The sequence below is a fragment of the Pagrus major genome, chromosome 9 (genome assembly GCF_040436345.1).
Source record: "Pagrus major chromosome 9, Pma_NU_1.0".
In the NCBI taxonomy this organism is placed as follows: domain Eukaryota; kingdom Metazoa; phylum Chordata; class Actinopteri; order Spariformes; family Sparidae; genus Pagrus; species Pagrus major.
In genome coordinates, this window is record NC_133223.1 from 31,621,712 (window position 1) to 31,765,890 (window position 144,179).

Here is a 144,179-nt window from a genome sequence, read left to right on the forward strand (position 1 = left end):
AAATACTGAATGGCAATTGGTTGTAGATGGATTTATATACCCTGGGCTATCATATATTTGCAGGTAGAATGTATGGCTTTTTAACAAATAATGATAGAAAACAAAATGTCCTTGATCCTAGTTATACTTACTATTAAAATTTTTAATGTAGCATATTATAATCTGAAGCAAATATTACAAGATAAGCATATTCCTATGGACAATGAAGACATTTTTTTTGAAAAAGCCAGTTTTGCATTGTTCAATCAGTGCTTTCTTGTTTAGTACATATATTCCTGATGTAGACATGGTTAAGACTGGATGGATGAGAAGTATTCAATTGCTCTCAGCTGATCATGTTGAGGAACTTGCTCTCCTCAGCCAACGCTGTGAGCATAGAGTTCATGTCACCGATGGCCATGTTGCCAATCCCTGCCGGTACAGACGCAAGGGTGACGGAGTTGCGGGGGGTTGTGAGACGTGAGGAGCTCTGGGAGAGGCTCTGCAGAAGGCCGGGACTCAGGGTGCCCGACATGAGGCTGGAGTGGTCCCCATCATCGAGCATGGTGTCAAAGTCGATCTGGGCATGCTCCGTGCCACCAGATCCACCAGTGGAAGAATCCACCGTACTGCTGGAGACCAGGTTGACTCCTGGTGAGGCCATGTTGGCTGCAGCAGTGGTGTTGCTGGCAGGAGCCTGGCTGGCACAGGGGGACATGGGGGCATCAAAGTTGGCAGAAGTTGGCTCAAACATGTGAACCTGAGCTGTGTAGAACACAGCAGAGTTCGGATTTTCAGAGTTGCCGTTGTGGGCTGCTGACCCACTGGGCCTCTTTGGGCTCGCCTCTGAGGTGTCAGTCGCACGACTGGGGCTCAAATCGGACGACTTGGGTATTCGGCTCGGTTGCATCATGCTAGACCCTGTGTGTTGTCTTGCATTGGACTTGGGTTCTGTGGGAGGCCTGGGCTGTAACATTCCCCTACCTCCATTATGGATGTTGTGCTGCTGTTGCTGAGAGGCAACGCTGTAATTCTGCTGCAGATCCACCTGGTTCACATGAGCATACCCATCAGCCTGTGTCCTTGCTCTGTAACGTTGCAGTTCTGGATCTGCCACACTGTTCCGGGTAGGTCTAACGCTAGTGCTCCCAGATAGAGAATTTGGGATTGCCTCTTGGCCAAACCCTTGCTGAGGACTCATTTGCTCACTAAAGTTCACATTGTTGCATTGCCTCTGTTGCTGATGCTGCTGGTGAGAGATGTTCATCAGCCTCTGGCTGTTGTGGTTCACATACCCCTGCATAGACATATTCTGACTCATAGGCACTACCTGCTGATTGCTGCCAAGGCCCTGACCATGTCCCTGGAAGGAACCAAAATTGTGTCTCTGCTGAACAATAGCTAGGTTCCCCCTGAGAGGATGCTGCTGTTGTTTGGAGAGCTTGGTTGTGGTGTCCACGGTCCCAGAGCTCACCTCATTCCACTGCACCGGCATGTTGTTCTTGTTCATGTTTTCCGACGGTGCTGAGAAGGGCTGCTGGGAGCCACCAGGACCCATCTGGCACGATTGCATGTCCTGACCTGACTGAGTCATTGTGGCATCCACCATCGCCATCCTTCTCTGAGCATAAAATGATGCTGGTGGGGCCATGCCTGTCTGGTAGCCCTGAGTCTGATTGCTGGAATGGTAGGCCACCTGCCCCGAGTTGTGACCTGCAGGGCCAGAATTCTGGGACCTGAGGTATTGTACCATATCATCTGGAAGCACCATATCATCCTCGCCACTCTGCTCCACCCCAATCATCATCCCATCTACTGCCATGTTCTCCATGGCTACATTCTCAGAAATGCTCGGCGGTCTGGGGGCAAATGGGTAGCGTTGCAAGCTGCCATCAGAGCGAGTGTATCCCTGCATAGCCAGTGCCTGGTGGCGTTCAGCTGATGGACCATTCATGGGGTTCATGCTGTTCATGCTGTTATAGCGCTGAACCCTTGGAAAGGAGAGCGGGTCCAGTGTCGGACGACGCACTGGGTCACTGGCACGGCGAGGGAGGCTGTTGGGTACCTCATGGGGCATCATGCTCTGCGTGCCATATCCAGTATCACTGCATCGCCGAGGCACAGCTCCAGAAGGTGGCTGGTGGAATGGATGCGATGAGCCTTCCTGGGAGTCACTGTAGAGTGCCATTCGGGTCCTCAGGCTCATTCGATCCATATTGGGAAGAGGAGTCGGTGGAGCCCCACCAATGGCAGCAGCGTACTTTGCCTTGAGCCTATAATGCTGCGCTGGTGTCAGACTAAGGAGGCTTGGGAGACCTCCTCCACTGACGCCACCACCGCCGCACTGGCTGGCCTCACTGGAGCGGCGAGACAGATCAGTGGAGATCGGGTCATAGGAGTCAGCAGAACTGATGTTGTTGTGCCGGTTAGTGCCAAACTGGGACGCCTCACTGGAGCGTCGGCTGGAATAGCAGGGTGAAATACCGGAGGATCGCCGACTCATTGTGTAAGCTGAGCTGAGGGTGCTGGTGGTGCTGTCACGGCGTTCGTTCAGCTGGTTCAGCAGTGTTACTTCACATGAGGACAGGTCACCCATGCGTTGGCCAGGGTACGAAACAGGGTTACTCATCACGTTGGAGCTCTCCAGAAGGGAACCTGGCAGATGCAAGGGACATTATTACTTAATGGCTCCAGCTAATTAACAGTTAAAAACAATTAATCAACCATCTTGCACCCTCAACACACAGTAAGCATTTCTTTAACCCCCCACACTTACCGACTGCAGGTATGGGAGGCAGCTTCATGCTGATGCGTTGGCCCTGCAGTGGCTGTGGTGCAGAGTTGACCCAGGGGCAGGAGTCCCTCACTGTCTTCAACCTCTCCTTCTTGATGTTCTCCAGCTTGATGGTGACCGCGCCAACATGGCCCACGGCTTTCCTCATCTGAAGCCCCATCCCAGCCTGCTGTCCCCCAGCGGGAACAGTGGAGTCAACCATGGGGCACTCATCCTGTGCACTGAGGTCCCCGAAGCTGCCCCCGCTGTGCATGGCCATCTCTACCCCACTGTCGTTGTTGTTGGCGCTGCTGAGAGGCGACGGCTCGCTGCTACATGACGAGTGGCCGCCAGGACTCGACTGATACGTCTGGAGGAGGACAGCAGGGAGGAACTTGATGTTAATGTAATGAATCAAACTATATAAGCTTTATTATAAATGATAGTGGTACATTGTTTAGTTTTCTAGAAGTGAGTGAATGTTCTGCAAAACTGGCAAACACGGTGTAAAGAATAAGTGAAATTTTTAATAATAGAAATGGATAAAATAAAATAATGAATGTCTCATGCCAAACTCGGAGAACTCCATTATGTATTCTTCAATATGAAATAATTACCACAGTTAAAAATTCTGATTGTGATGGTGTTTTGTAATAACTAATGTAGGCCTATAGTTCCATAATCTCATTAACTATGGATGAGTTTGATTTATTTACAACAAGAAAACAAGTAGATAATAGATGAGTTCTGTGAGCAACAATCCAGCACAGCGGCGACAGTAATTTAAACTGGCCGAAAATGTACTAAAGTCTTGATCACAGCTTGATGCTGGCACTATTTGTTCAGCACACATGCTAAAACAGCCCCAGCCTTTGAATATTAATGCGACAATGACTTTTATCATCGGCCGACAGCCGAGGGCGACTGCCAGTGATCTTGCGGGCAGAAAAATCCAGTTAAATGGTAGAGTGTGTATGTGTTCATCCCATATACAAAGAAGCATGTCCTGATCATGCAAAATGTACTTTTTAGATCATGCAAGAATTCAACTATGTAGCATGAAACATGAGGACACAATCGCACCACATCTCCCATGCTGAGTCGCAAGAAGACACAGACAGTTTGAGTGCTCACCTCAGTGAAGTCTGTCCATTAGGAAGGTTAACTTGAGAGAAGCAAGTTTAGGCAACAACCAGAGAGGTGGGTTAGGAAGGATGCAGGCAGAACCAGCAGTTAACATTTAACCTCAGAGCAATGTTAGTAAAGTGGAAAACAGCAAGAAAATTAGTGTCCTTCTCTTCCACAGCCATGCAGTTATATTCTCATCATATCTCAACAGGTGGCACTGGAAATGTTAAGTTCTGAAAGTGCGAACAAATCTTTTATGAACTATAAAAAAGGGTTGTTCGTAATTTAAGCGATCGGGACTCACCATGGAGTTCTCAGTCTTGATAGATTTGACTTGCAGGCAGTCCTCCACTCCTCTAGAGGTGCTGTTGGCCTCAATCTTGCCGTCCACGCCTCTCGCACTGAGCTTTGAATTCGCCTCGTTCTCCCCGTTGCCTTTGGGCGGCTGCAGCCTCGGTGGCGCGTCGCTTCGCTGTTTCTTGGTGACGTGGGCTTCGGGTCCGTGGACTGTCTTGACATGCTTCCTGAGAGAGCTGGGGTCCGTGTAGCGCTTGGTACAGCCCGGGATCTTACATACGTAGGGTTTCTGCAAAGAGGGATTTAAAGCCCAGATGAACACAAAGTGAAGTTACCATGAAGTACAATTTTTTGAGGTAGTATTTCCATTTTTTTTTTTGCTACTTTATACTTCTACACCACTATGTATTGCCTTCAAAATGTGGTGAAGTGGAAGTAAAAAAAGTACTTAAAGTTAAGTACAGTACTTAAGAAAATTTACTTAGTTACAATCCATCACTGCTCAAATGTCTGAAACCCCACTGAGTGTCAGCTGATCAACTTGTGTGTTGTGAACGTACCTCATTAGAGTGTGTGCGGTTCTGGTGCTTGGCCCGGTCTGAGGCGTTGGAGAAGGCCTTGTTGCAGCCTTCATGCTCACACACGTACGGCTTCTCCCCGGTGTGGGACCTGAGGTGGGTCTTGAGGTTCTCCAGGCGAGAGTAAGCTTTGGCGCAGCCCTCAAACTGCAGAGACACAAGAAAAGACGGACAGACGGACAGACAGTAAGACCGACTGCTTCAGTGCTCTGTTGTTTTGTCGGCAGCTGGGTAGAGAAAAAAAAAACCTGTGTGTGTTTCAGTTTTCAAATGTAATCTACTCTTGGACTCGTGCCCACCTACTGTGGCGTGCCACACAAAGGCAGAGCAGTGCTACACTTTGGTAAAAAGGGCCATTATGCGAAATATCTAAACTAAGTGTGAGGTGTGGTGGAGCTCTTTGTCTGGCCTGCTTTGTTGAGACAAAGAGAAGTCTGTGTTTAGCTTTTGTATTCACTTGTACTGTACAAGCTATAATTTGGTATTCCTTCTGAGCAGTCATTGTGAACGTAATTGGCTTTGAAATTAAAAGAGAATCAAATTAGACGAGCTCAGGAATTGGATACAGAAGTCAGAAGATTCTGCCTTAAAAGAGGAGACTAAAGGGGAGCGTTATGAGAAGATGCACGTGGGATTTGTGCGGAGAATATACAGCGTGGTCTTAATAAGGACCCACGGCCCCCTGCTTGTCTGCAGATTTTAATTACACACCCACGCCGTCAATCAGCTTTTCTTTACTCTCCCTCTCTCACAAGTCATCTGTTTTAATGCATTCACAAGAGTCTGTGAGCAGGCTTTGAAGCGCAGCAAACAGGCCTTCGATTTGATCTTCACACAGCAAACGAAGGCTTCAGTGAAACCCCCAAGATTTATCAACATGGAAAATATCACTGGCGCTCGGCACAAAGAAAAATCACATGGAGGTTTTCTCTTCAGTATTTGTGGGAGCGCTGCTAACGTGGCCGAGTAAAATCCAAGTTCTTCTTCCAGTGGTCGTTAATAGCAGTCAGCTAAAGCTTAATCGCATGATTTAGCGGCATCTAGTAGGAGTTTCACAGACTACTTGACTCGTCATCTATCAAAAATCATTTATCTGAGATTATAGTTGTTAATGCCTGTTGAATAAACAAAATTTAAGGTATTTATAGAAGGAAAGACTCGCTGTCCCGTCAAGAAAAGGTTGATACTGTAGTCAAACATTATCTTCAGCTTGCTGAGAGTTTAGTCCAATCAGAGCAAAGCTCTTTTTTAAACGAGCCAATCGAGGGCTCTGCTATTTCACCTTACTGCATTGTGGGAAATGTAGGATTGACCTCTCACTAAAAAGCCAGTTGGCGTCTGATTTTGCCCGTTCTCTTTTAAATCTGTCCCCCCAACAACAGTTCACTTCAGTGTTTCACAGGTGTACAATCTTCTTACTGTGCATTTGTGCGGCTTCTCCCCCGTGTGGCGCCTCATGTGGACCACCAGCATGTACTGAGCCTTGAAGGGCTTCTGCTCCCGCGAACACTCCTCCCAGCGACACACGAACTCCTTCTTCTCACCGTGGATGTGGTCGTTGTTGATGTGCTGCAGAGACAATTCAATCCGGGTCAATCATCACAACGTATCACAACGTACGTCTGGGGATACAGAAGTGGTGACTAGACACCAAGTGAGTCTGTGTGAGCTCGTGTGTGTGTGTGTGTGTGTGTGTTACTAAAAACGAGTCAGCAAATTCTTGTCTTTTTCCCACCAGAAGATTCTCCCTCTTTCATGTGTCCACACACACACACACACATTGTGAGTGACGGTGCCCATCCATTATGGCTGACAGTTATTATGCATCTGTCAACAGGAGACAAAAACTATAAAAGCACTGTGGCTGTTTTTTCAGGCTGTGTGCGTTTGCGAGTGTGTGTGACTGTGTGTGTCGGTTTCTCAAGGAACAGGAACTTCCTCAGATCGCAGTAAAAGTGTTCAGGAAGAGTATTTATCTTTGTTTCCTCTTTACTTTTGATGGATCAGGATGTCAGCGGAGGGAGAGGACAAAGTTTCCTGTGTGATGCTTAAACTTTGACATTTTCTATCAGCTAGTCGGCTCGTTTCAGACAAATTAAACTATTGTGACGTCCTCAAATGTCTGTTACTGTGATGGAGGAGGAAAGAAACCAGAAAATATTCACCTCTAAAGAAATTATCTAAGAAAACTAGAGAGTTGAAACCTTTACGAACACAAAGCTAAGCTTTCACCGGTTCCATATCTAGCGTCCATGTCATCGTCCAACAACATCCAAGACTTCCTGCCTGAAAACTCCCTGAAAACCATTTTTCCTAATACAAGTCAAAATCAAAAGGATTTTGAAGATATTATTTTAAGGCAGAACAGAACATAATGGGGCTTTAAGAGAATTCTGACTTTATTTTCTTACACAGAATACACAATCTGATTAATCGATTATCAAAATACGCGATTCAATTTAATAGTTGACAACTAATCGATTAATTTTTGCAGCTCTAAACCTAAATGTGACATCTGAGAGATTTCTCGATGAAATGATGCGTGCAGACTGCAAAATTATACGTCTTAGTATAATTCCAGTATTTCATCCATCACGTCCTGCTAAAAAAGAAAAATGTCCGTCAACGACAAACACACTTGCTGTACGCGCACACACAATGTTTCCGAACAGACACACTTGAAAAACTCTCATCCCGTGCACCACATGCAAATAGCCACACACCCAGAGGAACCACTTCATTTCCTGAGGACATCCCGGCCCACAATGCTGCACTTATGTGGCCACTTCTCCACCAGCGAAAAAGCTCCGTGGTCGACGATTCTGCTGAGATCTATTTTGGGTGAAGGTGGAGGAACGGACACAAGTGGAGGCCTCTATTTTCAGCTTACACACTGCTGCGAGTCCATAATTTTTTTTGGGGGGGCTCTTGAAACTGGATTATTTTGGTTAAGCAGAAGCCAGAAAAAAGCCACAGGTGTGTGTTTTTTCTGCTGATATTAAGAGAACCTTGTGTGAAACCCTGGATGTGCTCAGGGAGACGCTGTCAGGAGTTTTTGTGGAAAAAAAACGGCGACTACTGGTTGTTTTTTTTATGAAGTTGATAGAAAGCAGAGACTTTTAAAAAGAACCCTCAGTCCTGCGAGGATTTGAGAATGTGTTGGCCGCACTTTGTCCATCCACACCCGAGATCAAAACCGCCGAGCCCCTGCTAGCCTGCTCGCTAATCCTGCCAAGCTCTCACAGAGTCTTGTGGCTTGGGAGCTGGAGTTGGGGCAAAAGTTCATAAAGGTAACTCTGGTCCCGACACGTAGCAGCCTATAGCAACCACCGCCATCAGTCTCTGAGGATGTGGACGTGACACACGCCCCTCCCACCGTCGCTCTGAGACAACTGACAGCGAGACAGAAAGCAAGAAAGCAAGTTGGACTGGAGGAGGGGCGAGCACGAGGTTCTGTAACTCCAGAGCTTCAGGCATGACGATGGATTTATGGTCGGCCCTCTGGGTTTCGGGGGTTGGGGGTGTTGCCAGGAGTGAGAGGTGATGGGTCAGGGGTCATGGGACTGAGGGGACGGGGGGCACAGCTGCAGGGGCTTGGGCTTGAGTTTTGGCGAGAGCCGGCAGGCTCATTAACGTAGCGCGTGTCAGCCCCGACAGGAAAGGATCAGTTACTGGACAGCTTTCTGACGAGACTCAATCAGTGAGGATTTAATGAGTAGCAGAAGAGTTGTGTGAACTTTTCACTTTTTTACACAACAGAATGCAGCTCTCTGTGGCTCTGACGGCGCAGTTAGGAATTTACTTTCACAACAGCGAAAGGAAACCAATAATGATGGAGACGGTGTCCAGAACAGAAAGACGAAACTTGACATGGGACAGTTTGTGTTTTCACAGCGAAACTTCCAGTGTTAAGGGAACGATCACTATGATAACTAAACGATGTGAACTTTTGTTTTTACAAGAACTTCGATACAATACCTTGAAAAATATTGATATTCGATACCCACAGGGGAAAATTGACATAATAACGAGGGCATAAAGTTTAGATTTTTTATTAAAAGATAAATATAACACGGCTTGTCTACTGTGTGTGAAGCACAGCGTGAGACAGGCTGATGTGTGTCAACTTTCTGTCATAGAGAAGAGAAACAGAGAAACCACAGCTGGGTTGAAAGTATTGCTACTGCAGGAAATGAGTATTGAAACGCTTTCAAATATAAGGAATCAATATTTCAGCATCAGCGCTGGTATGTGCTGTCTGCCTGGCTCCGACCTGTTACTGGTGTACGTTGCACACATTAATTTTCAGTACTGGGTCCATCACTCACATGAACGAGCTGGTCCTGGGTGTCGTACTCCTTGGTGCAGCCCTCCCAGTGGCAGTTGGTCTCGTATATGGCCTCGGGCTCCTGTTTGCACTCGTCTTTATCCAGATCCTCACTCAGGTCCAAGATCCCTCCACCGTGGTCCTGGAGGAAAAAGGGGAACAGCGCTTTATCAGAAGATGTGTGTGTGAACCACTAAAGTGTACAAACGACTGGAATAAAAACATCTTTTAACTGAATCTGTGGTCAATATGTTAAAGAAGCATTCGGTGCTGTTTTGCATCTCTCTTATCTTATCTGTTTCTTCATCCTAATGAGTTGTTGCTTGATCGCACTGCGTGACAACACGTCTCGTCATTGATTAAAGCTGCTATTTATTCACTACCAATAATCAATTGGAGCTAAATTAGCAAACTGCAGATGAATGGGGACTATTTCCCAACTGAGATAGCTTCATTGCACAAAATAGTTGATTTTTTCCTCTCGTGTATAAATAAAGGTTGGATGAATGAATGATGAGGATTTTTCTGAAGGTCATTGCAGATCCTAAAGTAACTTCTTCAAGGAACCCAACAAAGATTTGAAATGGGGAGGGAAACTTAGGCTTTGTTCAGACCTGGTGTTTACATTCATCCTGAGCGATCATTAATATGCATCTCAAAATCCACCTCGAGTGACTACTTTTGATCGGGATAGTTTTTTACCCAAAGAAAGGAACAACCTCTAAGTGTCAAATAATTCAGAATTTGTCAGAGATAGTGTTTCATAAAGTTTCTCTGAACTCAACAACTCACAAAATTGTAAAATTTTTAAAGGGAGTCTGGGGACTTTCTCCACGGGCCACAAAGAAGATGCCTATATTCATTACTGTTAATTTATGAAAGAAGACAACATTTTTATTGACAATAAACATGCATACAGTTGAGTGTAAATGGTAAAAATTATTTGAAAAAATGTGTTTAAACAGCTGCTACATGTTGGCAGGTAAGACACACTTGAGACATGAAAGCAGACAAACTGGTACAACCGTACAAACTTTTTACAAGGAACGAAGCATCTTGCACTGAATGCCGAATTTACAAGAAGGCATGAATGATTAAGAATTTGTCGTAGCTGTTTCACAGAGTTTTTAAAGTTTCCCCTCGCTCAACAACTCTCAAAATTATGCAATTTCTTTAATGGAGTCTGGCAATATTGAGGTTATAAGTTCAGAAACAGACAGTGTGTTCACAGACATCTTGCAGGTTAAGAGAGCCCAAACATGTCATTAAAATGATAGTGAACAACAAGAAAATCAGACTCCATTCTGCCTGATGGGATGGATGCTAATACCAGGTCTGAACAGGGCCTTAGAAAACTAATATCTAATGTTTCATTCTTTACCTGAGAGGACGGTGAGATGGGCAGCGGACCCTCCGCCTCCGTCTTCACCTTTGACCTCTTGGTGTTCAGCGGGTTGACTGTGCTGCTCACTGCTGGGTCTCCACTGGCGTTCTGAGGGACAGATACGAACAGACACGAGATTAAAGAAAGACAAGGGTTTTGCTGTGGCAGAAATCATTTTCTGCATGAGCTCATGCGTTACCCCTCAGTGAATCATTCCATGAATCCTCACAGTGACCAAACGACCACGAGATTCCACGGCCGCCACACGGACCGGCGGACGGGGAATCAGATAACTGAGTCAAAGAGATAGCACGCAACTGTTTTTGGCTGGATAGCAGTTGTGTGGAGTCCTGGTTGTGCCAGGCACCACGGCCCATACGTCAGACCAGGACCCGCCGCCGAGACTAAACAGTTTAGACTGCCTTATGATCGCCGAAGCCGCAAAAGAAATATGAAAGAAGAGGAGTTATTACCCTCGGTACGGAGGGGGAGGGCGGCGGGGTCGGGGGTTTTGTGGGGGCTGAGGGGCTTTGATCTGCCAACAGACTCTGAAGACGACAGAGAGACGCAGACACATAAGGCCCCGCTCGAGCGCTAATGGAGGCGAAAAAGAAAGGAAAGATATAAAATCTAAAGCAGCTGATAAATTATTGTGTATGTGTGTGTAAATTGAGGCTCATTGGAGGGGGTCCAGGATTGGAGGGGGGTCTCTTAATCCCACCCAGACGCTACGGTGCAGTTCAGCATTTCTGGCGGCCTCGATGATTCATTCAAGTTGGCTGAAGACCAAGAAGGAAATATGGTTCTGATCACTGTTGAAAATAAAGCTGAATGTGTATGTGTGTGTGTGTGAGCGAGTGTGTAGTGTGAATTGGGGTGTGTTAAAAAGATGCAAATACACACTCCTGGATACTCGGATACTCTCAGTGTGTGTGTGTGTGTGTGTGTGTGTGTGTGTGTGTGTGTGTCAGTAGAAAACGTGCTGAAACAGAGCCGGAGGCGGCTGATAGCAGAGCGAGGAGTGATTCACTGAGTGGGAAGTTTACACTACGAGTGGCTGTGGTGTATACAGTGGGCTGATAAAGAGGCCGAGGAGACAGTAGGAAGGAAGACAGATGGACACTGAGAGGGAGCCTCCTGCATATTTCCCACCTGAGGAAATGTACAAAAAACACTTCATTCCAGACGACGACTTGTAAATCGAGGCTACATTTAGACATTCATCCTCTGAAGAAACCCCACCATAATAACCACCCCTGAGCATAAACATATCCAATAGACATCAGTTCTTTGACGAATAGACGTCTTTTCAGCGTTCGCGACTGATGTCCAAGTGACGTCCTTACAGGGTCGTTACAGACAAGATTAAAGTTTATGACGACCAAATTTTACTCCATGCAGCAAAAGCTACCTCTGTAACTGAAGTTAAAAAGATTTACATTGTAAGGACTTTAATTTTGAACCCTGTGAGGACGTCACTTCAACAGTGAGTGAAAGACGTCACTCTGGATTTCTTTTTAACGTCATCAAAGACGTCTTTTAGATCTGTGCAGCGCCAACGTAAGCTGACTGAATGTAACTAACTAACTAAATAAATGACCTTTTCTAGATCTGAAGGATGTAGTTACTCCCTGACTGTCTTCTTTTGCAAGTTTTTTAAGGTAATCCGCCGAAGAATATCAGAAGATATCAGATTGGATGGAAAAGCTAATTGAAAAGAAAGTTCAGTCTCGTAGTTTACAGTACACAAAAGATTTTCTCCTCATGTTGTCATGTCAACACTGGCAAAATTTCCCTTTAACATATAACTTAGCTGTTATCTGCCTCACTGTCAAGTTTTGCATATTTGTATAATGCTATGATTGAGGTTTACGCACCCTGCAGCTGTTCAGAAATCTGATCTGAAAATTAATCTGCTTAAAGAAAGCCTCAGTATTCAAATACATACAGATGTTTTGTCAGTATTGAAGCGTAACATTCACATCCTACCTGGTTGGCCTCAGAGTTGGAGCTGTTGTGGGAGGTGGACATGGCTGAAGCAGTGAGGGGGTGTTGGCGAGCAGCGAAGGAGGACGGCGACGGTTGAATGAGAGGAGGCGTGTGGCCGAAGGCGTTGAGACCTCTCTGCTGGGACAACAGCTGCTGGTACGCCACGGGGTTGATGTGAGGAGGGAAGCTGAACGAGGGGCTGAGAGGGAAAGAAGTTACTTCAGGGAAAATATGAACGGAGATTGTTTTGTATTTGAACCAACATTTTCTTGTGCTTTGTTTAAGTACCTGATCCCTCCGACCGAGAGGTGCCCGTACGAGCTGCTGGCGGCCGAGCTGGAGCGGGAGTTGTTGATGTAGGCCACCAGAGAGTTGGGCGAGGTGCGGATCATCGTCTGCAGGTCGATGCTGGCGTCTGACAGCGGGGAGATGGACAGCGCCCTCTTCCTGTTCAGTCGAGGTGTCAGCCGAGGGCTGGAGAAACGTGAGACTGGACACAAAGAGACACAATAGAGACGATGTCAGACATCTCGGCATTAGGGTCGGGTACCAACGGTTACTTGGAATTTCCCAGTTATCTCCAAAAACAACTTCTCCAGCTAGCTAATTACTGACATTAAAGTCAAGTTTTCAACTGTCAGTGCTAGCTGCAGGCATGCTAACGTTAGCCCAGCTGTGGCTGCTACAGGGTACCTGGCTTTTAAGCTGTCAAACACGCTACACTCTTTAGATTTTGATTATATCTTATGTTTGAGCAGGTGTTTCCTCAGGTCAGACGTGTTGCCTTGGTCGGCTTTTATATATTTCACTACAAATATTGCAGAGAGTGTTGACCTGACTCACTGTGACTCTTTCTCTTTGTCTCTTTGTTGCGTGCACAGACTCTACAGGGCAGGGGCAAAAATTGAATAAATAAATGAAAAGCTGTTGCATTTGACTTATTATTTTGTTATTTTCACTATTTAAATGTCACCACAATGTAGGAGACACAGTCCTTGGGTACTCCACTTTATTTAAAAAAATGCTCCGTATATTTGAGGGATCAAGGTTGGTAAGTTTGTCTGTGACGTTACTCTAAAGACGCTCTCAGGTACCAGAAACCGGACTTGATAGATTTAATGTAAATCAGTACCTGATAGTACCACCGTAATTTGGTCGGTGGCCTTAAAAGTAACAAGTTTGGTACGTTACCCAACCCTACTCGGCACTCTGCTACTTCAATGGCAGTAACTGCTTGCGAACAAATTCCTCGCACTTCCATTAAATCTCTTCCTGGCCTCAATGGAAACCAGCAGTTAGCCTGGACCATGTTAGAGGCAGCATTCAGCCCTGAGCGCTCTCGTGGAGGTCACAGCCATGCTAAGCTACGCTCTATCTCCTGCATCTCTCTCTCTCACACACTCACACACTCACACACACACACACACAGACACACACACACACACAGCTCCCCTATTTAACATTCGCATCCTCTTATGCATAATGAATCGCCCCCCAATCATTCTCAGTAATTACCGTGATAGCGATCTCTTTCAGACCGCTGTACTTGGGCAAGTTAAATGGAGGCAATTTAAACAAATTGATCTCAGAATACCATTAAAAAAAAAACGTACAAGTCACAGAGGTAGAGTTCACGGCCTCCCGCTAGACCTGGTTGTGGCACTATTTTCTTAATCTCATAGAAAAGAACACAGGAAAATGATGGAGGAGACTACTTTCCCATGAACTTGAAGAGAAGGTTATTTATTTTTCCACGTGTACTGATAGTCCATCGTTCATGTGTATTTATTTCTTTTAAATTTCGAAAGGTATGACGCTGCAGCTCCAACACAGACGGAGATGGATGCTCGGTGTCCAACAGGTGCTGCCTCGCGGTGTGACGGGACAGAGAGCAGCGCCGGCATGTGCGTCTTTGTGCACACGTGTAATTACAGCGGACATTACCGGAGGCGTGAGAGGCAGGAAACTCATAATAGGCCCATCACGACTCACCTAAGCACACATTTGCCACACGTCACCTCCACCGCTGTCAATATGAAACCAATCCCCGACTCTCGCGACGCCTCGAGCCAAATGAATCCAGGCACCGCCGTAATCACCGCGCCAGACCTACAGCCATAAACCAGGACCTTACTTCCAAAACTATTATGTTTGGAGGTGGCGAGTCGTAAAGCAGAGGCATATGCACTTAGTTAAAAGGCCCCCGGGAACTTCAGACGACAGTAGTTGGGGGCCTGGTGGAGATGATAGAGACGTGAATAAAAGAGTTGGCAAAAACAACAAACGTTCCTCGGGAATGTGCTTCTTTAGGGCTAATAAATAAATGTGTCATCTTTAGTTAACTACACGGAAGAGTGAGGACGAAGTAAAGGAGGGAGGTGGGAGGGGAGGAGGAGGAAGAAGGGAGGAGAGGCCGGCCGTCCTCCACACATGGAGCGTCATGAACGAGGATGTCACTCGGATAAGTTAGGCGTCACTACACACACTCAAAAAGGTCATTTTAAGTATTTAAATTACATGTAAATCTCCATTAAATTCAAGTTTAATGTCTACAGTGCAAAATATATAATTACAGTATAATTTCTAGTCAAAAAAAGCTCAAAGTACTATAAATATATAAATAAATTATAAATAAGACACAATCATCTGGAAAGTAGCATTTCACTGGGATTAATTGGACTTGCAATTTTCACTTATTAAAAGCAAGAAACAACTTATATTTATTGATTTTTCAAACTTATTGTTGAAGTGGCTTCTTCTCCAGTGTGGATTTATTGCACAAGACTGATTGACAAATTTGAAATGCGTCAAATCCTTAATTATAAAAACTTGAAAAACACATCATGTTTATGTAGAAGTTCCCCTTAAAGGTCACATAGATCATGTGATCAGAAGAAAGATGCAGAATAAAAGTATCTCTTGTCCTTGAAAACATTATTATGATTGTGAATCAATCATTTTAAAATGTCTGTCTCTGTGTGAGACTTCTGACCGTTGGTTTCAGCCTTTAACGAGGTTTGTGAGCAGATAGTGTAACGCCGTTGGAATAATGTGATATCTGTGTTTCGCCAACGATCAACAGTCTTGGTAGTTGCAAGTTTGTGGAAAAAAACCTAATAATTCTGCGGTATGCACCCGGCATACTGTGCTGCGCCAATGTTGGCTGGGGGCAGATGATTGGAACAACAGACAGGAGAGTGAATACCACATTAAGTATCTGAATATAATCAATAACACCTTTAATTTACTGTAATGTAACACTTTACACTGAACTTATCCTTTAAAAGCAGACGGAAAATTCACATGTAATTAAAATACTTCGAGTTACAGTTCAAGTCAAATTGTTTTCTTTGAGTGCTGCGGCCCGGGTTTGTTATTTCTGCAGTGAGCCGAGCTCGCAGCCCTGCCAACAGATTTAATGGGAGATAAGTGTATTAATATTCCCCCTTTTATAAAGCAGGAAACAGGCCTCGCAACCTGGTGGCCTGGTAGCCTGGCGCCTGCCTCACCCCCTCCTCGGCACCGTGCCCGAAAAACACCGCCCTCCGCCCTCCGCCCTCCGCCCTCCGCCCTCCGCCCTCCGTCCTCCGTCGTCACACCGCCTCCTCCATCTATACATCAACCTCAGCTCAGAGGAATTCTGCACGCCTGCAGCATCAAAGATGAAACGTCTGCGATGAAGCTAAGCTAAGTTCTGTTCAGCCTGGTGGATGTCATCGATCGAACCTAATTTTACATACAACAGATTTCACACACACACACACACACACACACACACACACACACACACACACACACACACACACACACACACACACACACACACACACACACACACACGCACAAGCACAAGCACAAACTCTCACCACTTGGTAAAGGAGTGTTTTATAGGTGGCGGTTATAATTGAAAGGGTGAGCAGGTTCCGGCAGGGAGTGAGAAAACAGATGTTGCACAGGCCGAGGCGGCGCGGCAGTATGTGGTAATGCGGCATGTGTGTGTGACCGTGTGTGTGTGTGTGTGTGTATGTGTGTGTATGTGTGCGTGGGACTGCATCGTGGGCTGGTTGTAATTGTGGGATCTGGATTTATATAGAGAGTCATAATTACAGGCGCTCCAGTGCACATCGATACAGTAGAGAAGAAAAAAAGAAAAGTATTAAAAAGGATGGGAGGGAAGAATGTGTGTGTGTGCGTGTGATTATTTTAGGCATTTGCCAGTTGCTGTTTTAACTGAAATGGCTTTGTGGAAAATGAAAACACTTTAATTGGAGGGTTGTGCTAATCCCCACATGCAGCGAGCTTCTCAGTGTCGTCCTGACCCGAAACACATGGGGCCAAAAGAATTGGTATGTGGCCTTTTCTCCTGTAATACCAACGGTATTATCTTTATCGAAAAAAAGAAACTGGCCTCATGTGAACATCTTTACTGTTTTTGGTGTGAATCTGGCTTTTTTTTATGTTTTTCAAATTGGTTTCCAAGAAATTTAAAATCATCATCTGAAGGGAAAAAAACACAGTCAGCAAAGAGCGGTTGGCCTCAGTGGATAATCTTTGGCTTGTCAACCCCGACCTTGTCTCTAGGCCACAGCAAAGTGAGCGGGAGCTGCTCTAACGCTGTACAGGGCCAGCAGGGCCCCGGGGCCTCCACATCTTCAGCCAGCCGGAGTGGGCGAATGTTTATTTTCCCTGCTAAATCTCACTAATACTAACACTGTGAATTTTATTAGCGAGGGGGGCTCGTGCTGAATCCTCTATGAGCCCCCAGTGTCCAGCCCAAAGCCGCCGTTGTGTTTGCCAGTGTGTGTTTATGCACACACTTCCACCCATGTGCTCACGAACCAACATATAGTTAAGTGTTTGTGTATGCAGTCTGAGGGGAACGTTCTCCCCACCTCCCAAATAAAAACCCCCCCTCGGTCCTCACCACCACATCAGTACACAAATCTATCTCGCTCCCTCCCTCCGCTGCATCAACACTAAAATCTTTTTCTCCTCGACGGCAGACATTTACTTTGGCCGCTGCTTTTGTCGTGGGAGCTTCGGTGTTTTCCCGCATGCAGCTCTGATATTTCACTGCCCACCCAGCCCTTACATACCTGCTCGCTCATATACAAACAGCCCTCTGAATGCCTCCCAATGTGAAGTACCATAATGTGACTCACAGTGATGCTGGCGTACCCGTGCTAACGCCAAGTCCGCCTTAATGTCTTTCATTAATGTTCAAATTAATGTTTCTTTGTCGATGACGTTTAAAAGAGACGCCCTCTTAGCGATGTCTGCTCCTGTGCGATAATTGTTGGTTGCCAGTTGCTTATCATCATGGATTTTCTTGCAGTTATTACCATTTTTCTTGGCATCTACCCGCTTATTTCTTGAAGAACAGAGGCTGAATGACGAATAGCCCGTTTCCATTTTCCTCAGAGCAGAAACTACCAAAAACGTTAGTCACGAGTCAGCTGTCACTTTGCTGGGAGATTTCTTGCCTGTTCGCAGATAAAATAGCCACGATGGTGTCATTATTCTCTTGCAAATACATTGTGCAATCAATCACTTCATAATGATACATTAAGGGAAAAAGAAACCTTTCTATTGCCAGTTTAAGTTCATTGTAATTGGTGGTACGATGGTTGAGGTTGGCTTCACTTCTAAACCATCTAAAAAAAACAACGATTTGTCTTGTCTGATTCTGGCATTAGTCCTCCAATACTTAAAAACTAGGCTCGTGCAGGAGTTGAACCAACTGGAAGACAATTGATTTAATGACTTGCTGAAACTGATATTTGTTTAACAGTGTGTCTTTGGAGCGAAATGTATTTTTGTTGTTTCAGCCCAGTCGGTTCCTCCCAGTCTCCCTGTCACTCCTGTCAGATAAGGACAGTGATTAATGTGTGAAACACACCAGAGACACGAACACTGACTTACAGAAGCAGCTGAGCGTTTCAGCGAGGCCTTTACAGCCTGTTTATCTAACGGTCCTGTCCATCATACTGTCATGTGGTGATTCTGTGGCAGGAGGACCCGGCAGAAGACCCAGCGGATCTTTTACAGAAAAACGAGAGCAGTCAAACATCATTTTAAAATGTGGTCTTCCTCATATTTAGGACAGAATTTCTTGCATTTAAGTGACTGACTTGCCTTTCAGTAATTCCTAAAATTCATAAGTGGAAGGATAAGACCTGCAAAACCTGTCAAAAAACCTTCACTGACGCTCGTGTCCACAACTTTTCCACCAGCACACGTCCTCACAGCGGCCCTGGAATTCACTTATCCAGAGGGAAAACTCGGGAAGGAGGGGGAGGCGGGTGAGAAGCCATACTATGGGTTCACTGAGGGCTCCCAGTTTTTGTGGTGGGTCCACTGAATATTAGTGCATAAATTGATTTTTAATATGGATTTTATCTGCGCTGCCTTCCAAAACTAACGGCAAGGGATGAAGCGCATATTTGCCACCTCCACCGCTGCTCCTCCTCCCACGCTCTGGCAGTAAATGGGGCCTTTGATTCGGGCCGATGGCTGCCCGCGATGACCATTAGCTGGCCGCCTCGGTCAATATGGGCCCTGTGTCTGGAGGCCGCAATGGAAGAGCCTCCAGACTGGCAGAGTGGCCCAGACCTGACCACATCACTCCCAGCATGGCAGAACACTAAATAAAAGCCGCCGGGATGGTGGCAGCAAGTGTGGATGCTGCGTTGAAGCAGGGCGGTGGGGGGGCGGGGGGGGGTTGTGGCTATTTGAGCAAACAGCCTCGCCAAACAAGTGTGGGCAAGGCTGCACAGCGGCGGTCACTGAGGTGGTTGGAGGTAGGGAAGAAAAAGGGGGAGGAGGGGGAGGTTTCTGCGAGGCCCCCTAACCTTCCTCACCCTTCCCTTTCAGCACCGCCGTGTTTAGCTAAGTGATTGAGGTAATTTAAAAGATTAATTGCCAAGCGATCCCGTATCTGATTCAGGTTTTTTTTTCCTCTCCCTGTTGTGTTTTCCCCTACCTGCGCGTGAGGACGCCTGCATTAGTGTCATGCAGTGACTTCGGGGAGCGTGACACTGCGGCGGTGAAAGCAGCGGGGCAGCGTTTTTTTCAGGGTGGGTGGTTGGACGGGATGAAAGAAAAGAGCGAGGGGAGCAGAGCGCGCCAAGGGGAGTGTTTGATTATCAGGCATCGAAAAGGCCGACTTTCACGGACAGTTTTCCACTCTGTGCGCTTTCTATTCCCCATTCATAAGGGCTGAAGGTTTCTTGGATGCGTTTCGCTGCTGAACTCAAACGTCTGTTCTGGTGCCTGACCGTCATCTTGATAGAGGGCCGAGGCTCGAACTGGCATGAGAGAACAGGCTGGTCTCTGTGAGTTTGTGTGCAAACACGTGTACCAGTTTGTGAGCATTTGCCTGCCTATTTGCCTGGCTGTTAAAATTTTTTTGTGCACTGCTGTGTGTATTTGTGCATGTGTGTGTGTCAGTGTAAAGCTGCCTCATCCCTGCCATTAAGTGGACACCACATGCAGCCCACAAGGTTAATCCCTGCCTTAACTGCCTGAACCAGAGAGAGAAGCCCGTTCTCGCTCCCACTGGTCAGTGGCCCGAAACTCTGTAAGTCCGACACTGTAGCTTCTCCTCTGGCGTCACTTCTTGAAGCGACCCTCTAGTGCAGTTGTATAAAGATCGAGTAAAGAGGAGATCAGTGCAAAAAAAGTGTGTATATTGGCTGATATGTCGATAATTTTTTTACTCCCCAACATCGGCATCAGAATTGGCCCCAAAAATCAAGTATCGTAAGTAAGTCAACATACATAAATTACATGAGTTACTTCACTTACTTTACGTAAGTTGCGAGGCTGAACGTAGTTATTTTAACCCTGAGTGTGATCTTTTCCTAAATCTAACCAGAAGCCCTAAACGGTCATGGGTCGAATATGTTATTTGATAAGTTAAATTTTATTTGTTTTCTTGAGATAACAAGTTATTTATGTCATTATCACGAGATAACCAGCTCGTTTTCTTGAGGGCTAAAGAAAACGAGCTTCGTCACCCCGAGAAATCGAGATAAATTAATCCGTTACCACAAAAAAACAAAAGGTTGTTCCCTCTTATTCCTTATAGCTTAATGTCTATTAGATCAGCAGTTGATGAACTGATTTAAACGTTCGATTTAGGAGTATTGATGGTAAAAATTCATAAGAAGTTCATGTGGTGATGTCACAGAAGAGTGTATGTCATGGTCCACTCTTATGAATCTTATGAAGTCATGTTCTCATGATTAATTAGTTATCTCGTTATCTCTGGAAAACAACATTTGTTATCTTGTGTAGTGACATAACCACAGTTTGTTTTCTCGAACATTATCTCGGGACGACATTTGTTTTTCTGTGATAATAAAATAAATAACTTGTTATCACAGAAAGAAAAGAAAGGAGGAAACGATACGTTTGACCCATGACTGTTTAGGGCTTCCGTACTAAACCCAACCAAACCATTACGTAACAGTCCAGAAGTCATTATATCTCCTAATATGTCAACTGTTTGTCAGCAGGCTTTATTTTGAAAGTCTTAAGTCTTGCCGGCAGAGCTCTCTAGAGGGGAAGCCTCATAGTTTGAAGCTTAAGGCCACGGACCAAGCTGCTGTATTTGACCCTTTGGGAGTGAGAACATGTAGAAGAGAGCATACACAAAAATCTCAGGGTAACGTGGCCAATTCTCTCCATGCTGCCCTTTTATGGTTACCCTGGATCTATTCTGTAGGATGTTACTCTTAATAACAGCACGAACACACCTGAAACGCCATCACAATGAGAGACTCCGAGGTTACGCATGTTTTTACGAGCTCCTGGCCTTGGGGCTTTTAGCGTTAATGCACCCTCAACACTCAGCTAGCCGTGGCCCCCATGCTACGTCTGGGCTGCAGGAGCTTTGATGTGGGGAACTCTTCCATGAAAGAGAAAGAATAAGAGGACGGTATCAACACGCCCGGTGCCGAGAACAAAGGGCAAGATGGCTGTAAAGTTTGGCTGTTACTCTTGGTGCCAGGGATGAAAGACATGCATGTGTGTTAGTGATGATAAATCATCACACGGATGATATCGTGTTAAAATAATGTCAAAACAAAGCAAAGCATCTTAAATTGTATTTCTGTAAGTCTCATCCTCACCGTCCACAGGGCTGATGTAATCTGGTAGATGGGCCGCAGCCGCCGCCGCTGCTGCAGCCGCCGCCGCCGCCGCCGCGCTGCTCTGCATCAGCAGGTCACCGTAGGGGCTCCGCTGGCTGGCGCTGGCCATCAGGTGGTAGTACTCTGTGGGGTTGGCCCCTGGAGGTGGAGGGGGGAGGCTGAACAGGGCGCGGTCCTTCAGGTGCTCGTGGGTCACTACAGAAGAATGGGAGGAGGAGGAGCAGTTAATTTTTTTTCTAGAGTAAAAATAAAACCAGAAAAATAGATTATGTTCGCTGATATTTGCTCAAAAACAATCTGGATCACCACTGAAAACTACAAAAAATCCACAGATTCTGTTTGGGTCTGGTGATTGAGACCATAGACTCATCAGGAGGTAATAAATCCAGCGAGAAGTAGGGTCTTTTTCTCATAAGCTTACATAGATCAGACTCTTTCTGCAACCAGTGGAATCACCTCCCCAATTAGAAAGATTGCAGGTTAAAGGCACTTCTGCATTAGCTGTACTCTATTTTACACCATCAGCGATCACGACCCATGAAGTGACGCTCAACACATTTTGACAGGTCAGAGAAGCAAAATACATTTTGATTTCATTCTCCTGTCATGAAATGCGATATATCCAGAGACAGAACGACAAAAACAAAGACAAGAACAGAAAAGGTTGCGAGAAGGACTCAACAAAGGAGACGAGTGCCCTGCTTTACAGATTTTGAAGATTTGTGCTTGCGTGCATGCCCCGGGGCGAGAGGCTTTTGATAAAAGATGTCTGATGTCTTTGAGGCTCGCTGGGTTATGGGAAAATATCTCTAGGGAGTAAAGGAAGCAGAGGGAGAGATGGGAGGAGGAGGGAGGGTAGTACAGAGGGAAGGAATACCACATTCCTGCACTCCTCTGCTGTTGTGTGTGCTTTAAGTCTGACAGGCTGAAGTCTAACACAGTCTGCAGGTGCACACACATACACACACATGCGCTCATAATGCTGAGGAAGCCTTAAATGCTGCGTGTGCAAAGGGTAATATTGATGTAAAATGTGTTAACACCTGCACCCAGTAAAGCCACATTTAAAAGTGTCAGAAACTATAAGAGTGAGAGATGGATTGCACTGTGCCTGTGTCCCCCTTTTTCCTCCATTTCCTGCCCTCTCCTCCCTTTTCCTCACCCAGTGGGTAAGGGTGAGCGGAGGGGACAGGGGTGGATTAATATGCATGCTGGTGGAAACAGTGGGGGAAAGTGGGGGTTGGGATCACTGGGCGAGGGCCAAGTGGGATATCAGGGGGGAAGCAAAACCACGGCCTCCCCCCACCTTCTGCACACACACACACACTAAACAAAAAATCTGGATCCATCAGAACCTATTAGGCCATGGCTGCAGTAACAGTCCACAGGCAGTGTGTTTGTGCTCCAGCAGCAGCGACCCGGCCATATTCCTTTGGTTTCTCCATGGCTGCCAGATCACGTTACCACCTCCGCAGAGTTGCATTTTGTGTCAGTGTGTTAGTGCATGTGTGACCTCACTTATGAACACAGAAGGGATGGGAGACTACACTTCCACTGGTCCCAATAAAACCACACAAAAAAGTTACGCTGGGGAGAAGCAGCGATGTTTTTCCGAATACACCACCTAGTTTTATGGACTGCAGTGAAACGGTCCATGTGACGGACACTTTCTGCTCATTTTTGGGTTCACTATTCATTAAATAGAGGTGATTTCAGACACAGTTTTCTCATGCTAGTGGCTCTGCGGGGGCTGAACTTGAGTGCAGCCTAATGCTAACATCAGTGACAATGCTAAACACAAAGTGCAGCCGAAGCTGATGGTGGGAATGTGATTCGTTTTGCAGGTAATAAACAAAATTGGACAAATTAGCAGCTACAATGAACCTTCATCTGTTGTTGATTCTTGTGGCCCCTGTGAACAAAAGCTGTATGATCACCTCCACCTCCTGGGGTAACGGTCCTGATCGAAAGTGTGTGCACTTGTTTTGAAAGTGAGTGAAAGAAAGATGCAACTTTAAAACAGTCTTTCTTTTCTGAACACAGCTGCTTGCAGGATGCACGGTGATGAGTTGATCTATCCATTTATCCAAACTTGTTTTTTAGTGCCGATCACACACCAAGGTTCATACAGAGGTTAATGTACATGTAGCCTACAGATAACAGATTTAGCTGCTCAGTAATAGGTTATGGTGACAGCTTAAATGTCTTGAAAAATGACCTATTAGTGTTATAATTTTGCGGGGGAATCCGACCTGGTGACAGGCATCAAGATATATAGAAGTAGCCAGTCTGTACCAGATGTCATGATAATCGATACGATATATGTTGAGAAACTGAACTGTAGGAAGTCACCAAATGATCTTTAAGTATCTGATATTAAATGTTATTAAATAAAGTAATTTTCTAGCATTACATTTTCTTACGTATCCAAAGTAAAAGTAAATCACTAAATGGTTGACTGATTTTCAGATCTGATTTTCAGCATTTTATCTGATTGCTGATAAAATAATTGAATTCAAAAATGTGCTTCTTTGGCTCTGATGCAAAGCAAGTTATCAAAAACATGTAAGAACAGTACAAGTTCCTATAAATTGTATTTAAGTACAGTACTTGAGTAAATGTACTTAATTACATTCCTTTACTGTTTAAAACAATATGTATTTGATTCTAGTTTTGGCTCCAGACGTGCTGTAGAGATACTAGATGTGAAAAGCTGTGAACAACTACTGTACCTGCCAGACGGTGAAATCTGGCTGAAATAAATTAAATTAACCCGGCATCACTCTGGGGATCGTGGTAATTTATTTAGTAATCCTCGAGCAGTTGAGGTTTTCACAAACAACCTTCAACACATGCCTGGCACTCAGGTATCCCTATCAGAGGTTTACATACGCTTCACTGAGCTCTCTGCTTCCACAGACTTTATTTATGTTCTGCAGAGCTGCACCGTGCCCTCCATTTGGTGCCATACTTCCCCTGCCACTTTATCAGTGACAGCATCTCTTCTGCATTGCTTCTCTTGAAAGGTGGAGGTGGTCGAGTGGTGGTGGTGGTGGGGAGCATTGCTTGCCAGCAGCGTGTGCTTGGTGATTTATTGGTGCCGGGTGCAGCGCTGTGGCTCCAACTTTGTTGTTTGAACAGGGGCAGGGAGGACAGGTCTGTCATCGTGTGAACTCAATAGCTCAGGGGCACCGTTTTGTTTGTGTCTGTGCTAATTTCCACGGTTACTTCTGCCCCGAACATACAATACACATGAGCTGGAAAGTTAAGCATTACGTCTGATACGCCCGCAAAAATCACCAGCATGCACACACACACACATGCAAAAACACCTCGACATGCTTGATGAAAGGTGTGCTTCAGTGCCGTATGTAGGGGAATGTATAAGGTGCAAGACTAATTATCACCGTCCGTTAAATTACCGACTGTGTAAACTGTGTCTGCAGCCAAGCAGACAGAGTTGGTTTATAGTGAACAGGATACATAAATTGTAAACCCGCTCAACTCTAATCTCACCTCCTTAATGTTAACTGGTCGAAGCAGCTGCAGCGACAGACTTTCCACATCACTTTCAGTTTATTCCTCACATTGTGTACGCTGCATACATCATCGGACGACTGAATGTTTCCATCCTGCAAATGCACGATGGTGACGGTAACCTGAGTGTTTATGGATGAACACATGTGACACACTGAGCGTATATACAAGCACCAGTGAGCGACGGCATGTGAGAAGTTTCTCATGTTTTATTACAGTGTGTGTCACAAGTAAGTAACGTTAATGCCGATGTCATCATCACCAAAGGATGAATATACTCTTCTGTATGTGGATTATGAAGGATTGGAGATTAAGAAAGACTTGTTCTGACTTAATACTGATGTCAGGATGAGGACATAACATGTGCTACAGCTGTTAGATTGATAGAAGAAGAGACTTAAGTAGCCACAATCAAGGAAATTGTAGAGTCTGTTAAGTTTGCGAGATGAGAGATAGAGGTCACTTTATTTTTAAGTCTTTGAGGCAACAGAGTCAAATTTTTAAAAAGAAAATGATTCTCCAAACTGACTTTACAATGCAGTCCACTAGGATGGGATGATACTTTAATATGGCTGCAAACCAGCATTATAAAAAAAGAGGAAAAGGGAGGAATTTGACTTTTCACATTGAGCAAAGCGCCAACATAAAAACATGGAAGCAGTGAAGTCAAACATCTCAAGATCTGTTTAAAAACCGCCACATAACTCTGTGTTACTCAAGTGGGAACCGATGTATGATTTTCTGAACTTTAAATGAACTTTAAAATATCAAATAGTCTCTAGAATAACATTTAACAAGACAGCAGAGTAATCAGCTTACAAGTGAGTAGCTGCTCGCTGTAAAAGCTTCTCAGGGTTAGCTTCAGCAGATCTAAGACGTGTCCTGTGTTCAGTAAATGTGTTTCCTGAATGTCTCTCTTTAATAAATGTATAAGATAATGGATACTGTACTTTTTTAAGTGCATCTGTTTCTGGAGGTACCTCCAGGAACCTCGTACCCATGGTACCCACTCTCTAATACAGGTTCACTGTGACCACCACGGGTTAAGGTCTACTACAGTCTACTGATGAGCCTCTCTACCTCTTGTTTAGGCTGCTGTCCAGGCTGCTGTGAAGTGTTCTTGTGAGATACAGAGGCATCATGTTTTTTCTTTGCTCCGGGATCAGCAACATCAAATTTGTTGATATTATATTGATATTATAGCGTGTGTGTTAAATCTTACCCTCAGCAGGGCTCAGTCCTCGGGCCGCTGAGATCATGGAGAGCGTGGGGCTGCTGTGTACCGAGCGCAGATAGTGCTCCATGTGGGGGCTGACGTAGGGATGTGGAGGGCTGAACGGTGATTCACCCGACCCGGGCGGCGCGTGGGGCGATAGACGGATGAGGGAAATATCTGAGATGACTGGACTGCCCGTCAGTCCTGGAGGTCTGTGAAGAGGAAGGAAAAAATAGATTAGAAAATGAAGTGAAGGGAGGAGGATGAGCATCGTAGACAAAAAACAGATAGATGGCGATGTGGGGAGTGGAGACAGCCTGTTAATGTGATTACATGCATTGTGCTCACTTATCATCATGAGTGATCTACACTGGTATGTTCATAGACAAGCCTTAACTTCTGTTATTCCACAAAAGTGTCTGCCGTCTCAATCCACTTACACCCTTTCCCCTCCCCTGTCCCACAGCTAATACATAATAATCCCCTTTTGTTCGCCTTCTTCTATTAAGCCCCGGAGCTACAGACATGTCGAGACCGAGGGCTTTCCTCTGCGAGGCTACCAGGAGGAGGATTTTTTTTTTTCTGTTTGGGTGGGCAAACCTACAGGGTCTCTCCCATCATCGTATTAAAAGGTGTGTGATAAGAGAGCGCAACCGGATGCTCAGAAACTTTAAGTAGCTGCCTTTAGCCACCTTTGGCAAGTCATCTCGTCTGAGGCTCTCCGACAGCCTGCCGGTCACATCAGGCTTTACAGTAAATTTGTCATCTCTGGCAGGTAACTGGCGGCTCTTCTTGCAGAAACACAGACGAGTGGGTGTTGTAATTCTCAATAGTCCCCGAGGGGCTGAACTCGAGATAAAAACGTCTGCTGGCCGCTGGCGGTGGCACAACCCTTTGAAGGGGCACTAGTACTTATGTCGACCTCGTGCGCTTCGGCTCTGATAAGCAGCCTGTCGCTCCCCTCGGTGTGTGGTAAGAACACCTGGAGGAAACTCAGCCCTCAGAAGAAGCTGAAGCACGAGGAACGATGACTAAGAGAGAAAAAGGCTGAATGACAGAGTTGAAACTGTGCTCTGACTGAACAAGTCAAGTTCATCCAAGAGACAGAAAACCATGCCCAGAAGATGACACTTTTATAAGAACGGAGAGGCTCAGACACGTTTTTAAAGGAAGTGTCTGATATTGATGGAAATATTAAAGGGGAATTCTGTTATTTTTAAACCTGGGCCCTATTGTTTACATGTTTACGAGTGTAAATTAATCATACTTTAAAATAGTTTTGGAATCGGTCCAGAAGATCAGCTGCACCGGCACTGAAAGTCTGACAACAAAAAACAATTCTTCGATCCTTTTTGCACAAGAAAAACAAGTTTTGTTTATCAAAAACCAGTCACATATTAAGCTGTGACTTTGAAGCTTATCATAGAAACTGCAAGCAAGAATTTATTTTCAAACTCTGACTCACATTTCCTTGAATTTCAGAGCGAGTCCTCTCCTCTAATGACACCGGGATCTTATTATTTAATGAAAATTCATAGGAATCATTTATGTAATGTTGTCAGACACTTCAGCCTGTCAGTGGCAAAAACAAGCACTGTTAGTCCTTTTATAGGGCATATACAGGTTTAAAAACTACTTATTTCCCCTTTAACCAACTGGATACAATTGATATTTCATAATTACGTACAACAAACTTATTAACAAGTGAGGAGGAACGAGGAAATGGGACATCATAGGTCACTATCTTGATGAAATTGGATAATGTGGTCACACAACAAGTATTTCATTCTGATGCAAGTAGCTACAACTAACCAGTCCATCTCTCTAAAGACAGGAAGAGGAGAGGGTTGAGCTTAATACAGATTAGGGGAACCTATGAAGGCAAAATGTTTCCTCCTTTTATCAGAAATGACCAGACGACTGACTCACTGCGATGCTGTCAGTGGGGGCTGAGGAGGATCTTACACAATGAGACTGATTAACAAGTGAGTAAAATGTTAGAGCCTCCTTTCAGAAAGGAATTCAGGTTTGAGGTCAGCTCAACATTTTTATTATAAATGGTCTAAAATGTGGAGATTTTATGTTTGCTCTACCAGAATCTGTCAAACATTACAAACTTCTTGTGTCACTTCAATCCCGACTCCTTTGAAATAAAAATAAAAATAAAAATGACCACAGCGACACTTGCACACACCACTACAATGTAATAAAAATAACAGAATAGTTTGTCTTTATGAGAGTCTGAGAGCAAATGCTTTAGATCTGACACTTTAGCAGCTCCATGGCGGCTGTGAACACACGAGTGTTTATATGTGTGGTTTTGACTCTTGGCAGCATTTACTGCATGCTGGGTACACAGTCTGTATGTGTATGTGTGAGAAAAGGGCGTAAAGGAATAGATAATCTAAAAGTAAAGGCCGCAGCTAACGATTATTTTCATTGTGGATTATTTTTAACAGCAGTTTGGTCAGTAAAATGTTGAAAAATGTCCCAAAATGACGCCTCAAATGTCTTGTTTTGTCCACAACCGAAAGATATTCAGTTTATCGTCATATAGGAGGAAAGAAAACAGAAAGTCTTCACATTTAAGTATTATCAAAACACTTGGAGATGAATTTATATAGATAGAACTAATCAATTCATCGATTAATGCCAGGATCACTCGAGCTATTACGATTCATCAATGTTATTTATGACCTTCTGAGGGACTACTTTACATCCAAAGCTGAGTTTCTCTTTGTGAGCTGATCGCAAACCAAAATACAAAAAATAATACTCAAGTTAATATCTAACTGCTGTCAGGCTCGTGAGGAGCAGTAAAAAAGACGCTTCAATACTGAAAAGATGCTGCAACTAATGATTATTTTCATTGTCGATTATTTTCTAAATTAAATCGATAACATGTCCAAAAATTGCCCCCAGTCTTCAAATTGCTTCTTATGTCCAACCAACAGTCCAAAACCCAAAGACTCTTCATTTACTGTCATAAACGATAAAGAAAAGCAGCAAATGTTTGACACTTCTGGCTCAAAAAAATGACTGAAATGATTTATTGTGTAACCAAATTGTGGGAGATTAATCCTCTTAATCGTTGCAGCTCCACATCTGAAAGGAATCAGTCAGCGTTGTCAAATCATTTGACTCTGATGATAAAATGAGTGCGACCAGGTCCAGGTTGTAGTTTCTGGCTCAGGCTATGAAAGGTGGGCCTGAGACCGAGCAAGAATACTTGGCAGAACCACCCCCCCTTCAGAGTTTCCCTGCTCAGTCTCTCATTCACTGTCTCTGTGTGGACGCCAACCTGCTCCGGGCCCTGGCCCTGCCCAACTCGGGCCGAGCCAACCAACCCAGAGCGTCGGCCCTCGCTCCATTTCCAGTAAGCGCCTGCAGACTGCTGGCCTTGTCCGAGGGCCAACTTTCTGCCGTCAGGCCCACTCTTCCCCTGCAAACAGCCATAAAGAGCCCTCTGTTCTGGGCGGGAGGGGAGAAGTGAGAAGAAACAGACGCTCCATACACAAAAACACGCTTCTCTCGGTCCGCCTCGAAAGCAGCATACAGAGAGCTTTGGCAGTGCCTGGTCAGATTAGTGCTTCACTGAGGGATACCTGGGTAAGCTGGCACTCGTGTTGGCTCTCTTTCTTATCAGACTCAAAGCTCCTCGAAGTAATCACACCCCAGGATTCCCACTGTGTCGCTGAAGCCTCGAGCTATCACACAATCTAGACTTTTATGTTTCCCCGTTCCTTTTCTCCCTCCCTCCATCCTGAACTGATGGTGATTTAATGATGGATCACAACTGGTGCCAGATTTTATTTAAGTGTCGTGAAAATAGTGTACGGTTCTAATGTTTTGTATCGTCATGCATTTTTTTGCATTTGGCTCAATTTTGCTTCCAATTTCGACCCCTGCCCCTCGTTTCAAGACCCTCATACATCACCCCTTGTGCAAACGATGGCCTTGTGTTACTCTGGCAATTCTGATATTATCACAATTAATTTGCCATTTATCTGATGGAGATAGAAAAGCCTGGACGCTGGCGATTCATTCACAACTTCATGCTATCAATCAAGTCAGAACACTGCTTCTTTTCCTGGCTTCTAGCGATGCTTTATAGGCTAACACCAGCAGCCCGTGCTCTGACCCTGCCAGTCTGCAGCTGAGCAGTACCAACTACAACTTCACTGCTGGACTTTTGTTACATTTTGGGCATCATATGCCATTTAAAGGGGGAAATACAACATTTAAATACTGCAAAATGTGGAAAAGTCATGCACCAATCAGCAGTGACACTAAGTAAAAACAGTAACCCTTCACCCTACTCTGGACTATTTTCACCTGTGGATTAATACACATTTGGTGCTCTGGGGAGTATTTGTGGCGGCAGGACGGCATATGTAAGATCGAGTCAAAATAAACTTCACTGTTTGGTGTTTGTGTTCAAAGAAATGTCGGTGCAACAGTGTAATAAAGCTCTATGGCACAGAGCGACGAGCCTGCTATAGTATAGTCTCATTGTATTTGTTTACCAGCCACAGACTTTGAAACAAATTAAAAAATACCTTCCCAATTAGTCTGATGAGGTTGTTGATAAGACCGCTGTGTTATGAACGAAAATATATGATCAGAACTTCATGTGTGAACTCGCTTTGAAGTAAATTAACTTCCATTGAAATCGACACGACCACTCTCCACGCCGCGTCTACCGAAACCGTTTTGCAACATCTCACTTTAAAAAACCTACATCCATCAACAAACATCAGCGTGTCGACACAGATCACTGCAGCCGCTGTAAATCACTCAAACCACCAGGAGTGTGGTGTATGAGGCCGTGATAATAAGGCGAAATTTACTGCTGCTGCCTGTCAGGAGGCTGCAAATAACAGTCCTGTTTGGCAGGTACCATTATTGAAGCCTTGTCGATCCACCCTCTTTCTGACAAGATGTTACTTGAAGTGTGTTTTCCAGAGGCTTGAATGGGGAAGCTCTTGGGAGAGCCATTTAAAGAAACCTCCATCATGCCTGAACACTATGGGTGGCTACTACAGTATGTTTGAAACTAAGAAACGGTCAAAATACAGATCAGAATTTCTTTACTCCTTCCAAATAAAAGTGCCAGAAGTTTGTCCGTGTAGACGCTGACACTTGAGGAGAAATCTGGGTAGATGCAGGGACGGGAAGCCGTCACGAGTCAGTAGATGACATGCTTTCAGCGAGGTAATTGCTGTTTGTCTCTGTGTTCTGTGCTGTGTGATTACATGCTCCTCTGTTGTTCCATTGTTAAAACTATGCTGTGAGAAAAAGTGATTTGGACATGGTACAGCTTGTTGAGCACATGAGTAACCCTGTGAGTAAGTGCATACCAGAGAGCATGTACATTAGATCGCTGGCGGGGGAAGATTGCAGCATGATTAGTAGTGAGATGAAGAAGAAATGGATTCCAGCCAAAGTTTTGGTTTATGGAGGATAATCAGCTCATGAAAACGGCGTCGGACATTTGCCGTCCTAACATCTTTTTCAGGGGGGCTACGTCCGTCAACGTTCTGAAAACCCAAAACGTCAATCAGGAAAGCTTTTCGTTGCCTGATTTTTGTTTGTGTTTCTCTCTCAAGCTTTCCCACAAGGATTTCTGTAATAGTGTACAACAACAAGTGCAACAGCATGACTACCTTTGTGGAGAAACTATCCAAAAGTGTGCCAGTTTCTACAATTCATACATCTCATACGTCTTGCTCTGTATCTCACTTATATGCCTGTATCAAGCCTGACAATGGCAAAGAAGTCGTTTCCTAGTTCTTATTAGTTCTTAATTTTTGAGCTTGTAACTTCCTGGAACACAATAAAAATGCTGATGACTCATCTGGCAGTCATTTTGCGTCCAATAAACACTCTTCTTCTTCGTTTTTATGGCACTGCCATCGTTGACAACTGTTTCTTGGGGCCGTTCAACTTTATAACTCTGTTCTCTGATTTGGATGAAACTGGATCATGATTTGTGTAGAAAACATTTTCTGTTTTTTTTCCTCTGATGTCTTTCAGCTGTTCTGCCCCTCAGCTCTGGAAAGATGGCTTCACTTCGTCATCTAACCAGCAGCCTCCCGGTGAACTCCTCTGGATCTTGGGCTCCGGGAACGACAGAGGCCAGTTAAAGTGCCAAGGTGATTTATGGAGTTTCCCTGACTGACGGATACCCTTAGCTTTGCTGCTAAAGTAGCCACTAACTGCTGCTAAATATAGCTCCCGTAGCTAGTTAGCTGTCCTTTTTTGCTGTATCAGAAAAACCTGACAAGAAAACCACCACATCGGTACTGCATTCCCTCGTCGTCAAACTGGCGTCTGTCTTCTCAGAGGCTGTGTCGTTCCCCAACTATGAGCTGCCTCAGAGATCCAACAATCTAGTTTTACTATAGTGTGAATTCTCAAAAGTTTGAATGGGTCTTTCTGCAAGCAACGACTTTGAAAATGATCCATCTTCACCGCCACGAGACGCTGCCCATGTAACCCGTTTTTCAAGGCGAGGCGTTAGAGCCACGCTCCAACTTCAAGCTCCCTTTCTGTCCGTCTGCCTGCCTCCGCTGCCCTCCTGGCTGACCAACAAGTCAGAATTTGCCTCTCTGGCATTTTCCCTACTGGCTCAGGGTGGGATGAATTATGATGTGACACACTCCCTTCTGTACTTCTGGGCAGCCAAGGCGATCAAGATAAATCACCACGCTGCCCCACAGGGGACGTGCTAAGATCCTGCCTTGGTTGTTTTTGGGGCCCTGATCAGGATGCTGAGGATTTGGACACAACTTGATACTGTACTCCCTGAGAAGCGAGGCCTGTGTACAAAGGAGGAGGCCCAGTAGAACTAAGTCATGACGATGGGATAATTTACTTAAATGAGACGGGATTTTACACAGGGTAATTATCCATTATTCGGCTCCCTCGCTGTCACATACCATTTAGTCTTTTTTCAGTGCAGGGAAAATTACGTTGAGACCGTGCGATAAAGCGTGAAACTTTCAGGCTATTGATTTGCAACTTTGCAGTCTTTTGATTGATGGCTCCCTTGTCTTCTCAGCGGCACATTCCTGGCCGTAACTCAGGGGAGCATCCAAATTCAAACATTAGCCGTGACGATGCGCCGGGGCTGGAGCCAACCGACAACAACACAAGATAACAACATGTCTGTCAAAACCACTGACAACCAATGGGTCGGACCAGAGTCAAAATATGCCCCCCCTCTTTTACCTCCCACCTCCTCTCCTCTCTCTCCCCACCCTTCTCCTTTCCATGTTAACCAAACCAAAACAATGAAGGGAAAAAAACAACATCAGCCCAAATGGCCGATCTGTAAACTGTATTTAATCAACACATTCCGTGCTGTGTGGGGCTTCGGGCCTTGAACAGGCTGATTGCCTGCTGAGAGGGACCACATCTGTTTGTGTACAGGGGCGGTGTAAGCCACAGCTCTGCCACACAAAAACCTTGGACATATTTCAACTTTTCAGCGCTGCAATTTGCCCCCCGACTGCTTCCCAAAAAGCATAAATACGGGTTGTGGAATGAGCGGGGGATCTGTTTTTCTCATCCGTTGCGTTGTCGTTGAGGTTCTGGGAACGGAAGGCTGGATTTCGGATGCTAATTACCCGGTCAAACATGCTGGCACGCCGGCTGGCTTTCCTGGCTTGTGGGTGCGTACAGGCGATGCCCGACTCTACAATATGCAGCACATAAGTGCTGTCTTTAAGTCCAAGTTCTACTGTCACCCACAAGAGGCTCTTCCTAATGTGCTCCAGTTCAAATATGGCATGTTTCTGCTCTCTGGAATGAGAAATTCGCGAAAGGCAGTCAGACCTCAGCCGGAAGGTTGCTACTTTTAACTTAGAAATGTGCTGAAAGATGGCATATGCACTGATGCATGATGTACTCACACTGTGACCCTGGTAATGCATATTCCTTTGATTCATTTCATGACTAAACTGTCCAACCAAACCTGTGTTGCCCAACAGTGAGCAACCGGATGTGGAAATCCAAGATAACCGCACCACAAGCTATGAGACTGTGACAAGATGCTACATGCTCGTGTAGAAGCCACAAATCAGTATGACATCAGCTTTATTCTAAGAAAAACATGTGTAATTTGCTATGTAATGGAGAAGTACTACACTACCCACAATCCTCAAGTCTAACAGCGATGCTTCGGATTCGTGAAGCTAGCTGTTAGCATAGAAATGTTAACCCCGCTCGCTAAAACAGTCTCAGCTGACGAATTTCTTTTACCACGATTGGATAGTGATTTCTCTGTCTGACATGTTGGGTTTTGTTAGAATAAGGAAAAGAGTCCAAAGGGGTGAAAATCACCACAAGTCAGAGTTCAAAGTCAGAAAGGAATCAGCCGCAATGATTTGTGGGATGAGTAGTCCTTCGCTCTTTAAATTATTAAGGTTTACTGGTCACAATTAATCTCATAGTTGCTTGGCGGAGAGGAAAATGGGAAATTCACTTCTGGAACCGGAGCTGATCAAAAAGTCTATGGTCACTGTTGAGCTCTATAAAAGGAGGATGGTAGGTGCAGCTTCCCTTTATGCAGCCATCGGACACATTTTTTAAATTTATTACCAAGTCCAACCAACACTAAGTGAGAAATCATTGAGAAAATGGGATGCAGCCAGTAGGAGGCTATGACAGCAAGCTGTTTTCTCTGCCTCTGAGTCGGACCATTTGGATCAGCTATTAACATTTTTGCCTTTAGGCGCCGTTGGGCAGTATGTCGTAGACATGACATCGTGTAAGGTTACTGAAGCCTGCAGAGGAGAGACACACTCTGTCTTACTTAAAAGGAAACTTCGACTTCACACATCATCGCCTGTTTACAGATCTTGAGAGTTGTACAAAGCCGTCTGTGGCTTTTTGTTTGAGCTGCACATAAGTTTGAAAAAGGAAAAAAAATATGCTGTGGTGTAAGGCGAGCTTACCAGAGCTCTGCAGACTCATTTTTGGGGGTGGTTTGAGGCTACGTTAGCCACTACTAGCATACCAGAACCAAACTCTGGACCTGTTGGCGGTCACGTTTAGATTTTAGGCAGCCAACTTCGTCGGGCCGTCGAATAGAAGTTACGTGGGCGAGACATCGACATTTGGTCGACTTGCCAATTAGCAACTGCTCCTCATGCTGTTTTTTTCCCACTGTAATTCACATGGACGTCTGCAAGACATATCTCTGCAGTTGGGTAGAATATTGCATTAAATCACACTGACAGTAACTTTGGTTCTGCTGCGTCGATTTTGATCCTTTTCATTAAAGTGTCCGTGGTCAGTCTGTGGAGTAGTTTCTAATCTGCCAAGGAAACAACCACGACTTAAACTTTTTGTACTTCAGCTTAATTAAACAGCCTATATTGACAAGAAACATAAATTATAAATATTAAAAGGGTTGTTCAAAACTCCTGCGCACATGTGCCCAGTCTGTTCTCTTACTGTCAGACAGGGAGCGAGGCAGATAATAAAGCAGCGAGGAACTGCAGGATCTACATTATGACAGCTGTGACAGACTGACCTGCAGCCCTCATTATGTTACATGCAAACAGTGATGACAGGCGCTCCACATAGCACGATCCTGCAGACAGGAAGTACAACCCTGACAAACAGCGACCGGCCTCTGACGAAGTGCTGCCACCAAGCGCCCTGCGCCGACACCCTGCTCCATTTCCCCGGGACGACACTCACGTAATTAGGTGAATTTGGCGCATGCTGCGGAGAAGACAGCTATATCAAGGTGTTGATGAATTAGTGGGAGCACTCTGTCAGAGTCACATCACATTAATCAAAACAAGCCGGGTGCACGGCCACACTCCCCCCCCTCTCTCCTCTCCCTCGCTTTGCAGGTGATGAATAGCTCTGCCTCCGCTGTGTATCACCTGATCTTGCTGAATTTAAATGTAACAGCACAGTTCTCACAAAACCTCTATTGATCTTACTCCTGGGTTCCCTTTTCTGGATTCGAATATTTTAGATAAGCGTAAGAAGGCCCGGCAGTGTGAGGAAGGCCAGACTTTTATGGTAATGCCACATTAATAAAGTCAGAAAATAGATTAGTGTTTCTTTGTAGGTCAGCTTAGGACACAAGTTTGAAAAAGAAAAGCACAGAACTGGACCGCCAACCTATTTATCCTAGCAAATATACTGAGTTCATCTTTTTAAAATGTAGTGAAGCATCTATGTGCTTCTTACAACACCGCCTTTTCTCTCAGCGAGGTTGTTTCACTGGAGACGAGGTTTCTTGGCAGAGCTCCTCATTTCAGCGTTAGGAGACGAGATAGGAGAGGAAATGTTAACAGTCTGTTGTATTGTGCTAATGTGGCTTGTCTCTCTTCATCTCCGTCTCCCTCTCGCTCTGTGGATCTCGTCTGGCTTTGATGTATTTGAACTTGGCTCCGTCGCTGAGAGCTCAGAGAGAGGGCTCGTCTTTCTCCAGCTCCAATAAAAAGGAAGGAGTCGTAAGCAAATTCTCAGAGAGAGAAAGCGATAAGAAGTGACAGCTGACCTTCACAGATCACGTTGAGCCACCTCTGCTTTTTATACATTATTTACAGACTATCTCCAAACTTGAAGTGGAATTGTAGCCTTACAGCCTTTTATAGTCATTTCAAGTCAAAATATTTCATAAATAGAGTCATTTTTTTATTGGAACAAGGATTCAAAACAGCTTAATAAACGCAACAAAACCAAATATTATCATTTGATTAGATTGTGAAGGTCTTTTCTCTGTGGTGTTCGGGTCTAATCTGACCTGGCAGAGAATATTAAAGAATCTAAGTGGATAACATTTAACTCAAACTGTATCTGAGTTGAGGTTTGATCCCAGGATGTTTTTAACTTCTACATGCCAGATTATTATAAACGAACACTCCCTGTGGGTCAGACAGGACCTTATTTTTCATGTTGTAAGGATTGGGTTTGCTTTTCGACATGTTTTGTTTGGATATTAATGGATAACAATTGTTTTTTGAGTGTTTCAGGGGGAATTTTTAAAAAATTGACCCCCTGTTCTGGCACAATATGATGGTTTATCACCAAGTGATGCAACAAGTGGTCCGTCCAGAAAAATGACTATATAGGTCGACTATGAAAAGAGCTTGTTACGACCCACATTTACAGTTTTTGTTGGTGGCGACCTCTAGTGGCTGTAGTTATTGTTACGGCTGCAAAGGAGGAAGTCAGGCGAAGTAGGATAAAGAGTAAAAAGTCCTCCAAAGATCATCGGGAATGGATGATCGGGTTAAATGACCACAGGACTTTCAACCAGGAGACCAGTCAAATCTTTTAATATACTATCGTAGTTATGTCGTGAGTTACTTACGTGATGGACATACGTTTGTAAACTATAGTTACAGAAGTAACCAGTTATTTGAACCCAAACCAGGATGTTCTCCTGAACCTAACCAAACTGAAACGGGATGACGAAGGTCTGGCATGCATGTCGCTGGTACGCTGCAACAGCCATGTTGTTTTGGGAGTCACTGGCCATCGTAGCTTTGGAAACTTTGGGTTCTCCACTAGAATTTAATATGAATTTCTGTGGATTTTGAAAAAATGTTTGGTTGCACAGCAGGGTTTGTTAATGACTGGCCCAACTGTGGTTCCCTGTGTTGTTGGGGAAGATATTTTTTAATTTCAGAATAACTAGTGATGTCTGATGAAACTTACCCATGCATGGCGTGGAGTGGGTGCGGCTCATAATGGTATCGCCCCTCGTGGTGTCTCATGTCGATGGGGATGGGCGTGTGAAACGTGGGGAAGAGGTGGTGGGCGCCTGCGAGTGCAAAAGAAGAGAGACAAGGTCAGAAAATAAGCAAGAAACAAAGCGAAAGATGAGACATTCCTTAAAGCTGTACTAAAATAATGTCCGAGGCTGAATTATAGTTCCTGACTAGTGCCTTGAACGCAGCATGAGACGCAACTGTACCATTTTACAGTTCCCGTAATCCAGCAGTAATTGAAACCTTCCAACACTGTCTGTGGCTTTTGCCCCGAGAGCTGTACGTTCATTAATGGCTCTCTCTATCCGACGAGACCAAAGCAGGGTTTACACAACAATGAATGTGTTTTTATGTGTCAGACAAAGAATGCACGAATCCGCCATTTCCTGCCATAAATGGTCTGATGGCTGGAGGGAAGTCTCATTAAGACAACACAGCCGATCTTCATTAATTGCTGTCATTACAACCGCTGAGTAGACATTATTGTAGGAGGAGGAGAGCTTTAATCATACACAGGAAGCCGGCTAATTCTCTGTGCAGTTTTGCATGTTCGACGGAGGGAAATAAACCAAAAACAGAAAAACCCCAAAATGACTGAGAGCACTCTCAGTTGTCAGAGACGGAGAGCAAAGCGCGATGCAAATCCCCTGGGTTGATCCCTGGTTGCTATTAGGATTCTCAGGCTGTACGGTCGAGTAAACCCGGGATGACCCGAGAGCGCAGACCACCGGGGTTAAAGGTCAAAGCTCAGAGAGAGCAGATCGTTATCGCTATCCGAGAGGGGACCGCTGGGACGGGGTGATAACGCCGTTTTTTAAGCACCAGTATGATGCCAATATGCAATGAGTACGTTTTAAAGGGCAACTCCACCAATTTTACACATTAAAGTGTGTTTGAAAAGTAAAATAAAGCCTTTTGTGGCTCCAGAGGCAGCTGAATATGATATGATACATTGCCTCCAGTGATGTCACTCAGAAGCTGAGTTGTATTGTGGGTAATGTAGGCTGTGAAAAGGAGGAAGAATGCCTGGAATAAAAATGAAGATATTTCTGGTTCTGCTGTATCAATTTTGATAATTTGTCTTTAAACTCTTCATAATGAGTTCAACAGGAGTGCAATGCTAAAGCAATGGACTACTTTTTTTTTTTTACCCACGATGCAACTTGGAACTCACCTGAAAACACAGTAATGTGTGAATTTATTAGATTTCCCCTTTAAGAGAAATACTAGTTTCAGTCATCAATCCCACTTTACAGTTTTCTTTTGATCGCTGTAAAGCTGCTGTCAATGAAACCCAACACTTCCTGCTAATTTTTCACATTGAAATCCTGCCAGGAAAGGGATTCATTATGCTCTTTCAGCCACTGGACAGCTTTTAATGTGAAACATCTGTACAGGAAGTGTTATGTTTCGTTGATAGTAGTTTTACAGACAAAACAAAACAAAACAAAAGGAACTTGAAAAATTAAGTGAATACAAACACATTTTTTTTTAATTCAAAGAGTATTTTGTGAAGGGAGTGTAGATTTTTCTGAATTTGTCAAATGTATTAATTTATTATATATCTGGAGAAGAGGAGAAATTAGATCTAAAACCCTAAAAAATAAAAAAAATAATTGCCTGTTTTTCTGCCACTGAGCGAGTATTTTTTATCTGCTGGCTGCTTTACTACATTAAAATCTATCTTTGGTCTATCTCCTACATTTTATCTTTGAATCCAGTACATTTGCATTTAAAGTGCAGTGTGTCTGGCTTTTCTTGTCAAAGTTTACATTTTTGAACACCTTCCTGTTGGAGCCTCGGGGGTTCTGACGCGCTGCAGCCAGCGCAGTGAAAACAAGGTGTAACAGGACTCTGTGCCTGCGGGCTACAGCAGAATGCTGCATGTTGTTTTTAGGTGATGCCAGTTACAAAGACAGACATTACTGCTACTTAACCCCTGATTGAGCCTTTTGTTGCTGTGACTGAGGTAATCATCGTGACGTTGTACCATCTTGTTCTTTGTTAATTCTGCTGGGATTACACACGACTGGGAGAGGAGGGTTTCACCTGAGGGCAGCTCTGAACTGTGAAACATTTGACTGCTGAGGAATTTAAGAACAATGATTGTTTTCCTTTTTGAAAACGGCAGGGCCTCCATTACTGATGCATCGCCATGATGACACATGAAATCAGTTGTTACGTTACGTTATTAGACGAAAAAACAGCACATTGTCAGTTTACTTTGCTTTTTTTAACGTCTCTCTAAGTGTTTTCAGCTGTTTTGCTGCTCTGTTACAACCACAATCAATCCAATCCATTTTCTTGATGTTCTTCTGCCATTAAAATATCAAAACTGGCGTCCCGCTGACAGTAAACAATCGTAATCTTGAAAGTGATCGTGCTTGTTGCTTTTCTCTTCTTCCTCTGTGAGGTTTCACGGCAGCTGTGGCAGTTAACGACTGCACTAAAAGTAGGAATACTGAATACAACATGTTTTTTCATTGAACTTATTATAGTACAGTTATTTAAGTTCAATTTTACATTTGCAAAGTATCCCTCAAGGTTACTGTGAAACACTGGATTAAGATATGAATTTTGTGCAGTTGGTGAATTCCTGTTTTGTGAAGCAAAACATAAAAGGTTGTGCCAAAAACAGTCGTTTTTTTCCTTAAAAGATTCTGCTAATGTCTGCCTGTATTCAGATTAAAGAAAAAAAGAAAGTGTCTAGTAAAGTAAAAAAAAACACCTGACTTTTAAAAGTTAATCTTGATTAGGACGGCGGATTCGCATTACAGCAAAATTAATTTATAACCAGATTTTTATCCAAGTAAAATGAAGTGAACACGTTCCACCACACACACACACACACACACACACACACACACACACACACACACACACACACACACACACACACACACACACACACTAGTTAAAATTGTCTGTGGATCCAAAGTGAGCTGTAAAAACCCGTCTGGTGTCTCCTCTCGTCGTTGTGTTTCTATCAAGATCTCCGGCCGCTGGATCTCAGCCAGCGAAACCTCCCTTTGCTTTTGTGCGCGAGACAGGCGGCCAATTCCGAGTCAACTTGTGTGTTACAAAGCCAAAAGAGGCACCCAGTAAATGAGCGAGAGGGAGTGAGAGCTGGGAAAAGGAGTTTGAGCTTTGTTTCACAAGTGGAGCCAGAAGTTCGGTCTTTGTCTGAGAGGTGCCCCCTGCTTGTGCTGCCTGGCACATCTCCGGTGGGGGTTGGGGAGGGCACGGGACGAGGAGACGGGACTTTGATGGACAGCCAGCTTGTGCTGGAGTCAGGGCAGCACAGGAGCCGCTTTTGGACCAGTCGGAGAGTTTATCAATTAAACCGTCAAACCAGGACGGGACGGTTTTGTTTCATCTTTACATTGCTTTGCATAGCTTATATGAATGTATGCCTCAGCAGGAACGAGTGGCAGATGCAAAAGCATTCATGACTGGTCTTAAATTTCCATCGGTCCATTAGTGAGAACACAAACACTGAAATAAACACATCCAAACAGAAGCCCCAGAGGCTGATCCCCTCTCCTCCGTCCCGCCTCCTCCCTCTCCCTGCTCGGAGCTGCTGGATGTGGGGGCGATAAGGGCTGAACAGGCCCTTCCATCACCCAGACAGCTGCATTGTTCCCCGGGCTGCAGGGACAACTACGGACAGGTACGTGGTCGGGACGATTCACACGCCTCAGTTTCTTGATTTACCGCCATCCTGAGTCCTTTGGGTGTGTCGGCATGCAGGGTTACTCCACCCTGGGCCTCGTACTGTATATCCCAAACAGAGACCGACGTTAGAACAACTTGCCTCAACTTTTACAACTATGTGACTTTGAGACAGAGTCTAAAATGGTCACCTTGCTTTTCATGCTTGTAAAGTCACTTTTTGTGTCTGATACGTCTCCAAAATCATGGATATGTGGCTCAAACTGGACTTCCTGAAGCTTTTTATCCACATGTTCACAAATCTCCATATTTTAGAGGCTAAAAACAGCTTTTTTTGTTCATTTTTGCCTGAAAAATGACTTAAACTATTACACATCAAACAATATCATAACCATGATGTCTCACTTTGGGGTTTTTCATTCTTTCCTGTTACGGTCACCTAAAATACAGACGGTATACTAAAGTTAGGATGACAACAAACAGAATTAGTTACCTAAAAAAGGACACTAACTCAGAGGTCATCGTGTAATCTATTAGTATCATTAGTCCGTTTAGTAAATCTTGGAAAAAGCTCAAAACGCAGTGAAGTGCAGCGTGCACTGAGGGGCTTTTGTGTCGGTGTAATCTAATATCATAAATCAATCCAGCCCACAGGAACCTTTAACTGGTTGTTTTCAGGCACCGTATCAGCTCTGATCTCTCATAACGTGTTTGTTTTAAGACTCAACATATCTTTGCCCCGCTAGCCCCCATAATGAGGCTCCAGACGTGCCAAACATCCTGCCAAGCAGCAGGGTTAGAGCCCCACGTCTTCTCCTGCTCTCCCCTTTTTAGTTTGCATCTTAAAGCCCCGGGTTTGATCTCTCACTAAAGACAATGCCAGGTGTTCGATGTTAACAAAGGCCCCTCCGAGTCTCATGACTCAGAGAGAGAAAGAGAGACGAAGGAAAAAAAAGCGCTCTCTCATTATGTCCAAATGAAGCCCCGGACCAGGACCACGCTGAAGTGGAGAGTGGAGTGGGCTCATGTCTTCGAGGAAGTACTCAACGATAATAATAATGCCCTGAGAGGCCGGGGCCAGGCCAGGAATAATTTCGGGAAAAAAAAAAAAGCCTTTGTCGTGCTTTGAGAGAAAAGGCCGAGAGAGGAAGGCACAGAGAGAGAGAGTAAGAGAGAGAGAAGTGAAGAGCAGAGGAGGAGGACGAGGAGAGGTGGGGGTGCTCAATTCAGACAGGAAATTCCAGCAGAAAAAGTTGGCCCGCGTCCTAACTACACAGCGCTGTGCCAACGGCTATACACAAATGCTCATGAGCATGCATACACACTCACACACACACACACACACACACTCACAATTACACACACAGACACTGATTTGTTCTGCAGTTTCACTCTCGGTAAGCAATCATCAAGAGCGCCTGAGACAAACACAAACGTGCTACTTTGAGGTTGAACAGAAATGCCTTTCTTAAACACACACACGCACACAAAACACACTACGGCAAGTGTTATGCTCCAAGGTTAATAAAAAGTGTATGTTTAGCCTAATCCGGGAATCCTGCGCTACACACACAACATGAGACCTGCAGGTTTAGTTTTGCAAGACGTCGCTTCCTCCAGGGCAGTACATGGGCGAGTGATGGCGACAGAGGGATTACGGGCTTACAGGAGAGCACGGAACCGCTGCCATGTATGAAAGGAAGTCTTAACAGAGTGGCTCTTTACTTTTAACAGCCCTCAGGGAGCGTAAAATGATACCTTTTTTATTGATAGTGGGATTTTGGGCCGAAGGTAAGTGGATTAGGCCATCGGTCTCCGTGGTGACACGAGATGGTTCCAGCGGAAATTCATTAGTCCCTGTGAACTGGAGAAAAGTCTGCGTATGTTAGGATGTACACACATCAAACACTCGCTCCCCGGAGACTCACACAGTTGTTTTCCAGAGGTTTTGGGTCAGCGCTGTAAAGAGACCGTGGTGCGGGAGCTGTGGGGCTGAGTTTTGACCTTGTACACTTTTATAGCGCAGATATGTGCTGAAGTACGTACACGCAACTGTAAAACACCAAAAAATGACACTGGATGCTCAGATTAGCAGTTGTATGGCTTCGTTTCAGCCAGAGGTGCCCAAACTTTTTTCCCTTGGAGGCCCAAAATGAGCCAAAAGCAAAATACTGATGCTTTGGGATGGTACTGTAGGTCGGGTCGGCTGCTGAACCTTCATATTTAAAGAACATTTTTACCACCATGAAGTTTGATTCGGCCCGCCAGATGTTTCTAGTGAAAGAATTGTAATAATATAATTCACTCTGTGTGTTTGTGAGGTAAAAATGCTCTTTAAATATGTCGAACCCCCAATTATTATGTGTTTTTCATAATCTGAGCCCAGTGGGATGAGTGACACTTCACAGGAAGTCAGTTAATTAAGGGAACTTGGGATCCTTTTACCATTTTGCATCATAACAATACAAGACAGAAGGTGTTTGCATTTGGCCCATGGCCCGGTGTTGTTCACTTTTAAGCTCTGGTCTCCAATATGTTCACCAGACAGACAGTCACCGCCTTTGTCTGCCTGCTGTTTGAGTGTAAACTGAGTAAACAGTGATTCAAAATCAAGGTTGAACCAAAGTTGTGGCCTTTTTAAACCGAAACAAGAAGCTGAGAGATGTTAAACGAGAAAATTTCAAACGATAACCGCTTTTTTTGTGGTGGTTTTATGATGAACTGTGTGGATGTGAGTGTGAGATCACAATCTGAACAGGTGGGTTACTGTTTATGAGGGCCTCGTGCCTGTGTTGACATCTCGTTACCACGACGCCCTCATCCGTCCCCTCAGATGTGTTGTGTCATCTCACGGGGGCTGTTGTGTAGCTGCCTCCATTTTTCTGTCCCCACTCAGACCCAGCTGGACTCTCCCCCTCTGCGATCAGTCTCTGTCAGATCTGTACGAGCGCCTCAGCCAATCACTCCTCAGTCTCAGAGTCAACCCCACGAACCCACCGCGAGTATGATCCATCACCGGGGCCACGAGGTGCTGCACCGCCTCTCCTAATTGTTCTAAAGTCTGAGTGCTACCACGACCTTATCTCACCTGGGTTGCCATTAGCTGGTGGTGCTAACGTCCATTCAGTGTGAAATGGGTACCAGGGGAAGCAGTGAGGCATGAGGAGAGTCTTGCTTTTGTGATTTTCCTTTAAAATTCATCATTTCTGAGGTTATAGTTTTTTTTCTAAAAGCTAAACAACAAAATCTTATGATCTCAGCTGATTGATTTTTATGATTTTAGTCAGGTCTCAGAGTTACAAGAAGTGTTGGTGTAATCACTGGTGTCCAGTAGCAGCACCGGGGGATCATATCCTAACGACCGCCATGCATCACCCAGCCTGAGCGCTAGCATTTAGCTGGCTGTGTGATGTTAGCATACAGGTAGCTGGGCTTTAGCGAGCCTCTCCCTGTGGCAGGCGGTGGGCCTCTCTGTGAAGACTGATGAGGTGTCAGGATAATCAGCTTCCCGTGCAGACTTCTGATTTATCGCCCGGCCTCTTTAGAGCACAGGTGTAGGCCTGATCGAGTAATTAATGCACTGTGTTTGTTTTCGTTGCCGGGATGGTAAGAATAAACTTGAGGCCAATTCAGTTCTCACAAAAATGAAAATTCAGTCATTATCACTCACCCCACTGCAGAGGGAAAGTTAGGAGAAGTTTTGTAGCACGGAGATGATGACTGCCTTTCCATTTTAGTGTGAACACTTCCTTTGAGTGGAACGATACTATTGAGTTTTCTCTGTGATTTTGTAGAGTTCATCTGTGACTTCATCAATCTGTTCCACATTCTCTCAGAGCAGCATTAGCTTGCCAGTTTCCGGCAAGTGTAAACGCACCAATCAAGCCAAATCACTTCAAACGGCGGGAACTCAGAGCCTTCCTCTGTCTCTCGCGCGCCCTTTAACCTCTCAGACACAGCTGACGGAGAAGCTGCCAGTTCACACAAAGAGCGTCCTCAGCGCCCTATGACGACATCCTCAACGCAAGCTCAGCACTCCCCCCCACCTCCCAGACTTGTAAGCAGGGCTTTCTTCTTTAACCGAAAGAAGGGAAAGGCAGAGGAAATACCCCTCAAAAAAGCACACAATGTGTGGGAGAAGGAGGCAGTGAACATCAATCTAAAGGCTGGGGGTCAGCCTGAGGTGAGGCGCCCCCCGGGGAGACTGCTCTCCAGGCCCAGGCGGGAGGCTGGGGAGGATCTCCTAGACGGACCTGGCCTGGTCTCCATCAAACCGCCGCACCGAACCCGTTAGATGTGTCTCAGTGAAGACACCGTCAACAAAAGTGGACTAAATGCTTCTTGAGGGACCTTTAGGATAATTAATGTCCCTAAAAATGTTTATCAGCGTGGAGGTTTGATTAAATAAACAACCGATATCCATTAGTTCCACCGTGACATTAATAGCAAGCAAAGTTTACAGCAGCGCTAGAAAACATGTGGCCCGTTTCAGACTTAACTGCAGGACACCGAGAACATCCCTCTACTTCCCCTTCATCTGTGTTTGCATTACAAAGCACACCAACTCTTAGTATTTTAAAGGTCTGCTGACAGGTGAGAATAAACTGTCAAACACATTTGCTCCACCATATTGTGGGATCTCTTCTTCATACTCTGTGTAATGTACCGTCTGAGATAAGACTTCCATTTGTTTATATTCAGGAACAGTTGAATCAAAGGTCGACTCTCACTAAATTACTGTAAACTTCCTCTGAGTGTTATTGAAGCTCAGTTAAGGGTTGAGAGAGATTTCTGAAGACTCGGCCGACTGTTGGTGGCGTTCATAACACAGGGCAGAGCATCTTAAGTGCAGGCCCCCGCGCTCTCAGGTCATCTATCCAGATAAGATAAAACGCTAAGACGGGGCTGTTTATACACACACACACACACACACACATACACACACAGCAGCGGGGTCTTACAAACCCCCTTCTGGTCTGGCCTCTTTCTTCAGGGCAGGATTCAGCGTGGAAACCATCTCACTCTGGGAATTTGTTTTAAAGCACTAACAAGAAACAGCTGTGAAGCAGGTCAGAGGGCCTCCGACCAACTGGTCCGCCCCCGGTCTGATAGTGCCGCCCTGCTCTTTTTCTGTAAGTGTGGTGACCCTAATTTTAGGGTCTGTGTTCTGCAAGAGAAAGATGGAGCGGATGTTTGTGTGATATTCAATAAGTTTGTATGAATATCGCTATAACAGCAGTGTGTCTCTGCTGGCTCGCTGTTACACTGCATGCTGCTCTGGATAGCATTATCAGCCAAACACGAAGACAACATCTTGTGAAAAGGTGTCTTGAATTTACTGTTTCTTGACACTCGAGAGCGATCTGTCTTTAAATAGAGAGTCAGTTTTAGACCAGAGATTATATAAAACCACAGACTGAAACACCTGAGAGTGTTTTTAAAAGGTAACACAGGTGTTAAGACTGAATTATCTTTGAATACAAGTGTGAAGATCCATGCACAATGCCGAGAAACAAGACTACATCGATACACCATAATCCTAACTATGACATGAGACTCTTCAATGCAGCATCCTGGTTATCTTATACAGAATCAGTGACGTATAATGCAAACTAACATATCGTTCTTTACATACAATAACTTACAAACGTGACATAATTCAAGGGAAAAACAAATCACTCTTGACTCTTGGTCACAAATGGGACATGAACCCTGGTCTTCGGAGGGAAAAGTCCTGTTCCTGACCCATCCAACCACTCAGACCAACCGCTGACTCTGACCTCTCTCGCTCTTCATATTACTGCACTGGAGGGGCAGTTTGACAAGTGATGCTACAGTGTCAAACTTAAGAAGTGAAGGGCCGCTGACCAGGCTGCTGTGTTTGGAGCAATGGGAGTGAGAACGGGCTGGAAAAACAATCAATAAGATATGCCTGGCTTCAGAGTAGAGCAAAGGATGAAGTGAAGTGAGTGGGTTGAGGAAAGACGAAAGGAAACAGGAAGAAGAAGAGGACATGGAGCCAACAATGGCATGAATTATGAGGACCACAACCTCTGAGATCTGTCAGGTCCCTAAACATGTGATTTTAATGTTTCTCTGCCTCGTCCCTCAGGTAGAGTGCATCCTTTCTGCACAAAACAAAAAATCATTGTATTTTCCACGTCTTCAGCTTTCTCCAGATGCAAAAGCTTATTATTCTTAAAATAAAACTGCATTAAATCCCTTTCTATATCAGTGTTAAATGGCATTAATCAGTGGTTCATTCATTACCAGGTCAGATCCGTCTCTCTCCCTGCAGCGCTGTGAAAGCAGCCTGGAGGGCAGCTGATCTGTTTACTTTGCCTTAATGCAAGTATGGAAGTCAAATAAACACGGGGCCCTCTGAGTAACACATGTCGCTTTCATCAGTCCCTCGCTGGTAATAAGGTCGAACCGTTTACAAAGGAGAGGGATTTGTGACATCGAAAGAGAAAAGGAGTTTTCTCTCTGTTAGTCTACACGTCTGTCTTCATTATGATGCAGCGAACAGAAACACCGTTGCGCCGAGTGGTGGAAAAGCTCGAGCTGGAGAGGAAATGGCAAACACAGAAAAACAGTTATCTGTGCACAAATCAAAGATAGTTTGTTTTTCTGCAAAAATCCTGTGCATCTTTAGCTAGTGTGTGCTCAGGTGTGCACACGACTGCTATGTGAACGAGGCTCCTGACGGTTGACAGCGGGGCGGCTGAAGCCTCTGAGAGGCTCCAGAGACGAGAGCGAGTGGCCGGGACATTACTCAGCAACAACAAACAACAGCCCTCAAGATAAGGAATCATTTGTCACCAGAGCCGCACTGACAAACAGCACGCATTGTGTGATAAAATTAGCCGACACGCCGCTTCCCTTGTGTGACACGGAGAGCGTCGAGTCACCTCGGAGGGTAAGCCAGCGGGGGAATCTCCTTCATCTGACAAACACTATAATGGATACAGTCAGGAAGGGCTCTCAATCATGAGGAAGTTGCTCTGCGGTTTTGTAATGTAACTTTTACTCATAAGGGTTTTTTGCTATCTGGATAAAATTTATCCTGTTTCAGTATAAATTACATCATGAATAAGACAGAAAATAAAGGATGTTTTGCAGTAATATACACTGCGACTGCCACTGGGTTGGTTCACAGCCCCAACCTTTGTTTTACGTAAAGTACATGTTTGTTAAGAGGGTGTAAGTCCTCCAAGCAGAAATACTTTTTGTTGAATCGTTGAGAGCCCCTTCAAAGACTGGACCTTAACCATTTACTTTAAATTGTAAAACTATAATTGTTTGAGTTACATTCTCTCTCGACAGCACAGATTTGTAATGGCGCAATTTTACTGATAATAATTCAACAGATTTCCTGTCTTTTCTGTAATAAACGTCCTAATTTATGATAATTGGAGTACGGACACAATGTGGACAGACCATGTCAATGTCAAACCTCTGAAGAATACGGACTGTATGTAAGTCATTCAGTGTTCAATGGCGTCCATCAAAGCTAAGAAAAGGCCACTGATGATCACAAAATATCTACCTGTCAGACAAGAGACTTTAATTCGATGATGAAACAATTACAGGTGATGGGTGAAATTACTCCTTTGATTATGTCGACGGGGACGTAAAGCACACGGAGCGTCCGGTGCTCGTATGGAAGAAGTCAAAAGGAACTGACTCATATTAATCCACTGGATTCCCATTGACTCATAGCGTACGTTCCCCTCTGCATCTGGACTGCATTGTGTGTTAATTTGCTCCAAACTACACAGATATACCCCTTACAGTGTTTCAGCTAATGCGTCAAAACACGCAAATGTCAAAATAAAAGAATCCAGTTCCACATCGGGGCCGTGTGATCAAAAAGCTAAAAGGCTGCTTCGGGGGAGGTGGTCAGATCAAAATGAGAAGTAGAATGGAAACGGCGATGACAGCGATACAACCAAGTAGTTGAAAACGTAGCTAAAGCACGCAGGTTTTGATTAAAGCCTGAACTCCCTTTATCCCCGGTCCCCGAGCAACCTGAAGCCAGAAGAGAAGAAGGCGACTGAGCTGTGATTACAGAGATGAGGGCCTCAACTGAAGAAAAGTTGAAAGTGACTCAGTGAGTGACTTATTTTCAGTATAAAGCTTTAAAATCCAAACCTAAAATAGATTTTTTCTCTTCTGGGTACTACTCGTCCTCGATATGTGCCTTGATATACGTGTTAAAATATTACTTTGGTAAGTCTTAAAGTGTCTTAAAGTAGTATTTAGCTTTTTGTGGCTCCAGAGGAAGCTCAATGTAATGTGGTAAAGTTGCATTATGGGTAATGTAGGCACCAGGTTTTGAAATGGAGTAAACTGGGCTGGCATTGCACTCCTATTACACAGTTGGAGTCACTGTTGACAGTTTATAAACGAATGATCAAAATCGATACTGCAGAACCAGAGATATCGGCTTCTGGCTTTCCAAAACCTGGTGCCTACATTACCCACAATGCAACTTAGCCACTGACGGCAGCATATCAGATTATAACAAGGCGCATTAGTCATCTTGAGGCTGGCGTCTGAGTGGCTCAGGAGGGAGGACAAGTAGTGAGAGTGGGTCACTGGCATGCTCATCACTCATTGGCTGTTGTAGGCTCTAGGGCGGGCATAGAAACTCATATCTGCTCAAAGGAGCTGTCAATCAAATGGCTGCCATCGGAGGGTCTAGCTGGTACGGAGGGATTGTGACATCTGACGTCTTTCTTCAGATACAAGAACGAAAAGCATTGCAGATGCATGAAATTAAGTTAAAAAGTGCTACTTTGGCTCTGATGCAGCATGTAAAGTAACTAAAGGAGTCAAATAAATATAGTGGAGTATAAAGTATTTGCCGAGTATTAGCAGAAAATGTAAATCCTCAAGTACCTCAGAATGTGTACAGTATTTGAGTAAAAGTACTTGCATTACTGGGCCTACTGGGACCACTGGTATTTGTGACAGAGATGATGAAAAATGTGAATCTGTGCCATAAACAATAAAAACTAAAACATTTTTGCTTCCTAAATATAACATCTGAAGTGTATTATTACAACATACCCATGCTCGGGGACCCATACTTGGACTTGGACCACTTTGGACCGTAGTCCTTTGTACTGAATGAGTGTACTCTGTCATTGAGCCCATTCCTAGACTGAATTACTGCCAGAGAGCTTCCATCAACACACAAAATGAAACATTTGGCGAATAAATTGAAGACACTGTCAGTTAAGCTCCACTTACTCAGACTACAACAGTGATGATAACAGTGGGATTTCGTACAAAACCTTGACATTTTGGAGGGCTAAAATAAGACGCCCCAAAACGGGACAAGAGCTCCGTACGCTATCTCGGTCAATTGAGCGGCGACATGGTGAAACAATTACAGCGTGGACTCGCGCCAAACTCCAGGCTCCAGAGCAAATCCTGGGTAAAGTCGTGCACACTTATCTTGATTTAATTCAAAAACCTTCTTCACAGTCTGTTTGCAGTGCTGAATTTCCATTCATTAAACCTAGAAAATGTTGATTTATATGTCTTAAAAAAATCCCCAAAGGGAGTTTTTGCTCACTAAACAAACAAATGACTGCAGACTGACTTATCATGTGATTCTTTCACTATTTGGTTTACTTTCAATCGAAACAAACAAACACAAACCATCTGGCTCCTTAAGGTTGGAGATGGTCTTCTTAAGAGTTTAGGCATTGTGGCTTTTGTTTTTGCAAGGCCTTGATTAGACAGCGTTTTCCCTCCACCTTGCTTCAAAGCTTCAATCTAGGAGCACGGAGAACATTTAACAGTCCCTGCCTGGCTCTCGATAATGATCCACATGTGGCGCAGTTGTGATCTCCATCAACCAACTCTTGTTCTTTCTGTGGGGAAAAGGGTGCCACATGCTGCCACTGTATTATTCTTAATCTTCTCTTTAAATGGACCACATTAAGCGCTCACAACAAACACCATGTGAAGTGGCACTCTGTGCTGTGGTTTAGGAGAGGGGGGGATGATTCATGACTCCAGAGAAGCCAGTTGTGACTTTGGCGACCTCACTTATACACAGCATAGATGGAGAGAATGTATTAAAGGGACAGTTAACCACAAAGTCGTAAATACATATTTTTCCTCTGACCTGTAGTGTTGTGTATTCATCCAGATTGTTTTGGTGTGAGTTGCTGAGTTGAGAGTAGCGATGTCTGCCTTCTCTTGAACGGAACAAGTGTGCAGTTTCATGTCGAAACTATTTTCTTTCTGCCGAACTTTCCATCTGCCATCGGTAGCACTGCACAGAAGGAAGTGTGCCTCTACTCGTGGACCAGAGGCTCGTACTCGTGTTAGCACAGGATGTAAACAATGATGGCGTCCTCCTTGGCTAATGCTAGCTAGCTTACTTAGCTAGCCTCTTGTTCGTAAGTAAATGCACGCTGGCAATCCAATTGCCAGAATAAATGTTAGCTAAGTACATTTCTGCAAAACCACAGATAAGTTAAAACCGAACGTTTCTTTATGTTGAAGTTTGTTTAGGTTGGATTTTCTGTGTTTATGCTCTGGTTAGGTTTATGCACAAAAACCACTTGGTTAGGGTTCGGAAAAAGGATGGAGATGACCCGACTTCCCATGATAAATAGCCAGTTTTGATGCCAGAAAAATGGCGGGAAATATCCCCAGGTGTCCTTAAAAATATCCACTGTTGTGGCTAGTAAGCATATAATGTAGACATGATATGCCACGCTTGATATAAATGTCAACCTTGGACGTATCTTTGGTTTGCAGAAACGTTAACTGCTAACATTAAATCCTGGCAACATCTCTTTGGCTGATATTTCCGAGATAAGAGTAAAAAAGTGCTTTTGATTTTGGGGTGAATTGTCCCTTTAACAGCATGCAACAACTAGTTTTCCAACCATCTCTGTAAGACGGTAGCCCACAAGATCTTCTCTGTAAACCACCCTGAGACTGTAGCTGCAAACAGAGCAATCTGTGGTCCTTAAAGGGAAGCAGACCGACTGCATCCAACATACTCATCATACATGTGAGGCCACACACCAACACTGAGGAGCCTTTTCATGAGCCGCACCATGTCAGAAAAACAACACCGTCCTATTTCCAGGCATCGATACCAGTTGACACTCCATAAAAGCTGTGACGCTTCCAGATTCCCTCGTGGATTGGTGATCGCATGTCTTCTTGTGTGGTGTTGCACAAGAGTCACAGTGGGCGAGGAGGAACGTTTGCGTGCCAACTTTTCACAACAGACACTTCCAGTATGAGAAGAGATCTTCAGGTGAAGGAGCAACTGACGAGTAAAGCGACAGCATTAGACGTCTGACCAGGACCTCCCATGGTCATGTGAATTATGACTGTTTACTGGAATAAAGGATGATCTAGCGTGACCGTGGTATCTTAGGGGAGGAGGTTGGGCTGGATGGATGGGTCAGCAAAGTGACTATGACACTGGAGACCGCCGTTCATTTCTCCATTTTACCACCAACAGTTAAATCTGCTTTCTTTCAACCATGACTGCAATCTTTGCCTGACCAAGAAGAATTTGTGCCTATAAACCAAACAGCGACCACATCAGAAACAAATTATATGAATCACTTGGTAACTATGATCCATAACAGTTTTGGTGACAAATATGAAATCATCCTGCCTAAAAAGGATTAGAAAGGCAATGACAAACAATGTCTTCCTCAAAACAAATCTTACGCCTCCATTCAGTCTGAGATTCTGGTGTGTTATGCTAATGTTGCAGATGATCCAGGTAATGTTATACCCGGAAAGTCAAGCTTTTTTTGGGCTTTGTGCTCCCTTGGGACCCAAATTATAAACTACTGTGAAAAAACAACCATCAGAGCAAAATGTTAGCTTATTTCTGATGTCGTTTAGTTTTTGGTTATTTAAATTAAACATTACTTGTGTCATTCTTACATGGTTAAAACCACCTGGGGTCATTTTGACTTGAATATACAATAATTTAAATAAATCTACAGTCATTCAGACTTCAACACTTTTAAATCTATGTCTGTTTGCTTCAAAAGACAAAGAAAGGAGTTGGATCCTTTACACTTGGGTTCCCTCGTCTCCAATACGTTGGTGTTTTTAAAAAGCACTGCTAAACATAGGCTGAGGTCACCAGGAACACATTGATTGCACATCTTGGTGTGTTACAGCCACCTGTAGTTCAGTACAATGGTGTGAGATAAACAAAAACAGGGACCCATTCTTCGAAAAAAAACAGCTCTACAGCACTACCAGAGGTCTAAAACTCGACAGGAGCCTTTCATTAAAAAGATTAGTTAAAGACCAGGGACCATATGAATCCCAGTGTAGGTCTAGATTGATGGAGAGACCAAACAGGAGGCGAGCCATGATCGAGTGTTTCCTCTGTACAAAGACTCTATTTAAAGCAAACCACTCTGCCATAGGGCCTATAGAAAGTGAGCTCTCTGTGTCTGTAGCGATAGGCCGACCAACGCCATCTGATCTCCCCCTGTCAGACCGCCACTTGTCAGCTCCTATTAGAGCCAGCGGTTGCCTCTGCTTACATGTGGTACCCATCACCCCAGACCATGAGGTAGCAATCCTGTTTGGCTGCCGCAGCGCCTTGGCCCCAGGGACGCTCGGTTCACTCAGTCCTGGAATCACCTCAGGTTATATGTGCCGTGTTATGACAGCCTAATGGTGCTAGTAACTGTGTGGCAGCAGAGTGAAGAGGAGAGGGAGGAGGGAGGGAGAAAGTTAGAGAATGAAGGAGAGAGACAGAGGTTAATAAACGTACAGATGCTTGTCTTCAAGATCAGAGTTGTAGAAATGTCTGCATTAAACACAGGCGGAGGACAGAAAAGTCAAAGAATATGCTGCAGTGGATGCTTTTGACAGAATCATTTGCATTAAATGATTTGGAAATGTTCAGTTAGCCGTCTGAGGTGTTGCCTCCAGCAATAATTTTATGTAGGAAAATATTTCTCAGGCAATCTTTGCTGAACATGAGCCTACAGAAACCCCCCTGTTCCTTCTGCCGGCTCAGACTCCTGAGAGCAGCAAGGGCAGCACAAATTGCCAGCGTGTAAAAAGTATTGAGTTACCAGAGAGTAACAAAGGCAACACGTAAAGCTGCAACACAAATATAATCCTTCAGCATGAAAAACACCGCAAGAATCTGGTGTTAAATATTCATAACTAGTTTTGCGAGCTGCTCTCGTCGCCCGTCCTGGTTGTGACGACTCAAGGTGAGTGACTCACCCAAAAAAATTAAAAGCCTTGTATTATTGTTGTTACTCCATCTGCCACACAGCCAAGTTCTGGGGCAATTACACCGTCTCTACAGCTATGACAAGCCGCCGGAGCTAAACACTAACCAGTCGGGATAACACACACAGCACAAGGCTCATTTCACAAAATCACAAGCTGCCTAGTATTGACTTAGCTTAATGCACACCTGCAAAAACAGCTTCCCTTGCATGAGCACTCTGACAATGCAATAAGATGCCTTACATGATACTAGATGATTTTTTGGTGCGCAAACAAGCACAATCAATGTCCTCGATCCTGGATGCCAGATCTCGTGGGATCGTCCCATTTGTATAGATGCTCTAATGGATTAAGGGACAGCTGGAAGAAGCATGAAGCAATGATCTGAACTGCTTTGCTTTAAACTCGAACAATATTTGTTTTAGGACTGTAACAACCTGCAGATCGCTTTCTCAATTAATTGGTCCAGTCAGAAACTTTAAAAAAAATATTGATATCTTCAAATCGCTTGTTTTGTCGGATCGACAGTCTAAAACTCAAACAGATTTAGTTTGTGATCACATGAGACAAAGAAAAGCTGCAAATCCTCAGAATTAAGAAGGTAAAACTTTTATTTTTTCTTGAAAAATGACTTTTAAAAGATTAAAGGATTATCAAAAATGTGGTTAACTGACATCCTAATGGGCGAATTGATTAATCTGCTGATTTTTTCCATTTTTGAAATTTAATATCACTGGTTACCTTGATGGCTTCATGTTCTGAAGGACCTGATTCAATACACTAACAGAAGAGGACAGCTGGGAAAGTGTGAAGCATGAAGCCATGAGCTGATCTGCTTTGCTCTAAACTAGAACAATATTTGTTTAAGGGTTGTAATTAAAGATTATTTTCATAGAAATGCCCATCACAGATTCAAAGAAAAGCAGCAAAGCGTCACAATAAGAAGCTGAAACTAGGAAACATTTGGCATTTTTGTTTGAAAATGACTTTTAAATTGATTAACAGATTTCCTGTGGATCAACTAATCATTTCACTTAATTTGTTTCGAGGTGATCTCACTTGCCATAAAACCCAACAAGCCCAAGAGTGAAAACGTCTTGAGAAAAATGAACTTCCATTAAGGTTTCTGGCACTTGTCACCTCAAGTTAAAGTGCCTTTAAAAAGGAGTGAAAAACCCCCCAAACCCTCTGCACATTTATCCAGACTGAACACACAACTTAATAACGTGTTGATGGAGGGTTTTGCAGTATCCATATATTTCGACCCTACATACTTCTTGGAACATTTATGACTTGGGTCAATATTTGCTCACGTCTGTCATTATGCCTTACTCTGCAAGTCTGCATGTTAATTACCGAAGTTGTTATGAGATGGTTTTTGCATTAAATTTTCCGAACGTTGGGATGATTTTATGAAGTGATTTTCAGTCTGTAAAGGGTAAGGGTCCGCAGGGCTTTGGCAGCTTGTGCCAACCCCTCAATTCCCCCCTCGTCCTTCGGGCCCAGACGCCTATAAGTCTCCACCAGTCGCGCTGGTCTGGCCTCACGGAAGGAAATATCGTTTGGAGCGGAGCGCTAATTGGCGAGCACCCAGACACCCCACGAGTGCTAATGAACAGGCAAAATGGCCACGGCGAAGAGGGAGGGAGAAATCCAGATCGAGGCTGGTGGAGAGGGGCTCTCTGTGAGCCCTCACCCTCTGTCCGGGGCTTAGGGCTACTTCCTCCTCTATAATTAAAGGGTTATCCCGCTGCACAATGGAGAAATTAAACTGTAAAACCTTGCAAGGTAAATTACTGCTTTTCCTGGGAGTTAGAGGAAGTGTCTTGATATGTAAACAATACCCCCTCTTCAGCTGAGTACCCTCTCTCTCCTCTCCGTCACCCTCCGCCCTCCCCCGTCTCCCTCTTTGTTCCGTGGGAATTTCAGATGGGCCAGATTCTCTCTTAAGACTACAACTCCGCTGAATAAAGAGGATTTACAGTACCTTTATTGCTTAAGCATCTCAAACCTGTTTTGCCAAGGCGAACACTCGGAGAATGTGCTCTGCACTCATGCAAAAAGCAAACGCAGATACGCACGCAGAGTCTTGCCAGTGCACATGTTCAGAAAATGTGTCTTTTCCAGCTGAGCTGCACATGCTATTGCACTTTTTCTTGCAGTTATGATAAAGTCAAGATGGTGACAGGTATTGCAAAATGCACAAACAGAAACAAGGCTACGTGTGGGTTATGTGCATTGGCTGCTATGTTGTGCATCTATTAGTGGCTGAGTGTGCTTACTGAGGAGGCACCGTGCCACAACACGCCAGACAGTACGATCTTTTACCATGACAGTTGATGCCAACCTCATAATCTCTGATAAGACAACGATCTGGAGACAGACTGTGTTAAGCCGCCAGAGTCATGAAGAGACTGTGAGAGAACAAATTCACACTGAGCTGGCTATATTTAACAATGCAGTCCACACAGGTTGTTCTCATAAAGCTCTGTGTACACAGTGAAAGGCCTGACCAATAGGACGATGGCTTAATCTCCTTTTTCTTCTCCTTCTTTTGGTCAGCAAAGAACAAAACTTTGCATCACAGCCAACATCTGGTAATGCTGAGTCTCAGATGGTGAGATCTAGGGGTGCACGTTATGGGGTTTTTATCAGCCGATACAGATTACTGATAATCACCTGCTTCTCCTGGCAAATACCGACAAGATAACTGATCATTTCACATTTTTGTATTTTTAAAAAGAAGTTCACAACCTGTAGTTTATGCACATCTGAGGGGTGAGAAAGGCTGAGATGTAGTGAGCCAATAAGATAAGATTTAGATCTAATAAGATTTGTTGTGTTAAAACTCTTAGACTTTGTCCCTCCTCTCTGAACTCTTGTGGGACATATATTAAAACTTGTATTTTAACTTGTAATCATGAAAAAACTATAATCTAAAAACAGCGCATCTAACCTCTGACCTTTTGGATATAAAAAACGCTATACGTTCAACATTTCATCCACGTCAGAGACATCTATGTTAGCATGCTAACCAGCTAGCCCCTGGCCATTGTGTACCTCAAGAGGTGATGACAAACAACACCAACATTTCCCTGGTGCTCAGAGTCAACAGTCCGGGTAGAGTCAGCTAATACGGCCGCTAGCTGCATGATTAACTGAGCTTACTAGCTAACAGCAGCTACAGTTAGCAGCAGTTAGCGGTTGCAGCAGGGGCTGTGGTGTAGCTACAGCATAAAGTATGACAGAACCTAAATATGGCGGCTGCACAGGTGAGTTTAAAATCTGTCAGAAACAGATGATCGTCACAAAGTAAATGAAAGAATGTAAACAGTTAATGTATCGAATATAATTAAAGCAGAATACAACTTTTAAATGCAGCTTTAGCGTGGATGCACTGACGGTATGACTGTGTGCATTGTGAGTGTGTGTGAATGTAAGTACAGGGCTGAATCTAATGATAGTTTTCATTTTCATTATTGAGTAATCTGTTCTGAAACATGCCCATCTGAAAATCTAATCTGAAAATTACCAACACAGTTTCCCAGAGTCAAGCGTCTCCTTGTGTTGCCTACAAGTTTTCAATATACAGTGATTTAAATAAAACAGGTAAAGAAGCATCTTCTGAGACGACTTCAACAAATCAAAACGCAGGATGATGCTGGTCAAGCTGTCTGCGTGCAGCTCTGTGCACGTCAGGATCCATGTCTGCAGAGAACATGTCTGTATTCGCTGCTGAGGGGGACGACCCTGCTGCTCTTTGAAGCCGGAGCCAAAAATTCTCAGGCTTAGCTAACACCGTCGGGGAAATCACCTGGCAAACAAAACACAACAGGCTTACACGCTATGCTAACACACACACAGGCTTTCATTCAACAGCCTCTTTTCATTCGTAGACTGTTTATTAGACAGTCGCCTCCGTCCACTGATGTAATGAAGCTAAAGCAAAAAGCGATGAATCTTCGGACAAAAGTTTAATTCAGCAGTTATGGATTTTTATTTGACAGGAAATGGTTTGAGGGCATTTTTATTGTATGAATGAACAGTTTAATGCTTGGTTTAGTGGTTTTGGACCAAAATATAACACGTTAACTTGAGAAAAGAGGCTTCTCATTTCTCATTTTTATATCACCCCGTTCACATTTCCTCTGTGTTATTTACATCTTCACATATCCTTCACAGTTTAAAGTGTAATTACAAAAACAAAGACTTCGCAGTACGTCCACCGGCACATTCTGTTCAGCCATCCGAGCTAAAAACGGCACCGTAAAGCACTTTGGGACGAGAGTATCAGCCAAAGGGCAGATGTAATGTTTAGGTTAGTGAAATGAGGAGAAGTTAAGATTCAAATCTCAGACATCCTGTTTCTAGAAACCTTCGCGGCTTCTTTCAAAACCAAAAAAAAAATAAAATAAGTACCCTGCCAACCCCTGCCAGGGACAGCACTCAATCATCTGTTGCTACCCAGCTGTTACAGAGCCACTTGTCTTTATTCCTGGTTCTCCCGGCATGTTTCCTGCAGCTGTATGATGAATGACATTACAAATCAGTTTTCCATATGGCAGCATTTTGTTTGCTTTTTTCTCCGAGGGACCGTGACAACCCTACAACGGCCTCATGACAGGATTTGCTGTGATTACAGAGCAGTGTAACTAATAGTAGCGCAGTCCCGGAGCACTTTCTCACAAAGAATATGACACTGTGGCAAATGGATGCTTATGGCTGGCAGAAAATCCTTTTTTTTTATATACCCGAGTACAGAATGGTACGAGAGGAACTGTGGAGGAAACATCAGCGTCCAGTTCCTTTATTCACTTGTACTGTATGTCTGACAAAATATATTCAACTCCAAGTCCCATCTTACAGTCTTAAATCTGATTCATGGGCATGAAATTCAATTATTTTGCCTTAAATTTATAGCACAGTTAACATAAAAACTGTCCACAATGACACCAGGTTTGATTTGTTTGTGAAGCCTTTCTGTTTTTCCTCTCTAATCCAGTTTTTTAGGATGTTTTCCAGCAGCAGACGAGTTGTGGGCAGCTTCTGTTTGTTATACCTGCGTCCACTGTATTTACTCTGGCCAACCTCATCTGCTTATTTTTGCTGGTCGCATGGTTTACTGCGACTCGCCTGCGTCCTGTCCCTGGAACGAGGCCACTGGGGGGACGGGCCGGGCCGGGCCGGGCCGGTGTCACGGCCGCACACTTCCAGTCTGGAGAAGAGATTCACCCTCCTGGAGATGTGGCCATGAAAATATATTGTAAAGGTTTATTTTTCCATAAATGTTTATAGAATTCCTCCGCCTCCGCTGCAAACCCCAGCTGCTGACTGGGCAGGAGGCGTTCTGGTATTGTTTCTGGCCGTGGTCATTTTATTTAGTTCACCCACTGGCTGACAGGTGCTGTGTAAGAACAAGTCTGGCTCTGTGTGACTCTCAGTGATTAGGCTAATTGCTAAATGCTAGCAGAGGCAGTGAAACCTTAGATGTGTGATTACAAGAAGCTGCGTCTCCCTCAGGAAGAGTTTCACTGATGGCGAAAAAATCAATTTCCTCCTCTTGTATTCTGGAGCGGCTACAACATAATTAGACCAGGCATTAATTGTAATTGTCCGCTGGCAAAGCTCGGACTGAAACACAACTCAACTTTGGCTTTCTGGGATCTTAAAGGAGCAGTTCACCCAAAACTGAAGATTCAGTCATTATCGACTCACCTCCAAGTTTGGTAGTAGCTCTAAATCCCAAATACTGTAGATTTGAAAAGACAATATTTACACTCTTGACATGAGGTTGAGCTTGTGCTAACACTTTTAGCTTAGCAGTTACAGTGAAGAATTCAGCTTTAAAATGGATGTAAATAACGTCTTTTCAAAAAGAAGTTGGGATCTCAGGGCTTCTGGATGAGCTGTCTGGAGCCATTTCAAGTTTTTTTTCCGGTTGTTTAAACTTCATCCAATTCTCTTGAAGCCCCAAGAACCCAAACTGATTTGAAAATACATCACTTACACCCGTTTTAAAGCAGAAACCTTCAGTGTAGCTGCTAAGCTAAAAGTGTTAGCACGAAGTGGGGCTCACTGACGCCTTAAGGGTGTAAAAAATGTCTTGTGTTTTAATTTTATGTTTTTTTTGGTTACAAAGATGTTTTTTACGACCTTTTTAAGCCGTAATCTTCACTGTAGCTGCTAAACTAAGAGCATAAGTGTGCACCCCCCTCTGAAGTGGGGTGCACGCCAACGCCTTTAAGGGTGTACATGACATCTTTTCAAATCAATTTGGGATCTCAGGGCTTCTGGAGACTTGGATCATGACGGACAAGCTGTATGGAGACATGTTAGGTCTCCAGCTACTTCGGTTGTTCAGGAGAATGCTGTTCTGAACGCCGTTTTGCTGTGAAGCTTCAGAAATGTTTTGTGGACTATGAAACTTCACCTGACGTCCATCAGCATGAGGGTGAGGAGATAATGACTGAATTTTCATTTTTGGTTGAACTTTTCCTTTAACAGTAGTAGTAACATTTTCCCAGGAGAGATATATGCAGATGCAAACTTTCGAGGTGTATACTGTCTAACAGACTCTCGACTGATGCCTGAGTGACTGCAGACATGCACGTCTCATCGTGGGTGAGTGGGCTTTTTTTTTTTTTTTTTTTGCTCCGTGCAGCGCTGTGATTAATTCTTTTCCTCCAGCAGCGTTTCCACGAGGGCAGACCACAGCTGTGTCTGCAGCCGAGGAGGGGTGGCGGTGTGGGAGGGGGTGAGGGGACACGAACCGGAAGAGCCTGACCACAAACTGTCCGCCTCTAGACCAACTCAGCCATAGGAACCGGGCCTGTTTACATAAGCGCCTCCCGCCCGTGTTTACAACTAGCACACATTTTTGTTTTACCACGTCTAAACTCCTCGGACGTTTATTTTGCTTCACTTGAACTGTGAGTGTTGGGGCTACATTAGCAGATGAAAGTAGCCGAGGCTGGCAGGCTGGTGGCTGAGAGTCTGACGGACACCGAGGGTTACACTGGGTCAGGGAGATTGAGAGTTTGCAGCACAGAAACTCGCAGGCATTGACTTTCAACGAGTTCTTTAATAACGTGGGCCGTCTTCCCGTCAAAAGAAAAAAAGCGGTTGCCTGAGGCGACACCTTAAAGAAGAGGAGAGAGCCAGGCACCTTATTGGACCGATTCCCATCAGTCCGACAAACAAAACAGGCAGGAAGTGTCTTAGAGGCCGGGGCATGGATTACACTCTGCATGCTGGGAAAGAGCTTTCTGTTTAAGAGAGGATGAAGCACAAAAAGAAAAAGGGAAGTACAAGCCGGGGAGAAGGGAGAGACTCGAGGGATGGGGAGAGAAAGCTGGCGGACGGGGTGTTGGTTAATCCCCTAAAGCATCCATATATTGCCTCCACCTCCTCTCCCACTGCTTGTAAACGGCGAGGAATGTAACATGTTGTCTTTGGGCCCTGTGTGTGTAGACGCCTCTGGTACGGAGAGAGATTTATATTCGCCGACATTGCCCAAAGCATACCACGTTGCTTTTTTTTTTTTTTTTTTTTTCTTGCTGGCTTTGAAGAGAAGGCAGAGCTTTCCAAAGAAGCAACCAATATCAGAAATGTCCTCTCATTTGAGCCTGATTTATGTTTCAGAACCACATTAGAGACGTGCCAGAAGCTGTCAGTCCTCCGTTCAGTCAAAAGAGCCATCGGAAGAAAGAAAATACAATCCGAAGACGGCTTAATACTCGCCCTTTTTTCCGACTGTCTTCTAAGCATTCACTTAAATAAACATTTGTCTTGAGAAATTCCTTTTCAAAATCAGGAAGACGAGTCTCCGCGGTGCTTTCAACTTGTTAAGAATTCCTCTGAACCCTCTGGTTGGATTCAGCTCGCGTTTTTTTCTTTTGCTTACTTGTTTCAAGTAAACATAAAAAAGAATCCGGCGAACTTATGGATAATTCAGTTTTAAATCAAATGTAAGAAAATGGAGTGATAATACATACAGGATACGCTTCAAAACCCCCGTGTGAACAATTGCTTAACATCACTGGAGGAGAGCGCTGCCTCCTCAGTATGTAGGCCAGCGGCTCGTCTGTGATGAAGACGCCCTGTAATGAGTGATGATAAAGGCAGCAAACTTCAGCGAGTGCTAGGCGGCTCAAAAACCTATGTTTTTGGCTTTTACGCAGGACCAAAAAAACCAAAAAAACAATGTAAAAACAAGATGTCCCCCTTCTGCTTTCACTTAGCATATCTAATCTTTAAATCCAGTCTTGGCCAGCCAGTGCACAGAATGAAACTCGAGATAAGACGGAGAGAGAGAGACGTACAGAGGATGGAGGGGAGTGGAGGGGCGACTTGGAAAGCAACCAAGTTAACTGTTTATAAAAGCCACATGAATTAATGCAAGCACTGTAGAGAGACAGACAGTCAGCCATTCAAGGGTTTTTTTCAAGCAGACAGGCTGGGAATATATGAATATGTGAATGAAAAAGAAAATGGATGTGTTACATTAGATCGGTCCTGTGATGCAGTGATGAACCATTTTCACTGTTAAAACATCGTGTTTATATTCAGCTGCATCGACTGTTTCTATTTTAACTCTCAAAAAGAGACATTATTATTCTGTAAACGGTTGTACAGCGAGGAAAATTAAACAAATGTTGAGGCTGGAGGTTGAACGAAAACAATCTTAAACTGCCGAGCAGCAGCAAGTTCAGGTAAGAAAAAGTTAGAGGCTGTCACGAGAGTAACTTCCCTCATTTGTGTTTGAGGAACGACACATTCAACACTAAACTATATATGTCGTGCTACAGTTAGCATTTTTGCAAAGTCAGATGGGTTTTTTTGAATGGGTTTTTCTGTTAAATGTCTTTGGTTAGCACACAACATCCAATCCTCCAATTTACTGATAAAAAAGGAGCTGCTAAAGGTCCAACACCTCAAATTTACTTTATTTTTATGTATTATTTTGTACTTAAAGCCTCAAATAATAAATGCTCATGTGATTGTATACAGCCGTCGGGTTGTGGAATAAATGGACGCATTACAGTCATAAAACTGAGACTTTTCCAGGACTATAATCATCCATACTAAAATCTATAATCATTGCATCCCTTCCCTCAAGTTTCGGGCACATACTGGACACACAGGGCACAAAATCTTTGTGTAAACTGACTCTGCGGACGATGAAGCTCGAAGTTTTGCGAAACAAAAGGCCATGAATTGAAAGTGATTCCGGGACAGAAACAATATCTCTTGAAGTCATTCTTAGAGGAAAAGGAGCGAGTTCCTGATAGTGTGCTGCTATAGACCCTGACAGGAAAATAAACAACAGCGGGACTTGGTCAATAGGCCTTCCTGTAAGCTTGTTGCTCGCAGGTCTTCTCGAGTATCAGGAAAGGCATTTATTGATACGCTGTTAAGATGACACCTGATAGAGAGCACTGGGGAGATGTACTTTGAGCTGTTAAAAATGAAATCCATGACATGTTTTGCAGGGTTTTGGAGCCAGGGGAGGCGTTTCTTGTACGTACGGGCTTGTAACTCGATCTACAGCATTTCTTTAAATAGGAAAGACACATGAAAGTTGCGCCGCACACTTCAGGCATCAGGAGATAAATTCTCCGATTCAACTGGAGGTGGAGGGCCAAGGAGTTAAACCAAAAGAGGGGGCACAGGGGTCTGGCATGAATGCGGTCATCCCTGCATAACCCAGGCCACTGAGCCTCCTACCTCCCCCACAAACACCTCCTCCACCTCTCACCCGCTCTGTGGAACCACAGCAGCGTAAGAGCCTCATTTAGGAACATAGAAAGAAAGGCAGAAATCTCTTTCTCAGGAAGATTAGTGGCCGTCCCTTTGGAGTAGGCCTGCGGACGGGGAGGGAGCCGATGAGAGGAGGGGGTCTATTTTTCTCTGGGACATTTTTCTCTGCCAGAGGGGGGCCGTGACCCGCTCCGGAGCACCCTCCAGAGAAAGGCCAGTGCGGAGACCCCAGTGGAGACCCCTTCAGACTCCAGCTCCATCTCAGACTTACCCACGATGGCTGTGATTAACACACGGCTTCTTATCGCAGAGCCACGCTCTCCTCCCTGCAAGAGTAATTACACCAGACTTCTCTTCTTCATCCATCTACGCTATGCTGACCAGTCGGACTTGCAGTTGATCCATTTGCACGGGGGAAAGGCTCGAGGCCACGTGATTTAAAGTACAAGTGAGACGGCAAGCGTTGACAAAAGTGAGGAGATGTTTCTGTGGCATCCTCCTAAGATACATCAAACCGTGAATAATTATCTGCGGACAATGTGTTTTTTTATGCTGAGGAACATCAATCTACGTTTGCAATTCAGAAGCTGCGGCCAAACCCAGAGAAAGATGAATATAAGACACCGGTTAGGCAGAAATAATCAGTGTTAGCGAGCTTGTCTGCTCCACTGGCCTCGTACAGTCAACACCAACGTGAGGGATGATGGAAAAAATTCTCCCTGGCAAAACTTTCTCTGAATATAATAAGGGCCGTAAAACAACAAGTTGGCAGCTCCGTGTTTGAAACTGTCGCTCGTCCTCAGACGAAGGGGAAACGCAGCACATCTGAGCGTCCACATGCTCGTTTCTGGCGTGAAGTAAGAAGGAGGGGGGTGCATCAATCACAGGTATTCCTTTGAAACCCTGAGATGTTTTACAGTCCTGGTAGCGGGCACCTAATCTGAACACATGTTACTCTGACATGGTAAAGCACAAGCCGACACAGACTCGTAAATCCCGGGGGCCCGGGAGTCGGGTTGCAAGGGCCGAGCCTGTGGTAGCACGCCCTGTAGCTGCGAGACAGATGCAGGCTGTCACACCAAATGTGGGCGCTCATTTAAAACCATTAACAAGGTCCTGAGAAAGAAGCCTGATTCCTATCGTACAGGCCGAACCCAACCTGCGCTTTTCCAGGCAGCATCCCTGGCTTCCCCCTACTTCCCCTCGGACCCTGAATCACACCCTGCAGACGCTCTCACATTATGTCTTTGCACTCGGAGCGCAGCATGTCTCCATGAAACACAAGCAAAGTGAGCTCTCATGAAACGAGTTATGAGATTCCTGTCCAGCTGACACAAAGGATTAGGGCGAACAAGACGTTCTCAGGATGTTTCTGCTTAAGTTACACGGTTGTATGGTGCGGCTTCATTTACAAGCTTAAAGGAACAGTTCACCCAATAATGGAAATTTAGTCTATGCGTCCCCAAGCTGATGGAAAGTCCAGTCGGATAGTCCGAAAAAGATTTCTGGAGCATTCTCCTCAATAACTGAAGTCAATCTATTTTGCAAAGATGTTACTTAGACCGTCGATGAGCGGTGGAGATTTCTGCTTAGTCTTCGGCTGCCGTAGACTTGGATTACGGCGGACGAGCTGTATGGAGACATTTTATTTAATTCTTCGGTTGTTTCTTAACGTTTAAAACGAGTCCACATCCACTTCATTTGTTTAGGAGAACGCTGAAACACTGTTTTACTGTGAAGCTCCACTAACGTTTTGGAGACTGTAAACCTCACCTTACTTTCTATGAGCATGGGCGTCAGTAGATAAAGACTAAAGTTTAATTTTTGGGTGAATATAAAGCAGTCTGCAGGGTTTTGAGAACTTTGTGATTCAGTTTTGAATAAATAAATAAAAACAAATAAAAGAGGACCTTTCAGTGAGACGTCTTACAAAGAATGTTTCCGAGCTACTTGATTTATTCACATTTGCCCTATATCTATGTCTCCACACGCATACTAATGTGACGACCAGCTCGAATACAAAACAAGGAATAATCAAATTGAAAACAAAAGCAGAGCATTAAAACTATCTAATGACTTGCTAACGTCCTACTTTTTACTGTCCCCGTGCGACAAAGTGAGCTTTGTGATGGCAGGCCACCAGGCCCTTCATTAAACTGTAAAACCACTTGAATGATATGTTCCTGCGGTGGCCCCTCCAATGGTGCCAGTGCGTCGTTCCTGAGGGGTTTCAGTGTCCACCAGCCGGTTCCACCAGCAGGCGTTAGTAATTTATAACGCTGTGTACCTCAGAGGCCCCAGCAAGGTCCTCAAACCTCGTTATGAGGAGTTTTCATCACACATTCACTAATGAAAACATGAGCTCTCATCTTTTAATTATGACCCCTTTATAGTGGGGATCTTGCACAGCCTGCCCCCTCTGTGTTACCTCACAAGCACAAATAACCTCCTGATTAGTGGCACACTACTTTTTTTCAGCGGGGCAAGGTTAGAAAAATTCAACCCCCACAGCCGACATGACACACAATGGTCATATCTGTGTACACGACTGAATAATTCATGTCGTGGCAAGAGCAATATTTTCTTCTTTGCTGGTTTGAAAAAACTTGTGGGTTCTTTGTGGAGGTGCCAGCGAGGGTGCACTGAAACGTCCTACTTTCTCACCCCGCATCCCTAAACAATTAATGCTCACGGCTCCTCTTGTGGCAGGCCACCAAGCCCATCATTAAGCTGAAATACCGCTAACGCCACAATGTCATACGACATCTTCTTAGCATTTCAAAGGTGCTTCCCATCTTCCAGCCTTTATCCAGGGCCTCTGATACACCATGTTGTCCACTGCTATGCCAGCCCTTTTTAGTAATTCATGAAATTTACACTCGGGAGGTGAGAACAAGGTCTTTCGGCCTCATTATAACATTTTTTCATCACCCATTCCCTGACATCTCTGAAACATGCGGCCCCCATCTCTTGGTCTAACTCTTTTCATGTGCCACCCAGCTACTTATGTGAGGAGCCATAATGCTTCAGTTCACTGCAGAGTTCATGATCCTCCAGAAAAAACAAAGATTCAAGAGTGCTTTACTCTTCGAGCGTTTAAAAGGAACAGACCTGAAGTGTTTCCTCTTTCACCGAACTACAAAAAGACCTGACTAACTGTTATTCTGCAGCAGCACTGGAAAAGAGCCGTACCTCTGGTCAAAGTGGTGGGCGAGGGCTTCTTCGGGATTTCTGAGAAGCTGCTTCCATCCAGACCTGAACTCTTACACTCCTTCTTCTCTGTGGCTGTTGGAGCTGAAGTCTCCATGCTGCTGTCCTGTTCCTGTCACAACCTGGAGAGACAAGAGAGAGACAAACGTCAGAAACATAATCTGATGCTGCACAGACGTTTTTAAATAACAATCGCATATTGTCGTTTCTTTAAAATGTGACGTCAAACACAACTGCAGTAACAGCAGGAAAGATTCGCTGAGCAGTGGAAAGAGCTGGAAGATCAGCTAAAACGGTGGAAAAAGTCACCATGCACCAAGCAAACATGCACGCACATGCTCGCAAAAGTTCATGGGAGTTGTAGTTTGTTGTATGCTAACAAATTAGCCGTTTGTTGTTGCTAACTGCAGGAAGTTTTTACCTTCCAGCAAAACAAACAGACTTTCTTAGAACTAGAGATGTGATTTTAAAGTCAGGAAAGTTGCAAATAAACACTAAAATCTGAAATAATATTAAGTAAAATACAGAAACGTGACACGGCCCACACATCTTGACAAACAATGACCAAGAAGTCTGCCTTCTCTCTGCTTGTGATGCCGAAAGCGGCAAAAAAAGAAATCATGACCCGGCTACTCAAGATAACCCACAGACCTAGTTACTTGTTACTCTACTGAACTACACCCACCAGCCGCATCACTGTGCAGAAGGAAGTGTGCATCTTCTCGTGGACGAGAGGCTCGTACTCAACGTAACGCTGGCAAGCTTAGTTAGCGTTCCTCTCATCACCTACTTCCCTGTGTGCAGCGATACAGCGAGAAGATGAAACTTCTCACAACAAGATCTGTGGATTATCTTTAACCAGGTCATGATTTCTGGAAAGAGACATCGATGTTGAGTCTTTCAAATGTACGAGTGCCATCTAGTTCATTATATTCAATAAAAGGCTGATATCTCCAACACTCTGCAACTCACACCAAAACAATCTAGACGGATAAAAAGCACTTTTAGAAGAAACTGAAATATGTACTTTTGATTTTTAGGTGAACTGTCCCTTTAAACTAAATATAGTAAACTTAAATCTATTTTAAATGCTGCAGTTTTTTGTTAAATTCCAGACTATTGAAGTGTATTACAGTGTTTGCCCTGTGATTGCTCCATAGGTGTGTATGTATTTATTCTGTCAGACTAAATGAAGTCGGGTCAGGACCTGAACACACACGCAGGTTCCTCAGTTTGATGTAATGAGTTCACACAGCTCCTCTGTTCCAATTGTAGATGTGAGAGGCTCTCAGCGCCGAGGTTAGAGCCGCACACACACTGTGTCAATAACCTCCTCACGTCTGTGTGAATGGCTCGATGACTTGGCAACGCGCCACTTGTTTGACTTGGTGGGACCTACAAGATCATCCTCTGGCGAGAACAAACAAGACCCAGTGGCAGCCTGGGAGGGAAGCGCCGGCCTTCCACGCTCTCCAGCGAGGTCGTCGCTTTTCCACCTGCTTTCAGACGCCGGTGAGAAAATGTCTGTGTGCTTTGACAGAGCGCTGAGATGACATTATGGCAAGAGCGAGCAACTGGATGCAACCGGAGGGGGTGACTTCATATTTCACAGGTGCGGAGGGGGAAAATCTTTCCATGTTTGGGAAAAGCGAGAAAACATTTTTACATCTGAATGCTTTGGGGCATCCGAGCGAAGCGCTTCAGTTCGCCGCTCACACCTGTTGGCCGCTATGGGAAGTGAGCTGATTAAAACTTTACACGAACATACCAAAGAAGTCATTTTAAAATCTCGAGTCTTATAAAACAAAATGTGTTTATGGCTTGACTTGTGCCCAAAGGACACAAACAACACCCTGAAACAGCAATCCGGAAATTAACTCTCGCTCAAGTCAGGGAAACAAATGTGATTTTTGGCTGTAAGAAAGACCACAAAATAAAGGATGAAAGGAACAAATTAAAAACACATTCTCTCCCTCCAGTAACACTTAGAGAGCATGGGAACATGTTAATAATAATAATAATGAGCGCAGAGAATGATACTGTCAAAGGTAACTGCTCAGTGATCTGGTTACAGCCGATGTGTGAAGTGTTGTCTTTGGTTTCATGTGGATATCCAACATGTCATCCTTTATTGTGAGGTGTGTGTATTAGCAGCCGTGTCTGCGACCCTTCGGAGGTGCCAGTCGCCTGTCACCGAGCCAATGTAAGCCGATTAGAGGTGGGTGACTAACAGGTTTAGGCTGCATCTGTTTCTTTTTTTTTCCGGTGCCAAGAGCGTCCTCGGGTCTCGTCTCGGAGAACTCCGTCACTCTGACATCACCTTTGTGATAGAATTTAATGTGCTCTTTCATGGGCTTTTATCTTATTCAGAGTTGGCCAGCGAACAGGCTCCTTTTGGTACTGAACCCCTCTTGGCCCAGATAAGATGTGCCCATGAACACACCAGTGCTCGCAGCAACGGAGCTTGGCTTCCAAGCAGCCTGCCCCCTTAAAAATAACTGAGAATCCTCCCCTTAACATCAGCGTCTGATGAACATCTGGCACCACATTAATAGCTGTTTCCACGCTTTTACAGCATGCCAACTATTTGCTTTCCAATTGCCTCTGAACCTCGAGCCAATATTTTGATGAAGAGAGGTTTGGGGTACAAGCACCTGTAAAGGTCATTCACTGAAAAATAGAAAAAATGCCAGCAGGTGCAGTTTAGTGGACTGTTGGATCTGATGTGTAGCAGAGCTGGGTGATACGGCCTTAAAGGTGCAATATGTAAGAATCGGCCACCTGTCGAAATTCAAACTCAAAACAGAAATTCAAACTCAAAACAGAAAGTGGGCAGCAAATCAGCAGAGTAACCACTACCTGCTAGAAGTTAGCTGTCCAGTTAGCAGTCCGGTGTGGGAGCTCGGAGCACCAGGGAAGTGTTTACACCGTTAGCACAGGAGCTTTGGAGTGGGACAGGCCAGGGCTAGCTTGTTAGCATGCTAACTTTAGTAGATTTCTCTGCAACACTACATAGAGGTCTTAAAGTCAAAACTGTTATTTAATCACATTGTTGATCATTTTAGTTAATTTTTGAATGATTTGGAGAAAAAATTCCTACATACTGCACATTTAACATAGTATTGTGATATTTTTAGACTATATCGAGTCAACAGAAGCTATAATCTTCTATAATAAGCTAGAAGATATAATAACAACATATAGTCCAGCCCTACTGTCTCTGTAGCTCTGAGTTCATTTCTCAGAAAGTGGCCCCAACTTCACCCTGACCCCCCCACAACCCACCCACCCACCTCTTTCCCTAATTCTGTGGGGCTGTTACATTACCCCCCTCTGCCCGGTGTCTCCCTACAGGCCGGACCCGTGTTGCCCCCGATGACAGGGAAGCCCAGCTCTGACAGGCTGGTACAGGTGTCAGGAACCGAGAGGACAGATGGCAGGGGCCAAAGGCGAACAAACAACAAGGGTGCACTTCTTTTCTCATCTTCTGGTTGGCTGGGCAGCCCGGTGCAACACGAACAGGATAAGCCCCCTCCTCCTCCTCACCACCACCACCAGCACCTCCCCTCTTCTCTCCTTACCCCTGCGTCTTGTGCCATGTGACCACCACAGGCTGGAGGACTTGAGATAGCAGGGCAGGATTACCCTCATTTTACAACACACACAGTCACCAAGAAATCAAATGATCACCTCTCATTTTGCTTGAATATGCAAATAAGGCATTATCTCATTAATAATGCACACATTTGCATCTGAACATCGGATGAGGCCGTTTTTTACAAAGGGATTCTTGGATGTTTCACCTCCATAAATCAGATAATTCTGTCAAAAGCCTTAAAAAAACATCAATTTCCAGCATGTTTTCAGCTATAAAATGTTCTATAAATCAGGCTGTGAATGATATTTGAACAAACCCCTCTATGAAAAGCTTCAGAATATAGATATGGATGCAACTGGAAGGTTTGGTGTATGTAAGTGTGACTGAAGTGGAGATTTTTTGGCTCAGAGTTCAAGGAAACAGCCTTTAAAGATGTACGGAAAATTCAAAGAATGGTGAGTAGGATAAAAAAATTCATTTACAGATATCACCGTGAAATTTCACCAGTTGATTATTCACATTAAAACAATTATTTTTTGTATTACAAGTTTTCTGCTATTTATGGTTTTAATATGCAAATGAGGCTATCTAATTAAATATGCACTCATTGACATGCATGTCAAGAACAGAGATAAACACCTAAATGTGTATTTTTGGACATTTTCTCTTCACCAGTCTAAAACAAGAAGATAAACAGCCCAAAATCTGTGTGTTTTCACCTGTGTTGTCTCACAGGAAGAGAGCAGCGGTATCAAAACATACAAGTTTTTTACACTTGTAGAAGAAGATGCCCCAGGATCCGCTTTACTGTCTGATGACCGCATGATTTCTGGGAAGTGCAGAGCAAAAAAACACCAGAGCAACGTCTGTCTGCAAAATCCCCCAAAACAAGGATCTTACAGATTACTGCTTTAAATGATTTATAGTACATTTCAATGCAAAGCCGCTTTTCTTTTTCTTTTTTTTCCTCCATGGGTAAGGCGAGACTAACCATATCCGAAACCAGTTTTACAGCGAGGCTGCTTTGTTCTTGTTCCTTCCTGCCACACGGCCACAAAACTGGATGTTTTTCCATTGAAAAATGTCTTTGAATGTTTGCGATAAATCACGAAAAGGCAAAGTGAGGTTTTGCTGAAGAGTCTGTATCCGTGCGTTTTGCTTTTTTCCCCACAAATGCAAGACTTCCGGTTTGACTCTTCTGTAAGTGAAAACAGATGCCAAGAAATATGTATTTTAATACATTCGACAGGAAAAAGGCTGCGTGTATTTTCTGGATAAATATCAGATTGTTTTATTTGAATGATTCATAGCTGAAAAAAAGCAGCTTTCTGTGCTGGTTTAACACACGGGATGGCAGATATTAAGAGAGAAGAGAAACGGTTTATAGCAAAGATTGTACATCTTGATTTTCCTCCACCAGCCCTCCCGCTCTGATGGACCATCCAGACATGCCACTTAACCACACGAGACACAGGAAAAAGACTGAGGTAATGGGGAAAGTCACTGTTATATTTTCTCCTGCCAAGGTCAGTCTTCAAAATCATAAGAGGTTCTGATGATTCCACTTGTTTCCAGTGCAGAGTCACTTGTTTCTGGAGAAAATGCACATATCTTAAAACAAGAAGAGTCAGAATAATCATGAATTATCCTGCTCCGTTTGTAGATTATCTCAGATTTTAAAGATGACAGCGTCTCCTCTTTGAACTCCTCTTCCTCTCTCTTGTTAATTCACCTTCAGCCTCCCCCCCCCCCCCCCCCCACCACAGACTTTTTGTTATGAGACCTGGTGTGTGTTTTTCTTAGCGCCTCGATCAGTTTCAAGTGTTCCTCTCCACCACTACCGTTCAACAGCTCGCCTTTCACCAACACTGAAAGGAATGCAAACACACATCAAAAGAGGCCCCTCTCATTTTGAAGATTTCCAGGCTTTGCTCTTCTTACTTTCTTCCTTCCTATCTTTCAGTCAATGTGATCCGTATGCTGGTAGGATCTCTTTCCTGGCAGCGCACACACACACACACACACACACACACACGCACACGGGTGCACGCGGTGAATTCGCACACAGGCTCACCAACTGCTGTCCCACACTCTGCTCACTTGGCAAACGCGGCAGCAGAGATAAATAGGTGAGGTCTCCTGCCCCTATGCCACCTGCAGACCTCTCTGCTCAGGTTTCTGATGCTGACACTCATGCAGGTCAACATAACAAGCACCAAAAAGCCAAAATAAGGTTTGTTTTACATACTTTTGTGTCTTCATCATAGACTTAAATGTTGACGAGTTATTTTTGAAAACAGGTTTGGATTTCTTTTTTTTTATTATCATGCTGCTCGTAGTATTGTGATCTGTTTTTACGCCTGTGTGCTTTATTTCTGCTTTGTTGTGAGAAAGAAACTGTTTCAACTGTGAGATACTTTCACCTTACTTGAGTATAATACTTGTTCAAAAGGGGAAATACTTTTTACAACGCTTTCATTTATGTGTTATCTTTAATTGTTGATTGCTCTTATCAATATTTTGCTATTGACTAATGACTAATTCTATATTCACATGGATCAAAGCACACAAAGAATGGGATAAAATTGATTAAATTGAATTCTTGGTCTGTTACAGACTTAAAATTCATGTTAAATTGTTAAATTAGTGAAAGAAAGAACTGAAAAATCTAAATTATTAACTTCTCGTTGTCCAGGTAACTCCTCCTTGTGTGTTAAAATATTTTAAAGGAGACATATTTTGCTGACTAGAACAGGTTTACGTTCTTTAATGCTCAAAAAAACATAATTTTCCTCATTCTGCAGCTCTGTATTCACCCTCTGTCTGAAACACTCTGTTTTAGCTCCTGTCTCTTTAAGGGCCACCCCAAGTGGCCTCTGATTGGTCAGCTCACACACGCCTGAACCAGCACTGCTAACAACAACAACAACAACAGAGCAGCTGTGCTAAGTTAATTTTTATGTACCAAACTAGCTGCTAGGCAGAAATTATGCAAATGTGTGACATGGTGACGTAGTGTGATGTCCCAAGTCACAGAATTAAAGGCGGGACTACTGACAAGGCGTTTCACGAGCAGTGTTTTCTGTGGGAGAAAGGAGTTTTGTCGGTGTGGACATTGACCTTTTTAACGTTCAAGATGTTTTACCTGCACAAGAACCTATAACACATTGAAGAAAAGGAAAAAAGTGAAAACGCACAATAGGTCTCCTTCAACTTTGTGCAACGACATCGTCTACTGTTTCCGTCGTTGCTACTGTCTGCCTCTCTGAACTAACTTTTTCATCGTGCTGTTGTCCTTCAAGCAGTAGAAAGTCATCCAGTCCGCTCAACTCTTCCCTCCAGTTGCACCCGAAGTGAACAAAAGGCTAAACAGGACGATACACTGAGGAGGAATGCTGCAACCGTCCGATCTAATTTACAGGTGGACAGGTGGAGGAGAGAGGGGGGAGGAGGAGGAGGTGGTGACGGAGTCCACACAGGCTTCCTCTTTCAGCTGCACCTTCACTATATCCAGAACCAGAGAGCTGCTCACATAATGCAGACAGAACCCAGCTGGCTTTCCCCTCACACAGGGCAGCAGCAGTAACCACCTTGGCCAGCCTCTCTGCGACAGTTTGATGAGAAACCTTTAATTTAAACTCACCAAATGTTCCCTCCATGAGAGCTCTTTTCACTAACCAAATACTTCCTTCCTTAGACAACACAGCCCATTTTTAGTCGCTGGCTGCAGCAGGAGGTTTTTTTCTGTTTCATCTGAGACCTGCAGCGTTTACAGACCGCTCCATCGACATTTTATGTGATTCTTCTGCTGCGTGCTGCATCTCACAGCAGCCTCAAGGTGTCATCTACAAACATTTTAACATTTTTTTTAAACTGTAACCACGATTTTTAACCGCTTTCATTGCTGCAACAAATTGTTTCGTCATGTTTTCCTTACAGTAACGAGCTGGAGTTTAAGTCTTGCCCCCTCGTGTTAATCTCTATTATGTGACCAGTCTGAGCCAGGAGTCACTCGGCAGTCAACTGCAGTTGCTGGATTCTTTACTGACGTGACACACACACACACACACACACACACACACACACACACACACACACACACACACACACACACACACACACACACACACACAGACAAAGCCCACCATGAACCTTTTGGGATTTAGCTGGATTTTCAAAATAAAAGCCACAAAAGGTAAAAGGAGCTTATGGCAGGCTTGAAGTCCGCTTGAAACTGTAAACTATAGAAACAAAAATCTCAGTTCGGTCTTCAAACACACACAACACGGCCCATAATTCCAACAAAGACACTTGAATGACGCCTCGCTTTCTCTGTACATGTGAGCTCATACAGTAAACAGTAAGTCTTTGCACTATAACTCTCATTTTCTTCATATTAAGTTAAGCTGGCAATGCAGTTTAGCCTTCATCGACCACTGCTGTTCAGCTGCCAGCTACACGCAAAAACAACACAGCACAGCTACATCCAGCATTTCATGCGACGCAGTTTTAGCTCCCGGCTGCACATCCGGCAATACAAAGCGTTTCAGCAGGCAGCAATCACGCCGCCATTACTTCAGAAAATTGCATTTTCTAGTTTTTAAAACCACATCCTAAAACTTTCACCTCCTGGTTTACCACATTTGAAACTGTAATCCTGCCAGCTTCCATCCTCTGAATGTTTAAAGTTTTTGATTTCTGCCTTTTTTGGGCCGAGATGAAGAGAAGAAACGTTAATAGCCCCCTCGGGTCGTGGTGAGGTTCCAGAAAACCTTTGCAAGAACGGCTCTAATCACTTACAAAGCTTGCTATAAACTCTCTGTTCTCTTCTCTGTTCATTTTGGTAAGTTTATAGAGACAATTGGTCTGCAGTTTCTATTTATCCTCGTACACTGAATTTAATGTTATGGCACCCACAGTTACCCACAGTTTTAGACAAGGTAATTAACCTTTAAAGGAGATCCCTCAGATTGGAGGACCATTTTAGCATCTTTCAGCTATTTCTTTTGGTTTTAAGACCATAATTTAACTCTCATAGCGTTGTTTCGAGCCAAGCAGGCAGCTTGTTTTCATCAAACTGCTCTTAAAACCCAATGTTCAAGACCCAGAACCAAATGGCAGACAAAGTTAGTGACTACTGACACTTTCAGGTTTAGAGAAATATCTCCAAGATGTGTGTTGAGTAAATTTACGCCTTTCCCAATCGTATCGCATCAAAACAGTATCATATCAAACAGTAACGTGAGCTAGAATGTGGTTGAATGCTAATGTTAGCTGTTGTCTAATTGAAGCTAATTGATCTTATATGGCACCCATCTGAATATGGAGCTAAAAGAAGAATGAATATTAGTCTTATAATCATCAGATGAACGAGAACACGAAACACGACTCAAAATCAATGCTAACTTCTTGCTAAACCGTTTGCCATGGCAGTTTAAAAGAAATGTAAAATGTCGATGTTGTGTTTACAGCTCGATCCACTGCACCCAAGGGGCCAAAAAAAAATCAGTTGTACTCACAATTAAGCTAAGACCTGTGTGGTATCATCAGAAAGGAATTCAGAACTGACTGAATGTCGTTGTTTTGTTGACGAATGATACACAGCAATGGACGGCAAGTCTCAGACACCTCTGGCAGAAGACAAGTTTGGACTCGGACAGGGCACATTCTCCGCGGGTGAATCACTTGGCTTTTTGCAGAAACGATTCCCTGTGAGGATTTCGACGCTCGGGGTCTGAAAAGGTCACGAGGTAGATTGTGAGAAGTCTGACAGCAACGCATTAGCCATTAGTCTGATTCAAGGGTTGAAACAACATGACTACAGGCTGTCACACGTGTATAGATTCGGGTCAGTCAAGCAGAGTATTGCCACAATATGCATTGTCAGAACCAGGGCTCAGGTTTTCTACTCGGGCCTTTTTAAGTGCTTCCCTTGGCTCCGTAACTCACGGAAATAAATTTGTTCATACGTGTCATGTAAATGAGGGCTTTAACAAAGATTTTCTCTCCACATTCCAGGTTTTTATTAATCTCTTATCCGTTCCAAACCTTTACAATCTGCACATGGGGACTCAAATCCCTTACAACAAAAACCCAACCATCCAGTGGTTTTGCAGAAGATACAGAGTAATGAGCAGCTAACAACTGATGTAATATAAAAGGCATCTAAAACAGCAGAGAAAAGCCCTGTGGATGAGTTCTTACCCCACCCCTGAACCTGACCTTTCCTGCTAGTAAAGGCAATATCCTGTGGTTGATCTCTTCGTCTCCCTCAACCAACAGAAAACAGATGTGGAGCTCATGGCCTACACACAGTCCTGAGGCAGGGAGGAATCTACATGGATACAATTTGGGTTTTTTTTGTCCTCAGAGAATCAAATAACTACAGCGGGATGAGCAGATACTGAAGCAAGGGTAGGATAAACTTACAAATTCACAGATTTACAGACAAGTAGGTGTGGTGACATTTGTCAAGCGACAGAAAATTGTTTCAAAGGAGATGGAAATCCCTGCCGAGCTGGGATGAGGTGCAGAGTCAAACCGAGTCGAGCCGAGCCGGCACGTGTATGGATGAGACAGATTTTACATCAAGTCGTCCAACTGTTGCGTGGACAATTCACTAAAAAACTGAACATGTCATCCTCATGGTGGCGCTACAAAACAATTCAGGGGATCTCAGAGGAACCATGAAGATCTGGATACAATCTCACGGCAATCGATCCAAAAGCTTCTGAGATATTTTGGTCTTGAGCGAGAGCCACGCTGCTAATGTGGCTAAAAATGCTAACTGTGAGCATTTGCTGCTCGTCTATGTCATTATAAACTGTCATGTGTTTATTGTTGACATATAACAGCTGACTTAACACTAAACTCACGCTGTAACCATGTAACTGAGATGTGTGTGTGTTTGTGTGTCTGTGTGTAAAAGTCACAGCTGTCACCGGTGCCACATTGAAGCCAGCTTCCTCTCTGAAGCATTTGGACTGGGTCATTCATCCTAAATGTGTTGTTAGCACTCACTCTCGACTGCTTCAGCTGTCAATAACCTCAGCAACTACTTAAGCAAGACCGGCTCCGTGTGTGTGTGTGTGTGTTCCTGTGCAGAACCACAGCGGATATGCCTACGAGCCAGTCTGTAAAGGTTTGGCCCAAATCGATGTTGGCATTTGCTTCACTCAGGTTTCACTGTGGTGAAACTTCCACATTGTTTTGCGGTGAACTCTCCGCTGCAGCCGGACGGCTCGGGATAGTCGACAGTCTGCGTCTGCGGTCTGAACCAGCCGGCCCGTGCGAGGCAGCTGCTGCTACGTCCCCGGCAGATCTCAGGCCTTTGGTGACCGGAGGGGACTTCCCTTGAAGTTGTGTGTGTGTGGGGGGGATGTTGGTTTATTGTGTGTGTTAGCGTTGGCTTGTGAAGTGTCAGTAGCAGCTGTTAGCGCATGTAACCAGGTGAGATCTCCTGGTAATTTGTTACCACGTCCACACTAAGCTGACTAAATCTGAAAATGCAACTTTCTCTCACCATTTTGAGCCTTCTGTTCGCACTAAAACGACATCTTCTCGCCCCACAGCAGAGCTTTTTTGGCCTCCATGGTGGTTTAAAAACGCAGGCCTTGTGTTTTAGTGTGGATGGTGGAGATTAACCCCTTTTGGAAAAGTATGACCTGTGCCTGCTCAGACAGGTTGAGAGCTGTGAAGCAGTCAAGTGAGAAAAACAACTTTCTGACACCTCTAACCCTCCAGAATTAGCATCATTATTACGTACGTGCAACAAAAACTAACTCTTGCAATCACATTACTACTTAATTCTCCTTCACTTGCAGATAAAAACAAGTAAATCCTGAGTATTAAAACACTTTAAAGGTGATCACGGAGACAGAAAAGAGGTTTAACCAGCTGAGATTCTACAGAGTAGTGCTCCCTGTGACAAAACAAGACATCTGAAGACGTCATCTTGGACTTTCAGAAACACTAATCGACATTTTCCACCATTTTCTGACATTTAAAGACGAATATCATCAACAGATTGATTGACAATGAGAATAAAAGTTGGTAGCAGCCCTGCTTCTTTAACTTGCTTTCAAACTGCAGTCTGACTGTCATACGGCTCTCCACAACGACAATAGGAATAACATGCATGTAGATCTTCTGCTGTCTTCACCACCTTTTTCTTCCTGGAATGCTTCGCTAGGCTCCGACCACCTGTTGACACCGTGAGTTCACTCCGAGAGCAGCATTCAGACGTCATCGAGTCTCGCATGTGAAACAGCCGAGTCAAAGATGGCCCCGGCACGTACAACCGGCGTGGTTTTCACCCCACTTTCTCTCTGATGAGCTGATTACAAAACATGAGCGAAACCTCATTTTGGCCTCGAGCCACAGCGAGGGAGAAAACGAGGGAGAAAAGAGAGCGGAGATGATGGCAGCAACAGACATGTTATGCGGGGAGGAGGGGTGGGAGGTTTTGCGGAGCTTGTTGCTAAAGACAACCACATGTCTCTATATCCAAGCTCAACTCTAACTCTGCGCCTCTTGTCTCCAGCTTCTATCAGAGAGGAGACTGTGGCCTGGCACCAAGTCAGCACCATTTGGAATCTAATATCTCCCGTCGTATGGAAACGTAAGAAAAAGGAGCCCGACCGCCCTGCCCTGACTTTATAGCTATGGGAGGGCCTACAGTGTAAATCATAACTTACAAACCCACCACCCTTCTCCTCCTCCCAACACAAACCCCAAAGTTAGAAACACAAACATCCCACTGACTCCCTCTTTCTCTCTCTCTCTCTCTCTGGACGCTGGCTGCAGTTTGTTGTCAGCGGCCTCCTCGTAGCCCTCGATCTCTGCCTCTGCATCAGATTAGGGCCTGTGGCAAACATCGCAGACAATACACCATTGTCTGCGAGCCTCCGTCAGCCCATCTCTAAAGCTCACAGTCGCATAGAAAAAGGCCTGTTGGCTGTTTGATGAGGAAGTGATAATGATGTGGTGAAGGGAAATCATTACCTTTCTGTAACACTCGATGATAACCATCATAAATAAAACTTATCTCACTGTCAACAAACAACAAAATGTTTTATAAACATTGTTATTAAGCAAATTATTTATTATAAGGTTGTAACTGATGTTTATAAACCTCCAGTCAGTAGCTAGATTATCAGAGGATGGGGTGAGGAGAGCGCTCTCGTTCAACCATACTATCCCACCTAGTCGCAGAATATTTAAAATAATGACCAAAATAATGTCTTAAAATTGCCTATTTTGTTGATTTTGTTTGATCCAGGGCCGTCACGCTACATTTCACGTTCCTGGAGGCCATACATCCTGAACATTACGGTCACTGAGAGATTCATTACATGTGTTACGAGAAGAATGCAAGAAATTTTAACTCGCAGGATACGAGGTCATCTGAGCAACATTTAAAGTTAGAAAACAAAGATGGCTGCCAGTACGAGCATCGACTATTGCTGCTGAGTGAAAAAAGGGATCTTTGATTTTATGAGGGTTGTTTTGGGTTTACCGAGGCACACCTTTCTTTGTCTTCATTATTCTTACACTTGACTGACATTAATTCTCTAAATGACAGAAACGTCCAGGTTCTGGCCAGTAATGATCCACTTGAACAGTAACAAAAGCAAACTGTATTCAAACCAGGGCAGCAACTGGCCATTAACGATTGACCGGCCCATTATTTTTTGCAAAATGTTTGGTTCCCAAAGTGACGTCTTCACAACAATCAATCAAAACCCAAAGTATCTTCATTTACTGTTATAAATGATAAAGAAAAGCAGCAAATCCTCACATTTAACAACTGGAACTAGCAAATGTTTGAAATTTTTTTGCTTGAAAAATGATTGAAACAAGTAACTGATGCCATCAAAAGTTGGCAATAATCAACTAATGGATGCAGCTCTAATTCAAAGTAGTGATGCTAAACTTTAAAAAGAAAGATAATCAATCGTATCGTCACATTTCAGACGAACGTTTGCTCTTTTTACTTGATAAAAACTAAAACTCTTCTTTTCCCCAACTCCTCTCTTTCCTTTTGTTTCATTGTACAAGCGATCAATTATTTTCTCAATAAATCGACAAGTTGTAAAAAATATGAGAAAATTGTGAAAAATTCTGATTATAATTATCCAAAGCCCAGAGTGACGTCTTTGAATGTCTTGTTTTGTCCAAAACCCAAATAAATCTCATTTACTTTCATAGACCTCCATGAAAATCAGCAATCATACAGATCTGAGAAGCTGAAAACTCAAAAGTTTAACCAGAAAATGTTTTTTGTTTTCTTAACAAAATAGTCAAAATGATTGATTGGCTGGGCGGCTGTAGCTCAGGAGGTACAGCGGGCCGTCTAGTCATCGGAAGGTCACTGGTTCGAATCCCCTTTGTATGTTGTAAAGCGCTTTGAGCGGTCTGTAGACTGGAAAAGCGCTATAGAAATGCAGCTCCATTTATCAGAAATGTTGCAGATTTAATTCCTGTTTATTGACTAATCGATTAATCGACTAAAGCCCGAGGCGACACTGACAAATGTCTTGTTTTGTCTGACTAAGAGTCCACTACCTCGAGATATCTCATTTATCATCATAGACGACTAAACAAACCAGCAATCATACTAAACAATATTCAAAACAATTAATTATCACGTCCTGTCGACTGACTCATGATTCACTGTCTGATCACTGCAGCTCTGAATTTGTGATTTTATTGTTTAAGAGGAAAATGGCAAAATAAAAATGTTGCTTCCTGTTTCTGAATCATTTTAATGATCTTTTAACTTAAAAGAACAAAAACAACAACAACATATCGGGCTTCACCTTCACACTGACTGTTGTGTGAAAGTAAAGGCAAAAAAACAACAACCTGTCACTCTCCATTGTCTGGAGAGTTTATCTTGTGTGGAGATAATGAAATTAGCTTCCCCATCCCCCCCCTCCTACAAATTAAGTGACCTCCTGTGACCTGGGCCGGGTTTCCCCAGAAGACCCCTGAGCTACGAGCACTATTGTTCCTTTGTAAGCCGATAGACAATGATGATGTTACTGCCGGAACGCTTTTGGGAAATTGGGTTTCCGATGAGTCAGTGTGTGCTGAGCTGAGGAGTCGGGCCGGGTCGTGATAGGAAGATCTGTGCGCTGCGCTGCCGATGACACATCGTGCATCACACAGAGAGCGCTGTATACAAACTGATCTGTTCGAGTTTTCCTCCCTTTTGGAGAAACTGGAGCTGGAGGAGGTCTTCTTCTTCTGCAGTTAGGAAGACTGTTGTTGGACCTCGCTGCGTGATGTTTCTGCTGCGATTTAGGGGAGCTCCTCCTGTGATTGATGAGGTCAGTCCGTCCGTAATGAGCTTGTCAGTTATTGTACCGTGCAGCCCCTAACATGGCTTGTTAAATGCACATCAGGCTGCATTGACGTGTGTTTTTCAGAGGCCCTACAGTGTGAACGGGCTCTTTTGAAGCCAGTCGTAGAGCAGCGTGACCTCACGTTCTGTTCTGGGATTCGAGTGCCCACTCATAGCTGCTCTAGTGTAAAGAGGGGGAGGTGGAAGCAGGGAGGACCCAGATATGATGTGAGCCTATTTAACCTCACACACTTGAGGGAGAAAGGACAGGACGCTTTCGAGGGGGAGTGAAACAACGGGCGTTAAAACAAGCGGGGATTGTCCTGTGCAGAGGAGACGGGATCCAGTGAAGGGCTCTACACATTGAATGTAAGCAGCCATCTCCCACTTTTCCCTCCATCTGAAGTGCAGGCCCGACTGTGAAGGACGGCGGCGGTATCGCTCAACACGTCTCTGCCTTTTTACAGCCCTCTAAACGGCCATTAAAGTCTCATCAATTCATCCTGCACATGAGGAAGTCTCAGGCCTCCTCTGAGGAGCTCCAGGACACCATGACAGCAGCTCCCACTCCTGATCACCGATGACAGACTCGTATTTATTACCATCAATTTTAATTTTATCAAGTAAATTATTGAGTAAAAGTAGCAAACATTTGCTGCTTACAGACGCTCAGTTGTGACTATTATGCAGCTTTAATAGTTTAATGTTGATCTGACAAAATAACACCACATTATGTTAATCGATCAGTAAATTGGCTGAAAATTAAACAATCAATCAAAAATGATAAAGATAAATAAATAAAAAAGCATGCAGCACCTGTCCTGCATGTCAGACCCGTCTCTCCCCTGTTTCCTGTCTGCCTCTGTCACGATCCAATAAAGACAGAAATGCCCCAAAAACAATATTATTAAATCTATAATTATTTAAAAGTAATCATTAGTCATCATCTCAGAGATTTTCTTGTTTTCTCACTTTGTTGCTGCTCGGGACGCTTTACCAACCCAACATGTGGCTGTTTGACGTCCTGGGAATGAGACTCAACAATCAACTATCTTTGTGGTGCATTCAGGAACAGCTGGGACAAATCCTACTGATTCTACCTTTAACTTTAATAGTCTTTGAATTATATTAATACTTGGAGTACATTTCAGAGCCTGTACTTTATCACTTTTACTTGAGTCTTTCTGACTCTTGACTCCAGAGCGTTCAGCAGCCGGTCAGAGGTTTACTCAGTGCTTGAGGGAAAAAGCAGCAGCTACTCTTCATCCCCAGCCACTAAATTCCAGTGCAAACATTTCTCAGCCGAAACCGCCGAGGCCTCAGAATCACCCCCACCCACCCACACCCCGTTTTCTTACGGCTGCCATCACGAGGTGACAGGCGGCTGAATGGCTTCATCGGTACAGTACAGAGTCTCCGCTCAGTGAGACGAGGGTCGCGGTGGGACGGGTCGGGGTTTGAAGCATTCTCTCCTCTTTTTCAACTTTTGAGTTTACTCAGCAGGAGTGGGTGGTTGTGGTGGAGGAGGAGGAGGGTGGTGGTGGTGGTGGTGTTGGTGGGGTGCTCCTCCTCCCCCCTCCTCCTCCTCCTCAGAGTCACTCAGACTTCACCCTCTTCACCCTCCAACCCTCCTCTCTGTCCCCTGTACGCTAGACTTCATCGGTATTTGCTTTCAAAAAAAGCTGCACCCCCTCCTCCACCTCCTCCTCCTCCTCCTCCTCCTCCTTGGTCTTTACCCCTCCAACACACACACACAGACACACAGTCACTCCTTTTCCAGTATTTGGTTCATTAAATTTTCTGCAGACTTCCAGAAAAGAAGCAGAAAAAAAGAAAACAACAAAAAAGAGGAACCAGATCAATAAAGTGGGGCCTGTGCACAGAGGCGATGTGTGAAAAACAGGGGGGGCTACAGCGGCGGACATACAACAGGGGCAGGGCTGTGGAGATGAAAGTGACATGGCCACTATGGGTCCCTGAACGCTGCAGAGCGGAGCCCCCGAAACTGAGGCTGAATGAGCTGAATAGGCTCATCCATTCTTTACTCCTTTCACTCTCCGTAGGCCCTAACTGTTGGAACTCTTCATTCCTCACAATGGGCAAATGCACTAAAACTTTTTCTTTTTTTTTCTCATGCAAATCACCTCAGCCCTGACCGGGGTTGTCATCATGTGAAGCGGAAAAAACACACACATGCACACACTCAAGATCACCAGCGCTGCTATACATTTCAAACTTCTTATTGCTCTTCTTCTTTTCCCAAACTTTTCTCGGTCTGTTTCTCATCAGCATGCAAAGAAAAAAAAAAGACGAAGAAAAAAAAAACCCAAGAAGGGGGGTCCGTTTGATTTTCAAATGTGGCATCATATGGAAAAAAAGCCTTAAAGAAAACAGCTTGTTCTCAGTGATATGTAGGCCAAAACAACTAACAACAAAAAAGTGGGACTCATAAGTCCACACATGAGTTTGGAGATCATTAGCAGCGCCTGTTAGATAGGAAGGAAAAGCCAACAGCAAATATAGCTGCTTAAGGGCCCCACAAAGGCGTCAAGTGTTTGTTGACTGCTCAGGCCGGAGAGCAAACAGCAAACTTTGAATCTTTCAACAATAAGTACACATCTCCCACAGTCCTGTCACAGGCAGGGATGTATGTGTCCACGCTGCTGCTGCTGCTGCTGAGCTGCTCACACTCTCTGTGTTTGTTTCTTTGCTTTGTTGCATTAAGAGATTAAAACAGTGAAGTGAGGAGTGAAGAGCGAGAGGGGCGATGTCAGAGTGTGACAGTGGAGTTATTTTAATAAAAAGACAAAAACAAAAAAGCAATGAAAAGTGGTTTTCTTAAAGGTGGAAAGTTAAGTTTCAAAGTCACATTTGCAGGATGTTTAATTAGATTTTTTCATTTTATCAGAGATGTAACCATTAAAACAGCCTAAAGAAAAAACAGCTGGACACAAACAGCTTGTGTTGAAGCATTAAAAGCTAAAAAAAAATGAGGGATTGGCGCCGAGCTTTCTGATCGCATCTCTTCCCATATGGATCAAGTTGCAAGCCCAAGATTTTTTGGATTCCTGTGTCAGATAAGTTCAAAGTGCAAATGAGATGTGAAGCTGCCCTGAGCCTCATCTGCCGCTGACACGCACGGCAGCAGAGAGAGAGGGAGAGAAACCCAGCAGCAGCGAAACACTTTTAACCCGAACAGAAGAGCAGAAAAGACGAGTTAACAGAACCACACAGGCGAACTTACAGCGACTTCTCTCTGTCAGCATCATTACAAAAGTTTCTTACCTTCTCTGCGTCTCTTTTCACTTCGAAGCCGAGGCTCTTCCACTCTCTCTCCTTTTTTTTTGTTGTCCGAGGAAAAACTTTGCCTGGAGTCTGATTCCCGTAAAACTAGGAGTGAACTGGCACCGCGCGTAAACAAGCCTCTCCGGACTTGACGCGAAACTCCATGAAAAAAGTTTTGCAGACACTCAAACGCTCAAAAGTTTGCACGGCATTACCTCCTCCAAACCCCTCTTGTCCCGGAGAGCGACTCTCAGTGCGGAGCAGAAGTCGAGTCGAACTTTTTCTTACAATCCATCTTCTCCCCTGAGGTGCGCTCTGGTTGTGCGTGCTCTGCGCGCGTTCAGCAAACTAACATGGTGCGTAAAAAGAAAAGCTTTGTTTTCTCTTTTTCCTGCGTAAAAGTTTGGAAGTGAGCGGCGGTTTGGCTTCACTCTGCAGCAGAGACATGCGGTGGTGTTGAGATCTTCAGGCTGCTGATCTGTTTTCAATCCGACCCCCCCCTCCTCCTTCTTTCTCCTTCCTCCCCCCCCCCTCCTCTCCACCATCTCCTCCTCTCTCTCACTCCCCTCGCTCCCTGGTGAGTTGGGCCATTTGCTGCACCAGATGGGCCGGGCTAACTCTATCCAGCAGTTGTAGACGAGGGGGGGGGGGAAAAAAGTTAGATAAAGTTTCATTTATTGTTCGATTTTTCACGGGCTTAACAGTTAAGAATGTGTAATCGCAGCCAGGTTTTATAAGTCACACTTGAAGCACTCACATTTGCATCAGTTGTTGCAGTTGCAGAGCTCCATAAGCTTTTTGTTTCATCAAGTTTCCTGCAGCTGGAGAAAAAAAAAAAGAGCTCTTGAAGCTCTAATTGTGTTTTTTTTCTCTCTCTCCAGGAGCAGTGATTCTTTGAGTGGGTGGACAGATAATCAAGGCTCTCTAAGATCTTGAACAAACCAAACTCACATTCACCAACAAATACACCCAGACCCTGTAGTTATGTAGTTTAAAGGTTGCTGGTTTGAAAAAAAAAAAAAAAAGTAGTCAGCAAACAATCTTCATAATTCATGCTTTGTTTATTCCCATCCAGCCTTTTTTTTTTCATCTTAGCTGGAACCTTTTATTCAGCCGTGCAGCGTTTGCAGCAGGCAGTGATATGTTGCGGACAAACAGCATTTATTATGTGATTCATGTGTAATTCACCTAGAGTAACCCTGTCCGTGCCGGTGCATCTGAAGGCTCTCTTAGTGTGTTTTAATTTATTGTGATTTTCAAGGAAAGTGAAGATGTGGGAGTAAAGAAGAGTAAGAGGAAAATGATTCCCCCCCACTGCTCTGAACACTGTGTGCAGAACTTGTGTGATTTTATTATTGAGGAATGTGCAACATAAGAGCACAAAAGTGAAGCGATGAAGGTTTTAAAACTAGATCTGGACGCAGTGCAGCGCTGTCAAGATTAGATAATAAACCAGAACCCCCTTTAACATCTTTATCACAACCATTTATTGTGTTTTTCTACTAAATTAGCATAAAACAGATGAGTCACAGTGAGAGTCTCCAGGTAACCAAACCTTCGAATATTACAATGCAAACATGCTTCAACAGAGGAGAAATGTCTGTATGTTACTGAAGAGACGTATATGTATGAATTAATATCTGTTTAATTAATATTGTAATAACACATTCACTGTAAAAAGTCTTTACAGACTTTAGTGGAATCAACTTATCTTTTCTAATTAACTCAACACAGATATACAAGTTTTATTTGTTTTAAGTTGATTAAACTTAAAGTTTATAGTTTTTCTTTATAAAGAGACGAGATCAGCATATTGGCAGACTTCCCAGCATGCATTGTTCGAGAGGTAAGACTCTTGTGAGACCCTTTTATTTATACTTTGAAGAAAACATGTTTTGGAAACTTGCTGCTTGTCTTTAATACATTTTGAGAGAAGTCGTGGTTCGATTTTTTTCACAATAACAAAAAAAAAGAAAAACCATGATGAAGGTTAGTGTTGAATTCAGTCTTTACTTTATCAAACTTTTACACCTTTTATCAAATCATCTTGAGTTGATTGTCATAATTTCTTTGTGCAAACGCTGGAAGAAAGTGAAGAAATCAAATTTAGTCGTAACGATTGTCAGTGCTGTTGATTCAACTTAATATCTTAAGTTAACTGAAGATGTATTTTCAAGTTCAGTTAACTTTGAATTCTGTTTCACAAAAAGAGAAAACTTAAAAGAAAGACGTTGAAACAGCCCAACATTATTTACAGGACACCAGATATCAGGCTACAAAATATAAATGAAGACAAATCATTGTTGCGTGCAAACACAGAATATTTAACATGTATCTTCACCAAAGTAAAGATGTTTCACACAGAAAGACAATATTAAAACGACCTGCAGTAAACAGTTTCTTACAGACCGTTCAAGATATTCTGATGATGTAAAAATGTCCATTTTCATTAATTCAATACATTTAAATGTAAAGTCATCTGGTTTGGTTCTGCCCTTTCATATTTTGTCATATGAAGAAATGATATTAAACCTCTTTTAAAAGTTGATCTTAAACTATCAAAAATTCTATTGTCATTTGCAGGTCAGCATCATTATAATGTAAAAAGTGCATCATTTCCTGATGAAGTCGCGTTTAAAGTAGAATAAAGTGTAAAAACATATTGTAGAGAGCTTGAGTAATAAATAATACTTACCCAGTTACTTTCTACCACCGGTTCACAGGGCTGAAATGTAGTGATGGGATTTCCAGGTCTTCTTAGCGAGCCAGTTGCCAGAATAAGTGTTTCCAATGTACGTTTCTGCAAACCACATGTTGAAACTTTGAAACTCAATTTTATGTTGTGACAGTATTCTGCGTATGGTCTGGTTAAGTTCAGGCACAAACACCACTTGGTTGGGGTTCGGAAAAGATCATGTTTTGCCCTAAAGTACCACAAACATACGAATTAAAATGTATGTGGGGATTGCAGGAGGGTTAACTGTCAACATTTTATTACTGCCAACTAGTCTGTTACAGATAATTTAGCACTAAGGTCACATAGAGTCATTGGAATTAAATTCATAACCAGTTAAGAGTTTATTTTAGTACTTGTCAACCATCAAAGCTGTATTTAACGTTCCTATTTGTAAGGAAAGTAGATTTTTTAATCTCATGGCAAATAATGAAGCTTTGAGATTGTAGGTCGGGTCGGCCGCCATCCCAAAGTGTCAGTTTTTGACGAGTTGGAATGAGACTAAAGATCAATTTTTCTTACAAATTGGACCTTTAACGTTTTATTTGGGTCTTAATTTTGTAACCGTGCGAGACAAGGAACTTATTTTGTCTTGTATTCATCTGAAGAAATTCTCTCCCATCGTTAACTTAAAGGATTCAACACGTTCAGAACCAACTGATGACTAAAATTCAATGATACCACACAAGTCCTCAGAATGAGGCTGTTTCCCTTCATGGCCTCCAGACTCAATCATTCATTCTTTCATTGTACTCGTTCATCCCTGTATTCAGACTCCCGTGTTGTGTTTTTGTACACACATGCACAAACTGAGTCCTAGAATCAGTTTGTAATCTGAATGTGATCTGCCTGGACTTTTACATATGAGAGAAAGTTCCTTGAATCACATGTAAACTGCGCACAGATTGCTTCACGCTCCTTGTGAGACAGCAGTTCAGACAAAAAAGAGGAGGATGGACGTCGAGGATGAAAAGATCCTGACTCACACAGGGATAGTCTGTGTGAGGGCTCGAGGTGCTGCCACCTATTGTCTCCCCTCTGCGCCTGCATCATGCCTGAGTGCCCACTCTCAAAACAAGCCTGTGCACATGAGCGACCTCTGCGGCTCCCTGCGCCTCTGTGCCTGTGCATGTCCTCAAAAGAGGGTGAATGCCAGTGTCAGGCTCGCTGGCCTTTCTCTGCGGAGCTCGTACGGTCTTACGGGCAGGAATTTTAATGAGCGTGTTCTGATTGGAAAAAGAAGAATGTAACTGCAGAGCTCTGACAGTAAAGCTGTTGGATCACAGAAAACACATGAAGCTGAGGAAGCGAGGGGGAGAGCTGCCAGAGATGTGAAGTTTGATAGGGAGACCGTAAGATTATGGTTTGATCATGTTACCTCATACATTCTTACGTGATAACATCTGCAGCCTGTGATGGTGCAGCTCGTTATTTACTCAAAATGTTTATGAGGTACATGTTGTTAAAATGAAGTCATCACTCATGTTCCTGGATAATCAGAAACAAATTTAAATATGATGTTGTGGTCGACATCTCGCTTACAGAGTCAACTGCTGATGATCTGTTGGAAGGTTATTGCACATGTTGAGTGTACCCACACATTGGTAATCAGAGTAAACCGCCTCATGAAGGTCAACGACTGAAATGTTGCTTCTTTTACCCAATTTTTGATGCACAAGGAGATTTAAAAACATCGATGTTTAAAAAAATGACAAATCTGCAGATACTGGGTGAGTGAAAGAGGATAGAAGCTCAAATTATTCAGCTTTTAAAGTACCCAAAAGTCATACTTGAGCAAAAGCAAAGATGTTGGGTTAAAATATGCTTTGGTAAATATTAAAAAGTCATCCTATGAAAGAGAAACAGGGCCACTGTGAAAATGTATGTAACTTATTAAACTTATTTCTCAGTATTTTGACATTTTTTCTGAGAAAAAAGTCAGAACTCAATTTTCTTTCTCCTCCGTGTCATCCATATGAGTAAAAGTCTGAGAGTATCTGATATTAAATGTACTTAAGTATCAAAAAACAAGTCAATTAAACATATATTTTTATGTATATGTCCTGGGTCGACTGATTATCAGTCTGAACAATTATCAGATCCAATATTCAACAATTATGATTACCAGAATTAATGTTTTTTATTTTATTTTAAATCCAATTACAGATAAAATAAATGAATTAAAAATGTGTCATGCAGCATGCAATATGTACAGTAACTAAAAAGTTACTAAATAAACTTAGTGGAGTAAAACGTTCAATATTTGCATCCAAGATGTAGTGGAAGTAAATAAAGTAGCAGAAGTACAAGTACAAGTATCCCAAAATTGTACTCAAGCACAGTACTTGTATAAATATACAGACAAAAAGTAAACAAAAAAACTAAGTACTGATTCAAATAATTGATAATTCCCCTCAAATGCATTCAAATTAACGTAACGAGCCTGTTTTGGAAATGTAGGGAGGAAAAGTACAGTAACAAAGTATTTGTACTCCGTTACTTCCCACCTCTGTTAGTTACTTTCCACAATGTTACAATAAGATGTCAAAAACTACAATGTGCCGTATTCTTCTTGACATGTACATAAAATCTGTGACATGTGGTGAATATTGTTGTTTCGATGTGAGTTAAACTCACTTGTAGTGAGACAGTGTTGGTCTGAATGAGCCATTAGTTTAACTCTCCAAATCACAAATTTTCCCCTCAGAGGTAAAAACACACAGAACTCTCTCTATGTTCAGACTCAATAAAGCGAAGCTGACTTCACTCGCATCCCTGTGGAGCGGGTGAGGGAGGTGAGGGAGGTGAGGAAGGTGAGGTAGCCCTCTGCTGGAGCACAGTAGTGACTTTGTCCTCTTATCTGATCATCACCGGGCTCCTGACAGTCTATTCAAACAGACTGTCGGAGGCCTCCACAGCACCGCACTGTTTTCTCAACCTGCCCCTGTGTCTTTAAGGCAGGTAGGAAGGTTCAGGTTGTTGATGTGAGCGTTCAGACAGCAGCTGTGAGAGCAGAAATAAAAGGCAGAAGTCAAGTTTATTCAACATTTTACCAGGAATGTTCCCATCACAACGGAGTCGAGCCAACACAGCAGCATAACAAGTCCCAAATAAAAGAGAAGAAGAGAAGAATAAACTTAAATAATATTAAAAGATGCAGCAGATTAAATCAAGACATCAGTTTATCAGATGTGCAATCAAATTATCAGGTTTAAAGGTGCAGTATGTAATTTTAGGGGAGACATTTTTTATCAGAAAGGAAAAATCTTCATTGATTAATTTTCACGACTGAATAAACAAATAAAGGACTGGGACAACAAATTTAATGCTGTTTAACTCAGTTTATATTTGGCGGACTCTTCTCAGTGGCCACATGTTTATCTTCAAATGCTGTTCATGGGACATTTTTCCCTCTTGAGGACAGCTTGTTTATTCAGCTCTTGAAATACACTAAGCAAGACATATTTCTGAGCTTTTATTATTACATAATTAATGTTGTAAACATTATCTGAGATGAGATGAGATGAGATGAGGGTGTAAAACGTGTAAAACCTTCTATTTTTCTATGCACCGAAGAAAAACATATAAAATACTAAAGAAGTGGTTTCCAACCTTTTTTGGGTTGTGTGTTCAAAATAAAGTCCTGTCTTGTTGTGGGTGATTCAGTTGTGAGTTCAACCAAAAAATGATTCTTCCTTTTCAGATTGTCTCATTTGAAGGATTATTAGCATCTTCAGAAGGTGAAAGTATTCAGTATTTCACCCCCAGAAAAAGCGAAAATTAGCAGCAAATCTAAAAAATATTATTCATGCATCTGCTGAGTCCTTTATTACATTTTAAAAAGTACTTTGATAAACAGCTTCTTCAGTTGAAACTGAATGCACTCTGTCGATCTCTGTCAGTCTGAAGCAGTGACATGTATTTCTTTGAAAATGCTGCCCTCTCGTGGTTTGCTGAAACATTGCAGCTTGTTCGGCAGTAACAGCTCAATCATCACATTGTTGACCACATCAATTAAAATAAAGTGCATCATATTTAAAGTGTTTTACTTAAAGATAAAAACAAAAATGTTTCTCAGTCTATCTTCTTTTAAAAACAATGCCTGTTTACTACGGTGTTTACAGACCCCTCACAGCGTATTTCAGCCATATTTGAAACACTGATTTTTATGAACATATAATCAAAACCTCAACACTTTTGTTGCCTCAAACTAAACACTGACTGGATGTGAATCCTGCATTCTGGTGCTTCAGTCCTACACTATGAATGCCCACCGTCCACCCTGATCACTTCTCTCCAGCGACTCCCTCCTATTAGTTCTGTTGGTTCTGTTCTGGTGGGAGAAGCTGAACCTTCATCATCCTGACTTCACCGTTCTCTTCACTGTCACAGTGTATCATCTCATATAGAGACAGTGGCAGAGAAGATATTCTGCAACTACTACAGTTAAAAATACTCAATTACAAATAATAGTCCTGCAGTGACAATCTTTTTTAAAGGAGCACTACGTAGTTTTGGGGAAGACAAACAAACTAAAAGCTGCACAAACTGAATAAACAAACTGACCTTAAAGGACAACACATGTTTATACTGTTTAACTTTGTTTATATGTGGCGGACCCTGCCACCTTTCTAGCTTCAAACAGTGTTCTGGGACCTTATTTTCCTCTGAAAACAGCTTGTTTATTCACTTGTTATGTTACATTAATGTCATGTTACCTTACAGTACCATTCTTCATTATTTACCTTCTTTACCTAAACTTTTAGTTTTGGTTGTCCGTGTCTCAGCTGTATGTCTTTTTCTGTGTACGCACACTGTGAGCGATGTTAAACCAGAGTCAAACTACTTGTTTGTGTACACCAGTAAAGCTGATTCTGATTTCATTTCATTCTGATATTACACATATAATGCGATTAAAGATATAGTATGTAACATTTCTGTTTTAAAATGTCAAAAAACATATATCCTTTGTTCGTTTGCTTGGTGACAAAGTGTTCAAAATATGTCCGATAACAAACAGGCTACAGGATTTCATAGATAAAGGATTTCAGTGTTGAATTGGGATCCCTTGTGACGTGTGACTCCTGAAAGTGAAAGAGGATCGTCTAACCTGTGATCTCTGTGACATTTGGCCCTCCGATCTCTCGACCACAGCGGCCAGAGTGTGAGTTTTTGCTGTGACACACTCGTCCTGAGGCTTGTAAGCCTAAGCTAGGTGCCTGGTCGGGGGCATTTGTTCTGGCTCCGCTTTGGGAATCCTCATTTCCAGCATTCTCAAAGTGGCCATCACAAAAGAGTGTGTTCGTCCGGAGGTACGAAAGCTACAAAACAGCCCTATAAACTGAATGGAACTGTCTTAGTGGCCATTTCCTTGCCTTGGGTGGTAAATCACAGCGTTTGTCGCAGGGAGGTTTATGTTGTTTGTGCACAATCTGCCACCACTTCAAAGCCGTGGGAGGGGACGGAGGGAGGGAGGGGGGAGGCAGGGTGTTGTCCCCTTTCAGTGACTCATGGTCAACCTCAAAGGAGCCGGTCTATAACATCCGGTCCGGGGCAGTTTGTTGGCTTAACTAGGAGATGTGGTCAAGAGGTTGTCATTGTCTGAGGTTTGAAGAATCCAGCAGGTGGGAACAAGTCATTTCTGACGTTTTAAGACTCCAGCACTAATTTTACTTTCCCTCCACAGGAAGAATTACAAGGCTGTGACTCGGTCTGGGACTTTCCTTCATCTCCCCTCTGAGGACCATGAGAACGTCGCTCTGGACACTTGAGGTCCAGACTCCTGGCCGCAGATTGCTGCAGATACAGTAGCTGTCAGGCTATCTGCAGCCAAGGCCCTCACCACAGCAGTCACAGCTGGCTGAGTGAGCCGGCAGTACAGCAGGCCGCAAGTGCCCTGTCTTCTGACTCACGGCCTCAGTCTGGCTCTCAGAGTCACGGTAGCGTGCGGCGCAGTGCCTATGGAAGCGCATCAGACGTCAACACACACCCCGACCACTAATCACACATTAACAGGCTCTCTCAGGGGAGGACTCGGTCAGGGTTCTGTGATGTCTCCAAATGATCCAGTAAAAAGTTTCCCCTGCTGTTACGGTAAAGAGGAGCACGAAAATCACACATTAGAGGAAAGTTTACAGCTGGAGCCAGAGTTTCTTTTATAAGAAGTAATAAATGTGCTTTTACTGTTTGTGCTGAGTTTAGATTCTCACTCACAGTTGTGCCAAGTGTCAGGTGCACTACCTGGAGCGAACACTAGGAGGAACCAGTGATCTGCTTTTGCTGGTGGTTCGGTGGAACAACAACTTTTGTGGTGCATGGCTTGGAAATTATTACCTGCTTATTGTATTGATGTTGTCATGATTTTTTAGGCCAGCGTTTGTTTGTTTTTAACAGGTAAAGACATCCCGGTCTCTTTCTCTTTTAGTCCAGTGGCAGCGTGGACATGGACAGTGGACACCAGAAAAACCAGAGGATCTGAGAATATGAAACAAAGCAAGACATTTGTTCATTCTATAAGAGAAGAGCAGAAACTTAATTATAACTTTAAAATGCAGTTACAACGACAATGTCACTTAACAGTGCCCTTTAATTCAATCAACCTAATCCAATTTATAATATCAAACTGAATATCATCCACAACTACTTAACTTTATCAGATTAATCAGATCTAGGATCCACATCAAATTGCAGTCACTCAATCAACCACATAGATACGCCTGATTTTCCTGGATCCGTCTCTTTATCTGGACCAGCACCATTCTGATCCAAGACCCATCCTCCATCCAAGTTTTGTGGAAATCCATTCAGGAGATTTTGTGTAATCCTGCTGACAAACCAACCAACCAACCAACCAACCAACCAACGGACACAGCTGAAACAAAACCTTCTTGGTGGATGATCACTGGATTGCTCTTTGCTTGGAATGAACACCTCGCTTTAAAAACTATAGATGATTAGTTTCATCTGGTAAAGTCCTTGACTTCGTTCAAGTTCTGTTCCAAGAGCAGAAAGCGGTTTTATTGTAACTTTAAAACAAAGATTCGAATACCTGAATAACCCAATCTTCTGACCCACAGATACGTTCAAGCTTAACGATTCTTTATGTTGCAACTTGAAGTCTGTTTAGGTTGGATTTTTCCATTTCTCTCCTGTCACAACACTGTGCTGATGCTCTGGTAAGGTTTAGGCACAAATACCACTTGGGTTAGAGGAAGGAAAATAGCATGGTTTGGCTTAAAATACCTATTTTGATCGCCACGATCACCTCATGAAAAATAGTCGGTTTTGGTTGCCACTTCAACGGCTGGTCGTGTCCCCACGGACTCAAACTGCGGGTCATTGGTTTGGCAGCCTTGTAGCTCGATCACAAGACTTGGAGTTTAATCTAATATGCATCAATACCGCTAGCTCAAACCAATAACGTCACCTCACACTACCTCATGTCCACAATCATAACTTATTCAAGATATAAAGAAACTGAATCCCTGAATTAGGGTTTGATTGAGGGAGAAACTGAAAAAGGATAAAGTTAAGTCAGGAAAGCTCAGTTAAAAGTTAGCCTAAACAGTCCAAAAAGCATAGTAACTGTGATTTACATTACTGCTAACTAACAAAAAATCTGTTATGGAAGTGCCCTCAGATGTCACTGTGACGAGATAGCTTGTCCCTGTTCTGGGTTCAAACCAGGAGCGTTGCTGGTATACAGTAACACACATTAGAGCCCCGGCCGCCGTGACATTCTCCAGCAGACAGATTTTAATTGTACAAATTGCATAGTGTGACACAACCGCCCTGCACTCTTTCCTCAGTCTAATGATGGAGAGTGAACTGGATAACCCTGCTAAGAGGTCACGGACACGAACCCCCGACCGGCCCGCTTCACACAGCGACCGGCCAGTTGTGTGAAGGTGACTAAGGGGAGCAGGGTTTTATCATCGCATCTCACCCCGCTCTGTGATGACGGGCATTTCCTTCCATCTTCATCCGAGCGTGGCCACAGGAACATGTATAAACACATCTTTATCATTTTAGGAGCTAAAAGAAGATGTAAAACATCCTCAGGGGAATGTGAAAGGGCCGAAAACAGATGCAAAATGAAAAGTCTTGCTCTAGTATAGGAAGAGTGGGGGGCCTTTAACATGTGTGTGCCCAGGGGCCCAGTATCTCATAATTGTCCATGGCTTTAGTGGTGTATATTAGCAAACAAATTAGATATCACTCAGTTGCCAAAAACTTACTGGCACTCAGGAAAACCTGGGCCTCCTCAGAGTTCAGGGCCTCTGGGGCAATTTTCCACTTTTCTCCACATCCTCAGGTTTACAGTACATATACTGGACTGCTTTCATCTGGGAACAGAGCCGATACATCCACCACACTGTTACCAAGGTTGTCAAACGGCTTTGACAACGGTTTGGTTAGGTTTAGGCTCCAAAAGTACTACGGTCAGTCTCGTAAGTTACATCACGTTACTTAAGTTATGTCATTCACGTTTAATAACCTCCTCACGTAACATAACTAAAATGAATCACTCTTGACTCTTGGTCGGACACAATCCCCGTCTCCAGAGGGAAAGTCCAGTGTGTGACCCATCCACCCTCCCCCTGACTCAAGGGATGTTTCCACATGATCTGTCGCTTACCGTTCACTGTCTATGTAGAAAGCTGTGCAATGCATTCTGGTAGTGGAGCGTCACGTTACGAGAGATGGGGCGTCGCGTTGCCGACTGTTCGTCCAGTCAGATGGAGCCAGTATGTTTTTGCGTGGTAGTTAGCCTGTTTTGGACAAGCATGCAAAGCTGGGAAGCGTTGCGTGGCCTTGCATAAATGATGCCTCCGTGGACACGTACCTTCAGACTTCTCTCTTTCATTATACTACTGCGTTAGAGGGGTAACTGCAGCGTCATCAACCCCATGACCAGGATAACTGTTGGTTAGGTGCAAGAAACACTCGGTTAGGGTTAGAATAAGATCATGATTTGGCTCACCTGCTTCTGTCGCCACAAACAGGGCAGGAAATTGTCCCGACGTCTGGTTGGAAACATCCAGTGGTTTTGTGCTAACAGTGGTGGTCTCTCGCTTGTCCACCTCTTGACATGAAAGTCAGCTCATAAACATATAATGTGAACATGATAGGACATGTATTGTAGACGTACTGATATAATACAAGTACAGTGAACATTAAAAAAAAAGTGCAGGAACATAAAATACCAACATTTTGTTCTGCCAGCCGGGCTTGAAATCATCCGCCGTGGGGTGAAACCTCACTGAACCTTTGCATCTGTACAATGACGTCTTTGGTCACATTTTTGGAAAAAAATCTCAAAATGGAACAAATTCGATTAAAGTTCCTATTTCTGACTCTCTGTAACAAGATTACTGAAACATCTAGAGAGATAAATTGTCTCATTATTTTACTTAAACCGCGGAGGAGGAAATCACACAAACACAATCTTTGTTGATCGAATCTGCGGCTCGTGGAGCGATGACGTGTTTTGTGTGTGAAAGGCCTTTCAGCAACCCTCAGAGATCGTGGCGCTGAGAAGAACAAGGACGCATCTTCACCCACCGAAGGTCGTTTCAGTGACATCCGCTCCGTTTTAGATTTTGATTTGTGCGGCGGTTTGTTTGCCAGTTTTCCTGACAAGTAACGTAGGAAAAAAAAAAAAAGCTTTGTGTTTGGTCTGAATTACAACATCCTGTTGTTCTCTGACTAGAACAATCTGTTTGAAATTAGACCAACCGCTGGCACATTAACATAATTAACTTATCAGCTGACTGGGCCTCGAGGCTTTCTGCAAGACTTGTTGATTTATAGTTAGTCTTTTTATCTCTCCGTGGCTCAGGGGAGGCGGTTTAACAAAGATACAGCTGATGAAATTTCAAGACCTTCAATGTGTCTCTTCAGGCGACACCAGAGCGCACCGTGCAGCGCATTGTTCTAACGTGGTACTTCACTGTCTCATAAATCACCGAGCCATTGACCTATGAAGCAGCTTGCATGGCCCGTTTTGCATCTGGGGCCGCTGCTGCAGAAACGTGAGACGGCGGGCATGCGTTGAAGCCGCGCTCCCAGCTGCCGATTGTGGAGATAAAACTCAGCGACTGTGTGCGTCACTCTTGTCATGGTACTTTGAATACTATCAGCTCTCTTTCAAGCTTGCCCAAACACAGAGGGGCAGTTTGAGGAACCCCGGGGAAAGATCAGTCCAAAATATGCAGGCCAGATCGAGATAGACATCGCTGGTCTGAACCTCGGAGAATAAAAGGACAGCAGATGAGGGGAGAGGAATAAACTCTCCCTCATCTCTACATCTCTCTCCCACGTTGTGTGTGTTCAGTCTCCCTTTTTGTAACTCTTTCGCTTCTCTGTTAACTCAAACTCTCTGTGACTTCTCGCCCTCTTCAGCTGCCGCCCTGTTCTTTCATCCTTCATGAGCCTCAACGTGTGCAGCACATTTATTTTAGGTGATGACTACTGTGATTAATAATCATTTACATCGCTGGACAAGTGGACAATAAATTGGTTTTCAATGTATTGATTGATTATTTGATTTGTTTGATTTGATCGATTATAAAATGTCAGAAAATGATGAAAAATGTTTCCCAAAGTCTAAGATGACGTCCTCAAATGTCTCGTTTTGTCCACAACCAGAAGATATTCAGTTTACTGTCATAGAGGAGGAGAAAAAACAGAAAATGTTCATGTTTAAGAAGCTAGAATAAAAAAATGTTGACCTTTTTCTTAAAAGGTGACTCAACTAATTGACTAATCACCATAGTCCAAGTTTCCGGAGGCCAAGACTTCCTAAAATTGATTGTTCGGGTCAACCAACAATCTAAAAACTGAGTTAAACTCAATTTATAATGACAGAGAAATGTAGCAGGGAACCACATCTGAGAGACTGCATCCAACAAATCCTTCAATTGTTAATTTTCTGTCAACCAAGTAATGGACTAATTGTTCTGGCCAGTACTAAGGGAAGTTCTCAGATTATTTAATTATGTAAAACATGTGATACCACAATGTAAAAATACTTTATGTCACAAAAAAAGTTTTGACATTCACTGAAGTAAAGTCACAGACAAACTGTTGTCTGCAAAATATACTTAAAGTGTGAAAAGTAAAGATTCTCATATCTTGTCAGTGTTACATTATTATATATGGTACAATCATTTGTATTACTTTCTATGCATAAACATGTAAGTTGAAATCAAATCAAACTTTATTTATACAACACAAGTCATAAAAAAACAACTGTAAGTGCTGAACATAAAAGCACAAGTTTGAGTGAAAGACATTTTAAAGGAAATAATAATGCGTGATAGAGGGAAAGTAAGGTAAAATAAGAAATGAGAAAGAACAGTCAAAATATCCACAAACACCAGATAAAAACCTCAGATCCTCTGGCAGGTCCTTCCTCAGGCTGTAGCTGTTCAAGTTTTTGGAAATGACATGTTTAAATATGCAAATGACTCATCCCCAATCTAAACACTTGATAAAAGCAGGTTGAAAATTCTTGTTTGATGTTGTTGACATGTTAGAGTGAAACGTTTTTATAGATATCTCTATATATCACTCCATAATTCAGAAAATACTGTCAACAGCCATAAAAAAAATAGACTTTCGCCATGTTTTTATCTATAAAATGTTCTATAAATTAGGCTGTGAATGAACAAACCCCTCTTCAGAAGGTAGATAGGAATAAACCTGGAAAGTTTGGTTACTTGATTACTTACATCAAGAATATTATTTTTCCTACCACAAGTTTTCTGAAATTGTAATGTAATAAGTAAACTAGCCTATCTACTTAAATATGTGTTAATGTACATATAATCTCTACTGAAATAAACAATCAAATGTGTATTTTGGACATTTTATCGAAGCAAAATAGGACAAAATCTCAAAATCGTCCAGTGCATCAAACACCTGTAGTGTCTCCTGAACTTGTATCCAGTTACTTTCTAGCGGTAAGTAATTTACATGATTTGCACACGGCAGTCAAACCTTCCTGCGACAGTTAACCACTGACACTGGAGTGTGTATTCTTGTGCTGCAGGCCTGTTAGTGTCTGCCTTCTCTATCTGAACTTCATCTGAGAGCTCTCAGGCACCTGTCCCAACGCCGCTGCCCAAACGCTCTGCAGATGTACGAGATCAAGGCCATTCTTTTTTGACATGCCTTCCTCCTCTCTGGTTTTATTATGGGCGGCCTGTTACGTATTACATAGAAAATCTGGGTGACTGGCCGGCTTGATGCTTCCTCTCAACAGAGAGAACCAGGCTGTTTGTTCCAATGACTGAACCGTCTGGGAACCTCAAGCATCGAGACAGACAAGGAAATTGGACTAAGACTCTCTGCCTCCCACTTCTTGTTGTATCCTCCAGAGGATCCACTCAGATATGATCCAGTTGCCGATGACTGGCTTCCACGTCGCAGCCCCCATCACAGGGGCGGCTACAGTTAAATGCAACCAAAGCTCATGAGGCAGGAGGGGGCTGGGGATTGAAATAAGGGGTTCATGTGTGCCACATCTGAGCGCTTTGATTCCTCTTGAGAAGTCTCATAAGGGAGAAAAGGTCAAAGGTTGGGGAGTTTCCCCACTGTTTCTTGCTTTTGTTGTGGTCTCTCGCTGCAGCTTTGGTGATTAAGTCAAGGTGCTTTGATGTACCATTAGACGAGCTTGCTCGTGACAGGGGTGGGAGGGGTGGAAGGGGGGGTTTCTCTCTCAGACAGGTGAGTGATGGACTCAGACAGGTGAGTGATGATGAAAGACAACAACCATTGTGTTGTCAACAGTCTCAGCCCTACTGTAAAAACACCTTTTAGCATCTGAGCATGTTACAAAGGGGATTTGCTTCAAGAGCGCACTCAAGTCCCAAATGACCACTCTTAATGTCACTCAGACTCTTACGTATCAAGCCTTCATGCCTGCAGAGACACGTTACTTAACTGCTGTTATTCAGGGAACTTTTACATGTGAAGTATGTAGGTGGAAAAAAACATCTTGAGGGCCCGTTGTGATTGATGGCTGAGAGAGATCAGACTGCAGTGACTGAAGCAAGCCTATTGGTATCTGATACATATCCACAGAGCACAAACACAAGCCTCGGATCATATTACCTGAGCCCACATATGGCGTGTTGTGTGGGACTGGGTATTTTAAGGACAAATACTGAGAACAAAACGTCTTTTATATCCCTGAAAAACATGTTATTCCCCTTAAAGCGTGGAGAGGTAGCTGTTGAAAACTGAGTAAGCAGGTCTCACTCCATAACATGTCATGTAGGTCAGAGACATCTCTACTGTGAATCAGCCAGACTGGGGCACTGTCTGGGACTTCATTCCCCAAGTGACTGTCTCGATTGTCTTAACCCCGTTTACCTTGTGTCAGCACAGGTAGACAGTCAGCGAGTGGGCGTGCAGGAGATGAACTCGGGAAGCTGGACGCCCTCGTTTATCTTAAGACCTTTGCTTGGCAGGATTCAAGTCGCTCACCTGAGAGTCATGTGTGCCTGTGGAAGTGGCTCAGTGCCACCTGTGGCTCAGTGTCTTCTTCAGCCTTAAAGGGCCAGTGCGAAAGTTCAAAATGAAAGCAGCTTACTTAAATGTCACAAGTGAAATTTACCTGGTCACAGTTTCACATGAACTAAAAATCTAATATGTGAAAATAAAATAATTTCAAATGTGAACAAGACATTTTCACAAGTGAATTATGAGCATTAATATGTCATCTGCTTGCCATATGTGTAAACTAGCACATGAAAACACATGAAGTTTGCTTCTTCACATACGAATTTCACATTTTCACATGTGATTAGCTTTTTTCACATGAAAACTGAAATTTGAACATGTGAAAATAGAATAATATCACGTGTGAACTGGACTTTTTCACATGAATGAAGATTTCCACATGTGAAATTTACATTTTCGCATATAAATTACATATATTTATACACGGTTTTCTTTTTATTCACGTGTGGATTAGAATTTTCACAAGTGAACACATACAGTCATTTTCTAACTTACCTGTGGTTATAACTGAACATGCAGATAGATTTCTCTGCCCAGGTTTTGTGATATCTGTCTCTGAGATTTCTGCCACTTTTCCAATACAGAACAGATTATTGAATAGAGCTCCATCACAAGAGTTTTACTGAATGTAATCTATGACATTCGTGTACATGGGCATGAATTGTCCATTGTCTTCGTCTCGCCAATCAGCTCGGGTTCAAAATTTAATTCTTGACGCATCCCCAACATTCGCAATTAAATTCAAAATATGACATTTTCTCTGTATTTCAATATTTAATTAACATATTACCAGAATCACAATCACATTATTGATTTAATTTCATTTTTTACAAGATGAAAATATCTTTTTCTGAGCTCAACCTGACCACAGAGCGAGTGTTTGGTTGTGTTCTGTCTGCCAGAACCCGAGGTTACCCAGCAGAACATTGAATTATATCGAGATGATCAATGTTATTCACTTCAGCTGTTAGTCCTTTCAATGTTGTGGCTGATCAGTGTATATTTCAGTTGTAATCTGCACAGCCGGTCTATACTTTTTCACACGTACTGGGGGAACTGAGTATCAGATACCTTGCTGGAGGGTCCACCAACAGGACTCATGACAGCACGAGCTGATTGACTTTACACGATCAATCTTTTGGAAAACTGATGATCTAGTAGTCTTTCGACGGCTGCATCTTTCTGATGAAATTCTCCTTTTTTTTTTTTTATAAAAAGAGTAGGAAAAGCTAAATCCTCCCTGCATGTTAAATGTGCCTGATCCATTGAGGAATTCGACCTGGCACATCAGTGAATGAAACCAAAGCCTCCTGGCTACCCAGAAAGCCGCCCCGTATTACAACTACAAGTGTAATCACAGTAATCTGGCTGAATCCCATTATAGCCCTACCAGAGTCTAGACAGCGTGATCTCTGCACCGCTCCAAACTCTGCACTCATAAATGACATCAGTGATTTTTTCTGCCATTATATTTATAAGAGGTTGCCTCCACAACACACACACACACACACACACACACACACACACACACACACACACACACACACACACACACACACACACAACCAACCTCCATCCAAAAATCAACACTGCATAATATCAGACAGAGGGGTTAGAGGATTTGCGGCCTTTCTAAAAATACAACGTAAGAGATGAATGAGTGGAATCTGGCGCGCTAAGCTGCATTATACATTCGTGTATGCACATGCATTGTCTTCATTTACTGACTCTTTTCTTTTTTTTTTTTTTGCTTTTCAACTTTCACCCTCCGTCTCCTATCGAGTATGTCCTCTGGTTTCTCAGCAAAGTAGATTGATTGTGCTTAATAGTCTGCTTTGTGAGGCGGGACATGTTCCAGACAAACACGTGGATTAGAGAGCGCAGGGACACATTGTAACTCGAGCACAGGCAGATGAAAAATGTTCTGGATTTCCTCTGCCGAGCTGAAGATAAAACTGTCCCCGTGTACAAGAGTTCACGTCCTTTTGTGTTTTCACTCATGGTGATGATCTGCTGTCCTTAAATGGAGGGCATCAGCGCCCTGACAATGAGGAAATGTAGGACAACTGAAAACAATGAGTGTCCTCAGGGACAAGATAATGTAAATCATTCAATGCATGTCCGGCCTCGGGCAGCGCTTTATAATGTGGATGTAACAGAGTGTAATACAGTTTTGTCCTGCTGCAGGACTGTGATGTTTGTAGGTTGATGTGTTGATCCAGAAGATGTGACACTCTGTGTTCACTGTCCACAGAGCATGAGTCTAGTTCTGGTGACCCCTCTGAACACCATCGAGTCAAACTGTTCACCTGACAAACACTTTTGCGTCAAGGAAATTAAGTTTTTATTCCTCTACAATAACCCTCAGGATGAATTTTATCTTTTGTGACCAGAGTTTAGACCAGGAACAAGAAGCACATCAACATTTCTGTGATCTGCTTTGATTTATTTGTACCTGCACTTAACAAATGCTGCAGAATATTTGGTCTGTCGGTCCGACTTTTCAAGCCCGATGGTGTGCGTGTTGTGCCCGTCTTTACTGAATCTTTCCAGCGTCCGTGTACGTCTTCTACCAAGACTGCTGCACTTGAACTGCCATAGTTACTCTAGGCCAGTCAGCTTCTCTGATGATGCTGGTTCCTCTTCAAAGTAGCAGGCCTTTGAGACACTTTCAAGAATTTGTAATTAAATCTGAACTCAGATATTTGGATACCTCAAATATATTGAGACCTGTTGATTTTTTACATTAAGAGTTAAGCATTTTTGAGAGTTGCACCGATAAAATGACACCTGTGAGTTAGTTTCAGTAGACAACCTGGGTGTTACACCAATACATGACATGATTTACTCCCTGTAATAAATACCCTGCTCACCCTCAGCAGTAAGGGTTTCATATCTGGTGTCTTTTCTCTGCTCTGTCTTTTGATCTGCCATGCCTGCTCATCTGCAATCACATGCTGTTTGTATAGCCTGCTATAAACTCCACCTCCACCCCAACATCCACCTGTAGTCTCTAAATCATTATCGTCACTCCCTAATCTTTTGCTGAACCCTTGCAGGGAGTGACAGGGTCAGAACTCACTCTCCAAATATCTGCACATAATCTGCGCTCACATGATAGTGTGTTCGAACGGGGTGGCCGACTGATGGCTCCATGATGGGCTCGGTGGTCGCTCCCCACTCGCACATGTTGGCATCACGGAGCACTAGAGTACCACTTGATTTGAAGAGCTAAGCAGGTCTGGAGGCCTGCCAACGGGGAGCTCCGATTGCAGTGTTGACATTGCTCATTCTCATCCTTCACCTGCTATCTATTAGCTCTGTCCTGGTGATACTGGTGATACTGGGGAGACGCTGCATTGTTTGTCCACTTGAGTCATTTTTGCCCCGGGGGCTAGTTTCACTGTGTCGGACCCTGAGAAGATTGGTTGGAATTTACCGCAGGGGTCCTCGTAGTATCATCAGCGATAAGGAATAATCTCCAGCTACAGTTCTGGTGAGAGGAGATTTTATCTGACAGTGATGAACCATTATAGATGTATTTTTCATCTTCCCAGAGCCAATAAAAGCTGCGATAAATTAAAAAATGTATCCCAACTGATATGAAAGTATGTAGTGCAATGTTTTTTTATCCCGCAGCGATACGGTCCGTCTTTGTTCCAATCGTGTGAGAGGCCACAGAGGTCTCTGTTGTGAAACAGCACCCAGCTTACACCTTCTATACTGTTATTATTTGGCTTCGTGTTCCTTTGTGTCTCCCTGTAGTATCAATAACATGTGAATTATAAAGGCATTGTTCTGTGTTTAGCTCATGATGCCACACATATTTCAGATTTCAATATACAGCAACTCCTCAGAGAGAAGTGTCATGGCGGTGTGTGTTACTCCCCCCCCGAGGACAGACAGGTATTCGTTTACACACACATACAGACACTCAACATTTACTGTATACACACAAATACACTACATGTATGCATAGGCACATGCACACACTCACACACACACGACAACTTCAATAGCATCATCTCTTTCTCGCTGCACGTCTCAAATGTTGGGATTACGCTTTGTAAAGGTTTTTCTTAATTTGAACTCTGTCCAAACAATTTATACTGACGCATTTTACTAAACTCTTCAACTGGGCAGCTGCAGGTTTGAGTGGTTGGTTCACCTCAATGACAAATATATCGCCTCTAACGTAACGTCTTTCCAGGAACAGCGTCCCAGTTACCTCGAACAGTTGTTCCTATTGAAACTCCATCCCACTGCGCAAATAGTTTCCATGAAAACAGTTGACAACTTGTTTTTTGTGGATCAACCAGAGTAACAAGACACTGTTCCAAGACGCTGCTTTTGATTTTACTTTAGTCTCATTTTTCATTACTTTCAGCTCCACAACACAATTCCATTCGACCCCTTTAAACTGGCAGAAATCCAATCGATACATATCCCCTGAAAAATTGTTTTGTTTGGTTGCCAAAGGTTTATTTCATTCAGTGTAATATCACAAATGTGCCTCAAGGGGCTTGACTGTAATCCTTACAGCCAACCCAATCTCCAAAATCAATGTTGGCAATGTATGTTTCTGCAAAACCACAGATATGTCGACACTTTATATTTCTTTGTGTTATAACTTTACAGTTCTTCTATTTTATGTTTTATGTTGTGAAAACGCCGTGTTTGTAATCTGGTGAGGCCAAGGCACGAAAACCACTTGGTTAGGGTTAGGAAAAGATCATGCTTTGGCTAAAAATATCTGCTTTTGTCACACAAACACACCTGGAAATTGTCCCGAGGTCTTCTTAAAAGAACAAATGTTGAAACTGTGGCTCGAACTGCCGTCACTGGTCTCCTCCACCTCTGGACATGAGACTAGGCTGATATACATGTAATGTGGATGGGATATGACATGTAGTGTCGAAATGTCAAAATGGTACATATGACACTTGCGACCAAGAGTGACTAACTTAAGTTAGTTAACATGCATATAGGTAACATGACTTACCTTACGTGACGTATTTATGTTATGTGACATGAGTTATGAGGCTGAATGTTGTTAATTTAACCCAACGTGTGGTCTTTTCCTAAACCTAACCAAACTGTAACTGTTTCACAACGTTAATAACAGTCCAAAAGTGGTGATGTGAATTGTTCATCAGTAAGCTTTATTTTGAAAGTGTAACCGTACATTGCATATTACGTTTTATTGCAAACTTGACCGGGGAGCCCTTTAACTGACGCTAGACGGGTAGAGTGTCATAGTAGTCAACTTGTTGGACGTGCAGTAGATGTTGCTGCACAGATTACCTCATGGACAATCAGAACGATACATTTATAGACTGTAGACATGCAGGAAGAATACGATCTGGGACACCAAGCAACTTCAGGTGCTGCCAGGTAGGCGTGAGCCGTATGACCTCTTAACAGACGACACACTCACACTGTAGACACAACTCAAGTTCACCACTCATGCAGCGGTAGAAGAGACAAGAGGTGAGACTGAATCTCCTGGAAGATGAAGGCACAGATCCAATATGTGTGGAATGAGGCACCGACAGCTGGTGAAGGTGAAGGTCCCAACACTTCTTCATGTCCGTTATTGTTGTGATTAGATTTTAGACCTTATGAGAACTAGAAGCCTCACTACAATATTTTTTATCAGCATATTCCATCCTGTACAGCTTGCTGTTTCCCTCAAAAACAAACAAACAAACAAACCAAAAAAAAAAAAAACCTGAGGTCAAATTAAGCAAAGTAGCAGTCAGTCTGCAGAAGGGAGGATTAACTCGTGTGCTGTACAGGCTAAGTCAAAGAACCCTCCACTGTCCGTCCCTTAATGCTTATTAAGCGGTCGCTGCCTCAGTCAGCTCCTCGTAACACGAACACGCACGCACACACGCACACACACGTACACACAGAAATATGCATTAGCACAGGTGTGATTTTGTGCCGTATCACTTTGGAGTGACTTTATTTAATTGGCTTTATCAGGTGAGAAAGGTCACAGGTGTTGGACAGACAGAGCTATATACTTTAATTTAACTGCAAATAGCAAATGCAGTGAAATACTTTAGAAATGTGAAATATGCACATGTGTATTAAATGCACACAGAACACAAATTCATATCTTCTTATGCTCATACACAGCCAGCAGCATGCTAGTTCACATACAAACACAATACTCAAAAAAGCATGTTCAAGATCTTCAGCTGCCAATTTTGAAGTAAAATGCACTTCCTGAATGAATAAAAGTCTAAGTGAACTGTTCCCAAACTTGATTGACGTGCCTTCGTCCTGAAGTCCAGGTGGTTAAAGAATAATCCAGCCTTGTGAGGAGAGAGAGCGCGAGTGTCGCGTGGCGTCTGGACAGCATCCTTGGGACTGACGGCTCTGCACGGCAGGTCCAGACAGACCTAGAGAGGGGATTTGGTCACGCAGGAGTGGGAAACTGGGGCACACTGGGATCTATGGTCCTTCAGAGTGGAGTGTGAATGAGCCCTGGGCCGACCTAGCAACGCTTGCTGCCACGTCCCATTGGTCCAGCTGCAACTGGTGGCGTGCAGATATTGGGTATCAGCTGTTGTGCTGGCAGCTGTCAGTCAGTCACCACCTGCCTTTGCGCTGGATTGGCTTCTAGACTGGCTGTGTGGCCGGTCTTTGGACTGTGTGTGTGTGTGTGTGTGTGTATGAAGACAGGTTATATATCTATGACTGGGACTCCAGATTTTCACAAGGATGATTTTTGATTTTCTTTTCAACTTCATTGGATTAGGAGAATCATTGGAGCAGCAGCATGTGCACTTCCAACACACACACCTGAGGTGAGTGGAAATAATTTACCAACAGATTGTTTGTTTGTTTGAACAAAGTGTTGGTTTGACTTGATTATGAGGATCAATGTGAAAGTATCCCAGTTTATTGTCCTTTAAAGGGATTTACTGTAAAAAGTCTTGTTGAATTAAATTATCTTTTTTCATTAACTTAAACTTCAAAATGTGCAGTTTTAACTTGAACTTGAAATGATGAGTTGGATAATTGGTGAACATACTGTAGAGAGTTCAGTCAACTCAATTAAAATAAGTTTCCAAAAAAAACCAACAAAAAAACATGTTCAGCATATTAGCAGACTTCCCAGCATGCATTGTTTGACAACTTGCTGAGTGTCTTTAAGACTTTTTAAGATGAGTCATGGTTGTTTGTTTTCACAATGATGAAAACATTGCTCACCATGATTAAGGTTGGTACTGAATTCAGTTAACATGTCAAGTTTACAGGGAGCGGTCTCACCATCGGACTGGTGCTGTTACTTACAGTGATGAAGTTGATATAACTTAGTTAGGTTCACAAGATAATTTAAGTAGACTCATCTGTAGATAAAGTATTTTCAGCTTTTGAATTCCAAAGAAATTGAAAGATTGTGTTGACTCGACTCGAGAATGTTACATAAACCAAAGAATTTAAGTACAACTAAATTAATATCGAGATTATATGACGAGAAAATTGTATTTGTTTTGAATCATTACAAAATTACCTCAACTTGTCTATTCAAATTCAGTCAACTTAAAAATTTAAGGTAGCTTGGACAAACAAGTGTTTTCCTCTGTAAAAAAGGAATAATAATAATTTAAATATATATGTATATATATATATATATATATATATATATATATATATATATATATGCAATATGACCAAGTGCAATTTCCAGACAGTAGAAGAATAATTTTCTTAAAAAAAGTGAACACTTGCGTCAAACAGCATTATTATGTTATGTTAAGTTATTTACTGTACTTCTCCAGATGTAAGAAAACATGTTTATTTGACAAAGACCCCAACAAATGTCACATCATCATGATTTTAATAGTGTTTTCAGTATCAGAACAAAACAAACACTCTGAATCAGACAGTATAAATATATATATATATATATGTATATATATATATATATATATATATATATATATATATATATATATATATATATATATATATATATATATATATATATAACAACTATAACACTACAATAAAAACATTGAACAGTTTATTACATCATATGTAGGAAAAATTTTCCATATGTCACTCAAAATGTACATAGTCATGATAATGTTACCATAAGAAGATAAATATAGTAATATGAACATGAACATATCTTCTACAAGACACTGAATTAGGCAAAGAAAATATAACCACATAGGCTACGAAGAAGCTAACAAAGACAAAATACAGCATTAAAAAACTATATTTCAAATAATTACATTTGGAAAAATACAATATAGATAATAGGCTGTGTCTGTCAGAATATCTCATAACATCACATTAAGAAACAGCAAAGAGACGATCCAGCAGGCTTCACATCTCTGTAACAGCCAGTGAAGATCACTACCTCCAGGTTTTGAGTTTTTTCCTCGATCCTTTGTGCAAAAGTTTTGCTCTGTGAAAATGCAAATTGCAAAAAATGTCATATGGCAATCACAATATTAGTCAAAGTTAATGCAACATGATTTTTTGTAACCACACTGTGCAGCCCTGAGTATAAAGCTCTGATACTGTGGCTGCAGTGTTTGCATCGGTAAGTGCTCGTACAGCCACCGCCTCGATCCTGCAGGGGATACACAGGAACGAGAGGCCAATTAATCACATTATAGGAGATATAAGCAGGTTACTGGCGTCGCTGGCCTTTCATGTGATTGGAGGGCGATGCTGCTATTGGATTAAAACTCTGACTTGTCTTAACAAGACTGAAAAAAAAACTTTCTTCTGACACTGACGGGCATACTTTCTTAATTGATCATATATCTCCCTGTTTCTCCGGGGTGATGCCAGGTGGCAGGTACTCCACTCCCCGCCTTATTACCGAGCCTCAGTTGATTACTTGTAATGCCTGAGTGCGTATGGCTGAAGGCGCACGCCGGTGTCACGGGGAATGCCCTCTTAATGGGGGCAGCAATCAGGCAGCCGTCGCCACCGAGCCGAAGGAAAACACGCAAGAAACATGCAGCATGTCAGAGGCTCATTAGGGAGCGGAGCAGCGTTTATAACACTGCTGAGAGGAACAGTAAATCACTGTGCTCCCCTAGAGCGCTGAGTGGAGGGAGTCCTGCCTGCTGAATGCACTGGTCATCATTCTACACACAACACTGACTCTGTGTGTGTGTGTGTGTGTGTGTGTGTGTGTGTCTGTGTGTGTGGTGTGGTGTGTGTGTGCTCGACAGCGGCAGCAGCAGAGGCCAGCTTTCTTTCTGTTTTTATGTTTTCAGGTCTCTAAAGATCAGGGCTAACAAACTCTGTATGTCATCCACATAATGATGCAAGTAAAAATCTGTGTGTGTGTGTGTGTGTGTGTGTGTGGCTGAGTTGGGCATAATGTTTGTGTGTGAATGCTTTGCTTCAGATAACTTGGCGCCAGGTACCACGACAAACAGAATATAAAGAGACATACTTAAAAATATGTACAATTTCAGACTTCTCTGAGTCGTTTAAGGCCCGCTGAGGTACGGTGCTTCAACATGTTGGAATCCCATCATCATAAACATTTAAAATTGGAATAAAAAGTCAATTTATGAGGAAGAAAGATACTGAAATAAAGGTTCCACTGAAAGGGTTTAACCATCATGCTATGAAACTGGAGTTTCTCAGCTTTTCAGTGGTATCACACGTGTTGTTTGGGCACTCAGGGGCTCCGTAGAAAACATGATTACACGATCACGTCCTGCAGCTTTTATTTGTCAAGGAAACCCACGTAGCTTCTTCCTCTGGGCCGATGGGCCAAGTGGTTGTTCATGGATAATATATTTCTTTCCCTTTTGCTGCAGTGTCCACTGTTATGATTTAATAACCTTTCTTTTAATTCTCGTGGTCAGTAAATGAAATATAGGATTACAGCTGTTTTTTTTACTGATCGTATTAGTATAGACGGCCGTATCTTCCTCAGGAGAGGTCAGATGAGTTCACAGTAAAAAAAAAAAAAGGCGCCAAATTTTAATTGGCAATTAATTCATCCATTCTCAGACACAGCGAATGTAAAATTGGGACTTTAAATGAGCCGGACTGACACGTCAGTCATGTATGGCACTTCATGCTGGCTGCTAGAACAGGGGAGGAAAGACAAAATTAATAAATGAGAGTCAGACGCCCCCCAAAAATGATTCCAGGGTTAAAATGACTAAAAGGTTAAAGTCATTTCGATCCTGCAACAGGTTTGTTTGGTTTTCAACTTCATTGTTTCAGTCTTTAAATGTAAAAAGACTAATCTGAAACACCTGCAACACAAACTCTGAACTCAAAGGACCAAACCAAGATAGAAAACATCACAACATCTCACTGCGCATCACCTCATCCCTCTGCATCGAATCTTTTATATAAAGAAATTACCGGAGGAAACACACTGTGTACGGTCTGAACCTGAACGCATCAGTTCCTCAGACATTAGCTCTTGATTAACTCTTCCAATTAGATAGCCATCAGCAGCTCTGGGGCCCTGATACAAACCAAATGGGATGGCAGACACACAGCCGCAGTGAATTGTGTCATTGTACGGCTGATAATGGCCGCCTTCTTACACACATTAAATGCGAGTCAGGGGGGGCCCTCGAGGCCCCTGGCGGCCTGTTTTCACATGAAGTAAAATGCCTCCCATTGAATAGGGCGCGGGCTGCAACGTTAAACATTTATGGAGGTTGTTTAAACAGCCGTTAACTGCAGATTAAGTGAGATCTGCGCTGCTGGTTTGGAAGAATCTGCCGTTCAATCCTGCACACACACACACACACACACACACACACACACACACACTTGCACGTGAAAATACAAGACAGCATGCAACAGCACACACCCACATACACATACATGAATGAAACCATGGCATGTGCATACGAAATCACACACACAAATGACAGGAATACAAGCCGCTTTGTGTGTGCATGGACACACACACACACACACACGTACACACGCACACACACACACACACACACACACACACTGATCATTCATGCCCTGCTCTCTCGCTCTCCTCTGGGACACCACTGCTGGAGTTTGAGCCTCTCATGTGTAACCAAAGTTTGAGACTCCCTGATGGATTGTTAATGTATCTAATAGGTGTGAACATATTTAGGATCAGGCCAGTTTTTCCACCTCGTAGTCAAAAATATTATCTTGCATGTCGTCCCAACAAAGAAGGAAAAGAAACACCTCTAGCTGCAGAGAGAGAGAGAGAGGGGTATCTTTACTCTTCATCCTTCTGAGTGATGGTTGACATCACTGCTATTCATACTTTATCACCAAAAAAGTCTTATGCTGCGCTCACTGAAAGCTGTTTTCCAAGTTAGAGACACATTTATCGAATGAAAGTTTCGGATTAAAGGAAAAGTTCTCCCAAAACTGAAAATTCAGTCATTATTTACACACACCTATGTGAATGAAAAGTCAGGCGAAGTTCGGTAGTTGGCAAAACAATTCTGGAGCTTCACAGCAAACACAGATAGAAACATAAAATGGCTCGATACAGGTCGTCTGGCGTAATCCGATTACAACCTTGACGCACAGTTGAGCTTGTTCACCCACTTCAGATGAGGTGAACGCTAGCGCTTTTAGCTTAGCAGCTGCAGTGAAGATTCGGCCTTAAAAAAACATGTAAATAACGTCTTTCCAAATCGTTTTGGGATTTCAGGGCTTTCGGTGACTTGGATTATGCCGGACGAGCTGTTTGAAAACCCTAACCCTAACCCCAGCTACTTCACCTGACTTTCCATCGAAATTGCGGAGTAGATAATGGCTGGATTTTCATTTGTGGTTTTACTGTTTCTTTAATGATGGGGATACAAGGAAAAGGTGAAACCCATTTCCTAAATGGTTTCCAAATTTTGTTGCCAGTAAAAGATAAAAGGCTCTGCAGGACATTGGTTTGTGTCAGCCAATCTGGATATTTTGTCAACAGAAAGGAATGATGATGATAGCGACAAATCTACCCTTTAATTATGCGTTAGGAGTGGATATTAGAGTGGAAAAATGAAATATGTTGACAGTGAGCTTTTTCCAGATAGTACAGCACATTTCCTCTCTGGTTGGTGTTACGTTTCATGAGAAACATATTTCTACTTTCTACTCTCCTCAAATGTAATTGTTTGGGCTCAGCAGCAGAATGTTAGCTAGTCATGCGCCAATACCTTTCACCAAACGATCCTTAAGTGCACAGGAGAGGTTGCATAATTCTCGAGATGGGGCAACCATTTGACATCCACACGTGACGCGCTTTGCAAAAAAAAAGTTTCCCCCTCAAGGTCCACTAAAAAGTATAGGAGTCGTTTGTTTTCTGTTTGGGTCCTCAGACAGTACGTCCACTGCCCTGGTGCCCTGATATTGGAGGGCCAATCTATTACCGTGTCCTATTTTTCACTTGCCCTTTTTGTGGCTAATCTGGCCTTGAAACCTCTGTCCGAGAGGACGAAACCTGGCTCCTCTTCAGAGGATGGGGACTGAGACTGTGACCAGACCAGATTATCTTGCAGGTCCTTCCCACTGTCTCATTCTCAACCCAGACACAAACGTGACGTAAGGCTGAAGTTGTGCCCGGGGCTGAGTGCAGCAGCACGCTAGCTCCGTCTAATATGGAGTTAGCCTCCTTTCACCGCTCTGTAATTAGCATCAGTGGAGGGAGGGTTGGGAGATGGACTGTACGTGGAGAGGAAACACCATGAGGTCATGAGGCTGCTGGTGGGTCACTGTCAGGGTCAGGGACTTGTTAATGAGGCGAGGATGTTTTGACTGCACGGATGAGTTAGTCGGCCTGTGGAAAGAACTGGAGGTGATTTGGAAAAAATACCAAACGGGAGCTAAGAAACATCTCATTAATATAAAAAAATCCACCAACAAATCCTGCTTTAAATTAGCATAAACCTGTAAACATTTTGAATATTTTCATAATCTTTACCTCAATTGTATCAATGAGAGCAGATTTTGTAATTGCAGTGTTTTATTTACATCCTCTGAGCCAGTGTTTGAGATATGGTAATAAGCCTGCTCACACAGTTGAATTGGCAGCGCACACAGTTGGCTCGTTGTTGTTTTGGTGTTTTGTGTGGGCTGGGGCCGGGGTGCCTGCCGAGGCGCTGGTGTGGACAGCTGGCCCGTCTGATCCCTCTAGTCTGCTCTTAAATTGGTTTTAGCGGCAGCACTAATAAAGCTGATTATCTGTGTGGCCCAAGGCCCCACTAACCCTGTGACACTGCTGGCAGCTGGTGGGACTGGGAGCTCTGAAGCCATCCACGCTGCACAAAAACGAGGCATATTAATTAGTAATTTTTGTCGTACAACATCTAGATATCACAGGAAGGGAACACAACGTGGGCACATCACGCTAGGACTTCACAACAGACAGATACGCTGTGGTTTCTTTTCTCCTTCTCCATAAAAGAATTAAAATGCATGAAGCTAAATGACATTTTTTGCATTTTTTGGAGAGTAACACTGCCTCCTCCTCCTCCTCCTCCTCCTCTTCTTCTTCTTCTTCTCGATTGACAGCTAAGACTCCATCCTCCCTCCCTCCATTCCTCCTTCCCTCGCTCTTTATTTCTCCCTCTCGTACAGTCGTCACTCTCTGGGCAGCTGCTGCTAAAACCCTCTCTGCTGCTAAACCCCCACCCGTCATCACCCCGTCTCACCCCCATCGTCACCGCTTGCTCCCACTTCACCCTCTCCACACATTTCACATTTCATGCACACACTCCGACGCAACTTGTGCATGCTGTACGAGTGTCTTTTGGCACGTAAAGCACGGTTAATCTATTCATTTTTTACTCGTGCATGGTTATGTTCAGCACCGTATGCACATATGTGACATATGTGTAGTCCCATTGTTGAACATGGGTGGACACGAAGGGGGAGGAAGCGGGGGGTGTGTTCCCCTTTCAGAGCCTAATTGTTTAATGTGCTAAATGTGTGCTAAATGACTCGCACAGACTGTGTGAGGCGCAGGGCACTGACAGTTGGATTTTTTCCCCCTGCACCCAGAGAAAGCACACACACACACACACACACACACACACACACACACACACACACACACACACACACACACATGCACACACACCCAGAGATTACGGCATCTTAATATTCATATTGATTAGTGTGTGATGTTGTGTTGGGAGGGCAGCAGGGGACAGGCAGCGAGCGCCGGGGTTATTCCAGTCAAACATCATTCAAATAAGACTTGAAAGCAATATTCACGCAGAACATTCACAAACAACTCGATTACAGTGAAAATCCAGATTATGTTAATAGATTAAAGTCTTTATATAATTCGCAGTGACCCCAAACTTCACAGTTAATAGTTCAGTTATTATCCAGAAAGACGCAGAGCAGCAGAGAATTAGGATTTTGTCCATGAGTGGAAGTATTTCCAGCAAAAATCGCTTCAATGAGTTTAAAACCATGTGATTACCTCTCTGTTATATTTACATTAAGACGATGTGCATTCCAGGAACAGGAACAAAGCACGCTTGTACTGAACGTAATGCAGAAGAAAACGTGATCATGAGCTCAGACAACATTGGTGGCTGAACCTCTTTATGAAAACAAGGTGACACCATGAATCCTCTCAGCTCTGTGTTACTGTGGATGCAGTGTTTAGCCGCTAAGGGCTAAAAAAACGTCATTAACTCCATCCTTTACGGTTTTAATCTTTGTAGTTATTTTAATTTACTCTGTTTTTATCATAGCTCTATATTCTTTTTTATTATATTCTAAATAGATTTTTATTTACATTTAACTGCTGTTATTATTCTAACTCTTATATTTCATAACATTGTTTTTATCTTTTATTCTTCATCTTTTATTAATTTAACTATTCATTTTATTGCAACTGTGTGCAATAGTCTCTAAACCTGTTTTTATACCATGTTTTTTTCAGTCACTTGTAAAGCACTTTGAATAAAGCTTGATTGATTGATTGATTGGTTGGTTGATTGATTGATTGGTTGATTGATTGATTGGTTGATCAAGGAGGTTATGTTTTCACCTGTTTGTTGTTGGTTGGTTGGTTTGTCAGCAGGATTAAACAAAAGCTACTGAACAGATTTCCACGAAACTTGGAAACGTATATATAATGAACTTATAGGGTCGATCTGTAATAATCATTTTTTCTGGGGCTTCGAAAGGAAAAATCGCATCATATATGTGTTTTTATATACATTCATGCTACATTTTCTTTTAAAAGTATAATAAGGCCATGTAATGTTTCTGCATTCAAATTTTGTTACATATTTTGTCGAGTTGTGTTTTTATATTATCTCAAATGTTTTCAACAATGTTCAAACCAGAGAAATCAGTCATTTTGTCCAAGCTAACGTGACCTTTCACTTGGTCACCTGTTGCCAGAACGTGCAGAGAAACATTGGCTATTAGCAATCGTTATGTAACATGAAGAAAACCTTTTGAGTCACTTCAGATTTTCCTTGGCAGTGGTGGTTGTTTAGTGATGACGGTTAACAACTCCCATAATCTCACACTACTTCATGATCAAACTACGTCTTTTGTTACTCAGGTTATGTTTTTGCCTGTTTCTGTTTGTTTGTCGGTTGGTGTGTCGGCAGGATTACACAAAAACTACTACACTGATTTCAACAAAACTTGGATGGAGGATGGTTCTCAGCCCAGAATGAGCCCCATTAACTTTAGGTGCAGATCCAGGAATGGTTTCTCACTTTCTTTAACATTGTAAGATGGGGTGTTTTTCAAACCTTTTTTTTTAAAATTATCAGGGAATAATACATCGATCTTGATGAAGAAAAATGAGGTGTATTTAAGTGCCTGGTATCTATGAGTGAGTAATAATACGCTTACATTATGGTCCAGCAGATATGTGTGGTTTAGCATTCGCAGGGCGATCGAGTTTGATATTTGGACTTGTCGTTCAGATGTCAATAAATGTTATAAGGGTAGTTTGTGATTGAGTTTTACTAACATAAATAAAGTGTTACTACCACATTACGCTACATTCATCACCTGCAATACACTGGTACGTTGACAGATATTTTAATCGATGCCGCTCATCATACTCTGATTACATAACACCGGGAAGGTGTTCATTTGACAGCAGTAATCAGAGTATTGCTCTGTGCTTGTAGGATCAAATTACTGTTAGACAAACACAGTGACAGAGAGGATGTTTGTCTGTCAGCAGATACAAACCAGAGAGATAAGAATCTTTATAAATACACCGTCTGACGTCCTGATCTGATTTTCCTGCCGTGCTTTCTCAACAGGACTATTAAGGTCAGAGATTGTATCAACAGTTTACAGCATGCTAACATGATCAATCACAAATATGGATCAATAACAATATTTAGGCAACAACAGAGGAGCTGTTATCCTCATATCGAGTGTAATGGCTGTCTTTGACTCACTGCTCCCGTAAGCTTTGCCATTTCTCTGGTTTCACTCGCTGAGAGCAGCTTGCTTGACTTGGCCAGGGGCCGGAGCTTCCTATAGGCCCCTAAACTCAAGAAAGCCAAGCAGTTTCAGTCACTCTGCACAGAAAGAAGAAGGGGAATTATGACGGCAGAGAATACTTCCTGCAGCACAGATCTGTAAACAGAGAAAGGCTTCTTTGTGTTTGCGTCAGTAACAGATCCACTTGAAAGGCGCTTCTTCTTCTTCACTTACTGGAGGAAATCTTCTTTATGACTGTTGCTGTTTTAATTTCAAGTGCACTTATCAAGTCATTTTTGTGATGTCACATGTTTTGAAGTAGATTTTTTTATTGTACATGTCAAAAGGAGACAGTTGAGGTGGTCCAGGCATCTGTTTAGGAAACCTCCTGGATACCTTTAGAGGTACTCTGGGCACGTCCTACAGACTCCAACTGGTGGGATTATATCCCACCCGGCCTGGAGATGCCTCAGGATCTGCTAGAAAGAGCTGGTGGACGTGGTTGGAGAGAGGGACGTCTGATTGTCGTACTTATGCTGCTGCTCCCAACACAAGGACCTGGATGAGTTGGAGAAAAATGGATGTGGTTGCTTTTTGAAGATGATGTAGCTCTGTTGGATTACACTTCACTGCTGAAGGCCATTATACTTGCAGTATATAAGTTAAAGTTATTTATTTTGGATGGAGTGTTGTTGTAAGGGTATCAGTAAACCTTTTACAGCCGTGGACACTTGAACCTCACAGAAGCCTGAGGCCTCATGTAAAGAGCGATGTGGGTTTAAGATGGAACTAGAGATTGACAGTGGGACTGGTGCAGTGTCAGCAGTGACGCAGGCATTGTGCTTAATACCCTTATTTATTCTTTGAACTCTGGGTAGTAAGAAGATAGATACAAGCATCTGAGGTGAGATTTGTTCACAGATGAGGAGCTCAGACGTCAGGAAGGAGTTTAAAGTCGATGCTCTTTTTGCATTGAGAGGTGTTGGAACATCTAATCAGGAGGACTCCCGGCAGCCTCCCTGAGGAGGGGATGCCCACCTGGGAGGAAGCCCAGGGCACATCCGCAATACGCTGACGAGATTACATATCCTGCCGTACCGAGGAATGGCTTGTTTTCACCAAAGAGAAACTGGAGGACAAGGCTGCAAAGAAGGAGATGGAGGATATCTTGCTGAGCCTCTCACCACTGCAACACTCACACAGTAAATGAAGGAACTTTACTCATTCAATAACCTCAATGACACAACGTAATTCAAAGTTTCCTGTCTAGACAGCACGGCATTAATTATGCATACTCATCCTCAAATAACGGCTCTATTTGTGATCTATTGCTCCCCTAGTCAAGGAGGTTATGTTTTCACCTGTGTCTGTGTTTTGGTTGGTTGGTTTGTCAGCAGGACTTCACAGAAAATACAAAATGGATTTTCCACTAAACTTGGACGGAGGACACGTTTTTCAGTGTGGGTCCAGATAAAGGAACATTTTTCTCATTTTCTTTAACTTTGCAAGACATTTTTCATCTTGATGGTATCTACGAGTGAGTACAGTTTGATGCGGATAAAGGGGACCTGGCCTTGGCAGAGGTATGCGCTCTACTGAGTATCAGTGTAGTCCACTCTGTTTCTGTGTGCATAACAGAGAACGAGCAACTCATTTCAATTTTAGAGGCCAATAACAAGCGGATATTCTCGTTATTAGTATCATTATTTTTAGTTTTATTTGTGGGTTCAGATCAAGGTTTAGGTTCTGTGTGACATGTGCACTCCTTCTGCTAAGGTGACAAAATGGAGACTGTAACCCAGTTTTGTCGGAGTCCGTTCTTACGGCACGCAGCTGGAACTGTGCACGCTGCTCGCGGCGAGTTTCTTGCCCTCAGAGAGAAAGAGGAGCCCCCTGACACGAGGAAGTGACTTCAAAAGACTTCTGAACGTTTAGGAAGTAAACAGAAAAGTGACGCAGGCGGCTGCACTGTAATTGCCTGGTTCCTTTGACTGTTGCCTGGACTTTGGGCTGGAATGTGCAGCGGGGAAGAACTGTGTTGACATTAAGCTCGGCCCGGCCGGACTGTCTGCATGGACGCCTGCTATAGATCTGTAGAGCGTGTGGTTGGTTTGATCATCTTTTAAATTCATTGAATGAGATGAACCTTTCTGTGCGGTTAAATGTTTGAATATTTGTTGTTTTTTACGTTTGTCATGTGACTGAAGGAAGTCCACATCTGCAACCAATAACACTGTTTCTTTTATTTTGAAATAAAATAAAATACATGCCAGTTTCAGTAACACTACTACAGGTGTAACATTCAACAACTTTACAGAACTCAGACTTAAAAAGAGAAATGCATCACATGTGATGTGACCTTTTGCACCAACAGTACCGCAAGGCATTTGGCAAATTTGCTCGTTTGCTCTTCCAAAAAAAAAAAAGACTTCAAATCATTTGAGACGTCCAGGACATGTTTAGCGTTGACATCACTTGAGCAAAAAGACAAAGAATGAAACAACGTGCACTTTGATGAATCCATGGTTGTTTTTCTGTTAGTTATCCAGCTGACATAAGTGTGTTGAGTAAATCAGCAAACCACAAAGTTTTGTCAACAGTCAGGTGAGTTTGTGAAGCCAGCAACTTGATGAGACAGGTTTGAAAGGGGTGGTAAAAATAAAACCAAAACAACAACATATTTTTCCTCTTACCTGTAGTGCTATTTATCTATCTAAATTGCTATTGTGAGAGTTGCCAAGTATTGAGGATGTACTGCCTTCTCTTCAGTATTTTGTAACTAGACGTGACAGCGTTGGAAACATTAATGGCGTCCTCCTTGGCTGAGCTGTCACACTAGCTAGCTTAGTTAGCTCGCCTCTAGTCTATGAGTAATTGCACCCTTACCTCAGCACGGTGACACAGAAATGAAAGAGTTCTGGCATGAAACTGCTCACAAGAAGATCTGTGGATTATCTTGTGTAACTGGATCATGATCTGGCACTTTGAGCTCCACAAGCAGAGTGCTATCTAGTTGCATTATATTGGAGAGAAAGTAGACATCTCTAGCAATCTAGACAGATAAATAGCACCACAGGTAAGGAGGAATTTGATTGATTTTGGAGTGAACTGTCCCTTTAAAGTCACAGACGAGTCATTGAAATTATCACCCAAACTGCTCATTTTAAACGTCCATCACAGTTTATGGCTCGACTTCCTGGTTTGCCTTCGACCTGCTGTTTCAGCTCCGCGCATTTGCAGTTTTACCTCTAAATAAAGCAGTTAGGAAGAAAAAGTATCGTGATGACATGTTTGATTCAAGAGGCAATCAGCAAGAAACACAGCACAAAGAGGTATGTAATGGATCTTTATGTGTTTCAGTTTCTTGCCTGCAGCAGCCAATATACACCTTGATAATGTTGCACAAAGCCACTGTAAAAACTGAAGGAAAAACAAAGCAACATCATAAAAACAAGTTTATGATTTCCATTAATCAATTTTACTGGGGAGCAAATCAACTTTGTGTGCTGCAGGTCGCACGATTCATAACAGTGTTAAATATTTAAACACTCTATATAGAAATGACATAATCCCGAAAATGAAAGGCTGAAAACAAGAAGCATACCGGAGGGATTTTATTTGTCAAGCAGCACATCATAAAACCTGAGTTACTACTGACAAAAATGTGGCATGCAAACACTGTTTCTGGTATTCAGGGCTATAAAGGGCAGTTACACAGTTACAGTAATCGACCATAAACCTCTGCAGCACTTTGTTCCATCTCATGAAACAAATACATCTCGAGATAAAAGTACCAGAATATATCTCCTCTCATAATATTACCTCTGAAACTGTCCATGCTGCCAAGGAATGTGTTTCGGTTTACACGTTTCATCACTTAGAGATGATGGATCATGTAAACGAGAGAACATTCTTTGGCAACGTGACCACGGTGAGATTTCGCGATGATGAAGAGAATCATTTTTTCACACCACGTAATCCACATTCAAATGAGTGACACATGGACACCGGCCTTCTATACCGTCCACATTTCTGCATTTCATTTTAGTTCATTGAAATCCCATATAGTGTGGTCTACAAAACATCTGTGTGAAGTTTTCACTGGACGTAAAGTCATGGGGGGAAAAAAATCCTGTGTATATACAAAAAATGCTGAAGAATCACTGGGGGGAAGCAATAATGCCTGAAGGCAGCTACTGGAGTAAGATGGAGACCAAGTAAATACAGTGACACGTACATCTTCATGCAGGACATGTACCGGAAGCTTTTTATTTTGTCTCTTTTGTTGTGTAGTTATTTGCAGCGAACACACTTCCTGCACCTCAGTGGCCATTTTAAGGCCTCATTCAGGCCAGAATCAGGCATTGCATCGATTAGCCACAGGGTTTCTGCGGCAGTGTGGGAGTTACATTCCATGACCTGTTTGTGTGACGTAATGTTTTGAAACTTAGCACAACACACACACACACACACACGCATACTCGCCACCCTTGAGACCTCAAAAAAGGGAGGATTTCGAGGATTTCCTGCATTCTGGTGAAATTTAAAGGTGCAATAAGTAGGAATTGGCCACCTGTTGAATTAACACTCAAAACAGATAGGGGGCAGCAAATCACCAGAGTAGCTGCTAAGTTCTGCTAACTGCAGCTGCCGTCAGTAGGTTAGCTCAGTTAGCCGTCCAGACCGCGTGCACGGAGAACCAGGGAAATGCTAGTGTTGGCAAGTATGCACACCTGTCCAGAAGGTGGCAGTAATGAAAAAAACAGTTTGCCAACACAGGAGAAGCTGTTATGTTGCTACGCTAGCATGCAGGTCCTACAAGTGATTGTGTGTCCACATGGATAGATTCATATAAGAATTAGATACCAGATGCACAGATGGGGCCCATTCAGTCCAATGAGAATAGCGCATACGCCAAAAAAAATTCTCTGGCTTCTGCGTTTACTTCCTGGTTATACGGCCCCTTAAATATACGCAGTAGCTTGGCCTCCATGGATCAGAAATTAATAATAGAAAGAGTCGTAATCGACTTTGTTTGCAGTTGTTGGCGTCCTGTCGACAGTTTTACAGACGGTGCAGGGTGCAGGGGAATATTTCACTGCAATACCACGAGTGGCCACCGGGCCAGATTGTAGGCAATGCTGAGCAGCACCCTTCTAGTTGTGAAGAAAGTTTGAGAAAGTTATCTTCCATTTTCGCTAATTAATTATGTTTTTCTAAAAATTCACGCGCTAAAATGGCGTCACAATGTTTAATCCATTTTAAGTGTCTCGGACCCCCCCCCCTTCAGTCCCCACTACATTGGACTATTCCGTCCTACTGCGCATGTGCAGAAATGATTCAGGAAGTCAGTAGCAAAAACAAACTTAATGGCGCGGTGGACAAACGAAAGTCACCGCAGCGGGGCAGAAACACGGAGGAAAACAGAAAGTTTGTGGCAAAACTACCAAAGGTGACTACATTAGTCATGGCGGATATCACCGATGACAACATTACTGAACAGCAGTAAGAAGCAGGCGCTGCTTGTGTTAGCACTAGCGGTGCTAATAGCGAGCAGCTGCGGCTGGAGGTGGTAGCGAAGGTGATGCGTTCACGGTCCCTGATGAAAAAACAACTAGTGAGTGTTAAAACTGTCAAAATGGTAAATTATCTTGAATATTGATTAATAATCAGATCAGTTATTCAAGTAAAAGTATTAATACCTAATAACTATGTGTGAAAATACTCCATTACAAAAGTTCTGCATTTAAATCATGCAGTAAAATCTACCCTGACAGTTTTTTACTATTATATCTGATGTTTTTTGATTAATATTACTGCTGCATTAATATATATCTGCCATTTTACTGCTATAGATCTTTAAGGTTGAGTTTATTTGAACTGCTTTATATACTGTTTAATCTACAGCAATACATCATATACTATATTTATGTTTGTGTGGCTGTCCTGTGACAACCACGGCTCTCTAAAAACTCAGAAAAACAGCCTGTTTTCAGCTGTCTGCGGCTGTTTTCCAGCTAATCCAAGAGGATTTTCAAAGAATTTAATTAGCTGAACAGTCCTTCAGTTTATCAGAAACATTCATGTACAAGTAAAGTAAAGTAAAGTAACTAGTAACTAAAGCTGCAGGACAAATGCAGCGGAGTACACATTATAATATACGACTCTGAGATGTAGTGGAGGAGAAGTATAAAGTTGCATGAAATGGAAATTTTACATATGTATGTACATAAATATGTCAAATTTGTCCTTGAGGAAATGCACTCAGTTACCTTACACCACTGGGTACACGCCTTCCACTGTGTTGTGTGTGTGTGTGTGTGTGTGTGTGTGTGTGTGTGTGTGTGTGTGTGTGTGTGTGTGAGAGAGAGAGAGATCCAATGAGAGATCTCCCACGTGAATGGACATTAAAGTCCATTCTTATCCTACAGAGATCACATTGTTTGTGAAAATAAGATGTTACAGTGGGTGCATTTGTTAACATGAATGTTTCGTTGTGTTTTTCAGAAATACAGTTCCAGATGTCTGGAGATGATTGCTGTGTCAGTGATGGTGAAGAGAAGATCAAGCTTGAAGAGAAAATGTTACAAGTGGGTCTTAATAAGGAGTGATGCCTGTGTCTTTCAATTAATAACCAAAATACGAAGCATACTGTTTTGGTGTGCACAAGGCTAAACTGACTGACTTCACGTGAAACATTGAGTTATACTACATTGTATTTTCGGTCATTCATGCTGCTAGCATTGCTTGCCATGCCATGCTTACAATTATCGAATTTGGGGGAAAATGATATATGGGAGCTAAAACTACGACACATCTGTGGTAATGGCAGGTCATGAAGATGCAGCGGCCGGTAGCTCCTCCAAATTATTTCGGCTTTATTGCTGAAACACGTTCTGCCTATAGCAAAAAAACTGTCATCAGACTTTGAGACCATCACGGCCCGCGGCCTCTTCAACCATTCAACCTGACTGGCTGGACCGTCCCAGGGAGAGTCAGAATAACAGCCGTGCTAATCCAGCTTGGTTTGGTCACGGGAAAAGGAAATGGACAATATGTGACTCAGGCTGGCAAAACAATATGAAATCAGAGACTCTTGGGTCCACAGAGACCTGTCTCCAACACAACATCTCGGATCAAGCTGTTGGACTCGACGAGCAGACCGTGTTCTGAGCAGGACTACAGCTGGACGAGGAGAGGAGGACTCTGTGTTTATAACATCGATGCTTGGTGCTTACACACAGTCAAAGCTGATGGACAGTGTTTCTCATACTTCAACTTTTGATATGAAGATGCCGACCACGTTATCATCACCATCTTGTTGCTGTTGCTTAAATACACCCTGACCGAAGATGCCCTATGTGTTCATGTATATTTTGTATATGAATAACTGTATATATGTTCTGTTATTTGTGTAGCACAAAGGAGTTTGCAAGCTTTAATTTCAGTATGCAACCCTGTGTCGTATAATGAAATATAAAAATATATTTGTACATGCCCTGCTATGTTGAAGTTAATACTCTTGCAAAGTTTGCCACAACACCATGGCAGCACCTCTGACATCACTGTAATGTAATGGGCTCTACACTGGAATATTAATGGCCCAGCCCCATATGAGACCCATGGAAACATCCTAATTGGAGTAGAGCCTTCTCTTGTTATTATCTATAATTGGATTATTATGTGCATGCAAACATAGTCCAGGGGTTCAGGGTCGTAATGTAAAAAGCAGACCTTGTTTGCAGCAACAAAGTAGTCACCATAAAACCTTTGGTTCATTTAAGACCACCATAATTGAGTTGTAATTATTTCAGGGATTGAGAGCAAAACTAAAAGACAAAGAACAAAAGGCAGTAAACAGTCAAGCACAAGGCATTTCTTAAGGGGCACGCCACAGATTTTGACACTTAAAGGTCAGATTACACTTCGTGGGGACTAGTGTTTAGCCTATGAAAACAGTTGTATAATGTTTGCTGTGGCTCTGAAAGAGATTTGTCAAGTGTGGGAAAATAATCCCTTCTGATGTCATCAGGGTTATATCAGTTCAATCCCCCAAAACTCACGTGGAATGGATAATAATTATGTGAGTATAAAACACGTACAGTGATGATATTTGGTGTTTAGGTTCTGAACTCGTCACTCTCCACAAAGAAGAAAAAACTGATCTCAGCACAGCAGCGAGGGGAGCGATGATGATAACTGTGCTCGAGGGGATGACTCAGAGCCTGCAGGTGGAGGCCGGGGTGGAGGTGGGGCTTCAAATGCTTCGTGCACAGCAGCAGTGGAGGCAGCAGCAGCAGCAAGTGACACCACAGCTTTCAGATGAGCTGGCGAGGCAGCAAAAGACTGGGCAGAGGACTGAAGGCTTCACAGAGCAGCATTGTTTAGTTTAAAAAAAGAAAAGGCGTCAGAATCGATTCAGTAGACACTGAGCTATATTTACTCTACAAATTGTTTGTCCTCGTCAAACCTTCTTCCTTTTAAACTCAGCAGTCACTTAAGGACTTCACACAGCTTACTATGAAGACACAAGTGACTTAATGCACCCACAAGAACACCAAAGAGCATTATGAAGGGATATTAAGTTCATACATTAACTTATAAACAAATAATGAAGTTTTCTGAGGACAATATTAACGAAGCAAATAAAAACAAATAAACAAACAAGCACATAATTAAATTAATGAATAAATAGAAGATACTTCTCTGAAGACCAGTTTACATAATAACTAAGTGCAACAAAAAATATTTGAAAAGTTTCATGTGAATTCAATATGACACAACGTTTATGATTTACAAGCAGGCCTTGAATGCACCATGTGGTTAAAATTTAAAGTAAAAGAAATAAAGGTGTGACGCAGCGGTGGCAGTCAGTCGGTTGGAGATCGAGTGTCGTGGTTCCCAAAGATGAGACGGTGACATCAGGCCAAGTACATTTGTGTTTGTTGTGGCTTCGGTCTCACTTTCAGAATCTTTACACCATTAATATCGTGGAATAAACCACTGAACTAGCTCTCAGGGTTCACCTCCTCTTGGGATGGTGGACTACAAATCTTTACCAGATATCCTGTTGAGAAGTGGGGGTCAACATTTGGAAAATGTGAGCATTAACGTGGTTAAACAAAAGTTATGGTAAAGAGTTTTATTATTGGAAGTGTCGCTTTGCTGTTTTTATTGTTTTGCACAATGACAAAGACTTCTTGAATCCAAAGAAGAATATCTTGGCTTCTTGTGCTTTTGACGGTTCTTTTGCGAACCTCAACGATATGGTTGAGCTGTGAAACCACTGGATATCTGTAATGAGATGTCAGGATATTTTCCAGCTGTGTTAGTGGCTCCAGAACGAGGTATTTTAAGCCAGAACATGATCTTTTCCGGACCCTATTCCAGTGGCTTTTGTGCCCAGACCAACCGGAAATTAAACCTAAAAAGTGATAAAATTGGAACAAATAGAGCAATAAAGTTTCACCAAGTCCATAGTTTGCAGAAATGTAAATTACCAACATTTAATCTAGCGATCAGGTTGGCAGTTGAAGAACCAGTGATCACTTGAAGTGCCTTGCTCATGGGTATATACGTGCAAGGCAGACATGAGAGCATGTCCCATCGGCCTGCAGATTCTCTGACCTCTGGCAAACCTCAGCACAGTTTGTTCTTCTGTACAAACAGAGGTAATGCAGCAAACTACCTCACCCTCCTCAGAGCACTATAAAACGGCCGCGTGCAGCTTCAGAACATGGTATGCTTCCATAACCCGGCTCCTAAAAGGCAGTTTCATAACAGCTGTAAATGAGTCAGTGAACACAGGACAACCGTGTTACTGGGCTGTGGTGACAGACAGCATCCAAGCTGTTTACATTGAACCGAGTCTGACATAAACACACACACACACACACACACACACACACTCTCTCTCCCTCTCTCTCTCCTCCCCTCTGGACTCAACACTGTGGCTTCTTCTCCTGGCAGGCCTCTCAGTGGTGGTGCAGAGGGGTCAAAGGTTAAATATGTGACCTGGCCTTGTCAGGATCTGCTCTGGGTTCATCAGGACTAAAGATAAGACTCTGCCTCGCTGCTGGCTCCCTCAGTTTTTTATTTTTTTGTTTTGAACTCAGCCATCACGGACAGAACCTGGACTGTTTTGCTGCTCAGTGTATATATAGATGGTACGTACGGGTGTGTCTCTGAAAGTGTGCGTGTGAGTGTCCTCGCATGGTGAGGTAGTGTATGTGAATTTGTGTAAACAGCAGTTGAAATGCCTCCCCTATATGGTTCATAGCCCATCCCTCTCTGTCTCTCTCTCACACACATACATACTGTGACTGTGAGTCATCAGTCAAATATCCAGAATCATTGTTTACTGAATGAAAATAACAAAAATACCCTCACACTCCTCGAGACACGTAGCAGTTAGACGATTAATCAATAAGTCGGTCAACAGAAAGTCACTATGCAACTATTTTAATAAACAACTAATTATTTTTCAGATTGTTCAAGCAAAAAAACAAAAAAAACAATGGCATGTTTTTCACTATGTTTCTAATAGACTTATCCATCAAATGTGAGAATAATTGGCAGATTAATCAGTAATGAACTCTCTATGTAGACATGATTGACACACAGCCTTCTAAAGGAAAAGTCTCTGAGTTTCATTGTAACTAAGTACATTTACTCAAGTACCTGTACTTAAAGCACAATGTTGAAGTATTGTACTTGTACTTTTCTTAGTAATTCCAATTTCTTCTACTTCATACTGGAGGCAAACATTGTACTTTTTACCTCACTACATTTATTTGAGAGTTTTAGTTGCTAGTTACTTTGTGGACTGCATGCTGAATGAGAGCCAAAGTGCCACAAATTTTAATTGAATTAATTAAAATCAGCTTAAAAAAACAAAACACTGATTCCTATAATCATAAAAAAAGATTAATATTAGCTAACAGGGCGACCCATCGTATACAGTCATGCATGTAGACTTAGGGTTTGTATATTTTTATTATATATGTTTATTGCCAGAAATGTACTTTTGATACTTAAGTATATTTAATATAAGATACTTTCAGACCTCAGAAGTAATATTTTAACTTCATTACTCCTTTACTTTTACTCAAGTAAGTGCACTGCTACTGTTTAGTACTTTCCATGATGTGTTTTCTCCCTTGTATGTTAAATGTATTTATTTTTTCATTTATAAACATTGCTTTAAATGTGCTAGCGTTAGCCATAAGGCTGTTTTTCATCTGCTTCGACACATTTTACAAAGTCCTTCTAAAAAAAGACAACAGGATAGCATTTGAAGAAGTTATTGAAATAGTTTAAAAGCATGTAAAGCACTGAAAAAAGACTATTTATGTTAGTAAAGCTCACTCAGAGCATCACTATGCTACACTGCTGTGTGCTCATTTAAAGTGGATTATATGTTACCAGACATATATACTGAACAACACAGCAGTGTGCAACATAATGCACACACTAATTTAAACATGCGACACAGAAACGTACCACATGAAAGCTACACATACATAAAAAACACGTATATCACTGCCACAGTGAGAGCCACAATGAGAAACATACATGAAGCATGTTTCATCTTTTATTGCAGATAATTACAAAGCACACAATTTAATATGTTCCTGGTGATTACCCCTTCATTGTTTCCTGACCGACATGATTTCATCATATATGGCTCGTATATGATGTGCAATGAACAGCTGTCAAGTGCAAAATGGAGCTGATGAAGTCGAGGTAGATTTTGTTCTGACAGAATAAATGTCCCAGAAATGATTTGAACACAGAGGTAAACTTTCTTGGGGTCTATTTAAGATCTGAAATCATTTTAATTTCATTTTCATTTTCATTTTCAAAGCTGCTCTGACCTGTTCTTAAAACAGGGAGCATACAGATTTGAGAAAGCCTTCACCCACAGTCCTGATCCAGGACAAAAAACAAGGACAAAACCCTCTTCTTTCCTGTTTTTATCACAGCAGCACTGAGGTGCTCAGCCACTTGTCTCCAGACCTCTGTGTTGTAAGCTGTGCTAGCCTTGACCTTGACAACCAAGCAGCCTGCCATCACACCTCATTAACATTAACAACAGTCTGCCTGGTGTGAAGTGCTGGCTATGGGAACCTTCTGGACTTTTATAGCTCCAATTGGCTGTCAGGTTCTAACATGTGGAAAGAGGAAGTTGTATTATCTTCACTGCTAAGCTAATGGTAGGCTGCATTCATGTTAGACATGCCTCTCAGTGTGCAGTGGTTAACACCCACACCTCAGAGCAGTGCTGTATCAAATTTAGCTGGAACATCAAGAAAACTATTGTCTGCACTTCTACTCTTAATACTTTTAATGCTCCAACTAATTGTACGATTAATAATAATAATATTGGATTGAAAATGCAATAAGTTGTCTACCCTTTTCATGTGTTATCATGATGGCAATGATTCTTTAACCAGGGACAACTGCCTGGAACATTAACTGATGAGATTTAACTTAAAATCTGTATGGAGGTGGCATTTTGAACTTGATCTCCTCTGTGTCTTCTCTGCCTGGTTTTCCTTTTCTGAAGGGCTTGAAATTCACATTCTACTCATCTTCAACCATGAAAAAAAAGAAACATTGGCTCACGGTTGCACAGAAACCGCAATCCAATCGGCAGAATAAATGTTTGCGACGTATGTGTATGTTGCACCTTCACGTGTCTTTCGGTTCAGTTTTCAGTTTTATGTCGGGGCAACGCTGTGCTAATGCTTCGGTTAGGTTTAGGCGTATAATACTTGGTTTTGTTGCCACAAACACAGCTGGAAAATGTTTTGACATCTCGTTAAAAATATCCAGTGGTCTCACGCTTACAAATGTTGACACTGGCTTTTCTTCTCGTGCCATCAGCAGGTCATGATTTCCACTTATTTGATTACATATCTCAACAGTTTCTGGATTAATTGGTACCAAACTTGGTGGAGACATTCATGGTTCCCAGATGTTGAATCCTAACTTATGGCCTGGATAGGTTTAGGCACAAAAAACACTTGTTAAGGGTCAAGAAAACATCATGTTTTGGCTTAAAATTCTGGTTTCAGTTCTGTCGCCACAAACAGAACTGAAATCGTGGTCTCTGGTTTGGCACCATTCTTACTTAAATGCTACGCCACCAACATAGAAGTAAGCTTATACATGTATATGTATTGTGAACATGATATGACATTGAAGTTGACATGTGTGACACGTATACATTTGAATGTATCCGTAGATTGTAGAAACGTAAAGCAGCGACATTGTACTCTGACGACTGTGACAGGATGTGGCCTCTTTTTGAATAAATAGTTCAATGAACTCAGGTAAACTAAAGAAATGAATCCTGAAACTAATAGTCTTGTCAACACATTTTGTTTTACGCTCCTGAACAACTAATGAACTATAGAAAGTTATCATGTAGTTTACTGTCGTATAGCTCTGTTCTTTAAAGGTCCAATTCATAAGGAAATAGATTTTTGAGTCTCAGTCCCAATTTTGGGATTGCAGGCCGGGTCAGCCACCATCCCAAAGAGTCAGTATTTGAACTTTATGGGGGCCAAGAACAATGAACAACTAAACTAAGACCCTGGTCTCTCTGCAACGGTTCCTGAGATCCTGAAAACATTTTCTTGGGTTGGTGGAGAAACTCCTGCTTGAGAAATGGACTATGAATGTTTCAGAGTTAACTAAGTGAGGGGACAATGCCTTTCTGAGGCGCTCTGTGCAAACACCAGTTAATTGCTCCTGGGCTGTAACTGTCCGCATGGCAGCGCTGGCAGAGTGCACTGTCATGAGGGTTTTCTCATGATGTCGGTCATGAGGGCATGAAGGCCAAAGTCAAAGAAAACATAGGAAATGTGGAAGGAGTGGACGGGAGGGATGTAAGAAAGGGGGGAGCGATGGAAACTGGAGACATGAATGTAGAGAAGGAAAGGAAGGGAGGCAGAGGAGGGAAGAATGCAGGGAATGAAAGAAGGAGGAAGGAAGAGATGATAGGGGTATATTACTTCATGTATCTGTATAGCCAAGGAAAATACAGGAATAGGTATGCAGGGAGGGAAAAGGGATGGAGGCAAGGATGCTTCTCTCCTTTTCCAACTGGAGAAAGGAAGCAAGGCAGATGGGACAACAAAGAGGCAAGCGAGAGTGGAAAGCGTGAAGGATAGTGGGTGAGGAGGAGCGGACAGATGGGGGGAAGATGGACATGACAAAAGAACGACGAAAAGGAACCGAGACCGGGACAGAGGAAGGATGAGATCAGCTTTTTACAAATGGCCGCTGTGCTGTGAAATATCTAAGGCCTGGAACGCTTCTCGTATGTCAGAAAAAGAAATCCCCGAGCGCCAAAAGGTGACCCGGGAAAACAAACAAGGGCACCTTAAGCTCTGGTCGTAAAATAAGCTTCTTCTTCTCTCGTGTTATCTCCTCAAGGTTAACAAGAGTTAAAGCGAGGATAACGGTATGTGAGAGCAGGGAACAACAACAAGGGAACAACAAAACGAAAAGTTGACATGGAGAGATTCTGCAGAGCGCAGGGGGGGAATGCACGGTAGTCAGCTGGATTTTAACTGCCTGCTGAGGAAATGTAAAAGATTTTATTGGTGTTTAAAAGAAGATAGGGTGAATGAGGGCCTATTGTAAGCAGCTCTGCACAGGAGCGGGGGTGGGGGTTTTTGCGGGGTTTGGAGGATTGTGCAGGGCTCAAGAAGCTTTGAAACACAGGGGTTCAGGATCAGCCTCCTCAGCTGTAAAAAAAAACATGAAGGCCAAAGCTGTTTTATTCCACCGTAAAAAAAAGGCCTCCTGCTGCACAGCGCTGTTTACACAAACGCCTTTTATGTAAAGTCACCAAACTAGAAGTGATGGTATTAAGAATGTACAAAAAATTACATTGTTTCCCACTTCAAAGCGGAGGGAAAATCTGCCCCCATTAATTGCATAGTCTTAAATGTGAGCTTTGAGTGAGTATAAACATTTGTGCGTATGAGTTATGAGCTGGCTTTTGTTTATGAGTGTGCCCGTTAAAAAAAACCCCAAAGCGGTTTAAGTTTGGGAATGCAAAGAAAATTGTGTTAGTCATGCAACTTCTGAAAGTCTCTTCCAAAGTGACAGCACGGTGACCTGCTGACCTCTCTCAGAAACGCCACGCCGTGTTGCAACAATGTAGCTCGTAACAGTTTAAATGTTCTTATATAAAATCCAATTTATTCAAAAAAACGATAAAAACTACACCAATAATGATAAGCTAACTGATTCAGAAACCTTACAATATCCCATATCCCATATGCACATTTCCAGAAAAAAATAAGCAATTGTCATTCGGTTAACAGCTCTTGAACTTGAACTATTAGACGGTTCTTCATGAAATTTAGTTTGAGGATTCCTGCCCCTCGTATGAGATGAATGGTAGTGACTTTTGCGATCCCTCAATCTTTTATCTAGCACCATCATCAGGTCATCGATCTGTCAAAAGTTCAACTCATACTCACACAGCTGCAGGCTAATAGAGCCACAGGTTGGGCTTTCCAATATTCATCACAGCTTCAACAACATCAAGTTGCGTCTATAACAAATGAAGTCTTCTGTTGATGAGGTTGAAAAGCAGCCGACTGATGGCTTTCAATAGTGTTCAAAAAGCAGCTGTAAACACACTTCCTCCCTTCGCTTCTGTTGAGTATCGCAACAGAGGCTTGCTCGAGGGGGTGAAGGTGGTCGTCGTTAAAAGACTTTACTGCAGCCCGCTCGGAGGCGGATCGGGCGGGTATCCATCCCACTTCGGAAATAGTCCATAGTGGGTGCGGCTCGGTTCAACTTGGCACGATTAAACTGATAATGGTAAACGCAAATCAACACGGCATGGTTGTGATTCGCAGCCAAAAGCGCCAATGGAAAAGTCCCTGAACATGGCTGTTGTTTCAGTGTTTACCAGATAAAGGGCAGTCTCTTTCCTGCTGTGTCAGGATCACTGAAGGAATGTCTCTGGATTTTTTATTGTTATTTCTGAGGAACACATATCACTCTGTTCCTGGGAAAACAGTGATTTCTTCACCATGAACTTCGATTTTAAACACAGAACTGCAGATAATGGTAGTTAAGTGGTTGAGACATAGTGGCATTACAGAAAAAACATCCGGGCTGCTTCACACACCTGGAGAATACTTTTCCCTACACTTGTTGAGTAGAGGCCTGCATGTTCGGTTAAGCTGCTTGTTGACCTGCCTGTATTTTCCTATTCTAGTATTTTGTCATCCTAGCATTAAAAAAGAAATTGGAGAAATCAGCTGAAGGTTAAAAATTTGATCCAGACACAAAAGCACACACACCTGCTAAACATCTTGTGTTCCCACAGATATTTCTTCCTGGGAAAAGGGTGTAGATGTGAAGAAAATTCCTCAGATCGTAATTCCTAGTATTCCACCCAACTCTACGCTTCTTTAATGTGACATAATAAAACAAGGAAACAATGACATAATCTGTTGGCTTTGAACAAAAATATGTTCTGTGTTGAAATACTTCTGTGCTCTACTGGAAGTATCTCCAGGTTTGAGCTGTACAAAGGCCCAACATCAGGGAGGATAACAAGATACAATCTGCTCAGGTGGCAAAGATAGTTGGGAACAGTTGACATTCCTCTTCATATCCCATATCACAGCTTTAAGGAAGCGCAGAATGTGAATGTTTAACTGGCATTAAGGGAGTTGCCCTCGTGCAGCATATTATGAGTTATTTGATCATGAGTGCTGTGATGGCATGCAATGAGAAAGTAATGCAACAGCGGACGACGGTTATGATGCCTGAGGCGTTACTATTTCTGTCGTGGCAGTATGTACACAACACATGCACAAAAATACCTTGTGCATAGGAAAATGTTATCTCCCGGTGTTGCTAGGTGGAAGTGTGTTTTATTTGGACGTGTGCTTGTCTGTAGTCAAGCAGCAGCTTTTACTGTTTTGGAGTATGTCTCCGAGCAGAATGTGGAGCCTCCGGGCTGACTTCCCTCCTTTTCATCGTGTGACTAAGAAAGATCCCAGCTCCGTGTTTTGGTGTCCTCTCTCCTTTATTTTTTATTTTTTCCACAAACTGTACATTTGGCTGTTTACTCCCACAACGCTCAAAGCGAGGAAACACTTCCAGATAGAGCTGTATGGGCGTAACCAAAGCTCAGGGGATAGCTGACGTGTGTGAACACGTCCTGTCAGAGAACAGAGAGATCCCAGGTGATGTCCTCATGGACAAACACATGACTCACTCAAGTCCATGTGATATATGACCATGTGACAACGCAAACATAATAATTAAAACAGTGAGTAAATAATTCACTTTATCTGTGCAAATGTTTGTGTTCTTAGTGATTTAAAGCCCCACTTTTTTCCTTCATAGGAACACCACGCTGTTTAAAGTCTTGGTTGATCTGATGCGGTCAGATGACGTTTACAGTGTGATGTTATTCAGGTCAGAGGCAGTCCAGGTGTTTTCTTTATGGCTCGGAGGAGGGTGGCCTCATCACAGGTGCAGTTCAGATGGGCTGAATCGGCACCATGATGTCACTCTGCAGGGCTTTTCCATCCGAATTAGCTCCGACATCAGGAGGAGATCCAAGAGGAGAACGAGTGACTGTAGCAGAAACCAGCTGCAAAGTTACTCACAAGGTCCAAATCAAGGCTTGTTTGAGGTAATGATCACTGACACTGTGTTTCAATATGTTGTAATGTCACTGCGGTTTTTCATTGATGTAACACGGTGGTGATTCAGCCTGTTCTCACTTCATAAAAGCTTGTTGGTTAATTGCTCCGAAAAATAGAAAATATCTTTTGGAGAAATCAACGAAAATGTCGAAAAACCCCCTATCATGCAATGTTAAAGAAAGTATGAAAAAATTCCTGGATCCCTCCCTGTAATTTCCCCCCGGAGACAAATAGTTTTTTGAATTGAATTGAATTGAATTTATCCAGATTCACAACAGAAGTTTGTGGGGTCTATTCTGGGCTGAGACCTGTCCTCCATCCAAGTTTCATGAAAATCCATTCAGAAGTTTTTTAATCCTGCTGACAAACCAATCAACAAACAGACACAGGTGACAACAAAACCTCCTTGACAGAGGTAATAAAGTACATGCAATGTATTATTGGTATATTTCAAATGATATATTCCCTATTCATTGACAAATATACCAATTTTTCATATAATATTTTTATATTGCAAAGAATATTCCCATACAGTTTCAAAAAACATATTATCGAGCAATAATATTTATTTTTTCAAGACAAAAATGGAATTTATATTAAATTTTTTTCAAAATTATTTTTTTCATTTATTTCATGATACTTTTCTACTATAACTATACTACGATACTACTTCTATTGCTGTTTTTCATATATTGATAAAAAATATTCCAATCCATTTTTCATTCATGGATCTTTTGATTATCAAGAATGGGACTAAATATATCAATTTGTTGCCAACATGGTGCCTAAACTCTTAAATTCAACCAACGTGAATCATTTTCTGCTGTATTGATGAGCTCGCCATCCGCCCAGACTGTTGAACTCTTCCTGGGTTTCCTCCCAACGTGCTCCTCATTAATCCCCAGGAGAAAAATCCAACCAGATTCCAGTTAGTTCACCCACATGTCTGCAAACAATTAAGCAATCAAAATGAACCATTCCTGGAGGAAGCCAGCCTATTATTCTGAATTACAGTGTGAGAGATTGTATTTCCTTGTCTTGTTTCACTGAGAGCTGAATGCTCGGTAGGACCCGTGTCCCATGTGTCCCTGATCAACACGCCTCTCTTGGTTAATCAAGCTCACATTCTACTTTGACCCGTTCTTCCTTCTTTACTGGCGAACATTCATCTGGTCATTTGCCAAAAATCCAAATGAACCTACTGTGTAATCCAAAATGTGGTAGACCAGCAGATTACTGAAATAATATTCAGAGGTTTTTTTTTTCATCCTGTGTTAAGCTGTAAAGTCTTTCGAAATCTAAATTGTTAAATCATTTACGGTTCTGATTAAATTGCTTGCTGGGAAAGGATTTTTTTTTTCTTCTTGCGGCATATGACCAGGAGATGTGTGGTTTACCGGAAAGCAGCAGGATATCCCAACAGCATCGGGAAGGACATCCGCGAAACTAATCAACCCAAAACCGCAGAGCCCCTTAAGTGGCCGGATTCACATATCCTTACGCATGGGATCACCCCAGCCAGATCCTGTATCTAATAGGAGCAAAGTCCACTAATCGGGCTTTAAGTCATCTTTATTGACCATGAATTAATTCCAAAGACCCCCCACATATAACTTGACCGAGATGGACGTTTAATGGCTTAATGATGGAACAATTAATCTGTCTAAGAGCTTTCTTTCTCCAGTTCTGAATGTAATCCACATTGGGCCACAGATTTTTGAATTTCTGTATTTTTAGTCACGGTATTATTCACTGGATGGCAATGACGGTCTGTCAGTGGTGGTCAGTCTACAACCCAGTCGCCAGGGTGAATGTTGACTATGTACGTTTCTGCAAACCTTTGATATGGTGAAACATTTCTTCATGTTGCAACTTTACGTTTCTTTAGGTTCAGTTCTAGGTTACGTTTCCATTGATGAATCCTGATGAATCCTGATCCTCTGACTTTTCCTTTAGCGGTACCGTGAAGCTGCCTGGCGGGTCTGAGTGAAATGTCTCAACAACAATTGGATGGATTGTGATGAAATCTGGTATAAACATTTGTGTTCCCGTTCATAACTTGTCATTTAATGCCACCACTGCCAAAACCAAGGATCCGATATCCTCAAAACTATGTTTACTGCTAATTAGTAAATGTTAGGATGCTGAAAAACCAAAGAAGAGACATAGTTAACATTATAACTGGTTGACATCAGCATGTTCACTTTGTTATTGTTCTTTTTTGTGCAAATGCAGCTGGAATAAGTTTCTGAAAATCATTGAAAAGCTCAAATTTGTACATGTCATACGCACCACATCAACATTTCTACAAACGTCATCATATCATGTTCATTAAATGTATATTAAGTTACCTCCATGTCAGGGAGGTGGTGGCGCCAGAGATCACCGTTCCAGATGGTGTTTTACATTTGAAAGCGGAAAACCACTGGATATTTTTAACACAACGTCAAGATATGTTTCCTACCGTGTTTGTGATGACAGAACGAGGTAAAAGTCCAACAATAAAGGAGTTCATTCTGCTCGCACTTTCCCCCTCTGCAATAAATGTATTAATTAAGGTTGATGTTTCACAAAGAGCTTGATCATGACAAAACAAGGTAAACCAAAAATATTCTTTTCCTTACCCTAACCAAGTGTTTTTTAGTGCCTCAACGTAACCAGAACATACATTTTCAAGTTTCAACATATAAAATATAAAGTAAACATTTCTTCTGGCAGTTGAGCTGGATGTCTGATATTTAGTGTGGCTCCTTGTGCAGTATATCATGAGTTATTTTGAATGTGTTGTCATGGCATGCGTTGCAACATAAAGAAAAGTTTCCACATATCCGTGCTGTGCAGAAGCAATACATTGCCAATGTTTATTCTAATGATTGGGTTGGCAGATGTTAGAGGAATAAATTCTGTTAAACATGACAGGCCAAAATAGAAAAAGCCAACATGACGGACACATGGTGCTTCTCTGATAATATCTCTGATATCTGGAGGATAACACAATGGGTGTTTCTCTAACATGTTAACACACTGTGTCAACAACGATGCCACAATCTGTTCCTCAAAATAGACATTTCCTGGAATCAATTCACTCAGTACCTCAGATTGGGAATTGGAGTGATGGGAGGGAGGGGGATGCCAGGGGAGGGGGGAGGTAGGATCAGAGCCGGATTAGAGGGAAGCTGTAGTTTACTGACTGGGAGCTGGGAAAGAGCTTCCCAGCATCGCCAGCTCTTTCTCAGGTCAGCGCCCTCGGGCCATGGAACCACGGTACTCTACTTATTTTTCTTCTTATTTTGAATTCGAAGAAATGGTGTACTTAACGGTTTATATATGGTACTTTGATGGCAAGCATCGGATTTATAACTCAACATCTGTCCCAGGATATAAAAAGGAATTGTTTTTTCCACGTGCGGACGATGTTTTACCTTTCAGTCTAGACCTCACCTGACTACACAAAGTCCAGTTGCTTTTTGTTGAGAAAACCTGCCTCATAAGAAATGCATTATCCTCCAAAGCCTTAGATTAGGGTTTGTAAAATCCGTATTCTGTGCCAAGCAGTTTTTCGCAAATACCTTTAATGGTTTGTTTTGGCATACGTGCTGTAGATACCAGCTGAACTGATGTTTAGACAGTCACAGGGAAGTCATTTGACTCTGGGAGTTTAAGCAGATTAAAATTTCATTTAAAACTTGTAACAGCCATCCTGCCTATTTGTGGCTGCGGCGAGTGTGTTTTCCTCTCACTGTTCTTGACGCAGATGCAAGCAGCTGTGCATCTCCCCCCCGCCCCCCGCCCCCGCCCCCCAGCGATACAGTGAAAGCACCTGCCGGCTTAAAGCTCTGTTGTACAATCCTGATAAACAAACAAGTAAGCAAAAGGGGGCAAATCGGTGTTAAGCCCAGTAAAGACGGCTGCTGTTAGAATAACCCCTGGCGACTAGAGAACCAAAGAGCGGCTCTTACTTCCTGACTCCCTCTTTCTCTGCCCAACACAAGGGTCAGAGTCTGGGCTTACCCAAGTCCACCCTGCATGGTGTCTGGGTTCATGTGGAGAGCCACCCAGGTCCGACAGCTCTTATTCTTGCTGTTCTAACTGTGCCAGGAATGTGGGAGGAAGGACATGCCACCTCAAAAATATGTGGATATTTGCAGTGAAAAAAGTGAGTGGGTCTTTTCCTTTTCTCTTCATTGTTGAACCCTCATACCTGACTCCGCTGAGTTACGAATGAGTTGTGGAGATTAGGGGGGAAAGGCTGTATAATGCAGCATCTTTGTTCAGTTGTTCAGTCTATTTTGCCCTGTCCCTCTTTTGAAATCTTTTTTTTTTTTATTCCAAAGGTCTGCCCCCTCCGCGCAGAGAAATCCACAGGGGTTTTGACCATCCCACCTGCAGAGAGAATAATATCCTAAATCCATATTAGTGCTCTTTCCCAAAAGCTTTGGTCAACAGATGGTTTACCCAAATCCCCTGGACCTCCCATCTAACCCACCCCCCCTGCCCCATTTGACTCTGAGCTTGGACATGTGTTGGCAGGGTCCTGTTATACCAAAAAAGGAGATTCCATGATTCCCTCCCAAATGTTTTTTTTATCTATGTATTTAATTGCAAAGCCTCAGGACAGAACCGGTTTTGAGAAGGATCTGGGTCCAGGGATACTGGATTTGACTTCCTGTTAATATAAGCTTGCATCACATATATTTTATCACACCAATAAAAAAAAGCTTTGTGACCTTAAGAAGAGCAGGACAATGCAAAGTCAAGGGACTATGATTAAACCTGACAGCATAAAAATAAGCCATTTCATCAGCTGTGTTGCTCAATCTGAATTTCCTGCAATCAACATGTTTTGATTCACACTTCACTGGTGATTTTTCTCAGCTGGCTATGAGATAAGCAGCAAGGATTGCTGTGCCAGAACCAATTAGGGCTGACCCGGCGCTGTTCAGGAAGTGTCCCTGCTGCTGGCTTTTGCAGTGTTCGGTCATTAAGCCCCAACAGGAGTGGCTGGTTAATTGTAATCCTTGGGCGCTGGAACAACAGCCACACTGTGGTGAACCCAGTGGAGCACCCCCCTCAGAAAACAAGTTAGTTCAAGCTGCTTGTCATGTGTCGAGTGGCTTTGCCGCTCACTTGTTGTCCCGGGAAACAGCAGCGACCAATCAGTGCTAATCAGGAGTCATTTCAGCATGTGGACGGGCAGATAACACTAATCTTACATCCTAGAAACTGAGATATTTGAGTTTTTTGGTCCACACCAGTTGGACAGGGTGTTACACTTTATGACTTCTATTGGTTAATCCTGTAAAAAATAGTGGACGGAGCCACCGTGACGTCACACATTGGTTTCCTAAGAGCCAGTGTGAAGATCACAGTGGGTTGCTAACTCCGCCTAACTCTAGCTAACCCTAAAATGGGCAAAGAGGTGGAGCGTGGGTGGAGCTGAATCAGCCAAATGAAGCCCCATTACTAAAACATGGCCACCTCAAGGCAGATTTATTAACTTGAGTTATTTGGCAAGGTTTATTCGTCCCAGTCTCAATACTGTGCTCCACATTAGCCGTAAACTAGCGAGCAACAGCATCTTTGCTGATTCTTTTCTTTTCCCATCTTATCTCTGTACATGTCTGTACGTGCACATTTCCCCTCCATTGACCAATTAGATAAGAGAGAATTAGCGTCACCTCACATTACAATGGATTTAAAGCACCTCCACGGCTCGTTGCTTTAAACAGATTGAGAAAAGAGAGCAAAGTTTAAAAAACAAACTCTGTGCTTTCCTCAAATCTGGGTGTTTACTCCTCCGGAAGCTCCAGGCTCTGCCAAGGGCTGTCTCTAGCAGCTGTCTGCCGGTTAACGCTAACAGGGCTAGCTCGTCAATCCAATGCATGTGTGCACAATTAACTGCACAGCGTGTTTGCTTTCAAAAACTCGAATTAGCTGACCTGAAGCCTAGCAAAATTGCGTGTGTCTATATACTTACTTATATTAAAATAGGCTGTAAACATTTTTATTTCTGCTGTAAAGTTGGGAATTTTAACACGGTTTCTTCTGGCGATTGACTCACTTTTGGATCCAGCCTCAAGTGACCGTTTGTAGAACTGCAGTTTCCGGCACTTTGTAATAAATTCAACAAGTTATAGCAGATTCATTACAATTGTATTGTGAGAAAAATAAGATCGATGTTGCTTTAAAGATAAACTAGCAAAAAGAAAACAAAGCCAATTTTCTTTACTCTATAACATCACAATACACCCATACCAGGTAGCAGTCCATTAAAGATGCTCAAGAACATTATGTGCTTATGTCTCTCAGCTCTAAGTATATTGTACGTCTCCCCTCCATGTGCTGCCTACAGTATAAAAGGCAGCAGAGTATTTTTTGTTAAAACTTGCCTCAGGAATGTTGTCTTGTTTTGCAGTCTTGGTCCCATTCTGTGGGGTCCTATTTGTGCGTTCCAGGGAGGAATGCCAGGAATGGCAGCATTGCAACACAGACACATCACATGGGACATGCCAGGCAATAAATGAGAGACTGATTGATGCGCCATAGTCAATATTAAAGAGTGTTGATGGCATTTTTATTCAGTTTCTGACCCTGGTTGCAGATTTGCATGCTGACAAAATCACTATAAATTACATTATTAACAAATATTTTTAATAATACAGGCTTTGTTCGCTGTTTTCAGTCTTTTATAATTATATTTATATTGTCCCCAGGAGCTTTTGGAACAGGTGGCATCTTATCTGATGTCTGTGTGTGTTAGTTGCATTATGTGCTATAATTTGTTGCTGTATATGTGCACCGATATGATTGTGTAAGTGAATGCGTGGTGTTTGTATACTTATTGTACTGTACATAGTATTATATTACACTTTCAGTGTGCTTTAGACCACAGCTCTGTGTGCACAGAGCTAGCATGCACAATGCAGCATGTACAGTACATTACGGAGCATGTGAACTTGATCTGTTTGATCTCTGACAGGAGATGTTAACACAGCATGGGAGTGTGACACTCCTACTGTACCCGTCAGCGTGGAGTGTCACCTCTCTGTGGCCTGTGCGTCCAAAGCTAGCATGCGATCCTGTGTCAGCCGCTGTCAGAACGCTGCAGGTGCTTTCTGCACCAGCTTTCCCACACTGAAGGGCACTGGAGGGCATGGACACCTTAGCTGCCTATTCAGCCAACACACTGCACAGGGCGGGCAAGCAGGGCCGGGCCCCTCCCCTCTCAATAGCACAGGGCCGCTCCTCTCCCCGTAGCCCAACAATGGGCACTGCTATCACTGCTTGGCTACACAAACCAGGGCGGGGACCCGCCAAGTGCTCATAAAAGAACCTGTCACTTTGACACTGGCAATCAGAGAGCTTGCCTTTATGAAAACCATAGAGAGAAAAATGGGGCTTTCTCTCAATCTCTTCCTCTTCCCTGCTCCCTTTCCGATTGTGAATTCCTCCCTGGCCTTTTGTCTCAAGGCTCACCTGTACCTGATGTGACATGTTGAAGATTGTGTCAGATGGTTAGATGTCAGGAGATGTACGATGACGAAGTG

The 144,179-nt window shown here is 43.0% G+C and overlaps 1 protein-coding gene and 1 long non-coding RNA gene across 2 annotated transcripts; one reads left to right on the plus strand and one right to left on the minus strand.

Annotated features, from left to right (window-relative positions):
• Window positions 1-325: 325 nt before the first annotated feature.
• On the minus strand, window positions 326-86,306 carry gli2a (GLI family zinc finger 2a). The gene is made up of 14 exons (XM_073473874.1): window positions 86,245-86,306; window positions 67,997-68,136; window positions 38,055-38,160; window positions 26,370-26,575; window positions 21,590-21,805; window positions 12,744-12,945; window positions 12,456-12,654; window positions 10,464-10,574; window positions 9,084-9,224; window positions 6,175-6,324; window positions 4,738-4,902; window positions 4,185-4,466; window positions 2,756-3,122; window positions 326-2,634 (listed from the first exon to the last, which is right to left on the minus strand). Exons 2-14 carry the CDS (start codon window positions 68,109-68,111, stop codon window positions 326-328), a joined length of 4,569 nt encoding a protein of 1,522 aa, XP_073329975.1. The 5' UTR covers window positions 68,112-68,136; window positions 86,245-86,306.
• Window positions 86,307-124,300: 37,994 nt separating this feature from the next.
• On the plus strand, window positions 124,301-126,431 carry LOC141002762 (uncharacterized). Its single transcript, XR_012179650.1, has 2 exons — window positions 124,301-124,550; window positions 125,441-126,431. It is a non-coding gene; the product is annotated as an uncharacterized lncRNA (long non-coding RNA).
• The last annotated feature ends 17,748 nt before the right edge of the window (window positions 126,432-144,179 follow it).

Excerpts from the sequence above, each read along its gene's own strand:
- gli2a (XM_073473874.1), bottom strand. The coding sequence starts at position 68,111 with ATGGAGACTTCAGCTCCAACAGCCACAGAGAAGAAGGAGTGTAAGAGT. Across the intron at positions 9,225-10,463 it reads CCATCTCACCGTCCTCTCAG|GACCACGGTGGAGGGATCTT; the intron begins GTAAAGAATGAA and ends TTTTTCCTCCAG. Across the intron at positions 6,325-9,083 it reads CCCAGGACCAGCTCGTTCAT|CACATCAACAACGACCACAT; the intron begins GTGAGTGATGGA and ends TTGTCTCTGCAG.